The sequence below is a fragment of the Bos mutus genome, chromosome 4 (genome assembly GCF_027580195.1).
Source record: "Bos mutus isolate GX-2022 chromosome 4, NWIPB_WYAK_1.1, whole genome shotgun sequence".
Lineage (NCBI taxonomy): Eukaryota > Metazoa > Chordata > Mammalia > Artiodactyla > Bovidae > Bos > Bos mutus.
The window spans coordinates 112,925,267-113,068,589 of NC_091620.1; the positions used below are offsets into that span (position 1 = coordinate 112,925,267).

General features: G+C 47.3%; 2 protein-coding genes across 22 annotated transcripts in view; one reads left to right on the plus strand and one right to left on the minus strand.

Annotated features, from left to right (window-relative positions):
- Window positions 1–1,346: 1,346 nt before the first annotated feature.
- On the plus strand, window positions 1,347–101,108 carry IKZF1 (IKAROS family zinc finger 1). Of its 13 annotated transcripts, none has more exons than XM_070369899.1 (9): window positions 1,347–2,913; window positions 18,383–18,436; window positions 27,514–27,633; window positions 66,443–66,502; window positions 72,990–73,250; window positions 78,993–79,160; window positions 83,141–83,266; window positions 88,420–88,554; window positions 96,607–101,108. In XM_070369899.1, exons 2-9 carry the CDS (start codon window positions 18,397–18,399, stop codon window positions 97,314–97,316), a joined length of 1,620 nt encoding a protein of 539 aa, XP_070226000.1. In that variant the 5' UTR covers window positions 1,347–2,913; window positions 18,383–18,396; the 3' UTR covers window positions 97,317–101,108. The 13 variants fall into 13 exon arrangements, with proteins under 13 accessions (XP_070226000.1, XP_070225998.1, XP_070226001.1 ...); XM_070369897.1 differs by lacking the exon at window positions 1,347–2,913 and adding an exon at window positions 3,966–4,270; XM_070369900.1 differs by lacking the exon at window positions 1,347–2,913 and adding an exon at window positions 3,966–4,270 and having other exon boundaries at window positions 88,420–88,524.
- Window positions 101,109–142,180: 41,072 nt separating this feature from the next.
- Window positions 142,181–143,323, minus strand: part of FIGNL1 (fidgetin like 1) — a 5,814-nt gene continuing 4,671 nt past the window's right edge. For all 9 annotated transcript variants that reach the window (XM_014483033.2, XM_005909964.3, XM_070369910.1 and 6 more), the window contains one exon: window positions 142,181–143,323. This exon is cut by the window's right edge and continues 2,284 nt beyond it. The gene's annotated coding sequence lies outside the window, so the exon portion shown is untranslated.

Consider the following 143,323-nt stretch of genomic DNA (forward strand, 5'->3'; position numbering starts at 1 on the left):
CTTCTGGGTCCCTGCCAGCTGGACAGTCTTGGTTCTGCACCAGCTCCCCGCCCTGCCCCATTTCTGCATCCTGGTTCTTCACTTCCAGAAATAAAGTGGGAACTAGCAGTTGGTGATTAGAAAGAGCCAAACTCAAGGAGTGAGCCCTAAGAAAAAGGATTGAGGACCTTGGCCCAGGCTGGAAACTTCTGGTTTTCAGAAATGGAAGAAGCAGAAGCTGGAGATGATAAAACCTGAGGAAAAGAAACCAAAGCAGCAGGGCCCTTACTGCAGAAGTTTTATCAAAGTCTTTGGTCTTTTTCCTCAAGTCCATGATCCTTTTCAGGCAAAACCATGTTTGTTCTGTATGAGTTTCACGTTACAGAAAGATAAATAGAATTTCAGGTTTTCTTTTTAACAAAAATCTTTTCCTGTTATTTAACAATATACTTACTGCTACTCAACTGCTGGAGCAAAAAGGATGCTCATTTCATTGCTATTTAACAGATTTTTCTTAAAGAAAAAATGCCATCATTATAATAACTACTTACATACATCATTTAATTTAATTTCACTATATTCTGGCACCATCATTCGAAAAGTAGGTACGCTCCACAGATGACAAACTGAAACTCAGAGAGGTTAAGAATTTGTGAAGACTCACATAGCTAGTGTAAAACAAAACTATTAATCATATCTTATCACCTCCCCTATCCTTTTCCTCCATAAAACTCACTCTCCTTTAAAATGCCATCCAGGCTCTGCCAGAACAGAAGTGCCTGACTCCATTATTATAGGAAATTCTGAATAAGTAGACTTTGATTAATTCTATAGGTGCTTTTTTTCCTTTGATAAGATTATCTCATAACTAAAACATGGTAATTTGACAATTATTGTCTGAATGAAGGAAGCTATTTTTAATACTCTAACATTATGGAAACAGCTACATATATGTATTCCTAAAGAAACAAAATGAATTGAGACCTATACATTTTTAAAGGATCACACCTGTTTCAATTTCTACTGGTATATTTTCTCTCCAGTGTGCTTTTATTTTAAAAAATTATCATTTTAAAATTTTACTTTATATTGAATGATTCTTTAAATTCTATGGTGCTTTGCAATTTTCAAAAGTTTCACACACATGGTTTCATATAATACTATAATAACCTTTTTTTTTAATCCCCTACCCCAATATGGACCCTCTGCTGCTGCTGCTGCTGCTGCTGCTAAGTCGCCTCAGTCATATCCGACTCTGTGCGACCCCATAGACAGCAGCCCACCATCTCCCCTGTCCCTGGGATTCTCCAGGCAAGAACACTGGAGTGGGTTGCCATTTCCTTCTCAATGCATGAAAGTGAAAAGTGAAAGTGAAGCCGCTCATATATAGACTCTCTAATATGCTTTTATCATTATGTATATCAGTTTTAACTTCTGATGGAAGGGTTCTCCCTGTCCCCATGGAGTCTATCCACAGACCCAGATTATATACCAGGTTCCTTCTGGTCCACCTCTTTGAGTGGTACACAAGACAGGTCAATAATAGTAGGGTTAATAATAAATATTAATCACTGCTCACAGAGTCCTCCTCACAGAGTCCACCTAGGCATATGAGAAGATCCTCCATATAGAGTGAGCTTTATCCACCAACAATTCCAGGAAGTAGCGTATATGATTACCATCAATGTATAGATGGGGAAACTGAGGCTCAGAGACGTTAAGGACCTGGGTCAATATCACAAGGTCAAACCATCTGGGCTCCTAGCCTCATGCTCTATTGCTTCAGAATGTGCTTTGCATTGGTCCTTGACATACAGTCCTGGGGACCATGGCACACATTTAAAGAGATGAGCCTGGGGGCCAGGACTAAGGGTGTCACACTCATTCAAGACCTGGAGGGGTGTCAGGACCCCTTCGCTGCATCATCTGTCTCCTTTGGGGCCCTGCAACGTTTATTGTCTCATTTAATCTTGACAAGGACTCTAGGATAAAGTAGATTTCTCTTGCACCTAAAAAAAGACTATGATCACAGAGTTTCAATAACTTGGCAGAAGTCATATAGGTAAGGGAAGGACTAGGAATTAAATCAATGAACCTTTAAAGCCCACCCCCCGCCCCTGGGCTTTAAGCAGGGAGTTAACTGGCTCCTTTCAGCACAGGGGAATTTCAGGAGGAGCTGAGCAGTGTTCTTGCTGAAGTGGTTGAGGAAGGGTTCCGTAGAACTTGTTTGTAGCTCCAAGACTTCATCCAGGAATGGCAGAGGCCAAGGTGGTCCACAGGGCCCCTAGCGCTGCCACTAGCAGCCTCCTTATATGCCCCTCAGCCTTCCCTGGCCTCACTCAGCTGCACATTCCCTTTGCCCCACTTGGAAGGCCTGCCCGGCCCCTTTCTTGAGGCCACAACGCCCTTTCTCACTCTTCCCACGGAAAGACCCGGTGTGTCTCTCCTGCTGTTAGGGATGCTCCAGCATTTATCTTCGCTTTATGTCCCAGCAAGTCTTGAAGGGCCGAGACCTTGGCTCTTGCAACTCCGTTCCTAAGGTGGCACCTGGGGGGCGGGGGAGTGGGTGGCAGTCAGGATGAATATGTTGGATTCATGACTCTTCCTCTTCTACTCAAACACTCTCGCCAGGCTCCTGTGGCGGGGGTGGGGGGCTGACTAATCAGAATGATGGATTCTTCGTGGAGGGCGAAGAGGTGAAGCTCAGAGCTGCCATTCTTGTTTGAACGGATACACAGCGCCTCACACTCGTGCTTCGGAGCTCTCGGAGGGAGCGGCTGAGGCTCAGAGACACCAGGAGGGGGATTACAGGTCTCCCTTCCGCGTCCTCTCCACCGCTGCCGCCCTTTCACACTCGCGTGTGCACACAGGCCAAAACTGAAGGCGCGATCCTAACTTCTGCCTCCAGCGGGTGGGAGGGAAGAGAGACGAGAGGTATTCCATTGGTTGTCTGGGAAAATGAATCGCACCTTCCCCTCACTTGCGAAGGATCAACTTTTCCCACCCCCTCGGGTGGGCACTCATAAACTGGGGTCGCAGCCAGAACCAGGGAGCCAAGTGGGCCCAGCTGGAGGGAAGCGAAGCCGGGCGGGCAGTGGAAAAGGGCATCACTGGGTTCCGAGTCCTAGGGTAGGGCGAGCACGCGGGTGCCCCGACGAGCGGCCCGGGGCGCAAGGCTGCCGGTCCCCGGGAGGACGCCCCAGATCTGGCAGTCCTCCACACGCCATCCGCGCCGGAACCCCAGGGGTTAAGCGCGGGTCCTGCGGCACGGTGGCGGACCCTCTGGCTATGCCTGGCAGCGGTGGGATGAGGAAGCACGGCGGCGCGGGGAGGACAGGGGCGCGCAGCGCGCGGGGTGGCGGCGGCGCGCCCAGCGGGCCCAGTGCCGGCGAGCGGGATGCAGCGCGCGGCGGCGCGAGCAGGTACGGCCCGTGCCTGCCGCTTCCCGGGTCTCCTGTGTTGGGGCCGGCCAGGGTCCAGCCCCGCGCGGCGCCAAAGTTTGCGCACGCTGCCCCGGAGTTGCGCTCGGGACGGCGCCGCGTGAGCGGGCGACGGGCGGCTGGGGCGGCGCGCCCCGACCAGAATCCCTCTCCAAGTCCCGCTCGGAGTCCCGCACCGTGCCTGGTTCCGCGTCCAGTCCCGCTCCCCGTCTCAGTCCCTCTCCTAGTCCTGCTCGCGCCACGCCCGGGGCCCCGCTCCTTGCTTCTGTCCTGTTTGGTGCCGGAGCGTGCACGCGGGGCGAGGCAGGGGCGAGGCAGCTGCGGGGCTGGGCGCGCCGGGACCGGTGTGGCGCGCAGCCACAAAGTTTGCGGAGCGCGGGTAACGGGCGCGCGCTCGGGCCCGGGCGCTCGGAGCAAACGGCCGCAGGTGACTGAGCGCTGGCTCGCGGGGGCGCGGCGCGGGGCACAGGTGCGCAGCCCGTGGGCGGCGCTGTGCACGCGGGACGGGCAGACCGGCCGCAAGCGCGAAAGCCGGGTGGCGGCCGGCTGGGGGTGGGGATCGCGGCGGAGAAATGGGGAACAATGAGAGTGAGCAACTTCAGGAAGTCATTGTGAAAGAAAGCTGGGAAGAGCTGGGCAGCCGAACAAGCCGGGCGCTCTAACAAGTGCCTGCGCGGCCCGCGCCCGGGCAACCGCTGCGGCGAAGGTCCTGGGTCCCCGCGGAGCGCAGCCGAGCCGGGGCGGGACGTTTGGACGCGACAAGGGGGCCCACCGGGCGAGCCCGGATCCGAGGTCGCTCTTCGCGCTTGAGGATCAGTCTTGGACCTGCAAAGTGCGACGCACACATCCACGTGAGTGTTTTCAGACTGAATGTCCGTAGAAAAACTTGGATTTGAAAAGAAGGAAAGAAGGAAAAGACGGAGGCGGTCACAGTTGTGAGTCATGGTTTCGCTCGGGTCCACCTGTCCTTTCTGGGGACGGTGGGAGCGCTGACTTTCGTCAAAGCCGTGGCCATTTCGTGCTGTGACCGCAGGTGCAGGGCAGGCCGGCCGTGGGACTCTGTGAGCCGCCCCGCTGTCCCCCGGAGGAGGACGTGATCTTGTTTAAGTCGATCCACGCTTTTATAGTGAGATCACGGAAGTCAGCCTTTATAAAGTCATTCATAACGAGCTTTCTTTTCTTATTTTTGACGCGAGAGCTTTTTGCTTATACTGTAAAATAATTAGGTTGAATCCGAACTTGCTTTCTGCAGAATAGGAATTATTCCGGTTTGAAAAGTTGGTAATACTTTTGCTGAGTGCAGTTTTGGCTCTCGGATTAGGAAACCGCTCGGCCAAAAGGTGTCAGGTTACTTGGGGCTGTCTTTGAAATAGGCTTGAAAAATTAGGATGCTTGGTGATTCCTAAGGAATCTCCAGAAGGTGTGATTTTTTTTTTTTAATTTTCTTCTGATTTGGAGGCACGGGGTGTGACATCTGGAGAAGTGAAAAGGGTTAGGATTCGATTCGCGTGTCTGATCTGGCACTTCCAAGTGTAGCTTTCAAATGCGGTTTCCTTTCTCCCTGGCTGCAGCCCCCCCGGAGTGAATGTCAAACCTCTGTGCTTCCCTCAATTTCCACACTCAAATTCCCCACCCTACACCCCAAGGGGTAGTTCAGTTTAGAGGTACCTTATTTAAACTTGGAAAGACACACTGGTGTTGAAGAAATACCTCCTAACCCATCAGATCAACTTATGTTGAAAGTTAATTTTTTTTTTTAAAGAAAGCTTAAAATATTTAATATGCATAACGTTTAAACTTTCATGGAAATCTAAGTGATTTTAAGACTTGGTTCACTTTGGTTCTGAGGTGAGAGGAGAGTGAAGCATACAAGAAAGGTCCAAGCCTCTTGAGTTCATTGCTTTGTTGGAAGATATTTATTTGATGAGATTATTGGGACTCATCTTTTATGTGGGATTTTGAAAGGAACAATTCAAGTATAATGTATATTGTATGTGTCAGAATTGTTTCAGTAAGAAATTAAATTATTGTATACGTGGCTTAAAATTTAAGTAGTCACAAGTATCTCTGACCAGAAGACGACTTGCCTACATCATGGTTATACAGAATGTGTTAAAAAATAATTTGTGTGCACAAATATACATAATGAGGCAGTGTTTAAAAATTCTGTACAGTTTGGGTTTGATGTAGTGTATTCAGTTTCAAAACTTCTCATGATCATACATGTTTATATTTTTTTTTACCTGGGAAAAAATGTATTTCCCAGCCTCAAAGTCCCCAGAGCTGAAGACCAAAAGATGTAACTGAGTTAAACCGTCTGGTTTTCTTCCCTTCCCTGCCCTACCTCCCATCCCCATTTCATGGTGATAGTTGAAGGCAGGAGTTTCAGAAACTCCACCAGGCTTCTATAATTCATCATTATTTTAATTAAAGCGCTGCATCTTGGGAAACGACATATCCTCCAAAATTCAGGAGCATCAGGACAATAAAAGCCCATCATCACGGTCTCACAGGAATTGAAGGTCCATGAATACATGTGTGTGTGCTATGTTTGGGTCTTTTGAGAAGTTTGTCTAAAGTCTCCGGAGAGAAGGTAACTAGTGGTTTCCTTGCAGCCATTTCCCTTGTTGAAAATTAAGATCACAGCCAATTTCCTGGCCAAGAGGCTGCAGCCAGTACTGCTAGGGCCACTGCATCTTCCTCACTGGAGCCTTAGAGTCTGAGGATCGTGGTTCTGTAGTTTGGGGAGCTTTCCCCTTGGCTTGGATGTGTGTCTGTCATGTTGGGTCAGTGTAGAAGCCTACTGTCAACATAAATGTCAAACTCTGGAAGTTTAAGAGAACCTGATGCATATATACACTGTCTACTACATGTCATTGCTAAGAAATGCTGCCAAGCCACCCGCACACGTGTTGTGTATATCCTTCACGGTTACGTGTGTATTAATAGATACAGGAAATAAAGACATTATGTGATAGTATGCACACAGACACACAGAGAGCGTACGCGCAGCATGGGCAGACACGGGCCAGGGGGGAAAGGGTTTTAACAATCAAACACATGTGACCTGAGTAATAAAGACCCTCCTTTCTGGCTTGGTCGGTTAGTTGGTTTGATTTTTACCTTTTACTAAAACAAAAGAGATTTTCCTAGTTGGAATGGTGAATGCAAGCATCAGTGATGCCAGTTCTTTGTGTATCTGCCTAACATACTTGCAGTTAACCCAGAACTGGTCAAGGGCAGAAGCATTCAGAGGTGGTGTTTATTCCTTTTCCCTCCTCTGATCTTTGTAATTATGAAATAATTTCACTACAACATAACTCTTGGTTTTGTTGTCTTATTTGAATGGGCACTTACGTCAGTGGATCCAGTTCACAGGGAGCAGCTGTTCGGGTTAACTGGCGGCCTTTGCTATTTCTTTTTAAAAAATACTGTGTTTTAAATTTTATTGAAATATAGTTGATTTACAGTGTTGTGTTCGTTGCTGCTATTTCTACATGCGTTTTCGGGTGCTTCTGTACTATGTGAGTCTCGCCTGTGGCTCTGAGATGCTGCGCCTCCTGCCCTGACAGTTACCATCAGTCCCTGCCTGGTGTCGGTCTATTTGTGTCCGAAGAGCCTCAGGCGCGTGTGTGTGGCATAGTTCATCTCATGGGAGGAAACACAAGATGTAAAAGCGACAAGTGATCCATTCTTTGTGGCTGACAAGGGGAGAACCGTTGATCCAGTTGACACCTTGAGACCAATCATTTTGGTTTTGCTTAGGAAAGGCACATGTGCACACATGTGATCCAGACCTTGGGCAGGTTGTGTTTCAGAGCATAGGCCTTACACACACACACACACACATACACTTAAAATCCAGATAAGGAAGGAGACAGGAATGGAGTTCATCAGGGACGTGGGCGCCCCTAAACCAGACTCAAGCAACAGCAACCAAACTGATTTTACTATGGGGTCGACCAGATGCCCATACTGTCCCCCCGCCACCCCCTGCCACATGGATTTAGGCATGTTGCTCTTGCAGTTTAATACGTGACTCCACACCATAGCTTATCTTTCTGCAGCTCCTTCCATTTTCAGTGTTGTTACTTTAATAGCTCGTGTTTGACACTGTTTTGAAACATTTGATGATATTCTAACAAATATTTGTAAGACATTATGAAACATTAAAAGTGAAATGCTGCATGATTACAAGTGAAACAGAGCAAACAAAAGGAGCTTTGCAGAGCACCCTGGAGAGGAGAGGTGGGCAGGGCCCAGGGCTCACCCTGCTTTAGTTTGTCCTGGGTGAGTGGTGTGTAGGGGGCCCACTGCTGAGGAGGGCCTGGTGGGGAGGCAGCCCAGCCTTCTCTGTAGCAAATGGCCTCGTTCCTTCCATCCAGCCTTTTTTCCTTCTCCTATTTTGCTGTGATGAACAGGTGGGTGAATGCTTTGGGTGCCTCCCATTACCTGCCTGGGGATGAACCATGAAAAATGGTGAAAACTCCAAGTCCCAGGCCTGGGGGCCCCTTGCCTTCCTGTCACAGCCTTCTGTGTCTCTCTTCTTCTGGGCTGATTGTCTCTGCCTCTGGGGAGCCCATCATGCCTGGTGACTCAAAGAGATCCCTCTCCCACCTACCTCAAGCCCGCCAAGTCAGACGTCCTAATAATCTCTGAACCCATTTTGGTCGGGACAGGAAGCACGGGCTCCCTTCCTGCCTATGTTTTCCTGAGAGAAAACCATCTTCCCTCCTTTTTTGCATATTTGGCAAATGGGTCCACCTTCCTCTCCGCCCCAGTGGAAGGAGAGGAGGGTAGTGGCGAAGGAGGCGGCAGGGTCCCTTCCAGGTGGCTGAGTCCAGGGGACTCCGAAGGCCCCAGGCCTCCAAGGTAGGACTGGGGGTAAGGCCCGCCCCTCGGGTCTCTGGGGGGCACAGGCTTCTGGGTGAGTCACTGGTTTCTTTGCTGTTCTGCAGAGATGGGCACTTCCAGAGTGCACTCTCCTCCCTCCCCAGGGTAGCCTGTGCCCCCAGCCCCTGCTGGCTTCCTACTGACTGTCTTGGGTGATGGAAAGTCTCATTACCTTCCATGTGCTCTCTCTGCTTTCGGGGTCCCCTGCTCCACCTCCTGATGGCTCACGGAGCAGGGCCACGGCTTAACGAATTGCTGAAAATAGGTCCTAATTAGTGGGAAAGCGCCTTCTTCATCTTTTCTCATTCAAGTGTGCAGTGGTTCGTTTTTCTTCAGCTATCAAGTCACTGCTGAAGGAAATCTGACTGAGAGTCCTCTTCCTACCATGTTTGCACCAAAAGTTAGCTCCATTGGACATGCAGTTGGTGCGGGTCTTCTGGGGGGTGTTGAAGACGGGTGCAGTGTGCTGGGGTCCCAGCGTTGTTCCTTAGTCTCTTCCTTTCCCTCTCTCCCTCCTTCCTTTCTGCCTCTGTCTCTCATGTGTGTGGTATTTGCAGAAATAACTATGAACTGCATCAAGAATTTGTAAACGACCTTACACATACTGAAATAGACTTCTGGCCTCCGTTATTGAGCTCACATGCTAAAATGACACTCCAAAGCTTTATTGGGTAGTATGAAGCTGGCTAAAACTGAACAAGATGGTTTGGTTTAGAGCCCTCTTCTAAAGCTAGGAGTCCTATGCTGAATACAGATTCATTGGTTTTGGGTAAATTTTCATTGTTACATCAGATTTTCACTGGCGCACTTGGAGCAAATGAAATAGCATGTAAGATACCTCTTTAGTCCGAATGGAGAAAATGTTGAATGTAGAGTCTTTAGGAGAAATGAAAATGAGGGATTGATCTTTTATAAACTGACTTTGGAAGCACTCTGATGAACTCCAGTGCTTTTAATGGAAACTAGAAAGAGCCAGCGACCCCCTGGTGCGAGCCCCACTTTGAGCCTGAAAAAGTGACCTTTTCTTCCTCCTTGTGCTGAGTTTTGTGTCGGGCAGAAAATTAAAGTGATATTCAGAGAGATCCACAGTGAAAACATTGATAAATTGTGTATCCTACTTCATTAAATTAAAACTCATACTGCTAATTATTGCAGGTTGTTAAGAGATAAGGCAATTAATTACCATTTAAAAATGATTGGGGAATTTCTAATGCGTTTCTACCTGCATTTTCTCACTTCTGTCTGGAGTTTGTGTATGTTTAACCTGAATTTCAAGACTTTTCAGTTTAATATAGAGCAGAGAGGTTTTTGTAAAAGACAGATAATTTACTAGGGGGAAAAAAAAACATTGAAAATAAGCTCATTTAAGGGCTGCAGAAAAATCTGACTGTAGTGTTTAAGAGTTTTCCTGTACTTGGTTCCCTGATGGATGTGAACATTTTCTGCCTGATTTTAAATAAAGATGTGCTGATTTTTGTAGGCCGAAAACGAGGAAGTTGTAAGCCTCTGTGAGGTTCTGCTCACGACACCCCCCACACCCCCTGGGTTTGCATGAGGACTTCGTGGGCTAAAGGTTGTGTGGATGACAGGCAGTCCTGGTTGGGCCTGATGCCCACTGGGAGCATGTGTACATATGGACTTTGTTACGTGTGGGGCATTTTGTCCTTGGGAGCCTATGTTGGGTTATAGAACATCTAAGCTGTCTGTCCATCGTCGAATACTATGGAAATCTAGAACTTTTTTTGCTAATTTGGTCCAACTAAAGAGCCTATTCAGAATAGCAAATGTTATTCTTTTCAGTGATTATCATATTTACTGTCCATAGCAATCACTTCCCAAATCATTGATACATTTGGATTCCTTTAACCCTTCTCAGACACAGCTGAACTCACTTCAGCCAACCCATTTTAGGTTGGGGAAACCAAAGTAAATTCCCAAAGAGTGCTGAAGTTGCTACGATTTAAGGAGCCAGATTTTTTATTTTTCATTCTGTATGCTCTGAACATGGTTTTGAAACGTGAATAGAGATGATTTTTTAAAGAATCTTTGTAAGAAGTTGCTTCATTTTAACTCATTGCTGCTGATAACCTTAATCATTACAACTGATAATTTGGGGATGTTGTGAACAGAACTGAGCTCAGAATACAAGTCCTTCAGGGCGAATTTCCAGTAGCTTAGCAACCACGTGGCCATACCACAGAGAGTCAACCATCGATGTTCACACCCGTTCCTCTCTGGAGCCACCATCCTGTGAGGCTGCTTTAGAACACATTTTCTCTCTCTGTTTGTTTCTAGATTTGTGGCTCTAGTCTCCCCACCAGCTTGGTAGGAGTGACTTTTCTAAATATAAAAAAAAAAAAAAGGAAAAAAAGATTGTGCAGCACTGGGATGGTGTCCTCAAGAGAAAAAGAAAAAATAGCTTTTCAGTTGTTGTTGATAAGTAGGTATGTCTGGGCTGTAAACACCAGACCCTCCTGGGGATTAGAGTAATTGTATTTCCCTGGGTCTAAATAACATATAACTTTAAAAAGAAGTCCAGAGGCATTTGTAGAAACCTCAGTATGACAGGTATATTTGGGGGAGTGCTATAGGACTTCCCTGGTGGCTCAGACAGTAAAGCGTCTGCCTGCAATGCAAGAGACCCGGGTTTGATCCCTGGGTTGGGAAGATCCCCTGGAGAAGGAAACAGCAACCCGCTTCAGTACTCTTACCTGGAAAACCCCATGGACGGAGGAGCCTAGTAGGCTACAGTCTGTGGGGTCGCAAAGAGTCAGACACGACTGAGCGACTTCACTTTCTTTCTTTCTTTCTTTTCTTTATAGGTATATAAGTGAATTTTTTCTACCATGTACAGTATTAAGTTCGAATTTTTCACGTCCACATAAAGTGATACTGGTATGTCAAGATAGCTTCACTACTAAGAAGGCAAGAGGAGATACTGTATGTACTCTTTATGCCAGCATCTTACCTTGCTGAGTGAAAACTAAGTTTGGATTTGTGTTTATCTGTAACTTATGTTACAGTAACTTAGTTATCAGTAACTTTGTGCTTATCTGTTTTATAAAAAATGAGAAAAAAATCTTTGAAAATAATAGGAACACAAAAGTTCTCCCTGGGCTCCTCTGTCTCTTCACTTCGTGATGGTAAGAGGCCAGCACTTCTGAGAATATCCCTGTAAATCATGATTTGGGCCCAGTTCCTGCTTTTATTTTTTAAAGACAGAGGTATCACTTTTGTTGCACAGTTGCTGGCCAAGCATGAAGGCTTCTAAAATCGGGAAGAGGGTAGAAGAAAATGATTCTAAAGTTAGACTTTTTACTTAAGTGATGAAGTGTAAAAGGCCATTTATATTTGAGGAAGCTACTTAGGAAATGGCCTCTGATGAGGGCCAGCATCAGGAAAAGTCCTCTAAAAGCATATGTAAATTCGGAGTGTCTGCCTCTCCGGGGCTGCTGAATAAACAGCAGTTCCTGTTAGCGGTTTGAGAGCCAGTGTACAGCGGGGCACACGAGCGGACCCGGACACACAATAGGCATGCAGTGCGGGGACCTCTCCTGGGCCGCTCGAAACCCAGCCCCGGAGCTGCTGTGAAAGCACAGACTGTCCCCAGCTCCATTTGCCCTATTATTTTCCGATTTCTAGTGTCTCACGTCTTTTTTCTTGGCCTCACTTCTAGGCAGGTGGCCCCGTGATGGCTTTTACAAACAGCCTCGTGGTTCTGTTCGTTCTGTATTCAATCCTTCCTCGCTGAGAATGTTTTCAGACAGCAGGATTTTCAGCTGTATTTTGAAAAGGCTTCCTGAGTTCCCCCTGACCCTTCCTCTTTTGCATATCAGTTCCTGCCCCTCGGGGGGAAAAAAAATGTGAGGACAGAATTGCACATGGGAGCTAATTTGCCCTCAAAAAGCAGGTTCACAGTAGAACAAACCGCTGGAGGAAGAGTTCTCTGTGGCTCAGTTTAAAAAAAAAAAAAAGTGTCCGTGTGTGTGTGTGTGTGTGTGTGTGTGTGTGTGTGTGAATGGCTCAGTTAAATATGGGGGGAGGGTGTGAAAGCCAAATTGTATTCCCTGCCATCCTGTTTAAATCTTGTTTTTCATTGTTATTTGTGCCAGCCCTAATCTCTGTGGAATAATCATGAAAACGTGTAGATTGGCAGCTACTTTTGAAAAAATGAAAAGACTCAGAAATGAAATAAGAGGACTCTGAAGTTGTTAGCTTCTCCCAATCTGTTTTGTCAAGTTGTTAGGAAAACCTCTAAGGTCTCCGGAATCAGACACAAAGATCCTGCATATTACCTTTGCTTTCTCTTGGAACATTTCCTGTTTTAAGATATGGTGTAATTCACAGCAATAGGGTAGATTTAGCCTGAAGATGAAAAGACTTTCTCTCAACAGGAAGAATGAGTGTTATTAAAGAGGTCTGTGACCTAACGCATTTTAAATAGATTTTAGGTTTGGCCTGTTTCCCCCTTCAAAATAAGTATTGTTTAAAACATAAGGAAATAACCCCAAAGGTATCTCTAGTGCAACCTCACTCATCAGGGAGGAAAATAATCAATAGCATCCATTTGACCAAATAACCAGAATTTAACTGTATTGTAGAAGTTTTGTCATGGAGTTCGCCTTAATTGCAAAGTATTACCAAGAGCTTGCCTATTTTCTGTGGCGATACGGGTAACACCCATTTCTGGTCCATTTGTACTTTTAAGCTTGGGGACCACTGCCTGAGTGGTCCTGGGCTCACATCTCAGCTCTGTTGTCTGTTGAGATGTGAGACCTTGGGCAGGACACTTCTTTCTTAGCCTTGGTTTTCTCATCTATAAAATAGAAACAATAATGTGGATCATGTATCAGAAGAACACAGTTTAGATGTAAGGATTAAAGACGCACACATAGCAGATGGGGATTGAAAACTCGATCGGCCCTGGACGTTCTGCTGGGCACTCAGATGGAACAGGGAACGAGGTGGCTGCTGTCCACGCCTGTGGGGATTAGCAGCTAAATGCCAGGCACGTGGTAGTTCCTTCAAGAAGGCTGACTGACACCAACGTCCTTTCCTTTACCTTCTTTTTCTGGCGTTATATAAGGTACTCAAGAAATGCTATGAAATATTACTGGACAGAAACACACAAAAAAGAAAAAACAGTGTATGCTGTTTAAACCCCAAAGAATGGTCTTTTGAAAAGTTTGGAGAAGAACTGTGTGCTACCAGCAAATGGGCTGACTTTGAGGGACCGTCTGTGGTTCATCACAGCTCGTTTGGCGGGCTATGTACTAAACTCTTTAACCGCCCTTAATCAGGGTGCTTTGGGAGGTCACCAATTTGGGGTTCTTGACAAGCATCTGGCTTTTACTTCTGACTTCATTAATCCAGACTCAGCTTTCTTGAATTATGGGAAAGTCCTGTCATCTCAGAGCAAGTGCTAGGAGGAGAGAAAAGAAGAGATGGGGTGTGAGGAGGCTAAGAGGGCCTGGGGACCATCCCAGCCTTTCCCCGGAGCAGCAGCCCCCTCAGGATCCCCGGCCCTCGCTGAGCCTTTGTCCAGGCTGCTCGCTCACCCTCACCGGCGGGTAGGAATGGGCCAGTTGTCCTGGAGACATGCCCAGAAGCTGCAACTGCCCAGGGCTGTTGGATGCTTCTCCTCGGAGGCATCCAGGCTCCAGCTCCCGTGGGTGGGCAGGAGGAAAGGCAGCTGAGGTCGAGGAGGGGGCTTCCCGAAGGTTTCGCCGTCCCCCGGAAGGCTCCAGCTCCACTGGCCCTGGGCGCCTGGGCGCAGAGGTGCAGTGGGCCTCTGTATGTGGTCCCCACCGTCCCCTGTTCTCCAGACTCGTCCTGTGCCAGCTTCAGAGAGGGTGGTGGCTGCGGGGGAGACGGAGCTCCTGGCTTGGGGACCCCGTCCCAGCAGGAGTAGGGCGAGTGAGGGTCCTGACTCCTGCTCTGCCTCCTGGAGGGGCCCTTGAGCGCCCTGTCACGCTGGCTGTCCTTTATCTCTGCATCTGTTTCCCCGTGTGCGAGATTCAGGACTGCGTGCTCCAGAGGCACAATAAAAGCATTCATGTCTGTAAGACGCACCCGGTGACAGGTATTTACTGACACTGCTGCGTTCTTTCGTTTGTATGTGAGCTGCAGCCTCGGGCCACTTGCGTTCCCCATACAGAGCAGAAGATGGCAGAGCTCCTTGGCGTCTCCCTGGACAGGCCTGCCGTGCTTGGTTTGGGCTTAGGTGCAGCGTTGTGAAAATGTGGGGTTAAGTCACTCTGGGGATGAACGCTTCTTCCTGACGGCCAACTTTTGTACTGAGATCGGACCAAGCCTGAATCCCTTTTCCATTCAACACTGGGCACTGCTTCCACGTGTCTAAAGAGAAGTACAGCGCCTGGGTGGTGCCTCTTCCCGGGAGTGGGGTTACTTCACTGTCCTCCTTGGTGGCTAGGTCTTGGGGTGGGGGCTGGTGTTTCCTCTCCTTCAGATAGTTCTCCATTGTCAAATTATTTCTTGGTCTTTGTATAAGAGCAAAGTCACCTTTACAAAAAAAAAAACAAAAAAACTCACTACTTCTTAGTCCCAAGAGATGCAAATTTAGATCTTGAGGAAGTTTGAGGGAGTTTGTCAAACTACCCCACCCTCCCACCTCGTGATGTCAGAAAGACAGGCCATGGAATCACAGGACTGCCATGGACTGTGCCCTAATTCTTAGGAATTTCAAGATAATGCTGACAACTGAGCGTTCATCCAAGCATGGGGGACCCCCAGGTACAGCTCCAGCCCTGGTGCGGACCACAAGCCGGCTGACTGGGTCCATGTAGGCTTGGTTGAGGAGCTGTTTGAAAGGCTAAGTGAGGCTGATGAGCTAACAGAGTTCCATGCAGGCATTCAGTGAAAATGGAGACAGGCCTGCAACACAGATCCTGGGTACTCTGCTCTCGGGGTCTGCTCTCCACCGCGCCCACTGTCCACTGCCGATGGGTGCTAAGGCAGGGTGGGGTTCAGGGAGGTGCCCTCGCTCTGCCCTGTCGGGACACATGGGCACAGGTGCCCGCACAGCAGAGCCGGGTCTGGGCCTCAGCCGCAGGCCCAGCGCATCCTCTCGCTGCTGCGTGACCTGTCCTCACATCTCCCCCCGGAAAGGACAGGGCAGTGTGGTGTGGATAGATCCTGCCCAACAAGAAACCTAGAGGATCCTTGCAGCAGCTGGAAGGCACCTTCTCTGGCAGCACTGGGCTGGGGACCCATCACCTAGCTGGGCTTTAGGAAATTTTTTCCTTTTAATCAGAAATTACTTGAAAATACAGTCGGGTGTTGATGAAATCAATTGCTGCCACCAAACACTGCATGAACTTTAAAACGAGAATGTCAGTGCACATTTGTCAATGAAAAAGATACATACAGTATTAGATGAAGAAAATATTTTACAACAGTTTGTTTGCAGTACATTCAGTGTCCTCTTTTTCTAAAAAGTTCTGTGTGTATACAAACACACACAGAAAAAATGTAGTAGTCTTAAGTAGTGGAAAAGTGTGTTAGTCACTCAATCAGGTACAAGTCTTTGCAATCCCGTAGACTGTAGCCCTCCAGGCTCCTCTGTCCATGGGATTCTCCAGGCAAGAACACTGGAGTGGGTTGCTGTGCCCTCCTCCAGCGGGTCGTACCGACTCAGGTATGGGCATTTACTGGCCTTTATTTAAAAAGTTGTAAAATATAATCACTTGCATATCACTTGCATAGAAAAAAAGAAGTTCAAAGTCAACATGATAAAAACTGGGAATTTAGAGTAGTATTTGTTGCAGCAAGATTCGCGTTCTGTCCACAGTCTGCTGTGTGTGCGTGTTCAGTCATGTCTGAGCAACCCCATGGGCTGGGGTCCACCAGGCGCCTCTGTCCAAGGAATTCTCCGGGTAAGAATACTGGAGTAGATTGCCATTTCCCTTTCCAGAGGATCTTCCCAACCCAGGGGTTGAATCCGCGTCTCTTGAGCCTCCTGTGCCTCCTGCGCCTCCTGCATTGGCAGGCAGATTCTTTACCTCTGAGCTACCTGGGAAGCCTTCTGTCTACTATATACATTTCCCCTATCAATCCGGAGATACCTTAGAACTGGTTGGTGATGTTTCACCTTAAAATACTACATTTGTCTTCAGAAAACTGAATCTCATATTAATGTTGCAGAGCGAACACAAAGGTTTTTCTCCGTTGAGTTTTATTTCTTTATTAATAGAATTGTTCGGACAGTTTCAGAAAAATCATAGGTGTTTTACGTTTTTTCCTGTAGAAGGATGTGAGACTTTGGACCCGTTGCTTTTTGGCGACGTTAAGTGCTAGACTGGTAAAGAGCCTGCCTGTAATATGGGAGACCTGGGTTCAATCCCTGGGTCGGGAAGATCCCCTGGAGAAGGAAATGGCAACCCACTCTAGTATTCTTGACTAGAGAATCCCATGCACAGAGGAGCCTGGCGGGCTACAGTCCATGAAGTCACAAAGAGTGGGACGTGACTGAAGTGACTGCACGCGTACACGCAGACTGGTCTCATGTTTGCTTCTCGAGCTAGTTTGTCTGCCTTGCTTGTTGGTGAACCCTCAGTCTTGGGGCTGAAACACATGTGGGCCATGGAGCCTTTTGCCCTTCTGTGGTCATGAACTGTACCCCTAAGGCCCACACTGGCCCTGGAAATTCATGTCACCACCCAGAGTCGTGCCATGGCTTTCAGAAAGAGATGCAAACCCATCTGCATCCAGAACCAGAGCTGGTCATCCATGTCTTCTTTGTGACCAATACCAGCATGACTGAAACTCAGAGTATGTGTGCCAAAAGCACCGTGAGAGCTGTTATACATACACACACACACACACAAAATACACACATGCACACACACACACATGCCTCGTCTGCTCAGACCCGGGGCGGGTCAGGCTGTCTGAGTGTCCATCACAGAGCAGGCATCTGCTGGAAACAGGCCTGAAAGCTCACACTCACACATCTGAACTGGAGGGACAGAGGCGTCCCCCAGAAAGAAGCAACCTGATTTCAAGTCAACACACAGGCTCTGGTGGCTGGTCGGGGAAGGTGCTCCTGCGGGTTGTCCAGCAGAGCATAAACGAGCAGACTCCGTGGCGCTCATCTGCTGCTGGGCCCCAGCTTTCTTATCCTCAGAGCCGCCAGATGTACCTGGCAGGGAGGGGGGCAGGCCGAGAGACCTGAGAGGTGGAGGCTGGGGCCTTGAGTGAAAAACGCAGCCCACCCCGCCCTCCTGCCCGCCAACGTGGCCTCTCCCCGGGGTGTTCATGGTGGCCACAAGCAGAGTGATCCCCACCGCCACCCGCAGGCAGCTCCAAAGGCTAGCTTTCTTTTTTCCCACCGCTCCGAGGAGCCGGCAGTCTGTCCGCCCACAGCAAGGTCTGGGTGCTCTCCGAGCCTGGTGTGGCAGCCGCTGTGGGCTTTCCTTCTCCCCACGTCAGAGTCTGGAGGAGTCGGAGGCAGGGGCCTGAAAGAGTGGGGGACAAAGCCAGCGGCAGCGTGGCCCATCTGCCAGGCTGGAGGTGTATTTATTATTGATGGGGGGAGCGCCGCGGCGGCTCAGCTATGCAGCCCTGCCTGGGTAAATGAGACATTCTTCAGCAAATTGCTTCGTTTTTTGATTGCTGATTGTACGCGTGTCACCAAGCTGACTCAAGGTTCATCGATGCATGCTCAGTAAATTAGAAAGAACATAACTATGGATCAGCCAAGAGAATGAATTCTGTGCCTACAATGACCCAGGGCCATTTAATTTTCTGCTTAATTTTGTTGCAGTCAGTTTGCATTTTGGGTTATTATGCAGTAGGAAATTAACAATAAATAACAAATTTGGTCCTCCTGTGCTTGTAATGATATTTTTATAAATCTTTGTAATGCCGTTTTTAAAAGGATCAAGGTCTGCGCCAGTCTGATACTCCAGAGAGTGTGTGAAGAGGAAAATGCATTCTTCTTGGTAGATAGCCTTGTTGTTAAATAGCTCGGGCCTTCTTAATCTCTCTTTCTCTCTCATATCTTAGGAGTAATTTGCTTTCAACTAAAATCCCTTCCTCTGTTTTCTCAGATAATCCAAGGACCATGGACGCTGATGAGGGTCAAGACATGTCCCAAGTTTCAGGTGAGAACTGGTGATATACCTATATGGGGAGTCCAGGCTTCGCTGGGTAGCAAAGCCAAGGAGTTCATGGGATGGTGGGCGAGGAAGAAGGCTGTCCTGCTAAAGAGGCCAAGATGGACTTGCAGTCAGTGTCTCACTTCAGTGCTGAGAGATTATCCAGGTGTGACAGCCTGCATAGAAAATTCTCCAAGAGAAAACGAGTTTTCCTGTTACACCCAAAACGACTTGGAAAGGATACAGTCTATGTTGATATTCTTGGGGAGGAAAAAGGACAGATTGACCTCCCCTAGATCCCAAACACAGGCCAACAAACGTGTTTAAAAAGAGATAGAAAGAGGGAGGGAGGGGGGAGGGGGAAGGGACAAAAGGAAAAAGCAGATTGGAAAACAAAGTTTGGGGAATAATCCCGAATGCTTGTTAAGTGTGGAGACACCACTTCCCATCATCATATGTTTATTTCAAGCCATACTGGACACAGCTCTTACCATCCCAGGAGACCCAGGGCTGAGGATGGTCCACAGCCCTGGGTCTGTGGAGATGGGAGATGAGGCCCACAGCCAGATCACACTGTCCTACCGGGTGAGGCCGGGAGGGTGGACCTCCAGCCAGTCTAGCCAAGCCTGCCCAGCGCCATATCACAGTCCTAGGAAACCCGTGCTGGCTAGCCCTGAAGTTGGACGTGTCAGCAGCAGTCGGGCTCACAGTATTTTATATTTTCCAGTCTCAGGACAGTGGGCAATCCTGGGTAGCCTCTGTACTAGAATGGCCCATGTGGTTCTCTGGGAGTGGCCGGCATGCCGCCACCGATTTCCAAGTTATGACTCAATTCTGGCCCTGGGACTCTGTCCATTCTGGTGATGGAGCCCAGGGCTGAGACTGTGGCTGCAGCCCTGCCTGCTTGCTCTTAGGAGACATGCAGGACTGGGGATTCGAGTTCCCTCAACCTGAAGGTGGCCTGCTGCAGACCATGGCACTGTCCCAGCCACGCCTGTCATTTAGAGAGTCTGCATTGAACTCTCCAGGCTGTGAGGTAAAGGCCAACGCTTGGCTTTTTGGCTGTGGCATGTAGGCACTTGATGGACCGTTGGTGGACATGTACATCAGTCAGCATGCTTGGCCATATCTGTAGGAAGTGAAGCTGTGTTGGGGGAGTCGGCTGTGGAGACACACTCTCCCATGGGCGTGGGCAGTCTCCAGGGATGCTCCCTGCAGCCTGGTGCTGACACTGGAGAACTTGGTTCCCGCCATGCCCTTGCTCACACAGCGCTGAGCAGGAAGGACCATAGGAACAGAGGTGTGTGGAAAGACATCAAAGATGTATACAAATGTGAGAAGAATGTGTCTCAGGATGGTTTGCAAAGTGTGAATCCATCCTTTAGAATGAAAACACATCACACGCGCATGCGCACACAGACACACACACTTTCCACATGCCTGTATATCCCTTTAGGAAAATTCTGGAGTGATTATTTTAAATGTGTGCTTCCTCTTAGAAGATTGAGGGTGGAAGGAAGGGATGGGTTAGGGGAGAGGGTGGGGAATTTGGTTTTTCATCTTCTCCCTTTCAGGATTATTTGAATTCATTTCCCTTAAGCACATACTTTTGTTCTGAAATCTGAGTACAATGACAACAATGAAACTATTAAAAAACAAAACTTTGGCCCTTTGAAGCCTGTCCTTTGGCTTGGCCAGGATGTGGTAGCAGCTGGTAGATGAAGCCTGAGCTGAAGGAGAAGTGGGTCCTGCCAGAGGAAGCAGGGTCCCATCCCCAGATTGTAGACCATGGCTGGAGGCGATAAGAGGGTCAGAAACGCTGGATGGTAAACATCCCAGAAGGTGCAAAGAGACCCCTTCGTTGTCTCTGGTCCTCTGCATCCCCTGGCTGCATTCCTCTTAGGTGGCTTCTAGAGTGACATCTTACGTGATACACTGAGGATCCAGGCAGACTCTACTGTCCCAAAGACAAAGCCGAAAACCCGATGCCAGGCTGGCATCTCCAAAAAGTTTTGTAGGAGGAACAGCCGGTCAGCACTCTGATCCTCTATGCTGGTAACAAACGTAACAAGAGCCTCGTTTCCTTCCATTCTTTTTGCCCTTAACATTATGTGGAACACTCAGTTTGAACAGTGGCTCTTTGAAGACAAAGGTGTCAGGGAGTGGAGATGAGGGTGAAAGTTGGTCTGAAAAAGATTCAAGATTTGTTCTAAAATTTAGTTGTGCTTCCAGTCCTTTACACGGTTATTCCTTTGGTTTATGTTAAACCTGGAGTGTTCCAAACAGAGATTAGGGCATTTAAAGAGTTGTGCCATTTTCTCTAAAGATTTGAAGAATACTTTTTCTGTGTTTTGCTGTTTTTGCAATAAACACCTAGTCATATCAGTTTTCATTTTCCATTTCTAAAATGGAGGGAAGTTGGCAGTTAGATGTATTATAAGGATGTGCATTTAGCAAAACAGAAGTTGATGTTCTTGATGTAAAATATGAGGAATGTGTTCTGAATCATCCCCTTTTCCCATGAAACTATTCCTTGTTATGTTCTGTTCCCAAAAAAGAAAAACAGATTTGAGTCAAATCCTATTAAATTGCCATTATCATAGATGAAAAAAAGTTCCGATATCAGCGATTTCATAGGAGTGCACCTAATCTGTGTGAAATACTCGCTTGAAAAAACAGACAAATACTTAATATCTAACTTTCTGTTTTCAAACTACCTGGTTCTTTCTTCCCTGGGATTTATCCTGAATGTGGACTGAGCCCTGGTTTACAGTGTCCTATAGATAAAAACCGCTCTATAAATATGTGCCCTCTTAGATCTCCTCTAGTTGGGAATGCTGTTGAATGGGCCTGGAGGAGAGTCTGTCTAAAGCAGGCCGTCCTGTCCTTTAGTGCCCCTCTCCTTCATTCTTTTGCTGAGTTTTTGTTTGTTTGTTCTTTCTCTCTTCTTCGGCACTCATTCTAAATTATTGGTTATGTACTGTGAATTGTTGTTTGTTTTGGTCTCTACGGGAAGAGTCAGCTTGTGGGAGAGCGGGAGTTGTGAGGCCTGTATCAGCATCTCATCTCCGCCTCCATCCCTGGGACCTGAGACAGTTCTCCTTGCCTCCTGGACCACTGTGTGTCCTCTGCAAAATGGGGGACTGGAGCCAGTTGAGCTTATGCGATGTTCAGGCTCCTGGGGCCCTATTGAATGTTTTCTCCCTGATCGTCTATAATGTTTGTTGAAACAGAGAAACCACAAATATGCTCTGTAGACATCCTTCCTCCGCCTGGGAAACGAGGCTCATCCATATCGATGTGTCAGTGCAAATGTCCATCATGGGAAATCACACTGATTGAATGCTTCAAATTTACCAAACACCACCGTAAGCATTTTTTCTCATTTCAACTTTATAAGACCCCAGTGAGGAAGATACAGGCAGCATCTTCAATTCTCAGGGAGCTGAGACTCAGAGAGTTTCAATAACCAATCAGAAGTCCCATGAAAGCCAGACCTGGTGTAGGGTAGGAGCTTCCCCACTGTTCTGGAGAGTGGACAGTCTATATTCTGAGTTTTATTTACCCCCCTCACCCAGAAATTGTGTTTTTCTGTGGAATTGTACACAGTACAAACTCATGCACTGGAGACATGAGGAACCACAGAACTTTGTTGGTTGAATTATAATTTACTTGAGGAATTATTTACTTCCTGTTGATAAGCTAATTAAACAACTTTCTCATCTAAGTTGCCCAAAACACTTTTCATAGGTAAAGCTTTATTTGAAACATAGGCAGTAAGTAGATTAAACAGAAATTGGTGAGAAGTTTCTTTCATTTTTCTAAGTAAAATGACATCACACCTCCTAAATCCTTCCATTTGAATCCTTGCTTGCTCGCTGTCTGCAGTTCTTTATGTTTGTGGGGCACTATCCATGCCCTTGGCCATATGGGCACTTGGGGCTGTGCACACCTGTTTCTAGAAGATGTTTCAGTTTACAAAATAACACCGTGAGCTTATTTAGCATATTAGATTCCACACACATTGTTATTTTATTCTCACAACAACCTTTTAAGCTAAGCCAAAATCATGTTCTTTAACCTCATTTTACTCCTGAGGAAAGAGTGTAAAGGTGACTTGCTGTGGAATCTGTCTTCTCGTTGGTCAAACCAGAGCTGTACCCTGGGTCAACAGATTTCCAGTCCCGGTGTGTTAGTATCTCCTGTGCATTGACTTGGTTTAATACCTTTATTTTCTTATCGTTTATCATCTTTTCATGGTTTTGTATTTTAAATGGTGAACTAGGTAGGTCTAAATACGTCTTGTTGCTGTTCAGTCGCTAAGTCATGTCTGACTCTTTGTGACCCCATGGACTGCAGCACACCAGGCTCCCCTGTTCTTCACCATCTCCCGGAGTTTGCTCAAACTCATGTCCTTTGAATTGGTGATGCCAGACTCTAAATAGTCCTAAAATCAACACACAAAGATATGTTTGCTCCTCCTGAGGATTTTGACAAAGTGATGGAAGTTCTCCGTGGACATTTCCAGCAGGGAGAGGATCCCAGGGTTGCTGAGTACAGAGGCTCAAGCCAGTGATTGATGGCTCAGCAGCCACTGCTCAAACATGGGGGCTTTTAGGCAAATCAGATGTGCTCTTACGAACTGTCTCAGTGGCGGCAAGGCAAGGCTGCGTTCCAGCAGGCATGTGGGTGGCCATTCCACTCGCTCTCTTACAGTCCTGACTTTTTACCTGATCCACTGCACACGCCAGGGCTATGCTTTATTCTCTCATATCTTCACAGGGAGCTCCTACGGATCGACCTGGCCCCGGGGTATTTACAATCATGGTCCCTACTGTTTCCATTATTCCTTTTTCTGCATCGTGTATGAAGCAGTGAAAAGTGCTGAGATGCTGGCATGTAGCTCAGCACAGGGGACCAGACAGACAGAAGCACGTCTAGCATCTCAGCAAGTTCTAGTTGGTCTTGTCCCAATAGACGGAGCAGATAAATTTGAAGAAAAGTGACTTGGATACATTTTCACATGAACTGAGCAGAGGGATGACAGCCCTTCACTGGACAAGTCCCAATTCTTTCTGACCCTCCCATGGGTCCTGCATACCTGACTGTCTAGATCGATCCCAGAGTTCTCCAAAGTTATCCTCAGGAAACCCAGAATTAAAAAAATAAAAATAAAAAATACTACAGGAATGCAGTCTAGTTTCTCAACCTTCTGCTTCCACCTGTCACCATGGCAGCTGGTTAATCAGAAAGGGGTACATGCACACCCCTCACTGTGCATGTTTCAGGATCCCATCACTTTGTTAAGCTGGGGTCCCCAGAGTCAGTTCTGTGGGAGCTCCCCGGGGGTCTTCACAGAAGCAAGTGGTCTGAGTCTGTGGTGTTTCAGCCTCCTTAGCCTGCAGTGTTCCCACTTTACCTAGGAGACAGGTTTTGTGTATTAAAGTTCTGTGTAAGAACTAGAGATTTTCATCCAAAGTGAAGTCAGACAGAGAAGATAGGTATCATATGATATAACTTATATGTATAATCTAAAAAAAATGATACAAATGAACTTATTTACAAAACAGAATCAGACCCACAGACTTATGGTTACCAAGTGTTGTTGTTTGGTCACTAAGTTGTGTCCGACTCTTTGCAACCCCATGGACTGTAGCCTGCCAGGCTCCTCTGTCCCTGAGATTTCCCAGGCAAGAATACTGGAGTGGGTTGCCATTTCCTACTCCAGAGGATCTTCCTGACCCAGGGATCAAACCTGTATCTCCTACATTGGCAGGCAGATTCTTTACCACTGAACCACCTGGGAAAACCATAGTTACCAAAAGGGGGGATAAATTAGGAGTTTGTGATTAACAGATACATGCTACTGTATATAAAATGTATAAACAGCAGGACCCTACTGTACAGCATGGAGAACTATACTCAATTCCTTGCAATAACCTATAATGGAAAGGAATCTGTAAAAGAATGTATATGTGTGTGTGTGTGTAAGTGAATCACTGTGCTGTACATCTGAAACTAATACAATACTATAAATCGACTATATCTCAATATTAAATGTCAATATTATTGAATATTAATATTAAATGTCAATACAAATATTTTAATTATATATTAAATAATTTAACATTAAAATGTCAATATAATTTAATATGTCAATATTAAAAGCAGAGATATTACTTTACCAACAAAGGTCCATCTAGTCAAAGCTATGGTTTTCCAGTAGTCATGTATGGATGCGAGAGTTGGAGTATAAAGAAAGCTGAGCACCAAAGAATTGATGCTTTTGAACTGTGGTGTTGGAGAAGACTCTTGAGAGTCCCTTGGACTGCAAGGAGATCCAACCAGTCCATCCTAAAGGAAATCAACCATGAATATTCACTGGAAGGACTGGTGCTGAAGTTCTAATACTTTGGCCATATGATGTTAAGAACCACTCATTGGAAAAGGCCCTGATGCTGGGAAAGATTGAAGGCAGGAGGAGAAGGGGACGACAGAGGATGAGATGGTTGGATGGCATCACCGACTCAATGGACATGAGTTTGAGTGAACTCTGGGAGTTGGTGATGGACAAGGAGGCCTGGTGTGCTGCAGTCCATGGTGTCACAAAGAGTCGGACACAACTGAGCAATTGAAGTAACAATATATCAATAATTTTAAAAAAGATTATTCTTACCTAAAAAGAAAACAAAAAAAGAGTCCTCTGACAAACTCCCCAAAGTCCTCAAGATTTGAAGATGATTACTTTAGGAAATCAGGAGAAAAAAGAGTCATCAGGTGGTTCATAGGCCTCCTGCAGGCTCCCATTCAGAGCTCTTTCCATTTATGAAGTAGGTGAAAGTAACACTGAGTCTCCCTTCAGCTGTTGCTCCTTTTAAAGTCATCTATTTAGGGCAATGAGATTATTAGTGATGTCATGCACATTTAGTGTAACACAAGAACTGCGATCAGTTTCCCTCTGGCTTTTGGTTTTTCCCTGGGAAATTCTTACCACGCTGCCCCCTAACTCTCCATCTTGTATTGGCTATCCAAATATATCCAATAATGCTCTTTCTGAAAATATGCCAGTTGAGGTAATTACAGCTAAGCTGGGATATTAAACTGTGATGTCTTTTTGCCAGAGAATGCTATACTCTTCCCCAAAGCTGTGGTGCCTGGCAGTTTCTGTTTTAAATTATTCCCCAAAGGGTCATCTCCTGTGTTGGGAATACTCCCACTGCACCTGCCTGTCCCCTGAAGGGTTGTGTTGGTCTTTCAGGTGGTTTATTCAAAGACGCAATACAGTTTCCCACTCTGCCTCGCCCCGTCTCCCAGACACGCTTTCTTCATCATCAGTACACTTTCCTGCAGGCCTGGGCTTCTGGGTGGGAATATCCTCTGTCTGCGAAGCCAGCTTGCCAGCCCAGCCAGCAGCACACAACCCCAGCCTGTCCCTTTCCCACTAACCTTCTTTGATGCTCCTCATCCCAGCTTGCCAGCCCAGCCAGCAGCGCACAACCCCAGCCTGTCCCTTTCCCACTAACCTTCTTTGATGCTCCTCATCCCAGCTTGCCAGCCCAGCCAGCAGCGCACAACCCCAGCCTGTCCCTTTCCCACTAACCTTCTTTGATGCTCCTCATCCCTGTGTGTCTTCCACGGCAGCGCTCATGGGCTATTCTGCAGCTGCTAGGGGCCTCACTAGCTCTTTCCCTGCCTGGGTTTATTGTCTCCTAACTCAATTTTAGGTTACATCTATGTTAGAAGATACAGGGGTTTCAATTTCAAAGAAGAGGAGCATTTTCTCCCTGTCTTGGCTTCCCAGTGTTGAATTTCTGGGAGTGGGAGTGAGTTTCCCATTTCTGGAGTTTCTGGTGAAACTTACTAGATACAGGCATCCCGTAAAACCCTATCTCACTGTTAAATCCTACTTTGTGAAGCAACTTCTGGAGTTGCGTGGGTTCTATTTCATTTTCATATTTTGAAGATAAGAATTCCTAGTAGAAGACTCACTGTGCACATGGGGTGAGAATTGTGTGAATTCCTTGTCCATCCTTCTTTCAAGTTTCCCGACCCCACTGAGTTAATCAAATTGGGCAGTTGGCTAAATATTCTCTGGCTCTGGAAAGTGAACAGACCCAGATTGTGTCGCTGTGAGCAGGATGCCCAGTCTGGTGACCTTAATACAGAGGTGTGATGAACAGGCTTGTTGGAGGGTAAGGTGGAACAAACATACAGGCAAAATTTGGCCTGACACATGAAGAGTCTTAAAAACATTCATGCCTTTTGACCGGGCCATAAAATTCCCCAGGGTTTATACTGTGGTGATTCTTAAGAACGTGGGCAAAGGCTGGCTATTAGGAGGTTTACCACTGTGTTGTTTCACTGAAAAAAAAAAAAAAGATTGAATACAATCTAGGTTCAAAAGCAGAAAAAGGATTTAAATAAATCCTACTGTGCCAATGCAATGAAGTGTTATACAGACATCACAGATAAGAGTCATGGAAGCAAGGCTATGCTGCTAAGTCGCTTCAGTCATATCTGACTCTGTGCGACCCCATAGATGGCAGCCCACCAGGTTCCCCCGTCCCTGGGATTCTCCAGGCAAGAACACTGGAGTGGGTTGCCATTTCCTTCTCCAAGCAAGGCCATAAGAATGTCTAAAAACTAGTTTATTTTGATCAAGAAGATATGTCACCACATATTATCCATAGTATATAAGTGTCTGTGTGTGTATACACATGCACACACATCACAATTTTAATAGTGGTGATCTCTAGGTGATTGAGGGCTTCCCTGGTGGCTCAGAGGTTAAAGCGTCTGCCTCCAATGCGGGAGACCCGGGTTCGATCCCTGGGTCGGGAAGATCCCCTGGAGAAGGAAATGATAACCTACTCCATATGCATTTTTCACATCTCCGTTGTCTCATGTTTTGGTGTGGCAATGATATCCTATTATAAGCAGGATAGCAGGTTCCAATCCCCACAGAGAAGCATGAACTCAGTCCATAACTTGAAGCCAAGCCATGTTGCTGGCGGGTTGCAGTGACCACCACCCTCAGGGGTGACCACGTCCCCAGAAACTCCAGCTCTTGCTTATGTCCTCAGGGAAGGAGAGCCCGCCAGTGAGTGACACCCCAGATGACAGCGATGAACCCATGCCTGTCCCTGAAGACCTCTCTACCACGTCTGGAGGCCAGCAGAGCTCCAAGAGTGAGCGGGGACTGGGTAAGTGGGCCGCCCGCCTCTCACTCACGGGCCGTCACGGGCTTGAGGCCAGCACCCCTGTTTCTCTGCGTCCCTCCAAAGACCACGACGAGCGTGTGTGAGTCCCGTCACCTGCGGTTTCCCCTCAGCCCCCATGTGAAGGGAACACGCAGTGCGGGGCGGGGCCCCGTGGTGGGGCTCTCAGCCCCACGTGGGGTGCAGTGTGACCAAGCTGAAGAGCATCCCCGAAGGCGGGCACGTCACTGGCCCCCCATTCTCAGAGCACTGCAGCAATGTGCAGTTTACGGATTGTACTCACAGATGGGAAATTTATCCACTTCATGTGTTATGGCAGTAGGGCTATTTATTTTCATAGCTTTGATGTAGAAGGAGCCGAACCTGGCCCTTCTGTGTTATCCCTCTCAGACATTCACATACCTTTCCCACAGAACAATGGGTGTGGAGGTATTTGCAGTCTCTCCCCTGGTGAGCCTGCCTGGGCTATGGAGTCCATGGTGAGAAGTCTGAATCCACCCTCTCTAGGAAAACGGAGACCCAGAGAAGTTCAGGGAATTAGCCAGGGTCACAGAGCAGAGTCAGAAGCAGACACCATTTCTGACTAAAGACTGGTGTTTATTCCAGTATACCCCATTCTCATCAGCTAATGAGTCAGCAGTTCCTTGAAATACCTATTTTCTTTTGCATTTTATAAAGAACCAAGTGTGAAGTTGAGAGCCCCTTATCTGCAGCAAAGAGTGTCCTGAGCTGTGGATAGGTCGCCATGAGACCGGACAGGCAGGAGACATCTCACAGCATCAGCTTGTAAGACCCACAGCCAAGGAGGGCACTTGTCTGAAGTTCTGAAACTCACAAGTTATTTTCCTGTAGGACATCCTGATGTGATGACAGAGAAATGTATTTTGTATGTTTTCATGTGCCTTGGAAACCAGATAGACTCTGGGTATTTTTTTTTAAACTTAGCTATATATTTCGCTGAACAAACAGGGATAGTGGCTAAAATCTTCTGACGTAGATGAACCAAGAAAACAAGGGCGTTTCTGAATTCCTTTTCCCTGTTAGATAGTGGCTACTGTATGTGGGCAAGTAGATGAAGAGTGTGCCCTCTTTCTACACACATCCTCTGGGGTTTCCCAAAGCTAGGACGCAGAAGAGCATGCATTGTTATAATTGATGTATTTGTGTTTAAGATTGTCTTCTGTTTATTGCAAGAGATACTGGTTTGTCATTCACTTGTACTGCTGCAGTTTCCTTTCAAGACACGTTTACAGAAATTAAAAGATCAAATTTAAATAAAAACATTAGGACAATGAGGGTGTGTATACATGATAAAGACTTAGAAAACCTCAGGGACTGAAAGGCAGAAGAAATTATGTGGATAGGTACAGGTTAACCGTTTAAATGAGCGGAGAGCGCAGACACCAGGGTTAGGACTCTGGGGTCACTATGGAGAAACTGGGGAGACTCCCCCCACTCCCCAAAATCCCCGCAGCTGACAGCCAAGGTCACCTGGGGCGTCCAGTAGAGAACTGAAAGTCGGGCTGGTTCCTGGAGAGTGAAGAACAGTCCTCCTGGTGCAGTCAAGCAAGCTTTTGTTATAAATGCCCTCACAGCCTAAATATACCTCCTCCGTAAACTTCAGGTTGTGGGAGCTCTGTGCTGGTAGGAGGTCACCGAGCCCCTGGCTCCCAGGCTGCATTCTCTGGCTGAGACGCGGTCTGGGTCCTAAAGGAGTCCCTGCAGGTGTGGCTGGTGGAGCCGGGGTAAGGTGAGGGGCGGGGTCGGGGCGGCCTGAGATCTGCGGGCTCTTCTCTGCTTCCCCACCGCCATGGGACACGACGCTCACTCCTTTCCGCATCCGATTTCTAAACACTGAATTTTAGAGTTGTAAAACTTCAGACATCTGAGAGCCATCTTTCCTTGGCTTGTGAATGGCAACTGCCACGGGGACAGGCAGGGAAAGAGGTTGTCAGTGGGGGAGGAGACAGAGGAGTGATGGGTCACTCCCGGGAAAGCAGGAAGGACAGAAGCACAGATGGGGGGCGGGGGAGCGGGAGGGGGAGGGGGGAGGTTTGTGGAGACAGGTGAGCCAGGGAGGGAAGCCCTGAGACCAGGGAGCACAGAAAAGCACCAAGGAAATGGGCTCCCCTTCACACTGGGCGCTGAGCTTTAGGCACTCTGCTTTCTGGCTGTTGAAGGGAGTCAGCCAGCTCAGGTGCGCAGTGAAGGCTGCCTGGGCAGCACTGAGAGCATGAAGTACGTTCTGTTGATAGCATTGCGGTGATGGTGGTTTAGTCGTTCAGGCGTGTCCGAGTCTTGTGATCCCATGGACTGTAGCCCGCCAGGCTCCTCTGTACAGGGGATTCTCCAGGCAGGAATACTGGAGTGGGTTGCCATTTCCTTCTCCAGGGGATTTTCCTGACCCAGGGTTTGAACCCAGGTCTCCTGCATTGCAGGCAGATTGTTTACCAACTGAGCCACCAGGGAAACCCTTGATAGCATTAGGACTTTAAAAGACGAAGGGATTAGTAGCTGAAAGGAAATGCACTTGAAGGCGTATTTCATCAGCACTCTGGGAAGAAGGCAAAGAACCCAGGGCCTGGGACCCACAACAGGAAGCAGGGCCCCTCCCTAAGCGGGCCCCTCCCTGCCAGAGCTCCTCCCTGCGCAGCAGTGGGAGCAGCGTAGCGGGGAGAGAAGGGCCTCGGGGGAGGCGCCTGGGCTGTTGAGGGCAGGGCAGGGCGGAGGCCGGCCCCGGAGACCCTGCACCTGGGCAAGGAAGGGTGGAGTCGGGCCCCTCCCCGCCAGGTTCTTACCTCCCTCATTTCAAACTTGCCAGAGCCTTGGAACTTGGCTCGGCTCACAGGATAGTCTCCAGGGTTAACTGAAAACACGCACACACGCTTTGCTGAAGACAACAGCAAAGACACAAGTAGAAATACAGTAAGAGGCAGAAAAAGGTCTCTTAAAGGTTTTTAAAGGAGTCTGTTGTAGCTTCCCTGGAGAGAAGGAAAGAGAGTGTATAAGATTTGCAGAACCAAGAATAGAAGAGGAATTTATTAATTAAAAAAAAAAGTGATCCAGAGAATAGGCAAGCTGAAAACAGAGCCAAGAAGACGGGGAGGAATCCGTTAGGAGAGGGCAAGACCAAGAGAGAGACTGAGGTGCCGGCCACTCCTAGACCCAAGATCAAGTTGGGGGTGCTAGCTCCTCCAGTGGGAACATCAGGGAGAAATGGCGAGAAGGTAAAAGATGGTAACATATGTGAAAGTCTTTGGTGATAATAGACCACCGGGTGTCTGTTTTAGGGAAAAAAAAAAGATGCTTTTGAAAAACTCAGAGCCCCCACTCCCAGTCCTAGACAAGTGTGACCTCAACCAGGAGAACAGACGAGAGCAATGAACAAGTTGTTGGGAAAGAGTAGAAACCATCCCCTTAAGATGGGGAGAAGAGTCTCACTCACTGGTGGAGGGTCGTTCTCAGAAATAAGAAGAGTAATGGTTTTGTACCGCAAGACTTCCCTCCGTGTTGACGGAGCTGCTCTAGGACTGTGTGCCAAGGTGAGCTCCTGAATTTAAAAAAAAAAATGATATGGGAAAGAGGTGTCGAGGCAATAACTTGTCAGGACAAGGGAGTCACCCTCATTTGGCTCCTTTTTCTTCTGGGTCTGAATAAGAGGAAGCGAGGATCTAACGTACAACATGAAGGATTTAAGGTAGACACAGGAGAGAACTTCCTGGCCCTGAGGGATTCAGTATTTAGTCATCAGGACAGTCTATTCAATCAGATGCTAGCTTGTTCTTCTGAAGTGGTCTCTTTAATAATGAGAGAAATCTCGCCTCTCTGAAGTGGTTGTGTATGAAACTGCTAAAGAGGAGGATGTGCCCAGTGACCTCCTACGGCAACCCCCAAGTTTACCCACTCATCCATGGCAGGTGCCTTCGAGAAGTGGAAAATGGGTCAAGAGTCTTCTGCCAGCTGTTGGCCAGGGGCAATTAAAAGTGTCTCACATAGAAACGATGCCAAGACTGGCATCTAGCAGAGAGATAAGTGCTGTGAGTAAAGGAATGAAAAACTTCTTTTCTTCCTTCATTCAATAATCTGTAGTTTCTTTCTTCCTTCGAGCATGGATTTTTGCCTATCACTGTTTTGTTCTCCTTTTGCTTGTGTGCGGGCTTCCCTTGTGGCTCAGTTGGTAGAGAATCTGCCTGCCATGCCAGAGACCTGGATTCGATCCCCGGGTTGAAAAGATCCCCTGGAGAAGGGAACGGCTACCCACTCCAGTATTCTGGCCTGGAGAATTCCATGGACTGTATAGTCCATGGGGTTGCAAAGAGTCAGACACGACTGAGCGACTTTGACTTTGCTTGTGTGAGTGGCCTTGTCCTAAAATTGGGTAGGGGTCCTCTAGCTCTCTGATGCTGTCAGTGAGCACACAGTCCTGGAGTGGAGGCGGGCTGCAAGCTGGCTGATCCCAGCAGAAAATCAGGCTGTGAATAAGGTGAATCAGGTTGTGAATAAGGTAGGGGGTAGGAGCCCTCACCCCCTTTGACTGTAGATGGTGGGCAGGGAGAGGGGAGGCCTACTTGGCTGGAGCAGGGAGACAGGGAGAGGCCACGGGTAGAGAAGAGAGGTTCGGGGCCAGAAAACCAAATGACACCCTGAGAGAGATGCCTGGCAAGTTTAGGATTTAGAATGGAATCACAGGGAAAACCCCGGGGCAGAAGCACAGCAACGCCCTGGGACTGAAGAGGAGAGATGACTGACAGGAGCCACAGGGGGTGGTTGAATGAGGACCAAAGACTTGCGGTTCAGGAAGACTTTCCAAAAGGCTCAGCTCTGTGGACAGACAGTCAGGATGACCCTGTGTACTAGTCATTCTAATGCTGAGAGAGACGTGAGGGGTGGATGCCTCTGAATATGGGGTACTAATGTGTGTTTGTACAAGCCCCTCCATGTTCTAGAATGTTCTTCCTTCGCCTCTGCTCACTTTCATGACCTCATCTCCAAAGAGGGAGGGAGGTGACAGCCAGCATTTCCTGGTGGTTTATCGTAGGCCCTGATTCCTGCAGGTCGCATCCTCCAGCATGGGGTTTAGAGCATTCTTGAAGCTGAATTCTCATACCTCGAGTCCTTCGCTTGGAAGGCTTTGACCATGATTTGATTTACCCTGGTAGAAATAGAAAAGGGGAAAAAAAAGTAGAAAAAAATCTGAATTTCTTCCCTGTGGCATCCAGGAAAATGACTAAGTGTGTCTACACATAAATTTTTTTTTTTGGTCCATTAACTCAAAATAAGCATTCCTTCACTCCTTCGTGAGTTGCAGGACTGGAGTGTAAATTGTAAGAGGATTCATATGTTTTTCCCTGGTGCTTCTGTTGCCAGATCTCTCTTTAGTTCTGGGGAAGACACCAAGCCAGTCCAGAGGGGAAGAGTGGGTGAGGATGGGTGGAGGGCATTAATGCAGCCTGGGAGTGAGAGATGCTGGAGAGATCTTTTCATGATGGAAAACCGTGGGGCTTGAGTCTAATTGGAGCTGGGGCGCTGGCGTCTGAGTACGGATGCTGCACCCGCTTATCTAATCAGCAGTTAGAGGAAGTCGTTTTTATCTGTGCAATGCATCTCCTCTGAACCGAGAAACCCTGCTTCAGCTCAGGAGAATTATTATCTGGCAGCATCTGAGCACTGGCTGCAGCTGAGCTCAAGCTCGCTCTGATGGGATGTGCGCTGTGAGAATCTCACAGAGAAAACCATCCAGGCCCGAGCTCCGTCCAGGGTCCGGGTTTCTCAGTTTCCAGTCTTCTTCTGAGGAACAACTCAAAGTGTGTCATTTCCATTCATGTTCGCCTCTCTGTTGCAGTTATTTAGTCCTTTTCGTAGTTGACACCCTGCTCAGTTCTTTGGGAGCCAAACCCAGAGGAGACCAAAATCCTAATTTTCCTCAGTTTCCCAAAACATGAGACATGGTATCAGAGAAAAATCATTTTGCCTACTCTCAAAATCTTTTAAGTTTGAAAAGAGGGGCTCTTATGATGTAACAGTTTCGTTGCTGCCCGTTTAAAACTGAATGTTAAGTTTTTCCTGAGCTCGGTTTTGTAGGTCAGTGCCAAACATTTGGAAATCATGGTCTTTGCAGACCATTAGGACACGTTGGTACATTAAACTAAGCTGGAGACTGTGTGCTGCGTGGGGTGCCATCCTGTCCTGGGTTTTGGTATAGAAGGTGGGGCCAGATGGCAGAGGCTTAGGAATCTTCCTGGGGGAAACTGAAACTGGAGTGTGTGTGTGTAATGCACAGTGTGTGTGTGTGTGTGTGTGTGTGTGTGTCCTGAGTGGCAGTTGACAAGACCCCACAGTTGGTCACTCTGGGGGGCATCTCTCTGCTGGGACCCGGCTGCAGGGACTCTGCTGCCCCCTTGCCTTCTGGCCCTGGCAGGTGGCTTCCCTGTCGGGGAAGTGCATCACCTTGCCCATCGCGGTCACATAGGGCGAGCGCTGCAGGGTGAGGCAGGCTGCGAGGTGGAGGGCATCTGTGTGGCTGCTGTGGGTGGCACTTTCATTTGCATCAGGCGAGTTCCCTGGGAGACACCCTGGGGATCTGGAGATGGGCTGGCCAGGTGCTGGGGTCACCTCCTGGCTGGTGACTTCAGGGAGAAGCACCGAGGTAGTGACCTCACAGAACGCCTAAAATTCTCAAAAAGAAGGCAAACGCAGGGAGCAGCACACGATCAGTGCGGCAAGACAGAAAAGTGTCAGGGTCCTTCCCAGTGGCAAGAGAGACTGGGATGCAAGGAAAGGCCTGGCTGGAGGATGCAGGGGTTGTGAAGCCCCCACTGAAGTGAGGGCGGGCCCGCCAGAAGGTCGGGGATGAGAGGTCACACACTGCCCTATTCTGCCCTGTGAGGGCCGCTGTGTCCTTGCCTGCTTGTCCTTGGAGGTCAGTGACCATAGGGCTGGAAGTTGTCAAGGCATTTGTGGCTCCAAGCAGAGCCTGCTGGAGGTCAGGCTGCCCTGGGCCCTGCCCTGAGCCCTGCCCTGGGCCCTGCCCTGCAGGCACCCCCCACCATAGAGGTCACTGTAGGATTTGGGACCATACCGTTTAGGTTGACTTTGTGCTTTGTTTGGACTTGAGTTTCTCTAACTCTTAAGAAATGAAGAAATTCCATTCAAAAGGAGCAATATTGACCAAGTCCTTCTCCCTGGCAGGCTGATGCAGCCGCTGCCTTGAAGAGCTGAGCAGTTAAAGCCTGCAGCCCAGTGACCATAAGGCACTGCATAGTACATTCATGGGACTTCAGGGTTCCTCCATAGAAAGTACAAAGGCTGGTTCCCAGCTGGGCTGTAGGGGGCTGATGGGGAGACTCAGGGAGCTGAAGGTCTCACGGGGTGAGGAGGTGTCACGTTTGACCTTAGGAAATGGTGGTAGGTGGGTGAAGGGGATGGGGTGGGCACAGTCCCAGCAAGGCCCCTGGGTTCTGGGAGGGGGCTGTGGGTTTCAGAGGGACCCTGCAAAGTGTTTCCTCCAGACCTGAGGGCTGGAGTGACCATCGGGGACAGCACACAGCATGTGTCCACGTGGCGTGGGCATGTGAGGGAAGTGGCTAGGGCTGCCCTGTGGCATTTGGGTGGCAGTGATTCTCTTGGAACAGCGTGGGAAATGGACACAGAGTTGGCAGTTGGGGTGCACTTGAAGTTCATTGACAGTGTGTGGCCAGTCCAGCTGTGCTGAGGGATGCTGTGCTCCAGGGCCTTGGGAGTAAATGTGTGAGACTATCTGAGAGAGAGAGAGCAAGGGAGGAGGCAAAGACAGCCGTTTGATTCAGATGAAATTTCTGGGAAGAAGCATGGCATGGAAGTCCGCGCGGGAGGGAGGAAGACTTTAAGGAAGATGGGGAGAGCTGGCACTGGTGATAAAGAACCAGCCTGCCAATGCCGGAGACCCGGCTTCAGTCCCTGGGTTGGGAAAAACCCCTGGAGAAGGAAATGGCCACCCACTCTGGTATTCTTGCCTGGGAAATCCCATGGACAGAGGAGCCTGGTGGGCTACCGTCCGTGGGTCACAAAGAGCTAGACACAGCTGACCGAGTGAGCACGCAAGCATGGGGAGAGTGGAAGGGTGGGCTGGAAGAGGGGCTGGGAAGGGGCTTCGGGAGGATGGAGCTTCCCCAAGGCAGCTGGGCAGGGGCGGAGGCCCAGGTCAGAATGTAGGGGAGCGGGAGGGGCCGAGGGCTCGGGCAGCCCTGCGCATGTAAGAATACTGGGAGGAGAGCTGGCAGCAGCCCTGGAGGACGCTCAGGTGGCCTGTGTGAGACAAGGGGGAGTTTAAGTCTGTTAGAAGGCGGGTAGGATGGAGCGAGAGGAGAGAAAGAACTAGAATGTCACCGCCCAAGTGGTGTCCCCAGGGAGGAAGGACCAGACATGCAGGAGCTGGGCTGGGGGCTCTGCCTCAGCCTGCCCACACCTCGGGGACCCTGAGACTGTCCCCCCTGGATTCAGTCTCCATTTGGGAGCCCCACATGAGAGGGGCCGTCCCTGACTCCCACTCCTCACCTGGCCCCGCTTACAGGGAAAGCGTGCCTCTGGGGTCTGTTCACTGCCTCCTCAGCATCTGGTAGGTGTCCGAGACGTGTGGACCGAAGGAATGGGATGGTGGCCCCGCTTTCTCGGGGAGGGCAAGCAGGACAGTAGAGAGACCTTTTAAATTAAGGTTGAGGGAGAGGAATGTAAGGCTGTATCTGAATTTAAGGTTTGTCCCGTGGATTATTTTAGGCCCTTTTTCTCAAGAGGGACCATTGGTATTTGGGACCCAGAGGCTTTCCCAGGCTGAGACTACCCCCAGGGGCTACTGAGCTAGTTGTATCACACCCCAACTCATCATGCCACCCTACATCTTCAAGTTTCTCAGCTGAGAACGATTTGTCCCTGAGAACACAGTCATCCTCACGTGGCTCCGTGTGTCCATTCGCATGAACTTCACAGTCAGATGGGTGTTTTGTGGCTGATCGTTTAAGATTTTTTTAATAGAGTCAGTGGGGGCTTTCCAGGTGGATCGGTGGTAAAGAATCCACCAGCCAGTGCAGGAGGCACAAGAGTCTTGAGTTCAATCCCTGGGTTGGGAAGATCCCTTGGAATAGAAAATAGCAACCTGCTCCAGTATCCTTGCCTGGAAAATTCCACAGACAGAGGAATCTGGTGGGCTACAGTCCATGGGATCACAAAGAGTCAAACATGACCGAGCCCACACACACACAATGGAGTCAATAGTGTTCCAGAATTCATAGTAGTCTTTTTCAAAAAGGGAATAGTGTGTAGAAAAACAGGGCCCCGGAGAGGCTGGAACAGCCCAGCCTGGCATTTCCAGCCACACTTCTAGCTTTCATTTTGTGACTCCAGAGGAGCAGGTGAACTCAGCAAAGCTGGTAATTTTTTACAAAGAGAAAGCGGCGATCATCTTATCTCCATCTCTTCTGACAACCTAAATTCAGGATCACATTGTACCTAGTTGGTTTACCAAGGGAAGCAACAACAGATTCTTATCTGCGGGAGCAGAGAGATCAACAGTAGTTTCTGTTCTAGGGTTTCTGGTCCCAGTTTTATTCTCCGCTTTGTTCCATCTGTGCTGAAAGCATAGTTAGCTCTGGGTATAAAGCAGCCAACCGACATTTCGTTAACTTTCCTTCTACATGGGGTTTCAGAAAGAAATGGAAAAAAAAAAAAAAAACTTTTGAGCTGTGGTTGCCAGTTACCACCTGTCCTGTCTGGTTAGGACATTTCTGATTTGGGAAGTGTAAATATAACCCAGAAAAAAAAAAAAAAAAAAAAACTTCCCTCCTTTTATGCAAAAGTAGAAAGGCTTAAGCACAGTGAGCCCTAACCATCGCCCTGTGAAGTTTCCACAGCACCAGGTTGATGAGATGAGAACACTTGCTTGATGGAGCCAGGCCCCAGGAAACTGCCTTCCTGGCTCCCACAGCCTGGGGCGGGGTTGAAGCCGAGCCACTGTGGCCTCCAGATAAGCCCAGCGCCCTGCAAGGTCTTAGCAGGAACTACAGTTCACACGTTACTGCAGAGCCAGCGGCTCAGAATTTTAAGCCCTTTGCCTCCTAGGACTGGAGGGGAACAGGAGCTTACAGGCAGCTCAGAGACTGTTCAGGTTCTCAGGCTGGAGCCAGAACTGCCAGGACTGGGGGAACAGGAGCTCACAGGCAGCCCAGAGACTGTTCAGGTTCTCAGGCTGGAGCCAGAACTGCCAGGACTGGCGGGGAACAGGAGCTCATAGGCAGCTTGGAGACTGTGTTCAGGTTCTCAGGCTGGAGCCTGAGAGCTGAGCTCTTGTTATCTGTTGGTAGCTGAAGGCCTACTGCGGTTGGAAGATTTACACTCGAGAAATGGGCAAACGCTACAAATTAGGAGTTTGGGTTTTGTTTCTTTCTGAGAGCTGGTTTACCTGCATACGGGTGCTAATCTATGGTTGTAATGTCTTGACAGCACCAATGGAAAGCAGGAATTTTCTTGCTGATGGGGCTATGGATGTGTCTGTTTCTGTCGGGGGTGTTAGGGAAGACCCAGCCTGTCAGGGAGACCGGGGTCAGTGAGGGGCACATGCAGCTTGTCCAACATGACTTGATTCCAAGTGACGCTTTGCTGTTGGTATCACACACTAGAAATGTCACAGCAACTAGATTCTCTGTATTAACAAGCAGAATGTTGCCTTAGTGATTTAGTTTTGTTGCTGCAGGGAGTGTGATTAGAAAGGATTCTGTATCTTATTTATGACACAGCATTATTATTCTTATTGCTGTTATTTTGAAGAACTGTAAATGCAATGGGAGACTTGTCTGCATCCCATCGATTTGTCACTAAATTACAGTGACTTTTCCAGGAAAGCATTGGCCTCACGCTCTCCTACAAAACACGTGGGACTCCATCTTCTCTTTGTATTGAGTTCCTTGGATGAAAGACAGCTCTGAGATGTGGGCACAGATGTCACAGGAGACCTCTTCAGTGGTCCCTATGTTGTGGCTTCCTTGGGACATTTCCTCAGCCAGGGCCCGGCAGTGTGAGTGGCCCAGGGAGCAATCAGAAAGCTAATCACAGCTGGAAGACCAAAGTGGCACTTTCCAGCATTCGTGCCCCGAAGCACCTGACCGAGACAGCAGCTAGATTAATGAGAGAGTCTTGGTGGCTTAGTGGTAAAGATTCTGCCTGCCAGTGCAGGAGACATGGGTTCAATTCCTGGGTCGCGAAGATTCCCTGGAGGAGGAAATGACAACCCATTCCAGTATTCTTGCCTGGGAAATCACGGACACAGAGGAGCCTGGCGGGCTACAGTCCGTGGGGTCGCAAGAGTCAGACACGACTGACCGACTAAACAGCAGCAACTTGGTGTCCTCTGTTCAGGAGTGAGTTCCGTGGCAGGGATCTTTGGGCAGGTCCAGGGCGTGTCTCTGTGAGGCCGCCTGCCAGGAGAGAACTTCCCCTGCAGGGGATGTGGCTGCAGGCTGCTGATTTCCACTGAAATCACCCGGGCCTGATTCCGGTGAAGCCCTGAACGTCCGGCGTCCTGCCCGCGGGGCGGGGTGCGATGGACGGAGCCTGCAGCCCACGGCCGCGCTGCACTCACGGAGCTCCTGGGGCAGGCAGCCACGCTCCTTTTCAGAGTGAAGGACTGCCACACTAGAGGTGAAACCCTGCTGAAATGAGAAAAGGACTTTTATGACAGCCTTGCAGGCAGCTCTATGATTATTTTTATTATTATTCTTGGAATCCAGCAGCAATTTCCTGCCTTCTTAATATCTCTAAGTCTCTCCAGTTAAACACAGTAACGGTAAAAATATGACTTCGCCAATACCCCCTCAGCACTTCTGATGTCCTTTTTCTCCCCATCATGTGAAATGATGACAATTAACTATTGTCCGGTATAGAGAGCACTTCGGGAACTTTAGCATTACGGTTCAAGCGGTCTTTGGCAAAATTCATGTTCAGTCGACAACACTGTGGTTTTAAGTGAAGTGGTTTTCATTCTGAGATGAGAACAGAGTGAGTTTGTTACGATCAACACTGCACTTACAGTTTTAAAAAAGGACTATTACTACAAATATGTGGACTCAGGGCTGATTTTTATACCTGAAGCTGGAGCTGCTGGTGTTAAGTTCTGTTAAGGGTTTGTATTTGTTCATTTGTGTGGCTTTCCCACACAAACTTTTTTTTTTTTTTTTTTTTGTAATTATTGAGGGAGTGTCTCCTAACAACACATCCTTAAAAGCCCACACAAACTTTTTTTTTTTGTAATTATTGAGGGAGTGTCTCCTAACAACACATCCTTAAAAGCCGCCTGCCCTGTGCATGGACACGCAGGCACACTGTCTGCAGTGTGTGAGAGTGTCCTCCCGGGCAGCTGGGCTCCAAGCCTCCCGAGCCACAGTGACCGTGCACAGGCCTTGGGTGGGGAAAGGTTTCGTGGATGAATGACAGCCAGCATTTCTGGAACATATTTGTGAAGTCTGGGAATCCCCTACTCTAGAGTCCATGGAATATAATGAGACACATGTAGGTAATTCTCAATTTTCTAGGAGTCACATTAAAAAAGAAAAATGACACAGGTGGAACACATTTTATTTAACCAAGTGTGCCCCAAATTTATTGTTTAAACATGCACTTATAGACAATCAGTGACTATTTTACCCCCTTTTTTTTTGTACTGAGTGTTTGAACCCCTGTGTGTATTTGAGGCTAACAGCGCATCTCAATTTGAATCACCCACATTTCAAGGCTCAGAAGCCTCCTGTGTCTAGGGGCTACCTGGTGGTTCAGACAGTAAAGAATCTGCCTGCAATGCAGGAGACCTGGGTTCAATCCCTGGGTCAGGGAGCTTCCACTCCAGTTTTCTTGCCTAGAGAATGGACGGAGGAGCAGCCTGGTGGGCTACAATCCATGGGGTCAGGAAGAGTTGGACACGACTGATTGGCTTTCACTTTCACATACTTTTCAGAAGTGTGTCATTACATCATAGCAAATGTTTTAAAATTAATTCTTGCAGAAATGAAGCCTTAGACTAGTTATTCATCCACTTTCTAAAGTAGTCTTTAACTCAGTTTTATCTTCAAAACATTTTCTCAATTGTCATCACAAAGGAATTGGAAATTTTGTATTTTAGTTCTTCTGGTTTTGGCCACATTTGATTTAGAGAAAATCTAGGTCCAGTTCAATGTTTTACATCATTTGGATTTATTTAATGTAGTTTGGTTTCAACCATAGATTTTGTAGGTATTTGATTAAATGTGTAAAACAAAACAGTTTTCCAAAGCATAGAGGCTAAGTTAAACACAGGAATTTATTATTTTTTTAGTTTCCGTTTTCATCCATTCATTTTATTCTCATGCACTTTTTATGGTCACTCGGGTGGTGGGAAATCCCGTTTAATTTTTTGAAGCAAGGCTGTTTTTTTCTAGATGGAAAGGATATCCCACGAGAGTGCTAATGAGACTGGCACCACGTGAACTGATCTCCAAAAATGGGCAGCATCACATGGTGGGCTTGTTTGCCAAAACTGTGGAGAAGGAAGCTTCTTGAAAGCTTCCTAGGACTGATATATATTCACTACCATGTGTAAAGCAGGCAGCTAGTGGGAAGCGCTGTATAACACAGGGATCTCTGCAAACTGTTCTGAAATGACCTAGAGGGCGGGGATGGTGGAAGGGAGGTCCAAGAGGGAAGGGATGTATGTATACATATAGCTTATTCACTTCTTTGTACAGTAGACAATAATGAACATTGTACAGCAATTGTACTCCAAAGGGAAAAAAAAAAACTCTGCTGCAGTGTGCTGAGGCAATGGGGCAGAGGTGATAAAGGAGAGGCTTTTTTTTTTTTTCACTGTAATGGGGAAAGGGAAGCAGCCAGCTGCCTCTACTGCACCCTGAGAAAACAAGCCTGGGGTGTCACCTCGGCACCACGTCCTGATGCCCCTGCTTGAGGCACCCTGGCACGCGGCCAGGCTGAGCTTTTCGCAAGCCAGAACCCAGCCTTCCTGTGCAGGGACGCCTCGTGCTCACTTACTGGCACGCGGCTTGTGCTTTGGGAGACAGCGGTGCCTGTGTGGCTGCGAGGCTTCCTGAGCTCAGCGCCATCCAGGGAGCCGCAGGCAGAGCTGTGGCTTCGATTGTGCTGTCTCTCTTTTGGCCACTTTCTTTCTCTCCTCCTGTCTTTCTTTCCTTCTCTCTCTCTTTTTTCCTTTCCTTTTTCCTTTCTCTGTCTTTCTTTTTTCTTTCTTTTCCTCCCTCCTCCACTCCCTCTCCTCACCTCCCTCCCTCCCCCCTTCCTTCTTTCCTACCTGCGTTTTTTCCTTCTTTACTCTTTTTATTGAATCAGTTTCAGAGTGTGAGGAAGGGGAGCAGCCTTTAGTTCAGGAACAAGGGGGCCTCGATGAGAGGCTGCCCCAGTGCCCTAGGTGCCACCCACCTGTGTGATGGGTAACCTCACGTAGCAGTATGGTTGGCAATGAGGGAAAGACTCAGAGCCGCCCAAGTCCACGGTCACTAGCTCTTGCTTTTTGCTGCTTGTTAAAGGGAACAGACAGTGGCTATCTGGTTCATGATTTTTTGACAAGAGCTATATCTTTGTGCAAAAGGGTTGTACCAGGAAAAACTCACCGTGAGGAAAGGTTGCCATCTGGAACCGAAGAGAACACCTTTCCCAGGTGTGCGGGGAGAGATGCTGGTGTGCAGGGTGGTGCACCCAAGCGAAAGCACCAGGACTTGTCCCTGAGGGATCCAGATATTTACATCACTCAGACACGCATTGCAGCTTCTCTGCTGGCATCCCCTGCCGAGCCCCAAGACTTACTTTCCAATATTTGTGGGGAGACTTTCTTTTTTCCTTTAGGAATAGTTTAAAGTGCATCTGGAGCCTTAGACCTTGGTGTGAAAATGTTGAATTCATCTGGGAAGTGCTATTGTTTGGTTCAAAAACAAGGTTTAATTGTAACGTAGTGAGAAGTGTTTTCTGGGTTGATTTGTAAGTTCACCCTGAGAAATCACCCCTGAGAGATGACGAGCCTGCGTGTTGTAGGATCTGAGGTGGAGCGCCCTGCCTGCACTGCCTTCGCCTGCAGATACACTGAGTCAGATGCTTCTCCTGGTTCATTCCGTGTACAGTGGTGTTTCAAACAGTCTTTAACTTCTTACCTGGCTTGGGAAGGATGACCAGACTGTTTGCTTCGCGCGGCTCCTCGTGCCTGTGGTATGGACAGGCTACATCCTTTGTTATTCTAAGTTAATCTCTTTGTCCCTCCCGGTGAGTCCCTGATGAAGCCCTGTGGAGCCTGTCTCCCTCCTTCTCCTTCCAAGTAGGTGCCATAAGGACCCATCACCCACGTCTCAGCTCTGTATCCACTGTGCTCAAGGAAATGTGTTTCCCAGCTTCCACACTATGTACCTCAGTTCACCTGAGCACACATGCCTCCCTCTGCGCCACCAGTACCACAACTGCAAGACCAGCATGCAGATGTCGTGAGGCACGTGCCCGGGTGGCGGAGCCGCCTGACGCATGGGGCATCCTGTGCCCGTGTGCTGCACCCGGCTGGAAGGAGGGGCCCTTGCAGGCTGCCCCTCTCCCACTGCTTCAGCTTCTGCTCCAGCCTGAAACACAGTATGAGGAAAAGCAAACCGTAACGAACAATGTGCCGCTGGGAAGTGACCAAGCTCAGTGAATTGTGAAAATCCTCTGTACTGTCTGTTCCTGAGACCGGCTGTAGAGACAGAAAATCATCTCAGTTGAAAGTCTGGAATAAGTATTTTAAGTATTGAAGGAAAATAATGAACACAAACGGGAAGGAAGCAATGCTTAACACGGTCGAGGGGAAATATCTATAATATGTCATCTAAAACTTTAAATAAAATATATATGGGAAGAAAATGGGAAATGAGTATTTTCACTTTTGCTGTGTAGTTAGGATTTATTTTGCTGCCCAGAGTCTGAAGGTCACGCCTCTGAACTTCTCCCAACCTTTAGGGAGACAAAGAATCCAAATTAACAGTATCCTGGGATCTCAGAAATTATCAATGTGCCTTACGTGGAAGTGCCACCTTTTTAAATGTTTACCGGCCTAGACTATGGGTTCGTTTGATCCTCTTCAGTCTTAAAAATTGAAAAGAAGTCAGATGGCTCATTGACATGTTACTGAAAGCCATATCTTCAGAGTGCGTCACTGCATCTAGACAAGCTGCTAGACTAGTTGTAGTGGGAAGTCAAAGCCTGTGAGAAGTGGTGTCCACAGGGGTGAAGTGGACGGCAGGGACCTACAGGGTCCCTGGTAGGTTTGCGGCTAAATGACCAGCCTCAGTTCTAAGTGGTGTCAGCATTCCAGAGTGCAAGGGAGCAGGCTGGAGGTGGGATTAACAGAGGATCAGTTGAGGAGACAAATGCTTGTAACATACTTGCTCTGTCCCAGCACCCTGCTAGGCAAAGGGTCACCAAGAAAGGTGAGATTCTGGGGCCCAAAGAGAGAGGAAGGATGCTGCCGAGCAGAGAGAGAAAAATAGTAAAAAGGGAAAAGATAGAAATAAAATAGACAACAAACTCTCTTCTTGTCCAGCAGACAATTCTGCCTGGTTATAAACCTCAGCTCCCTAGACATGAAAACATTTAGCTTGATTCACTGAAGTTCATGGCAGCTCCTATTGATGGCACTGACCGCAATGTGACTAGTCCCCAGGGGAGAAGGTGAATGAGCATGTCCATCTGCACGTTGTTGAAGCCAGGACAGTTTAGGAAAGCTTCTGAGGCCAACACCTTCCCCCACCCCAGCACCCACTGAACCAGCCATGCACACAAGTTGTTTTCTCTGTGCTCGGGGGCTGCATCTGGATGGGTTCCCAACCCTCTAAAGCACTCCAGACCAGGACCCCTGAGCAGCCCTGAGCCCAAGACTCTGCAGCCTTAATAGGGAATAGCCAGTCTGTTTGGACACCTTATGAGACAGCCTGCATGAGGTTTAGAGAGGCCCTGAACATTAGAAAAGACTCAAAAGAATCCTCTGTCCAGAGCCGACTCTGCAGCTGTCTTCTATAGCCATACTTTTTGCTAAGCATGGGAGCCCCTCCAGTCATGGAGACAGTAAGTAGACCAGGCCCTCTCAGCATCCCCTTCTCCTAGCCATCATGTCCTGGTTCCTTCCGAGTGTGATGAAGTAAACAGAATCCTGTATTTGCGCTCCATCTCCCTACTACTCTCACGGTCCCCGGGCATGTGCAGTGTGCCCAAGCCTCCTGAAACCCAGCACTGAAGGACCTTACTGGCTTTGGTCCAGGATGCAGGTGAGAGAGAAAGCCCAGTCCCTGCTGGGATGTCCAGACCTGTCTCTGCCCTTGGAGTGCGCGGGGAGACCGCGTGACAAAGCCAGTTTCGTAACCACATAGGACTCTCCACCGTTAGTTTATAAACACATGGGTATCAAACATATCTTCCATGGTTTTGGACTTTAGTGTTCTAGTTCTTAAGTTCAGGGAGCCAATGTGATTAAGGTCTTCCTTGCTTTGGCATAGACTCCCCCTGGATGCACTGTAGGGTCAGCAGAGGCCCGGGTTGAGGGCCAACTAAGAACTCAGCATCAGTTTCTCAGAACAGTTCTGAAGACTGTCTCCCTCCTGTTGCATCTACACTTTTGGTGTTTGGAGTCTCACGTGCTGCTGGGTGCAGTGTTTCCCTGAAACCTGTCAGTGTCCTTCTGGAAGCACTGTGGGTACCTCCTGCAAGTACAGTGGTAAAGAAGAGGGTGTTTCCCTTGACACGTTGGTTCCACAGCAACTTTGTGAGATGTCTGCTGAAAACGTACCCTTTAAAAAAAAAATTTCAGATAATCTAGTGCTTTTTTTTTTTAAAGATGAAATTAGCATACATGTGCTGCTAAGGACTCCACTGTGTCTGATCCCTGATTCCCTTAGCACCCCTGGCTTTGCTGTTAGGACAGACTGGTACAAAAGCGTGCAGTTCATGATCGTTTGTCAGCAAACCAGGCCTAAGGTGAAAGTGTTGCTTTTAAGCCAGAATTTGCAAATTTCTTAAGAGGGGCAAAGGGCACGCTGTGCATCAAAGCAGAAGCAGAAAAATATGCTATTGTTCCCACGGGCACACTCGCTCCATCCTACTTGATTCTATGTAAAGCTAGACTTGCAAACAGCTGGGTCTGTCAGAGCGTTCATTGGGTCTAAGTTTTACTTTTGTAAATGGAAACGTTATCTTACAACAGATCGGTCTGTTCCTTCGATCCAGAATTTTCCACGGCTCAGTTGAAAGGTCCGGTGTCCTGCCCCGTGATTCTGTGAGTCACCCACGTGCGGGCGGCACACCATGGAGACAGAAGGATTCCTCAGGAAGTTTGAAGCGAAAGGGAAGTCGGGTAGAAAGCGCTGCTTTGCAACCCTTGTCCTCTTAGTGACGCTTTGTGCAGTCCTCACGGCGTTGCTGCTGGGATCGGAGTCAGGAAGGCTCACATGCTAAGACGTCAGAGAGACGGGGGGAGTCTGGAGGGAGGGTGGGATGCTTTACTGTCCTCAAAGGATAAATTCGACCCATTCCTTCATTTAAGAATGAAGAAAATGCCAAGATTTCCCTGTGAGGTCCCAGAGGCACTTCCGGGAGAATTCCGTTCAGAGGGACACACCTGTTGATGCCCGTCAATTGACTATACCTTGCAAATCGTCAAATAGGAAGAGACACTCATTTGCTGAGTCTGCCAGGAAATTTTAATTCTTCTTTTAGTATTGTATTTTATTTGCGTGTTTGGCTGCCCTGAGTCCTGGTTGCAGCACACAGGATGTTCATTGCGTCATGCGGGACCTTTCATTGTGGAACGTGGGCTTCTCTCTAGTCGTGGTGTGGGGGCTTAGTTACCCCGCAACATGTAGGATCTTAGCTCCCCAACCAGGGATCAAACCTGTGTCCCCCACATTGCAAGGTGGATCCCTAATCTCTGGACCACCAAGGAAGTCCCAAAACTTCATTCTTTGAAGTCTTGAGGTGCTGCCCCTGGGAATGACAGCCCTGACTTTTCAGAGTCCACGGAAAGAGCATGTGATTCCTACAGGAAACAGAAAAAGAAGAGGCAGGGTGGCTGATGAGTGATTTCAGGAGATGTCTTACAAACTGACTGTTAGCAAATGTTCTCGCCTCAAAAAAAAAAAAGGAGTGGGGTATGTACACGAGAAACAGATATTTTTGGCACATTTTTGAGGTCAAACACCTCTGTGAGGGGCTGCTTCCTCACTACTATGGCATCAAGGTCAGAACTAGAATGAGGTGTCTCTGAAACCGTGGGTGGCGATGAGACCAGCTGGAGAGGACCCGGCCTCCTGCTCAAGGAGCCGGCCCCATGTTGGTTCAGAGAGACCCGCGCCTGGTGTGACCAAAGCAGGCAGTTCCTCCGAAGACACACCAAGGGAAACATAAAGAAAGCACTTCTTGAGATGGTGCAAAAGAATTTCAGTAAGTGGACTGTTATCTTGCACATCACACCCACCCACTCCATAAAACACCCCGGAATCATGCCCTGCAAGCCCCTGCTCTTGGATGACGCACCGTCATTGGAGGGAGATGGAGTGTGCATCGTGGAGACAGGTGGGCAGGTGGGCATCATGCAGTTTTACAGATGAGAGTGTTCCCAGCACCTGCCCAGACCCTAACACTGCTTAGAAGGGTGGTTGGTACTTGCAGTCTTCACCTTGGGTAGGTAGTTGGTTATACAGTTAATGAGGTTAATTAACTGATCCTCAAATCAGACAACCCATGTGAACCCAAGTTTGTTGATTTTAAATCTTTTCATTCTTTTGACTTTCACCTTTTTTTTTATTTTACATTTTTAAGCCTGCATGTTTATGATATTTGTCACCATTCAGAACACAAGCGTTAGCTGCGTGACATTAAACAGTACTGTCTTAGATTCTCAGTGGGATTGAGCTGGTGGGAGAAAGTGGTCCTGATGGCTGTGCTCCGACCCGCGTCATTGTGCAGCGTTCACAGAGCCCAGAGGGAAGAAGATGAGGACGGCACACGGGCTGCAGGAGGGTGTGGAACACATGCAATGCTGCTGGAGCCAGAAAACCCTGCAGCAGGCCAGGAGGGGGGCCAACTGTGAAGAGAGGAGTGCAGGACATGACATATACTCTGTCCCTTCAAGAATGGGTAGAGTTTTAAGAGCTTGATGGGAGAGGGGATCAGGTGGGGGGCAGACCCGTGGGCTGAGGAGGCAGCACTGCAGCTGTGGTGTCTGCATGGGCCGAGGGGGATCTTGATCTGACCTCAGAGGAGGCGCACGGAAATGTATTCCCTGGGCAGACACAGTTGTGGTGATACCTGCTGGGGTGGGTGTGGGGTCACTGGCTTAGCTTGGTCCCCAAATGATTGCAAATTTGGATCTTTTGTTCCATTGCCTTTCACCAAGAGATCTCATAGCCTGGATCACCCTAATTAAAACCCTATCAATTCAAGGCATTCATTCTTCTGTGTTATGTCATGTTCTCGAAGCTGTGGGAAAGGAGTTATGGGCAGTTTGGGACCCCTCCCCCACCCCCGTCTCCCCACCACCATTCAGTTTGAGTCAAGGCTTTGGAAACCAGACAACTTATCTTATCTCTCTTACAGATTCATCCAGAAAGCTGTCGGTTTGAGAATACCAAAGTTAGGGATGAGAACCCATGTGAGAAACCCCCAAGGTCATTTCATGAGAAATGACCCCCAACTCGGACTGAGGTGTCAGAGCAGAGCTTACCGGGTGCAGTGGCAATGAGGAGGGGTGGCCCTGGGTGGGCCCTGCGGATGGGCGGGCCTGGGTGTGACGCACCATCGCCGTGGCAACGGCATGGCTTTAAGGCAGCTCCTCCCTCCTCCTCCGTCCCCCCACACCAAGCGCCTGGCACTGCTGCCCTTGGCTCCAGAGGGCACGGTGGGAAATTCTGGGACATGGAAGCCCCTTTGGGGGTCCCAGTGGTCGTGGCCACGCTGTGTTTCTCAGGAAGGCAGCACAGACCTCTTCCTTTCCCTGTTGCCACCTCCTTGGGTTTTCCCGATGTGGATGCCAGTCGACTCTCGGGGCCCATTTGGAAATTGAGTGAGCTGAGCAGGTCAGCCAGGTAAAGTCTCTGAACCCATCGTAACCCAGGCTGTGGTCCATCCTGCGACCTCGAGACAGCGCGCAGGTGATTCTGCAGGTGGGGAGAGACCCGCCCAGGATGTGGAGGCAGACGAATGAACGGGAGGATGATTCTGAGTGCTTGTGTCCCTAGCAGACTCTGCCATGGGTGCACACCACACACAGAGAACCGCCGTGACCTGGGCCATTGGAAGTGTGTCACTGAAGTGTAAAAACACTTATGCTGTTCGGTTTCCCGTCATTTTCTCTTCTTTCATTTCCTCTCGTTTGCATTGGTTACTCACAGGTGGAGACTGGCAGTGTGATTTGTACAACTGCTCCGTGTGCCAGGCTGTGAAAAGAGATCTTGGGGCCAGCCGAGCCGTCGGGGCCACTCTGTCCCTTATGCCAAGTGCCAGTAGGGTCACAGTGGGCGGCCCCATCAGCACACGGAGGACATGGCTGCTGGCTCACCCACTCACTGGGGAGGAGCTGCTTTGGAGCATTGAGCTGGGTCTTTTAGCAGGAGCGTCTGGAGTTTTCACACAGTGGCTCTAGTCATTTAGTTCAATTTGTGGATTACACCTCTGAGCAAACCCAGTGATTATAAACTTTATATGTTCTGATTTGAGATCATTGAAACACTCATTGTGTCACAGTTGTCCATTAGATACTTTCCCTTTTTTTATTATCTAGTAATAAGAAAATACCCAAGCATCCAGTACCTTGTGATTTTATGATCTGGGAAGGGGAGGGCTTAACCATTGTATAGTTGTTTTAAGTTTAAAAAGTCATTAATCATGATGAGATATCGTATGCCTTAACCTTGATAAACCATGTTTTGCATGATTACACCTTAAGGTTGAAACACATTTCATTTCATCATTTCCCAGAAGGGGCACCGAATTCACCCATTTCCTGTTTTTAATCTCAGAATGTTCTGTATTTCCTCCATACCTGCTTTCCTGGCAGCAAGACCCTGGAAGCAGCTGACACCAAATGCGTTTACCTCAGGTGTTTGCACTTTGTATGAAGTTGCAGTCAGATACACAAGACTTTTGCACAGAAATGGAGGCATGAGGCCAATTCACCATCCCCACCGGGCATTAATCATTCAGTAAACTGGTCCCTGAGTGCCTGTGATGTGGGTCTGACCCTCACAGCCAACAGTTCACAGCCACAGGCCACCTCAGCCAGCACCGCAGTCACACAACATTTGGGGAGGGAACATTTCTTCAGCATGTTCCAAACGACTCACGCCTACTCCATTTTACTTTCAGTGTGTTTTAACCCTTCTGACTAAGGAATCTTTCTGGAACTGCTGAACCACCCCCCACCCAAAGATCCTTTGAAGAATACCTTGAAAATGCTTTAGCCTTCTTATTTTCAGTCCAGCTCACTGTTGTAAATGCTTAGACCCAGTACGATGGACAGAGGATTGCTTGTGCACACCTGGCAAGGCCTGCCAGCAGGGAGGTTTGTATTGTCGGGGCGTTCGTCATTCATTTATTCAGGCCCTCAGGAGACGTTTCCCACGCCTGCGATGTACCGTGCGGACCACAGATGTGTATTTTTCTTGCGTCTGGTGGCCAGAAAACTCACTTGTACATGTCTGACCCCTGGGTCTTGAACATGGCTTCAGAAACAGTCACTGTGTGTATGGAGCTTATCATTCACCTCTCCTTAAATGACCCCGGCTGTGAATCTGTTTGCATAGTATTTTCAGTCTCTTCCTCAACTTTCTAATTTGCAGCTTTGAATCTGCTGAAGATAAGAAAGAACCCTTTAATCGTTTTCACGACAGTGAAGGGCAGATGCCCCCGGCAGATGTGGAGGGCCTCACCCACGAGCAGACAGGTGGATTTTAGTTCAGAGGTTTCTCACTTCCCTTTCATCGGTTGTCTCAGAGGCCAGTCTTGCTTTGCTCTTTCATTCCTGACCTGCTGCCGTGGGTCACTGTGGACAACAGCTTCGCCTCTGAGTGAGGGTAATGTCACTGGTGTGAGGTCAGCTAGTGACAGTGATGCTCTTGAGTTCCCCAAGCTTATATTTTTATGCTTCTCATTCTGTCTCTCCTTTCTTTTGGCTGTGCTGTGAGGCATCTTAGTTCCCCGACCAGGGATTGAGCCTGCTCCCTGCTGCAACAGAAGCACAGATTCCTAACCACTGGATCACTAGGGAAGCCCAATCAATCTCTTTAATCTATATTTCCATCCTTCCAGCTTTTGTTGCACTTCTTTCAGTCACTTAAACCAGAAGCCTCCAATCGAAACGAATGGCTCATAACAGTTCTTTATCTCAAGGACAAATGTGTCTTCTTAGTTTTTTCATTAGAAATGTTATTTTACTTGGCTCTCAACCATGACATACGTGGGAATAATTGGCAACCTAAATATGAGTGTTCTGTCATTACAGGGAGTAAAACTTTCTGTGAATTCCAAGTAGTGTCTATTTTTCCATCTTATGTATTTAGACTTTTTGAATACTTAGTTGTCTGAAAATAAACTTTTGCTTCTCAGCAAGGTTTGTCTTGCTGTTGTGCTTAGTCACTCAGTCGTGTCAGATCCTTTGCAACCCTTTGGACTGTAGCCCTCCAGGCGCCTCTGTCCATGGAATTTTCCTGGCAAGTATACTGGAGCGGGTCGCCATTTCCTTCTCCAGGGGCTCTTCCCAACCCAGGGCTTGAACCCACATCCCCCGTGTCCCCGGCATTACAGGTGGATTGCTTATCTGCTGAGCCATCGGGGAAGCTGCTGAGTCCCCTTTTCTTGCCTCGATGGCAGAATCTCCTCACGGGAGTCGAGCTGGAGAGCGGGGGGCCAGAGGGGAGATAGGAGGGGCCGGCAGGAATGTTGCCCCGTGGGACGAGCCTGGGCTCCCCACTTTCCCACATCCCATGGAAGTTGCGGTTTCACTCTTCCCAGACTTCCAAGGCACTCGGCAGAAGAACTTGCCTTTCTGCCCCCTCACCTCTGCTGATCACACCTCTGTCCATAACGTGCTGTCCTTGTCTGCAGACCCTTGACCACCACGGCCCCTCCCCGGGGGGGCGGGGCTGATGTCAGTCACCCACCTGCTGCACAGACGTCTGTTACTCTTTGCTTTGTCCTTGGCCTGTGAACTTAAGGCTGGATTCCTGCAAGGCTTGCCTGTGAGGGAGAAAAGCACCCTGCCCCCTCCCTGCTCAGGCCACAGCGCTCGGGCTCTCTGATGTCACCAGATGCCGCGACTGACCCTCGAAGCCATTCCTCTGGTGGGGACACCGAGTCTCCTCTGGCCCACAGAGGCTGCAGAAACCTGACTGCCCGGGTTCGGGGGCTGCAGCTCTGGCTCCATGATCCGTCACATGTGTGTGCTCCGTTATTCAGTCTTGTCCGACCCTTTGCGACCCCATGGACTGTAGCCTTTAGTGAGTCTCTAAGTTTCTTCATCTGTTGAAAAGTGTCAAAAACCCTTTTCCCTGTTTCTCCCTGGGCCTCTGTTACAAGGAGGGAGACCCATTCATCCCAGGGACCCAGCCTGTCCCAGAACCAGGATGCGGAATTGTATGAAAACTCTGAATGAAAAGAGGATCCAGGGAAGGGGAAATTCCCTCCCCTCTGGGAGCTGGTGGGTTCTGCCCGTGCTTATCTGTAACACAGAACTCACATCCCCATGGCGACTGTGTGCAGATGAGCTGCTTCTGGGCTAGAGCCCCTCATCTGGAGGAGCTCAGTGGCCCTCCCAGCCCAGGTTCCCTCTGGGGCCGCCCAGCGTGAGTGCTGTGAGCAGGCATTTCATTTCACTTAAAAGATGAGCCTAGGGAGGGGGCACAGAGGAAGGCGCTGGGCAAACAAGAGAGGACATGCACACAGGTAACCACCGTGCCTCCAGGGTGCTCTGGGTGCCGGGCTGGGTGCAGGAGGGGTGTGTGAGGCGCCCGCCAGGGCTGCCCTGCGGGGGGCGGCGGGGAGCAGGGAGCCTCCCATTACCGAGATCAGAAACCAAAGCATCAAAACGCAGGGTTGAAAAAGGACTCAGACTCCAGGAGTCCTGAGCCTTAAGTGGCCCTCTAGCCTTTCTGCTTGTTGTCCTTGACTTGGAAGGGACTTAAAAGTCAACAGTGCCCTTGATGATAGGCTGTGGTCCCTGGTGGCTGTGGCATCCTGGGTGACGCAGAGAGTTGGCTCAGCGGGTGTTTGGTGAGAGCTGATTGAGCAAGTTTGCCCAACACTGAGTCTTGGTTTGAGGTGAACACTTGGCCAATGTCAGGATGAAAGCATCATGTGGGGGTAGGAATGATGGGTGATGCACAGAGTCATCTAGAATGTTCACCCAGGAGGCCTGGAGGTGGAGTCCGGGGGTCCTGCACCCCAGGGAGCATGCGCAGGAGTGAGGTGATACCTGCAGGTTAATTGGCCACCATGTCCTTGGGACATGGACTGTCTTGTTTTAGATTCGTGGTTACAGCTTGCAGGATTGTGAAGAATAACTGGGAAGATGCTCCTCAAATGTAGTCTCAGGAGATAACCAGTAGTTTTCTGGAAGAACAATCATAGTTCCTGGAAAATAAGGAAGATGAAAGACAGTACGTTCATTTTAAAACCTGTGCCTGGAAGGGAACTTTCCATCTGAATTCAGAGACCTCAGAGACTGGCGGACAGGGCTCCCCACCTCCACCCTGGAGCTGCACACGTTGGAAACCCTAGATAAGCAGCCTCCAGGCTCCTCCGGTGGGAATGCCTGGTGCAGGGCTCATCCGCTGCTTATCTCCACGCACAGAAGATGCCGCAAACGGGTTCATTCCGTTTCTTTCTCAGTTTTCCCTAGATTTCATGCTTTTCTCTCTCAGCCTGTTCTCACCTCTTAAATGCTATTTGGGGGTCCCAGAGGGGAGCTGCCTACACATGCTTTCTATTCCTGTGGTCCACTGTTTTGGTCTCAACTCCAAAATTATGTGTGTGATGATGCAAGGCAGTGTGACCATGTTGTACTCCTGCTTTTTAAATACAAGAGAAAAAAAGATTGTCCCCCGCTAATTAGTGGGGGTTTCTGAATCTAGAACAATCTAGGGCAGACGTGCAGGTACCCTGGACCACCCCCTAAACACTGGGTGCAGGACAGATGGCTCCATCCCACCAGGGCTCAGAGCTAGGAGACAGCCCTGCCTGCAAGCTTGACTGAAATGCAGTGAAGTGTGTGAGTGTGTGTGTCTGGGGTGTGTGCATATGTCTGTGTGTGTTAGTGTGCGCACCTGTGTGTATGTGAGTGTATCGCTGTGTGTGAGTGTGTGTGTGTATGTATGTCTGTGGGTTGGGTGTCTTTGTAGCTCTGTGTGTGTGTGTATGGTGTATGTGAGTGTGTTTTCGTATGTGTGTGAGTGTATATATGTGTGTGTGTGTGTGTATGGAGATGTCTGTGTCTATGTCACTGTGAGTCTGTTTGTGTATGTGTAGGGGGCATGAGTGTGTATGTGAGTGTATCTGGCTCTTTGTGTGTGTGTGTGTGTGTGTGTCTGTGTGTAGGGGGCGTGTGTGTGTGTCTATATATGTGAGTGTGAGTATGTGTATGTGTGTCTGTGTATCTATGGGGTATGTATGTTTGTGTGTGAGTGTGTATATGTGTATCTGTGTGTATGGGGTATGTGGGCATGTGTGTGTGCGTCTGTCTGTCTGTGTGTGTACGGGGTATGTCGGCGTGTGTGTGTGAGTGTGTGTCTGTGTGTGGGGAGGTATGTCAGTGTGTGGGTGTGTGTGAGTGTGTATATGTGTGTCTGTGTGTATGGGGTATGTCGGCATGTGTGTCTGTGTGTCTGTGTGTGTATGGGGTATGTTGGTATGTGTGTGTGTGTATGTGTGTCTGTGTGTTTATGGGGTATGTCGGCACGTGTGTGTGTATATATGTGTCTGTGTGTGTATTGGGTATGTCAGTATGTGTGTCTGTGTGTGTGTGAGTGTGTGTGTGTGTATGGGGTGTGTCAGCGTATGTGTGTGTATGTGTGTCTGTGTATGTATGGGGTATATTGGCATGTGTGTGTGTGTGTCTGTGTGTGGCATGTGTGTCTGTGAGTGTATATATATGTGTCTGTGTACGGGGTATGTCGGTATGTGTGTGTGAGTGTGTGTCTGTGTGTGTTTGGGGTGTGTCGGCATGTGTGTGTGTGCGCGCAGGCTCCACCCCGCCACCCCCCCATGCAATTCCTGCTCTGCTTCCCTTTCTGTCACTTCTCCATAACTCTCTGCTTTTCGGTTGGGCTGCTGTCCCCGGCTTCCTCTTTTCCTGCATTCCTATATTTCATTATTCGCCCTTGTTCCTCTTCTCGGGCTTGTACAACACAGCCAGGAGGATGTGGAAATGCAGTTACAATATGACACACGAGCTGCAGTGTCACAATCGTGCTTGGTGGGGCCTGCGTCCCGGCGGCTTTGGGATGAGGCGGGAGAGGGGAGCTGGCAGAATGCAGAAGTCCTGGCGATGTTGGGATGCTTTTCCCCTAAAGCCCCGCGTTTCCGATTAGCCGAGGCCGTGGAAGCCGTTGGCCACCGTTTTTGTCTCGGGAGCCTGAGGCATCTCAGAAACGCCTTCCTGAGTCACCCCCTCCTCGCCCCGGGCCACCGCTGAATCCCAGCTTCCCTGTCTGTCTGTCTGTCTGTAGGCTTTTTGTCTCCTCAGCATCCCGTCTGCTCAGCCCGCGGCTGCAGCCCCTCATTCTCACACCTACCCAGGCCCCCCCCACGACGTGGCCTCCTGAGCAGGGACCTCGATGGGCCCCTCTGGCCTGGGAGCCTCATCTCAGCTTCCAGAAGCCTCCATAACCGCATCTCCCCATCCCCCACTGTCCGGAGGACCCCCGCCCTGCGTGTCCTCTGGGAATGCCTTCCTTCTCTTCGTGTTTTGAACATGATCCTCCGAGGTGGCCAGGCCCCGTGTCACTCGCCCAGCTCCAAGCAGGAGGACTCCCCGGTGCTGGGCCACCTGAGGTGGGGGGCTCCCTCCTCTTGGCCCTCTTAGACCGAACCCTCCTGCCCTCAGAGACCCTATTCCCCACTCAGGGCTCTGCACGCACACTCTGCACGGCCTGAGCATAAACCATCTTGGAGTGCTAGAAACCACATCTCCTCCGAGGACTCCCTCCATAGCCTCCTTCCCTGCTGGCCCCGGAGGGTCTGCAGAGGCTGGTGCAGCCCTGGGGCCTCAGGGAGGATGGCGTGCAGTGGCCCTGCCCAGTGACCCCCGATCTCCGGCACCGCGATTCAGTCCCTTTCGCCATGGTGCGGGCATGAGCTGAGCCAGGTGAGCTGCCGAAAGCAGGCGTGGGGTGGGAAGAGGCAGGCTCTGTCTCCGCCCCGTCCGTATCACCGCTGGCGGCCCTGGGCAGGGCAGGGGGACTATCTGAGGCTCATTTCTCGGTTTGTAAAGTGGGTTTGTAGGGCTCCAGGATAGTTCCCAGCTGGGAAATGGAGGGGGCAGTTTCCTCATGTGATTTCCTCACAGGACTGCTTCAGAAAGGAAAGAAATGGGTGCCCAGAAAGTATTTCACGTGGTCGCTGCCCCTAGTGACAAGCACAGAGCAGAGGGGACTCTGGGCGGTGGCCGGGCCCCCTTTGGATTTTACACGGGAGGAACGTGTGACCTGAACTGGTCCTTTTCACACGGTTCTCAGTAAATGGCGTTGAATCATAAAGCTAGGAGGGGCGGACAAAGGGGGAAGGAGAAACCTTCCTTATTTCAGAGAAACGTTGCCTGAGGGAAGGACAGGACTTTTTGAGAGATCCTAGTCCTAAGAAACAGCTGAAACCTACTAGGAAAAATGTGATGCTTCAGGTTCTTCCCGCGAGATGTGAGATGTGGGCTCAGCTGCCAGGAAGCTGGGCTGTGAGTAACTGGTGGTCCCTTGGCAGGGCGGGGGCGCCCATGCCCTGTGGCTGCCAGGCCCTCACCGCCCCCCCCACCCCGAGGGTCTGGACCCCTGGCCTGGCCTTGTACTCTGGTGTCCCATCTGACGGTACCCAGCCTGGGGCCCGGTGACCCTCTCAGGCCCTGGAGGCCCTGAGGCGGAGCTTCCTCCAGCACCTTCATGGACCAGAGGGAAGGGTCACAGCCCGGAGCTTCATTGCCAGGGCTGGGTTACTGGCCTTTTGTCTGTTGGGCATGGAGCTGAAAGTGGGAGAGTGATGAGAGAGGGGAGGGGGGAAAGGGGAAAGTTTTAGAGTTCCCTATGGTGTGCTGCGATTCATGGGGTCGCAAAGAGTCAGACACGACTGAGCAACTGATCTGATCTGATGTGAAGAGAACTGTCGGAGAAGGCAATGGCACCCCACTCCAGTACTCTTGTCTGGAAAATCCATGGACAGAGGAGCCTGGTAGGCTGCAGTCCATGGGGTCGCTAAGAGTCGGGCACGACTGAGCGACTTCACTCTCACTTTTCACTTTCATGCATTGGAGAAGGAAATGGCAACCCACTCCAGTGTTCTTGCCTGGAGAATCCCAGGGACGGGGAAGTCTGGTGGGCTGCCGTCTATGGGGTTGCACAGAGTCAGACACGACTGAAGCGCCTTAGCAGCAGCAGCAGCAAAAGAACTGTAGACTGCAGAGTATTCGGGCTTCTTTCACCACGGTTCGCAGTAAGTCCACCTTGGACACTGAAGAGCTTGCAGGAGTCGTGTCTCCAGCCTGTGTCTCCCCTGTGTGTGAGTTGACTGTCAAGATGGTAGGGTTCCTCACCCAGGAACCCCTCCAGGATAGTTCCCAGCTGAGAAACAGAGGGAGCAGGAAGCTCACCGTGACTTCTGGGTGGTGGAGACTCTCTGATCACCATCATCTGCTCGTGGGGCTGGGGGGTGGGGTGAGAGGAGTGGGACCCATCTGTGCTCAGGGCCCCGGGGACTCTGCCCTTAACTGTAAGAGTCACTGTTGCAAACGGGCCCTCTGCCTCTGAGACTATTTTTCTAAGCTGACTTTGTAAATATGTGTGCAGGAAGAGTGGGCTTTGCCATTGACGCGTGCATGCACACACGTGTAAGCCCTGGCACACTGACCAGGAGCACTCATGCCCCTGCATGTGTATCCCGGCCTCCAACCTCAGCCCTGCCCGTCCCCAGACCCAGGTTGCCTCCTACTTTCTGCCGGGTCCTCCCCCATCCTGGCCTCCGCTGCCAGTGCTTTTGGGTGGAGAACAGGAAGAAGTGGGAAAAGTAGGGTGAAGGCTTGTCTCCTCCCTGGGCCTCCGGGTAGGAGTGTCGCCCAAGGTCTCAGCCCCAGAACCCACCCCAAGCAGCCTCTGCTTACAGACCCGCACCCTTGAGACGGACAGCACGCTGCTGTGCCCGCGGGCTCAGGACAGCGGGACAGGGGGCAGAACCCTCCTTCCAGACCCCCGCCCCCCCTGCTGAGTCACCTCGTGCTTGGAATTCCGGCAGGGACCCCTCCGAGCTTCTTGAAGGGAGGGACAGCCAGGGACCCGCCCTCATGTGTCCTGGAGGAGATTACTTTATCTCTGGCCTCCCTGAGGCGGGGCCCTGGCTCCTGGGATCTGTGGGGCTTGACACGGTGCCAGCTGAGGAGCCGGAGGGAATGGCCCGGAGCATCTGCAGAGCCCCACAGGAGCCCCCTCTAAGCCCCTATGCCCCCTCTGTGACGGAGCAGCCTGTCCCGTGCCTCCTCCATGTGCGAGAAGTGCACACAGCGACCGAGCCTCGGAGGCCAGGCACAGCTGACAGTCAGGACTCTCCCAGCTGTCAGTGCTCCATTCCCCCGGCAGTGCATTCCGCCTGCTGTTTCAGTAGGAACAAGCCCTGGGAGAACCGCATCTGAAACACGCTTAGAGTCACGTCGGCTAAAGCACTTGTGCAGACCCCCGGGCGGCAGCAAGCTGCCTGTGCCCGCCCCCCACCCGCGCCTGGGTGCTCAGGGACCCCGCACCCATGGCCTGCTTGCCCCCTGTCTTCACGGGGCCCCGATGCTGCAAGCTGGCTCCCTGCACCTGTGCCGGCCCGCCCGTCAGCACCACCCACAGCCCCGCGTGCGGCCTGAGCAGAGTGTCCATCTCTGACTGTTTCGGCCTGTCTGATCCAGTGTAAATTCCCCTCACTGGAACAAGATTTGGGATGGAGAGACAAAATGAATGTGAAAGTCTCTGTATACCCAGGCCCTCATGCTATCTCAGCCTCCCCCGACTAGTCTGTGCTGAGACTTTTAGGGCTTCTCAGGGCTTCCCCAGTTGTGTGAATTTTCTTCTGCTGCTAAGCTACTAAATCACTTCAGTCATGTCCGACTCTGTGCGACCCCATAGATGGCAGCCCACCAGGCTACCCCGTCGCTGGGATTCTACAGGCAAGAACACTGGAGTGGGTTGCCATTTCCTTCTCCAATGCATGAAAGTGAAAAGTGAAAGTGAAGTCGCTCAGTCGTGTCTGACTTTTTGCCACCCCATGGACTGCAGCCTACCAGGCTCCTCCATCCATGGAATTTTCCAGGGAAGAGTACTGGAGTGGGTGGCCATTTCTTCAGTCCTTATTTATTGCCTGAAAAATGTCCATTTCCTTCTGTCTTTTTAAAGCTTGAGCTAAACTCTCTCACTCTGTTTATTATTATTATGTTCCTATTTTCTTTTTTTCATGGTTTTCTTTAGATTCCAGGAGTTGGAGGTGAATTTTAGAAATTTCATCTTGGTATTTATGTGTACTTGCAGTCTTTGAATAGGCAAATACATTTTACCAATGGGGCTTCCCAGGTGGCTCAGTGGTAAAGAATCTGCCTGCGATGCAGGAGACTCAGGAGACCCGGGTTCGATCCCTAGATGGGGAATTTCCCCTGGAGAAGGAAATGGCAACCTGGTCCAGTATTCTTGCCTGGACAATTCCATGGACAGAGGAGCCTGGCGGGCTACAGTCTGTGGAGGCAGTCCATGGGGTCTCAAAGAGTCAGATGTGACTGAACAACTACACATGCACATTCTTACCAATAAAAAGGTAATTTCCATTAACAACAACAACAACTAGAAGGACTTAACTTTCTGGAAATATCCCTAAATCTATCCTTTAACCTGTTCACCCCGAGCGGTGGCGAACTCTGTCTCAGAGCGTGAGTTAAGGACACCAGAGCAACGGCTGCAGACGCACTCCCATGAACAGAATCCTCATTTTTGAACCACTTTGCTCAGATGTACTCTTTAGAAGAAGAATCTTTGCTTATCCTGGTTTCCCTTTCTACACGATAGGTTTGTCAATCAGAGCTTTTCCACGCTATTGAGTTCACTGTGAACAATTCAGTTGTACTAATAAAGTATGAACAAAAATAGGGGTGGTCGCCAGCTATGCTACACGGAGAGAAGACCAGGAGCTGGTTTATCCCCAGCAGATCCTCAGGTCGTGGGTTAGCTGTTGTGGGAAGGAGGGCAGAGTTCACTTTGGCCATTTTTGTCACTTTTCACTTCAAACAACCTCTGTTGTTCCATGACCTGGCGTCAACTGGAGACCCTGTCAGGGCAAGTGATGCCTTAAAAGGTCACCCCAGTCCCAAGTGGAGGTGAAGATCTGCCGGGGTTTGGGGATGGAAGGGAAGTCTGCGTAGACTTGGGTTTCCAAGCACCGAGGGCAGCTGTCCTCCGAACCACATGGTCGTACAAATCCCCGCCCTGTTGTTTTTCCTGCTTATGAAAAACTTGGTGGGTGCCAGTCGGCTGTGGCTAATCCCTTCGGCCTGAAGCCTTTGCTGATGAGAAGATAGCTGGTGTGTTAGCCGTGGTTATCTGCCTGTGCCTTCCCACTGAGGGGAGGGCTGGCTAAGAGAGAGGCCTGAGGAGCGTTGCCATGAATCTGCACATGAGTCTGACAGACGGACGCGGTGGTTCCCATTCAGTGGATGAGGCATTCGGGGCTCAGGGCGGCTGGCACCTCACTGAGTCCACAGCCCCGGGGGAGGCAAAGCCAAGGGGCCGGCCCTGCAGCCCTTGCACCTGGCTCTCTGACGCCTCCCCATCCTTCCTAGAAGTCAGCGAGGCTGCAGATTCAGGGACATCTGGGATGTGACGTCCCGGGACGCAGGTAGGAGCAGCCAAAGGACTCATTCCAGCAGAAATCCTGGCCTGTGTGCTCAGTTCTGTAAACGGAAGTCAAGTCCAGCACTTTGCCCATGACTTACTTCATCTAAACACACCCCGCTGCTTGGGAGTCACACTCAGACGTAAGCAGCACGGTGCCTTCTGTCTTCCAGCTTCTCCTGGAATGTATGTGGTTTCTGAAAATGTTCAAGTCGGATGGTTGTGTCCAAAAGGAATAGTGAGGAGTTTGATTCAAGGCCCCTGTGGTGAGCCCTTCACGTTCCAGGTCTTGTGCAGCAGGAGAGGAAATGCAGAGAAGGGAGCCACGGCCTGCAGCCCTTTATCTGAGCACAGGATTGAGCTCCAGACACACCAGGTTCCAGAACTAGGCGTGCATCCTAAGGGCTCTGGAGTGGAGTTGGCAAGGGCTGTGTAGCTGAGAGAGAGGGTAGGTTCCAAGTGGGTGTCACAAGGATGGGAAAGCAGAGGGGCCTTGCAGTGGGTGGGGAGTCTTTGCTAGCTGAGCAGGTTGGGGGATGAGGCTTGAGGGAAGAGTCCTTGACATCTGCACAGGACGCAGATCTGCTGGAACAAGGACAGCTTCACACGAGCTGCAAGGCATTTCCAAAGAGGTGAGGATGGCGGTTTGCTTCCTCTTGCTTTTGGTTGTCTGAGTGGTATTACCAGCTGGAGAGTCATTGTCATTGCTGATCAGGATTTGACAGGACCTGGGGTTTTGTCTTATTATAACAGTGCATGCTACATCACTTAGTCATGTCTGACTCTTTGCCAGCCTATGGACTGTAGCCCACAGGCTCCGCTGTCCATGGGATACTCCAGATCAGAATACTGGAGTGGGTTGCCAGCACTTCCTCTGGGGCATCTTCCCAACCCAGGGACTGAACCTGTGTCTCTTATGTCTCCTGAATTGGCAGGTGGCTTGTTTACCACTAGCTCCACCTGGGAAGCCCTCATTATAACAGAACAGAATAGCGGAGACCTTAGAAGTAGGTGCCCTGACAAAGTCAGCCTTGAGGATGAGGGTCTCAGGCCCAGGGGTCAGATGGTTTGAGAGGGGAGCCAGTGCCAGGTGGGGGTAGGAAGCCCTGGCAGGAGGTGAAGCAGGTAGAGGCAGCCCCACCAGACAGCATGGCAGCTTCACGCATGTGCTGGACGTGATGTGATTGGAAAAGGTCAGAAAGAAACAACTCGAGAGAATTGGCCATCAACGGCCGGGGGTGGGGGTGTGGCCAGGAGGTCAGAGAGAGGACCACAGGCACGTGGGACGGGAGGAGGAGAGCGGGGTGTGGAGGAAGACCTGGAGTTTGGATTCCACCTGCTTGTCTGCAGCATGAAGGGACAGAAGGGCAGGCAGGCGGGCTGGAGCCCCGGAGAATCCTGCCATCAGCAGGTGCTGGCACGTCATTGCTTCCTGTGTCCACCCAGGACACAGGGCTGAGTGGACACTGGGGCCCTGGGGTCTGAGGAAGGATCTGGAGTGGGAAGGGGGTGCTGCAGGAGGAGCCTCTTGGGGATCACTCAGCTGAGATGTGAGCCAGCGCTCATGGGCTCCGTGCGCAGGGTCAGACTATAGCTTCCCCTTCCATCAGTCTGGAAGGACACCCCTTTCTCGGCATAACAGTCAGGAGTGTCAGAATTCTCTCCCCTGGTAGGACGAGGCACTCCCTCACATAGAGGGTGGTCTGAGCACAAAGGTCCACCCCAAAAACATCTGGTGTGGGGGAACCTCAAGAGAGTCTAGATCTGGTACTTGTGCAGGACGTAACTAGCTCTCCTGCAGGAATGTGGTCTTGGAGTTTCGGCTCTGACGGTCCCTGGTCCTCTTCTTTGCCCACTGGCCCATGCAGGGACCCTCTCACTAGGGCCGTGACAGGACTAGAATGCCCATCCCTGAAATGTGAGATCTGCAGGCATGGGAGAAGTCACTGCAAACCATACTTACACGAGTTACTGAGACTAATGATCTGATCGTGACCAACACGCTTGATATGATTTGAAGAATATGTATAAAAGTCATATGACAGCACATTTCTAAATTCTTCTAAATAAAAATCTGAATGTATTTACACTAAAATCATCCATCTTTCTTTGACTTGAGAGGGGACAGACTTCTTCTCTCCCAGTTTGAAAATCCCAAGTACATCTTCATCTCTTCCAAAGGTACCAGCAGTGTGGGAAGCGTAGAATTATATTCTTGATAATTTGCACAAATAAAGGGACCTGAAGAGTGTGGTTTCTGGGCCTTTCACCTTTTTTTCTTGGAATGGTCATCAATGTGCAATCTGAATAGGGTTCAGAATCTGAGGCATTCCCGCATTTTAAACAGAAATGTTCATAATAACTCAGAGAATAAAAATTCCTACCAAGTGAGCTCAATTTGCTCTTGGTGACAAGAATGCATCCTGTGAAATTTAGGAAACTTAGCAAGGTTCACTAAATCTGCTTCTGTCTGCACCCTTTTATGAAGCAACAGCCTGAAATTCGGGGTGGAATTTACAAAAGAAATGAAGAGGCTGGGAGTCAGTCGAGACATCACTCCTGCTCCCATGGTGGAGCTTCAGGACCAGCCAGGACTGTGACCAGAACACATCGACTCTGCACCTGTAACACAGCCCCCCAAGTGCCCAGGGAGAATGGGGGTGCGGCCAATGTCATGTTCATCAGACATGGGGACACCATGGGTGCATGGGGCGCTGGGGTCAGTGACCAGGGAGAGTGAGAGCCTCTGCGACATGGTACCCACTGTGCATGCTTACTGCCCGTGGGCGTGGGGACCGGTGGCCCTGGAGAAGGCAGCACTGGGGTGGGGGGGGCGGGGGGCGGTGGGCTCTTACTTTCCAGACCGCTTGTTTGTAGTCATTTTAATGATGTGGGGGATTCTTTATTTTAGTAAACATATGTATTCTTTATTTTATTATCTTTAAATGATACACAATTGATATACAGAATTATATTAGTTTCCGTGTACAGCTTAGTGATTCAGTGTTTTTACAATTTATACTCCTTTAAACCTTGTTACAAAATAATGGCTGTAATTCTGTGTGCCACACAATATATGCTTGTTGCTTATCTACTTCAAAATGTTATACTGGAGTATAGTTGCTTTACGATGTTATACTTCGGGTGCACAGCAAAGTGATTTGGTTATACATGTACATGTATCCACTCCTTTTAGGCTCCTTTCCCATATAGATTATTGCAGAGTATTGGGTAGAGTTCCTTGTACTACGCAGGATGTCCTTATTAGTTATCTATTTCACATACAGTGGTGTGTGTGTGTTAACTATGTGGGGAATTCTGTCGGTAAACGCTCTGTAACTCCCATGCGTGGTGAGTGTGTGCGCACACATCTCAGTGTGTGCTTCTGTGCAGCCGCAGTAACTTTTAAGCTCTCCAGCTTCATAGTGGAGAAAGCACAGCTCCCAAAGCCCCATCCTGCAGGCAGAGTGTGTATTTGGAGTAGTGAGTTTCTGTGTTAATTACATATGGTCTCAGATTCACCTGGGCCCCCGGTCACTGCCAAGAGGACCGACTCTAGGGCTTCCTGGAAGCCCCAGCCCCTCCCTGGTGCCTTAGTGATCCTGCCTTGCAGGATCATGTGGGGACTAAAGGCAGTTTGTGGAAAGAGCTTATAGATAAGTCCCTGTTGTTTGTAGAGTTCCTGGTGCCTGCCTTCCATAAGGTACTGGACTGATGAGAGTAAAATGGGATGAGATGGGACAGAGCAGGACAGGAGAGTGTTCACACTTCCCTACTGTGTGCTTGTTCCCCGCAGGAAGAGAGGAGCTTTCCTTTTTTCTGAACTCAAAAGTTGGTACCTGCAGGAACGTAGGTGGTGCCCGAGCAAGAGTGAATTTCTTCTGCTTTCCTTGGGGAAGCAGAACGTTATAGCTACAGAGGATAAGCAGAGAACTGACGCCCTTGGTGAATGGGTAACGTTCGCTGTCTGATGATGTGCGGTACTGTTACTTATATTCAATGCAAGGTGTGCTGATGGGCTTCGGCGTTTTAAGGACTATGCTCTGATCATCCAGGACCTGTGCGAGTGCACATCTTCTCCCGGGGAGGCAGCTTTTAGATGAACACTGTTCATCTCCTTCACTCATCCACTCTATTGATCCTCCACCTTCACCTCCCCTTCCTCATTGTCATACATGGCTTCTAGCTAAAGGGGTGCCAGGAGGTCGACTTTCAAATCAAGCCGTGCTCAAGCCCATCAGCAGTCTCAGTCATTTCTCAGAGAAGCAAGGCAGTGATGTCATTTAATCAGAAAATTTTATATTATGTCATGTATTCTGATGTCCCTGATTTTAAAAGGTAATACTGACCTTTCAAAACATCTTGGCCTTTTCTCCCTCATCTGAGATGGTAGCACCCTGTGATATGGAGGGCTCGGGGCTTCAGAAGTTGGAGCTCATTGAAGACGACAGAATTGCAAAGGTCGCTGAGAAATCAGTGTCCCTGGTTGACTGTCTGCTGACCGTGGAGCACGGGTGGACCAGGCAGACCAGGTGATGCCAGCCCTGCTGGGCAGGGGGCTGGGAACACCAGTGCTGACTGTTAGAGCCAGATGATCAGAAGGGAGGAGCATCCGAGAAACAGGAGAAGACAGGAAGGCTGAGGGTTTGCTGAGAAATGATTCAGGTAGCAACTTCAAGGAATAGCTTTGGCGGTGTCTCCAAAACTGTTTCCCATTCTCCCAATATTTTACTGAAATTTTCATGCGGAAGAGGGGAGGGCCTGTGGGCACATAAGTTTGGAAAACACTGGCTTAAGCCAAGTTCAGTAGGTCTGTTTCCTGCAGGAAACTCTGCTATTCAGTAGTTCAGCAACATGTTTAATTTAGCAGCTACGCTATGGATGTAACTCAGACTGCCACTGGGGTGTCACTTCAGCAGACAAAACTAATGTGTGTGTACATGTGTGTGTGTGTGTGTGTGATGTGCAGTGTCTGTTAAGTTCCAAGACATAGGCACACACTGGAAAGCACTAACCTATAAAACAGAAAAAAAAAAAAAAAAACTTGGCAATTTGAGGTGGTGATAGTCTTTATGAGGGCAGCTGATAAGGAATACCCACAGAAATTGGTAGTTCACTTTGAGGTAGGGGAAAACACAAATTTTTCCCCACCCAGTGTGTTGCATGAACATTTTCTAATTTTCTGTGAGGACTTTCTAAGAAAAAGCCAAAGGAAGAACATTTGCAATGCAGTCAGCCCGTTAAGAGTCACACTGCTTCTGTGAAGATAAGAGCTTTCCCAGGGGAAGCTCGGCTATGATGAGCAGATCCTGGACCTGTCTGTACCCATTCTGCTGAAGGGTTTCTCACCATTCTAGAATGTTCCAGAAGCAGTGCTTAAGATGCTCAGCACACCAGAGGTTACTCTATAGCATCTGTGCGATTTGGTGCCATGAGCTCAGACCTCTGGGAAGTGGGATCCCGTTTCGAAGTAAGCACTGTGTTGCCATTTCAGCCCTTGGTTTGAAGGCTGACAGTACCAGACTGGTAGCTAAATAATGGTGTGGAGTAATATTACTTTCCTTTTTTAAAACAGCAACAACAACAACAACAATAGTTTCTTTTAAACTCTTACTCTGTCTCATGGATGGTGTTACAGCCCAGCTTTCTTTTTGCCTTCTTTGTTGCAGCGGCTTATGGGGCTGACGGCTTTAGGGATTTCCATGCAATAATTCCCAATTCTTTCTCTCGTAAGTATACACTTTGCTTCTAGAAAACGATAATGCATGTTCATTTCATACTCAGTTCCCATAGTGTAAATATTGTGAATGCATGATTTTTCATCACCTTCCTCCATACTTGAAGCATTGAGATAAGTATCATCTCATGCTGTTGATTAAGCATCTGCCACCGAGAACTCCACTTAAACACTTGAGGTGTGGGCGCCTGGTTTTATCATAGGCTGTTGGATGCACATGGAGCGTGCCTTCCATGGTGGCAGTGCAGTAACAGTAAGGGTAGAAGTAATAATAGTTTAACGGAATTATTACTCTACTAATGCTGTTAAATAGTTTCGTTATGAATGTTACCAGTATCTCCTCTTTGGTTGAGTATAATGATACTGACCAGACTTTCTATCACCGTTAAATAACCCAACAAACTTTCAAGATGCCTTGTACAATTCTGTAGGACAAAGAAGGATGCGTGCTCTCCTTCTGTAGCTCGAAAGTATTAATTTCAGAACTGAGAGGAGAAAAGTCGCAGGGCATCAAGGCCGTTAGTTCGTGGTCCTCACTTCCTGAGCAGACACGCTGAGTGCTTCTGTGTGCGGGACGTTCCTGGTCTGAGCTGTCAAACCCAACGCAGATGTTAATTTCATTTTTCTTTTTTAGGTATTGAGAGATGACGAATGATAAACATATTTGGGCGACATCCTTAAAGGAGTATTTTAAGAAGTGGAAAGGGCTTTTTTAAAATGTCCAGAGAGTTGAATACTAAAAGTGGTGCAAGTTGGTTGCCCCCTTAGGATGTAGTCTTCAGAGCCTATATTGGTAAATGTTCTAATGTTATAAAACAATATCATAAGTCATGCTTAATCCTGTAACAAGTATTAACACAAACTCTAAGCTCAAAGGTGTCAGTAGCAGTTAAAGGTTTATGACATCCTGGCTATGAAAAACTCTTGGCAGCAAAAGGGCTTAGCACTTACCAACCTAGGGTTACCCCTTTTCTTGCAACCTACACTGACTGCTTTTCCAGTTTATAAAAGTTACAGAGATCTTTCTCTTTCTTACTAATGTTCCTTTGAATTGACTTTAAAACAGCTTGATATTTATTTCTGTGAGATTATATGCATGTACATATAAATGTTTATATGTGTGTATATGTGTATTTATATGTGTGCTTATGTGATTACATAAAACATTTTTAAGGTACTAGCACAGAGAACTAATATTAATTTTGAGATGAAATATGGAAATATTTGTTGAAATATTAAAAAGTCAAATGCACTTAAGAGTAAGATAATACATTCTGACATGTTTTCATTAAATCTGAGAAAGTTTAGGATCAAGCACATTGCAGTGTTGGAGAAGATCCTTTGGTGAAGACTTCAGTATGTAAAAACTGCTGCCTATAAAGATACACAATACTTGCAGATACTGTAAGACAGATGATACACGTTTCAATGCCCTTCCTGTCTTTACTTTTATACAGTTGGGTTCACAGGTTTTAGTATCTCTTCTCTCCTCCTTCTCCACCCCCTCCCACATACCCAAGTTGCAACTGTTGATCTTGCCGAGGTCCCCACCCAAGCAAGCAACCCAACTGTTCTGGGCCAACATCACCACCTAGTGGTCATGATAGAGAATTGTCCTCCTCATTTACCTCTTTCTTGTCCCTTGCTGAAAATTAAAAACAAACTGTTTGACCCTATTCTATCTCAATTTGTGTCCCCTGCTACCTAAGAAAAATGTAAATAAATGCTAGTAACTCATTCTGTTTTTCATACTCTTCCTCTTTTATCTCTCCCTGATTTTATTGCTTTTAAAACCCAAAACATCAAATAAGGATAAACATATTTCTAGTTGAGGGCTCCCCTAGTGGCTCAGATGGTAAAGAATCTGCCTGCAACGCAGGAGACCTGGGTTCAGTCACTGGTTCGGGAAGATCTCCTGGAGAAGGGAATGGCTACCTTCCCATTAGGGAAGTAAAGAAAGTAATCATGCCTCCTTGCAATGAAAAATCCTGCATTTTTAATGATATAAGTTCTAATCAGTGGTTTCATTAACCTTAAAGTGCTTAAAAGTTTTCATAAACCCTTAGAGGCAGCACAAAAACTTCTACACATCTTTCTTCATCTAAAATTTTTAATTACCTTCATTCAAGATACACCTTAAATATATTTGATCTTTCCTAGCTAGTCACCAGTTGCAGGAATATTTCTGTCTCCTGATTTTTCATTTAAAATATTGAGCATTTTGAGCTTACCTGGTCTAAACTCATAGTTTAGGGAATGTCTGTTCAGTGGAACAATGCCATCTGAGTACCAATGCTTTACCTCACCTATAAATATATAGACACATTCTAAAGGGAAAGGAAAGTGATGGGGAAACAGAATCTATCTGTGAGGCGAGGCCGCCAGTGTGCTATATCCCTTTGCATTAACACGTTTTAATCTTTCATGAGGCATACAATGGTTGGCAACAGGTCCAGGCCTCCTGGCCCCCGTGACCCCGAGTTCTCTGGATTCTCTCAGGGCTAACCTTGTCTGTGTGCTAATGACCAGGCACCCAGGGTCACTCTAAGGACTGTCCTGTTGCTAATAACATAGAAAGCCTCTGAGATGTGTAAAAACGAGACTTTCATTTCCCCAAATTTTAAATTGCATCTTGGAAAGAAAGTGGCTTTTGGCTCAGGGTTTGAAGGCACATCCACTCTGCAGGCAGCCATGCTTATTAAATAATGACACCGGGGCCTCGTCCATCAGCTCCTGGGACTCTGTGGAAAAGTTAGCTGCACGGTTAGGCCTGAACCAATGCGTTCCAGGGTCAAGAAACACAAAGTCTCCATTTCATGTTCTATATTTAATCAGTTCCACTCAGCACCATACTGAGTTTGACATTTTTCTAAGCGGTGGAAGGACAGAGTTACAAAATATTTATAAGTATAATCCCCATATTCAAGGAGAGTATAACATTTCATAGAAGCAGTAGTGCAACTAAGCAGCTTGGGGTCCAAAGAACCAGAGCTGATGGAATGGTTTAGGAATTTAGAGAGGGGATGACCACAGAGACAGCATCCGTGGGCTGGACCACGGAACACTAAGTGCAAGTTAGGAAGGATGACTCGTTCCTGGAATTGATGACAGGATGGGCCTGAGGAAGAAAATAAGAGAGGGCTGATCACATGGCCTTCTCACACAGGGTGCAGGGGCCCTGCTTGTCTCTGGGTGGGCTCTGGAGTGTTTGGGTGTGAACCTGCGGATGGCCGAAGTTGGTCCCAGTCTCCTCCTTCACTTTGAGCAAAGGCTGGTGCCCTTGAGTGCTCCGGGGTGTGCAGTTCAAAACCACGGACCCACCAGCTCTCAGACCCAAGAGCCTTCCCGAGAAGGCCTACAAGATGCAGGGGCAGGCCCTCCACACCCTCACCTGCCCCTCTGGTGCCTTGAGTGGAAGCCTGGCTGCCAGAGCTGCCCACTACCACCACGCTCCAGGCATTGCCTTCTGTCCTCCAGCAGTGTGGAGGGCTCCCAGAGCAGGGATCCCCCCTCAGGAGGACCTCCAGTCCCCCTTTTGTCTTCCTCCTGCTTCCCTTCGTTCAGGAACCTGGGGTCGGGGGGCACTTCTGCTCTCAGCCCGAGGCTTGTGTCTGAGCCCAGCGCGTCCAGGCCCCTTGACATCTAGGAATGAGCTTCCTTCTGACCCGCTCCGGACTGTGTGCCCCTGTTTAAAGGAGGCTCCAGCCTGTGTGGCAGGGAGACTCTGTAGGCCAGTGACACGGGCCCCCAGGCCTGCAGCATCTACTGTCCTTGGGCCACGTCGCTAGTCAAGCTCACCATCACGAAAAACCCCTGAAGCCACTTTCACATTTACAGAAGTGAAGCCAAAACGCTCTGTCTGAGCTTGTGTTTCTCCAGTGTGTCTTCTGCCTTATGTGGACCTGATTCATGGGGTTGCAAAGAGTCAGACACAACTGAGCAACTGAACTGAACTGAACATGGATGTATGTTAGATTTCAATTCTTGAGATCGGATCTGTGTTTGCCACATATTAAGACAGTTCCCTGCCCTGATCTCCGTCATGTACAAGAATAATACGACCGCCACTTGCATTCACCTCCCCGTGAGACGAGAGCCCTTCCTCGTGGACACCCGCCTTGGGTTGGGGGCGTCTCTGCACCTTTCCCACGCAGCTGGGGTGCATTTGTCCACAGAGAGATAGGAACTTCCCCCACACACGGAGAGAAAATTCACACATGCTTGAATCTGCTGAGCCAGTGGCTGATGTGTGGCCCACTGGGTCTCACCTCCACCCCCGGCTCCCCTCTCACTTGCCACAGACCTTTCTGTGACCGTCTGGCCTTGAATTCCTCCCCCTCCCCTCCTCCCCCAAGTGCAGGCAGCTTCCAGATCTGCATCCCCAGCATGTGCCTGCTGGCTCCTGTGACTCCATGTGTTTCCATGTGACTCCAACCCTCTGTCCAGTCCCCGTGATTTACTCTCCCCTGACCTTGCTCAGGGATCTGGGGACCCCCAAATTGGGGGGCTTCCTATTTTTTTTTCATAAAACTAGAAAATCACACGATACTGAATTTTATTCTTTGCACTTAGCCTGTTGTGGTGCTGAATACATCTACATAAAACCATACCAGAGGATCCACAGTGATCGGAGGGTAATTTACAAAACGGATCTCAGGCCTTTTCAGCCTCCTGGTTTCTTGAGTCTATGAATACAGTTCTCAGAGAAAATGTCACTTGGCAGAAAATGACAAAGTCCCGCCTTCATGGACTACTGTCAGATGAGTGTCAAGACCTGTGGCGTCAGGGCATCTGTGAGATTTAAGATGACATCCGTTCCTCACTTCCCATTCCCACTGTTCTCATCCTGTTCACTCCTGACGCGCTTTACCTGTGCCGCCCACAGTCTGCCTCCGGGACCGGCTGTGGGTCCTGATGGCAGAGAGCCATCTCTTTACCCCCTCAATTCTCTCAAAGCTCCAGTTGGGCCGGTGCTGACAATCTCCAGTTTTACAGATGAGGAAACTGAGGTACAGAGCAGGTACATGCGTTGTACCAGATCTCAGCATTTATAAAGAATGGAACTGAGATTCCAAACCAGGAATTCTGATTTCAGGGTCCCAGCTCTGAGCTTGCCAATCACGAGAACTGTGTTGAGTCCAACCAGCTTGTTCCTAGCACAGGCTTTCTCAGACTCCAGTGGAAGTGGATGTGTCCAAGGGGGTGGGTTCGGGGTGGGTCTCGTTCAGTGGGTCTGAGGTGGACCCCAAAGTCTGCTCTTGCCAGCACGTTCTCAGGGACTTGCTTTTGGTCCAGGGACCATAGTGGGAGAACCACTGATTCACAACGCCGATCAAAAACTTTGTAGTCGTGGTTGCTGTCTATCTCATTGATTATTTTACTTGGTACAATTTACCTCCTTCCTCTTGTTCATCTGTAGAGACTGTGAGGAACACGAGGGCTTTCAGTGTAACCGCAGTTTCTCCTGGTCCTCACAGTGTTGGACTCAGCCATCCCTTATCAGTCATTGTTTCAGAAGAGTGCAAACCAAATATCTGTTTTCTTTACCAAGAAAAACACACGAATGACAGAAATAATGACCCTAAATGTGATGCTGAGGAAGCAACAATGCAAAGTGGACAGTGGTTATTGTATCATAACCGAGAGCCCTTCACCTCCCCTGCTCCCCCTCCCCATGCCCACACATGAGTCTTTCTTTCTGAAAAGCTAGTACAGATCTGTTTACATTCACAGACCATCCCAGTCAACCCTTGAGCAACTGGAAGAACCCTCAGGCTCGTGGCCCTACTTTAGGATACAGGTTTTATTATCACTACAGAATAAGAAGGGTTTAGAGTGGTCATGTGCCAAAGAAACAGACAAAATTCTTTCAGGAATCTGCAGACAGAAATCTGAGGGTGTGTTTGCTGAGTTTTGTCCCCACATTTATTAACACATGAATGAATGAAGGAAAGGAAGCTTATGGTTATCCTTATGCTTAAGGGGACTTTCTCAGCTAGATAAGCACTTCTCAGGGGGTTTTGCCAAACAAGGGCCCCCACCCGTGTGGGCTGGATTACTTGACGATCACTTATCTTCTGGGATCAGGGGTTCTGCTGGCTCACAGGGTGTTGGACTTGGCCTCTGGTCACTCCAGAGGGGCTGTCACGGTGGACCTGGTGACCTTACCCTGTGAAAGCCCCCCATGCCCCCCAATCTAAAGTGAGAATTTATAAATAGCTTTTCCACACATCTTCACCCTCTGCCATTTGGACCTACAGAAAGGGCAGGCAATTGACCCAGCCCCGAGATGCTGACTGCCACACGTCACAGCCCCCTGTGGGCGGACGGGTCCAGGCCGGGCTGCTGTCCCCCGGGATAAGGTGCTGAGAACCTCTGTTTGGAAGCTGTCGCTCCCACTGGGTCGCTTCGCTGCTGGGCGGTGCTGTTCTGTTTTTGCCTGACACTGAGCGGCCCCTGTGTTGTATTGTCTCTTTCAGCCGGTAATGTTAAAGTAGAGACTCAGAGTGATGAAGAGAATGGGCGTGCCTGTGAAGTGAATGGGGAAGAGTGTGCGGAGGACTTGCGGATGCTCGATGCCTCCGGAGAGAAAATGAATGGCTCGCACAGTGTCCAAGGCAGCAAAGCTTTGTCAGGAGCTGGAGGCATTCGACTTCCTAACGGCAAACTAAAGTGTGATGTCTGTGGGATCATTTGCATCGGCCCCAATGTGCTCATGGTCCACAAGAGAAGCCACACTGGTAAGGCCTGGCGTAGCTCCTCCTTCGGTGGCCCGGAGGGGCCCGCGGTGTGTCGCAGAGGGCAAGGCCCCTCCCGGCCGAGTGTCCTGAGCGAGGTGTAGCCTCCCTGTTCATCCAGAAGGATTTCTAAACATGCACCAATTCGATCCTCTAAACTAAAGCTATAAACAGAAAGGTAAAGGTAACAGGTGTGCAAGTTCTGACAAGGGCCTGAGGTTCTGCTCGCTAAATAGGGGCGGCGGGGCTGTGCCAGATGGTCCACCCATAAGAAAACCAAACAGAGTAAGAGACTGATGCCCTGAAATCCACTCCTCAGATTGTCCACCGAGAAACCAGGAATGGGAGATGCATGTGGGGGGTATTCGTACTAACAGGACTTGATTCTTAGAAACACTCATTGAATCCTGATGGAATAGCAGCAAAGTGTAGTCTTTTAGAAAGACTTTGTTTTCAGAAGGCTTCTCCTCCCAGGCGACACTCCCACCGAGATGGTTTGGTTGCCACCAGCTCCCATATGAGGGCTTCCCTGGTGGCTCAGACCGTAAAGACTCTGCCTGCAATGCAGGAGACCCTCTCAAATTGGTAAAGAATTTAATACCTAAACCCCCGACCTAGCGGATGTGGGGGATGGAGGCTTTGGCAGCAGAAGAGAAAGTATTCTGGATCCAGAAATGAAGGAGTGCAAACTGAAGGCTGCACCCAAGCTCCTGACATGTTCCCACACTGGGGGCTGGAGACAAAAGGTCTACATTCTGCCCCGCCCGGGTGCCCCGAGTGCAGTCATGGCGGACGACCAGTCACGTGCTTCCCCACCGGAAGTGTCGCGAGCGGCCCTAAAGAGTCTTCAAAATAAAATATTAACAGGGCACACCTTACCTTTAACGGCATGCATAGTCTTTAGAACCGAATAGAAACTTTACTCTTCTGCTCTAAAGGTGGAAAAAGCATAATAAATGTGCCAACTCCAGTGATCACTGAAAGTTCGGACATAAACATAACCTGAGCCCCTGCTGCCCAGGGGTACTGGCGAGGGGCTGTGGTTAGGGTTAGGGTTAGGCTATCTTAAAGCCAGGGTCTTCCACCGTTCTCCACAAGAGGAGACTAGCAAACTGGCAAAACAGCAGACTGAGAAGGCAAAGTGAGTTTCGTAATCTAGCTCAGGGAAGTGAGGAAGAAGATGAACATCGCGACCTCATGTGATTCTTCCCTGGGCCACACACTTATCTGAGTATCAAAAATGGAGCAGGAACTCAGAAAATTCGTGGAGCAAAACAGCTGGGTTGTAAGGAAATGCGGATCTTTGTAGAGTTGTCATTTGTATATTTGAATCAGGCAGTTCCCAAAATGATTTTTGGTTGTCATCCATCTGGAAAAACTGTATAATATGTCTACTTTCAATCAACATTCATTTTCGATAAAAACTTAACTTATACAGTTTAGCAAACTTTGTTTTCCCTAATGTGCCTGGCAATCCCCCAATTATCCCATGAACAATCCCCAGCACATCTAGCCCTAAGGGAAGCTCACAGGAGAGTAGTCGGGAGGTGGAAATTAAAGTGAACATAAGTTATGTGGTGAGAGACCCCTTACAGGATGCACTGGGACCCATGTTAATTCATTCCTGGCAGAGAAATAGACCTCACAAATGAATTACTTTCCTGTAAATCAAGTAAAACCTCACTATACAGTGAAAGTTCTCTTCAATAAATATTTGATAACTGAATGAAATGCTGGCATACTAAATGGCCAGATTATAATGACTGCCTGCCCTGGTAAAAAGAATAATTGCATTTAATGATAAACCTTCCAAGTATAGATATGCAGAGTAGACTGTCTGTTTGCTGCCCACTTCTGCCCACAAATAATGGCTACGTGCCAGATAAGCACCAACACATGGAGTGTGTCGCTAACGGAACAGTTCATTCCAAAAAGAGGGACTTAGAGACCATCAGCTGTATGATTCCAGCTTGATTTCTATTAAAAAGGAAAAAACAAAACCTGAAACAAGGAACTCCTGGATTGCCTTCATGATGCTTTTCTGCTTTGCATAGATGTAGTGGTAGGTTGGTATTTATAGAAATAGCAACATGTTGGCCAAACTAGGTTTGGGTAGACACACTACAAAGTATCCGCATTCGTGGGGTCAGAGGGGAATGTATCAGAAAGGCAGGCTTTGCTAATCCCCAGCCCTGCCCCGAATTCCCTAAAAGCAGCATTTCCCAAAGGTAAAGTTCACCGGAGGTCCTGTGAAAATGCAGACAGGAGTCCAGACCCAGAGGATGCTGGGAGCTGGAGCAGGGACCCAGACTGTCTGTAGGTGGCTCAAGGCGCAGCTTATAGTGAACCGGAAACTGCCACTTCAGAGGGCCCTTCATCGGGGAGCCTGGACTTGCACCTGCTGTCACCCAGTGGGCTGGGCACACCGGGTTTCCTTCTGGAAGACTCGCCTGCCCAAGGCCACCGCCCTCATCACCAGCACCACGAGGGCTGTGGCTGCCTTCATCTGAGTGGTCCGCTGATGCCGTCATTTCGCTTCCCCGGTTTTGCTGCTCAATTTCATTTTTTTTAACTCAAACATCATAGTAACACCTTCCTGCCAACCTCAGAGGGCTCCCGGGAGAATCAGAGGGAGGCTGTTAGGAGAGGAGTGTGTAATGCAGGGAGAACCCCACCATGCAGATGTGTAGCATCCTGGTTCTAAATGATAGGGTTTTTAATGGGAAGCATCAATAAAAATGTCTGAATTGTGGTTATCCTGTCCAGCCCTGTGCCCGCTCTGTGCCCATCTGTAGGTGAAAAGGTGCAACCATTAGGCTTTGTAAACATAGCCTCACATTGGCTGCTGGGCTTCCCAGGTGGCTCAGTGACAAAGAATCCACCTGCCAACCAGGAGACTTGGGTCAATCCCCAGATCAGGAAGATGCCCTGGAGAAGGAAATGGCAACCACTCCAGTATCCTCGCCTGGAAAAATCCCATGAACAGAGGAGCCTGGTGGACTGGAGTCCATGGGGTTGTCCATGGCTCAGTGACTAAACAGCGGTAGCAGCAGCATGCTGATTGCTGATCCAAGGCATGACTGCAGTAAGCCCAGGCAAATCCTTATGGTTCAATATATTTATAAATTCACTTTCTTCGGATACAGGATCAGAAATTTTATGATGTAGGTGTCCATGGACTTTCTTTTTGACCCAATCAAATTATGAAAAAAAGCTTAGGCGTTCTTCAGAGAGTCCCTGAAATGACAGATTACAGAGTCAGTGAGATTACAGACTAAATTTTGAATTAATGATACAAAACTCCTCATCCCAATTAAATAAAAGGGAGTACAGCCTTGGAGGAACTTGGGCTCACTCGCCATCAGCTGCATGCTGTAGGGGCAAGCAGTTGGCAGTGGCAGCAGAAGGACCAGGTATCATGAGCTGAGTTCTGCCCTCTGGCTCCAGGGCCCTTTCCTGCTAACACCTCCAAAGGGAAGCCACATTGAGTTGAATTTCGTGTCATGGCTTCAGGGAATGCTCTCTTCCAGTCCCCAGGCCCCATGTTACATATTCATGCTGGCACAACAGTCAGAAACAAATAGATTTCCAGGAAAGCTTGCCAGTGGAATTAAGACACCAGGCCCAGCAGGCTACATGAGAGCAAATTAGAAGACAAATTTCACTCTCGAAGTCATGGCCCCTGTCTTTCCTGCCTGCCCTGTTCTGCTGGAGGGATTCATGACTGTAACCATCTGTCCTTTCTCTGCTGACAACACTGGCTGGATGGCAGTGTTCCCTGCATCCTTTCAGACCTCAGGAGAAGCCAGGCGCCCAGCACCTCATCAGCATAGAGGGGGCATGTCACATGGGCACGGGTCACACCGAGGCACGTTGGTCACCAGGAACGGTCCACATCCTTGTCATGATCATGTTCATGGCATTGGACCGCCTAGCTCTCCAGAACACTCACCCTAAGGGTCCGCCCTGCCGGTCACCCTGACTCTTCTTCCTTCTTCCATCTGCTTGGAGCTAAAGACCGCAGTCACACACACACTGTGGGGGAAGGCCCTGAAGTGTTTCTAGTCGAAAATTAACAATGTCTATTAGATGCTCCTTGGTTCTGCTGGCTACTAGCTGTTGTAACCTCCTCATCTAGTGTGGGCTTGTAACTCAGAGACTGAGGAAGTGTTACTTTTACCATCACCTTTCCACCTGCTGGACTTCCTCTGCTCAGTCAGATCCAATCTAGATACAGACTTTGGAAAATTACGAATATATTGTTATTGTCAGGATTCCAAATGGTCTATAACTGAATATCATTGTAAGTTCGCTTCAGTTTTTCCAGTAGCACATCTATCCCTCCCACTTAAGAATGATGATAATCTTGAAATTCAGATGCCAACACAGGCTTCTAAATTTAATCTGGTGTAGATATAGTACCAGATGCACTTCTGATCGCTCTTGATAAGTGCCGTCTTGTTCACCAAAATCATGCAGATCGATTGGGAAAATTGTTAAAATACATTTTAACACATTCTTCTTCCCTAAGGTAAAGTTGTTACTAGGAAGTGCATTTTCATGGTATCTCAATACCAGATATCATGGTCATACAAAGCCTTTTGTCTAAAAAAAAAAAAAGCACTTTTTAAAGAGTTTTGATGTTTACTTAAACATGACAAATGTATCCCTGTTTTAAGTGAGAGTTAAATATTCACTGATTTTAGATTCTGAGACCTGTGACTAGTCAATAGCATATTTCTTGACCGCAGCGGCCTGTCCATCCCGTTGTTGGACTCAGAGTCTGGGGACATGAGCTGACGCACAGCAGAGAGCTCAGTGGGTTTTTTGTTTTGTTCTGTTGTTTTTGTGACCACTCCAGCGGTTCTGCTCCCGAAAGAGTTCTCAATAATAACTGAATTTCATCTCTTAGAATATCTGTACTGAAAATAGAACTGACTTCAATAGATACAGATAGACTTCATACTGGCTTCAAGGTTGCAGGATTAGGAGGCAAAGGAAAAAGCCAGAACCCTCAGTGCAGCTCAGATTTTGACAGAGATTAAGGACTTCTCTTTGGATGATGGAAACCGTCCCTCCAGTTTCTCAACTTCTCATTTTATTCAGTCTTTCTCCTTCTCTCCCTCCCACCCTCACACTCTGTCTGTCTCTTTCCTGATTTGCCTGCATAGGGACAGACAGGTAATGGAGAAGAAATTGAAAGGGAAAATACAGGGAAAATGTAAATGAAAAGAAGTTATTATAACTGTTATAATGAAGTGCCTTTCATTTAAATATAAGAATGTAACGCTGAAATGAACTTGTGATCCTGAAATGCATTTTTAATGAGTTTCCTTTTTATTTTGCTGCTTCAGTGGCATATTTTAAAGACCCTTTGAAAAAAGCCACATTAAAACCCCCACCAAATGCCACAACACGCAAAATTGGATATTGGTTTATTCCAAAACTGCTGATCAGGAAGAGTGGCTCTTCATCACAAAATGTTGCAGTCACTTTATTTAAATGAGTTTGAATTTGCATTGTGATGTGCCATTCTGATTTAGGGAAAAAAAATTAGATTTTCAGATCAAATTGACCCAACCAGTGAAGCGTTAAGGAACTGGCAGGTTTAGTCTGAAAGCCTCATGTTCTATCAAACCTGCAGCCGGTGGAAGTCACCAGGCCCGTGGGAAACAACTTTCTCGCCGTGTCCTCCTCTGTCCCCGCCGAGTTCCGCTCTCACCGCTCTCCTTCTTGTCCCCCCAGGAGAGAGACCGTTCCAGTGCAACCAGTGCGGGGCCTCCTTCACACAGAAAGGCAACTTGCTCCGGCATATCAAGCTGCACTCGGGGGAGAAGCCCTTCAAGTGCCACCTCTGCAACTACGCGTGTCGCCGGCGGGATGCCCTCACCGGCCACCTGAGGACACACTCCGGTAGGTCCCCTGGGTGGGCGCAGGTGGCTCAGCTCAGGGGCACCTGGCTCCCTGTTGGGCAGCCCTGTTCCCAGGGCCAGTCCCCTGGGCATTGGCTGCACCCAGTCAGAGCATCAGCTCCCTCCCGCCGTGTGCTCTGGTCTCCCAACAAACCAGAGGAGAAGGGTGGGGAAATATTACACACGCTCGTGCACACACACACACACACACGTCTCCTCTTAGAATATTTTAAGAGTCCTCCTCATCCCATTTTTCAGGTAAGTGGGTTTTTCTTTGCAAAGATTTTACCGGCTTGCCCTTGTCCTGAGTCTGCAGCCAATGCCCCGAAGTTTCCAAACACATCTCTCCATGATCGTTGTGAAGACACCCTCATTGCTGTTTAAGGCCGAGCATGTCGGGGGTCATCATGGGGATAGTCTTCTTTGCAAAGGTGTCGCCTGGTGCACCGCCAAATGGGCCCAAAGGGACCCAGTGTAGCAGTCACACCAGAGGCTGACTGAGGCCCCGGTGGGAGAGGCCAGTTTGGAGCTGTTACCAGAATGTTGTAAGCCCATCCAGGTAATTGGGGTCTCGGTGAGACGATGGTATCTGTGAATGCTCCACAGTATTTGGAGTGCTCCAGCCTGGGAGCACTGATTATACTAGATCTCCTGCCTCTATAGAAAATTCCTTGGTGTTCCATGATCCAGTGGCCCTGTCTTCTTCCAGGTCAGAGGAAGACAGGGTGAGACCTGTGTGCTGTCCCTGGGGGCATCTGACATCACGCCCTTCCCCTGCCCTCAGGGAGCTCACTGCCTAGACCAGCAGCTCCCCATCACCCCCAGGGCAGCACCTCAAAGAGGCCCCTGGCCCGGAGGAGGGGGTGCATGTCCTTGGAGAAGGTTGGCCTGGACTCAGGTGGTCTCTCCCCCATGGGAAGCAAGTGTAGTTAAGGCCAGGATCTGAAGCCTTCACACATTTGTCGAGCTCCCCAGGGAAGAGACAGCAAAGCCCCAGTGTGTACAGGTGCCACGATGCGTGTGAAGGGATGGCAGGGGCACAGGGAGGAGGCAGCGGGTCTCCAGGGAGGGGTTTCTGGGTTCACCTTTGGAAAAGTTCCCAGTGAACGTGTGGCTCTGTGAGTGGTCCTAGAAAGGGGCTGGGGGCATTTATGAGTATGGGGGGGATGTCCTCCCCAAGGGACTCATCGGAAGGCCATGGAGACAGTTGTGGGGGGCAGGCTGCTGGTCTGGTTCTCAAGTGCTCGGCCCAGCCATCTCTCCTTGTTCTGACCTCCTTCCTGACCATCAGCATAGAGGAGGCTCCTAGGTGCTCTTAGAAATCCAGGATGGTGTGGTGTGGGCGAGCATCCTAAAATCTCCTGAGAAAGGAGCCACTTGAAGCCAATGGCTCCTCCCACATCAGAAGATCAGTGGGTGACCCTGGGCCAGGGCCCTGCTGAGGGCTAGGAGGACTTTGCTGCAGGGGACAGGAAGACGGCATTTCCCCAAAGTGGGATGATGACACCGTGACAGTGAGCATTCTTGGATGCTTGCAACATGGATAATAAGGAGTGCATGTGTTGTCCCCTGAGAGGTGAAGGTTTACAGGGTCCCTATAGGCTTCAGAGGTGACAGTTACACCGTCTGTTTACAGAGCCCACCAGGAAGTCTGGGACAGAGCCACTTCACCAGTACCCTTCTGGTAGAGTCAAGCCAACACCATCAAAGTTGGTAGTGATGCTGCACTGGAGTTGGTAGGATACACAGAACCCCTTTGGTAGAAAAAGCAAAGACTCAGTCTTAGCTTGACACCTACCCTTGTCATCCCAGATCACTCTGGTTTGCAAAGAAATCTCTTCTGTGTATCAGTCGTGTGGTGAAATTAGAAACATCTAGTGCTGTGTTTTAGGTTATTCTGGCTCCATTCCTGCTTATTTCATTTGTGGCGTGATGGTGTCCTGCTCCAAGTATGGCTAACCATATAGATAGTCATAGGCTTTGGACAGTTTATTTCCATTAAGGATTCACTGATGAGCAAGTAGATAAAATTATAGGGGGAGAACTATCATTGATCCAGGGCTGCTGGTGATTCTGCCATCAGAAAGTGCCGCTGACACACAGCTCCTGGGGGAAGAAAGAAAACAACAGAGATTTAGGTTCTACAAGATGATTTCGTAGGAACAAAATGAAGACGTCAGCCTTTGTCTACAAACCTAAGTGAGGTTGTGTTCCATTCCATTGTGAAGTGGCCGCACTCCCATCCCACTAAAAACTGCCATCACCTTGGTGGCTTTCCCTGGCAACTGGTGTTGGCCTGAGATTCCGGCTATAGGACTTGTCCCATACTAATAAGAGGGTGGTCTGGAATGGTGTGTGGGGGGGTCCCCCTCCCTTCTTCTCTGCTTTCTTTGGAAGTTGCAAGCTTGGCTCCTGACCTTCCTTCCTACAAAATAGTGGGCTACACTTTAAGATACACTGTAGTTCAGTTGCTTCCAAGAACTGAAGTGTGTTCCAGAGTTAAAGTCAATCATATACTCAGACAGAAATGGGTATTCAGATAGAAATGGGTTTTCAGGCCACATGTACAGGAATTTGCTGAAGTTACAGTGTTTCCAGGAAAGGACATGGAGTGAGTTATCTTTATTCTATTAGTTTCTAAAGGGCATACTCAACAAAAAGTGCAGTTTTAAGCAACATTGTATATTTCAGTGTTGTTTCTCCGATGTTAGGGATACAGCACTCTCTCCAGATAAAGAATTATTCTTTTTCCCCACTAGTAAATGTTCCAGAAGTCAAATTTTGGTTTTCATCCTGGTTGTCTTAAACTGCAGCTTCTGTTCACCCAAGTAAGAGATTTAACCAATACAAACTTTGGTTAAGCCATTTCACCAAACATTCCTATGTGGATGGCATAGATTTTGACATAATACTCTCAAATATGTGAAATCTAACAATATGAGCAGGAAAGAATGAGAAGATTCTGGCTTTAGGATGGAAATTAATAGAATATCCTTTATCCATTTCATCTCCTAAAATGCTATCTATTATAATCTTTAAATGTAGGTATGATACGGATTTGTGCTAGTCTTTTCCCAAAATATCACTCAATAAAATTCGTGGAGAACTAAACTGTGTATAGAAGTACACTACTCAATACAGTAGCCACAAGCCATAGGTGCGATTTACTTTTTAATTACTTAAAATTAGAGTTCAAATTTCTGTTCTTAGTGGCACAGACCATACTTCAATCAGTGTTCACACATGGCTCATGGCTGCTGCATTGGACAGCTCAGGGGGAGAGCACTTCCTCCTTCATAGTGAATTCTGTTGGACAGGGTGCTCTTTTGAAAAGAAGCCACACTATTCTAAGGGTCTTTGAGGGGAGAAAATAGAGCTTTTCCAAGTTAGAACCAGAAAATACATTTTGGGAACAGAATGCTTATTTCATTAAAGTCTGTTTATCCACTGTGGTTTCTTCCAGACCTCAGATTATTAGTTTCAGACTAATTTAGGAGTTGAATTCACTTTGATTGCATTAAATCCGGCACCAATGTCATGCCAGACGTGGCCCGTGGTGTAGAAGTGGACAAGAGGCTGACTTGTGTATATTATCCTGCCAGCGTGGGTACATCTTCCGCACATCTCTGCCTTGGTGTTGGGCATCCCTGGTATCACACTGCAGTGGTTTGTTTTCTTCAGTTAAAAGACAGACTTCATGGTTTAAGTAGGAGAGAATTTGGTAGGCCGGACAGTGAACAAGTTAAAAAGGAAAAAAGGCGACAGGAGTTCTTGGTACACTCAGGAAACCCCTGATCACTCACATTTTTAAATTCAGTCATCGTAACTGAGTCCAAAATACTTTTAGCTCTCAAGAATGGAGGGGTTGTGTTTTTTTTTTATTTTTTTTGCCTTTTTGATAAGAAGTGTATTGCATGCCTTCCCACGACACGTATGGCCGCTCTTTAATCGGGGTCTCGAACTCCATTGTGTCTCCCGCAGTTGGTAAGCCTCACAAATGTGGATATTGTGGCCGAAGCTATAAACAGCGAAGCTCTTTAGAGGAACACAAAGAGCGCTGCCACAACTACTTGCAAAGCATGGGCCTCCCAGGCACGCTGTACCCAGGTAAGCTCCGAGGGCACAGGCTGCCTGCCGCGCGCCGCGCGCCCCCACCCGTGCGGGGGTGGAGGGGCGGCTCCGGCCACTCAAGTCTCACTAGCACTGCCTCCTGCTCCCCAGCCTTCCCAGACTTCCTCTCGCCAGGGAGCACGTGCTCATGAAACCCCTCCCTCCCAAAATCTGGATCAGCTTCTACGATCATCAGATCAGATCAGATCAGTCGCGCAGTCGTGTCCGACTCTGCGACTCCATGAATCGCAGCACGCCAGGCCTCCCTGTCCATCACCATAGCGACCCTTGAAAGTCTCAGGTTTTTACTTTTCTGTTTTTTTGTTTTTTTTTTTTTGATGGTTTTTTTTAACCTAGGAGTATAGATTGCTTCTTTGTGCTAAGATGTGAAATCTGGCTATAAAAATGATTTTTTTTTTTATGAAGTGGATCAAATAAGAGTGTTCAGGCCAAGTTTTGATTCATCAATGTTGGCACCTGCCTGGCACATGGGGAATTGAAAGACCCTGACTGTCTGTGGTCCTGCAGCTGGCACGGGATTCGAGGGAAACTTCTTTTTTCCCTCGTGCTCTGATGCTTTGCTGGGTATCTGTTGCATCTCAAGATGTTTGGCTCTGATCAGAGACAAGCTGAAGTGAAAGGTGTTAACAGAGAGAGTATGGAAAGGGCTGAATTTACTCAAGGGTACAGCAGTATTGTCAAAAGCACCTTTCTGATTTTCTAAGACATGAAATTTATGGATAGATCAGCTCAAGTTCACCCCTTTAAAACACTGCTCATTTAGCATGACTGCTGGAAAAATCCTTGTTGGATGGAGGTGTGCATACATATTAAGTCACTTCAGTCGTGTCTGACTCTCTGCGACGCTATGCAGTGTAGCCCAGCAGACTCCTCTGTCCATGGGATTCTCCAGGCAGCCATACTGACGTGGGCTGCCATGCCCTCCTCCAGGGGATCTTCCCAACCCAGGGACTGAACCCTCATCTCTTACATCTCCTGCATTGGCAGGCAAGTTCTTAACTACTAGCACCAGATGGAGGAGTAGATGTTAAATGAATAGTTGAGATTTTATCAAGCCTCATTCAGCTTTCTGACTTTAATAAATGGCTCATAAAGAAAAATCCACCAGGGAGCTCTCAGGTTATTAGTTTTAAATGTTAACATTTATTTTATTTTGTTATTGGGATTAGATACATATAACATGAGGCTTACTATCCTGTTTTTAAGTGGGGTGGTGGTTTTAGTTGCTAAGTCATGTCCGATTCTTGTGACACTATGGACTGTAGCCCACCAGGCTCCTCTGTCCATGGGATTCTCCAGGCAAGAATACCGGAGTGGGTTGCCATTTCCTTCTCCAGGGGGTCTTCCTGACCCAGGGATCAAACCCAGGCCTCCTGCACTGCTGGCAGATTCTTTACCGACTGAAAGGGAAGCCCCATTTTTAAGTGTGCTTCGGTGCTATTAAGCGAATTCAGTAATGCTCAGATTACTAATGGCAGCTGAGATCAGAGGAAAGAATAGTCAGCGTCAGAATAAAGTCCTAAAAATTGAGTAGTCTTGGCATCAAGGAGTAGGATGCTGTGGTCCTAGTACCATGTCCCCGCTGATCTGGGGTCAATCTGGGTCCAACATTTGATTTCACTGGGCCTTAATCTTCTCACCTGTAAAATGGGGAGACTGCATCAAGTTATCTTTTAGCTTCCTTCAAAGTCTAAGGTCTATTTCTAGAACATAAAGGCATTGTAGCTTAGTGGAAGAGAAGAAAGTAGATATTAATAATAATAATAATAATAATTTATCAGTTTGTGGCCAAACCCTCGAATAGGAGATTAAGGGATGAGAAGATGATTATAGTCCTTTAAAATAAAATGTAAATACTTGATATTGCATTTTTCGGTTAAAAAATGGGTATTGGAAGTCAGTGCTTTTAATGAATGATTAAATAAGTCATTTATCTACTCAACAAATATTTACTGAGGACATATTTTATACCATGCCAAGTCTACTGAAGATCAGTTCAGTTCAGTCACTCAGTCATCTCAGACTCTTTTCAACTCCATGGACTGAAGTATACAAGGCTTCTGTATCCATCACCAACTCCCAGAGCTTGCTCAAACTCATGTCCATCAAGTCGGTGATACCATCCAACCATCTCATCCTCTGTTGTCCCCTTCTCCTCCTGCCTTCAATCTTTCCCAGCATCAGGATCTTTTCCAATGAGTCAGTTCTTCGAATCAGGTGGCCAAAGTATTGGAGCTTCAGCTTCAGCATCAGTCCTTCCAGTGAATATTCAGGACTTTTTTCCTTTAGGATGGACTGGTTTGATCTTGCAGTCCAGGGGACTCTACTGAGATAGTAATCTGAATTTCCCTCCAAAACTGCACACATGGAATTGGGATGGCAAGATGATCCAGAGGCCCTGCAGGGCTCACAGGTTGCCTCCACTGTTTTCACGACTAAGCAGACAAGCCCTAACGTCCAGCGGGCTTCAAGGAGCTTCTCCTTCACCGAGACCTGGATGCAAGCTTTTTTTCTGACTCTGTTTCCGAATGCCTCTTAGGCTTGTCTCTTAGGTGGGAGTTAGGCAATTCCTGCCTGTCTGATCTCATGCAAAGGCTCTCAGCAGAGATCTGCATCATGCCCTCACCCGAATGCACACATTAGGGACTCCCTGGAGCTGGAGTCTCCTGTGTCCATGTCAACACACTTCTACATCAGGGATATATATATTACATAGTACCCTATGGTCAGAATTCATTTAGTCCTAAGATGTGAACTGATCCCCTTTGGGGGTCAGATGGTTTGGAATTCCACACGTGGCTTTTAGTCCTGTTCTCAGGAGATGAGAAAGCTTCTCGTGTGAACTTCATGCTGGTGGAGGATCCATAAAAGCCCTTTGAAGAAGGTCCTTCAAGGCTGCATCATGGCGCAGGCAGGCAGTAGGTGAGGGCCTCACTGGGCTGTGGCCGGTTGATCTATACTTTCTGTGCATTTCTCATGTGCATCCCTCCCACACCTCCTAGGACCAGGCCTCACAAGCATGCACATGGGCCCTGAAACAGGCTTGAACCCCTCCAGTCCACCTTAGGTTGAGGCCATTCTTTGGGCTTAGGTAAAGACAAAGCCTAGTTTATGAAACATGGCCAAGACTTAATTTTTCTGAATATGATTTTATTTATGAAGAAGCTTTCTGGTCATCTGCTATAATTTCCTAATGTCTTTATAGAAAACATAAGTTTCTCTTGAGCCTTTAGGTGCACAGATTGTGTTAGAAGCTTAGAAAGAAATGTATCAGTGGTCTGGGAGCTCTGGACTTGTGGTCCCTCACTGTGGTGGCTCTGAGGGTCTCAGGAGGCCCATAGTCTGGCAGAACGGAACCCCAGCTCAAGGTGCTGTAGGCACTCTGGGCAGGCTACAGAGTCTGTGTTTGCAGAAGAGGATGAGCACATCAGGAAGCATATTAGCTTGATCAGAAACACAACCAGTGCAATTGACTTCTGTGGGTTTTATTCATACCCCTCCTGTAAATCAGGATGTGGGCTATTATGTTTACCTATTTAATAAAAAACCCCACATTTCCAAGGCTAAAAAATCACATTTACCGGTGGTAATAACTGATTTGAAATATATTTTTTCAACGTGGCATTGATTGTGAAGCAATGAAAACATAAAATTTAGAAATAGGGATTTTCCTGGCAGTCCAGTGGTTAAGACTCTGAACTACCAGTGAAGGGAGCACAGATTCAATCCCTGGGTAGGGAACTAAGATCTCATTAAGCTTCATGGTACTGCAAAAAAAAAAAAAAAGGTTAAGAAAAAAATGCTTAGAAATGCTCAGAATTGCTTCTGGCCTCACAAGCTGTGATGGGGCCAGAAAACACAGGGGAGCCATGGGGGAGAAAGGCCTGGATGCTACACGTGTGTCTTCTGGGGTCATGGGATGTTTTTAGCACAAAATTGGTGTCAAATTTTGTCAATTTGTCAATCTTGTTGGAATAATATAAAGTGTATGTGGAAAAATAAAAGAGGAATTGGCATTTTTTAAGAAGAAAAGTAATGTCCAATGTTATATTAAAACATTGCTGTCAGCTGGACCTCTTTGAAGAACAGACAGATAAATCAATAATCCTATCCTATCCTAAGTCACTTCAGTCGTGTCCGACTCTGTGCAACCCCATAGATGGTAGCCCACCAGGCTCCCCTGTCCCTGGGATTCTCCAGGCAAGAACGCTGGAGTGGGTTGCCATTTCCTTCTCCTAAATCAATAATAGAAATGGATAAACCTTCCAGAGACCCTGTGATCAATCAGCATGTCCTATCTAAGAAAGGAAGGCACACAGAGGAGTGGGATTTCAATGAACTCTGCAGAACTGGTTTGGGAAGAATTGATTAGCCATTAGGAAGAAAATCAGTTTAGATTTTTAGCTTCTTGTGTATTAGGAGAAATTTCAAGGAGGTGAAAAATTGATATTTCCAAAACTCCAACCATAAAAACTAGTACACGGAGAGGCTATGCAGAATATATAGCTGTATCTTCAACTATGGAAAGAAAGGGATGACGTAGCAAAGCAACAATCAGCTAGAAGTACTCCCTAGATCACCTCTCATCTCCACAATTTCTAGACTTCCTACAGCGCTTGTTCGTTGACTTTCCGGGTTGCTGTGTTCAGGGCCCAGGAACTCCCGAGTTCTTTCCCCCTCTCACCAGGGTTGGCTGCAGCATTCTTGTGACCAGGTTTCTCCTACATCTCTGTTCAGTGTGACAGAGTCAGACCCTTAGATCATTTCTAGCTGAGAATTCTTTCATTCTCAAGAGGGCTGTTGTCAGGAGTGACTGAGTGAGTGTACTGGGGAGTACTTGAAATGTTAAGAGGACTTGTCAACAGGACACAATTGTAAAATCACAGTCCAGCTTCTGGGGAGAGTGGTGGTGCTTGTTCCCTGATCTTAGGGGATAAGGCAGGTGTCATCAGCTCTGATCCTCCTCTGTGTGGCTGGCAGGGTTGCTGGGAAGATTAGAAATAATCTCCGCAAAGATCCTGGCTCTTGTAGGCACTTAACACATGTCAGATTTAACGCTGGATGACGAGACCGAATCCTTTGACTATAAGTGTTTCTAAACTGGTCTCTCTAACTGTCTTTGACTTTAGTCATTAAAGAAGAAACTAATCACAGTGAAATGGCAGAAGATCTGTGCAAGATGGGATCAGATCGCTCCCTCGTGCTGGACAGACTAGCAAGTAACGTCGCCAAACGTAAGAGCTCTATGCCTCAGAAATTTGTTGGTAAGAGTTAAATGTTTCCTGTCTCTTAAAAGAACAACCATGTGGGTGCTTTAGACGGTGATTAGTTGAGGGAAAAAGAAAGGAAACATATCCCGTTTAAAAAAAAAAAAAAGCAAAAATTAGCAAACTTAATATTTCTCAAGTCTCTCGGAATGGTTTTCCGATAGGCTTCTTAAAAATAATACCAGATCTTCTCCCAGGGGCTGTTCTTAGAGGTGGTTTTGCAAGGTCTGGGGCACCTGGTGAGATCTGCTCTGTGTCTATTGGGGATGGCTAATCAGTGAGCCCAGGGCAGAGGGCACAGCGCTCAGACCCCCAGCCTCAGCAGCCTTGCTGAGCCTCAATGGCTCCTTTGTCCAAAGTTCATAATACTCCCCACAAGGGCTACTTCAAAGTCTAAAAGGACAGAACTGCAGGGCAACTGGTCCGCGAGCTGCACAGCAAGGAGTAGGCACGGCCTCGATTGCCGTTTTCCCTGCTTGGTATCTGTTCAGTACTGTCAGAGTGGGGTAACCCTCTCCTCCAGTGTAGATGGTGGGCATACCCACAGCCGTGTCATCCAGCCCTGACACTGGAAGTGTAACTAGGGTAACACCTGGGCAGGTGGGAGGGTAGAGGGGCGCTGGGCTGGGGCTCAGCCTGAGAGTGTGAGCTCACCTTGGAAATGACTCTCCTCTGCAGCCCAAGTTCCATCCTTTACATATCTCACAGGCTGTTATGGGCTTCTCTGGTGACTCAGACAGTAAAGAATATGCCTGCAGTGCTGGATACCTGGGTTTGATCCCTGGGTTGGGAAGATCCCCTGGAGGAGGGCATGGCAACCCACTCCAGTATTCTTGCCTGGAGAATCCCCATGGACAGAGGAGCCTGGTGGGCTGCAGTCCATGGGGTCACGAAGAGTCAGACCCAACTGGGTGGCTAAGCACACACACACAGGGTTTTATGAACATAGAGTAACACCAGGATGTGAGAACATTTAAAATCCTCAATGTGAAGATGGTACCTGGAAAGAGGATGGGGGAGGGGAGGGTCAGTGAAGTTGACAGTGACCTTGAGCTAGGAAGAGGATTTCTACATATTTTTCACAGTGGAAGAATGAAGGATTCTAGGCAGATCAGAACAAATACAGAGCAATGGTGATGCTGGCTGGGGACTTGAGGGGGACATGTGGACAGGCTCGAGAAGCAGATTCCAGGGTGAGTCACGGACCCTCAGGGAATCCCCTGAGTAGCAAAGCCCCAGTCAGCTCTGGTCACAGGTGAATGGCCTTCAAATGCCAAGGTGAGAAATGCAGCCTTAACCCAGCAGGCAGAAGAGAGCACTGGCATGTCTTTAACTGGAGTCACCTCTTGGAAAATAGAGACCTCTGGTGCCAAAAATTGATTGGAAATGGGAGAACGTGGGGCCTTGGTGGCCTGGAAAGAGGAAGATATGGGGCAGAGGCTGGTGAAAGAGGAAGGTGGGGGCCACACGGCTGATGGAAACCGCAAGTCATGGGGACTCGGGGACACGTGTGCCATTGACAGGTTCTGGGAATCGACAGTCTGGGTTTGATCTGTCCGTTTTGAAGGACTTTCTGAATGATGCCCCGTGGGAACCTGGGGAATGTGTGTTAGGAGAGAGGATGGTACTAGAATGGGGTCAGTAGTTAGTGAGGCCTGGGGTGGGTGCTGACCTGCAGGAGGGGACAGGACCCAAGGGGAGGCCAGGTTCTTGGGTTCCAGCCTCTCTCCGACGCTGAAGAAAAGGCTCCATTTAGAGGTTTTTTTGTAGGTTTGGAGTTAGGAGGGGTGATGGGAGGAAGGAATCAGTTAAAAAACACTTTTCAAAGAACCAGCCGGAGACAGAGTGTGGGGAGTGGCCCACAGGAGTGTGAGCCTTTAGACTGTGAGAAATGGGGAGGCCACTCACTTCCTGCGCAGAAGGGGTGAGGTGACTCAGAGCACTGACTTCTGGGGGTGGGATTTCAAGCGGCAGCAGGTGGGAGTGAGAGCAGGGCCCCCACCCCTCCCAGGAGGCCGTGTGTGGTGGAGGGGGGATGGGGCCCCTGTAACCAGGGGAGATGGAGCAGCAAGTGTGTCTGAGGATGCTTGGACCGTCATGGGCCCTGGGGAGCTGGGTACCACTTCCTTCTTCAGATCAGAAAACTGGAGGATGCCAAAAAAAAGTCACTCAGTCATGTCTGACTCTTTGCGACCCCATGGACTGCATTGTCCATGGAATTCTCCAGGCCAGAATACTGGAGTGGGTAGCCTTTCCCTTCTCCGGGGGATCTTCCCAACCCAGGGATCGAACCCAAGTCTTCCTCATTGCAGGCAGAGTCTTTACCAGCTGAGCCACAGGGTGCCAAGGGCTTTGTGAATGGGTGTTTCAGCCCCTGTGGCTGATGGAGACTTCAGACCAAATTACCATCGGTGAAACTCTGCTGAGCTACCTCCAGTGAGAGCACAGTTTAGGTGTTGTATTGAGATTTAGATAGTTTTTGTGTTGAAAAAATATATATATAAAAGAATAAAAAATAAAAAAACAGAACCCCTCTCTCTGATCAAACAAAACTAAGGTTAAAAGAAGTCCCTGGGGAGAGGTGGACCACATAGGAGAAGCTGGGTGGGGACCGAGGTAGAGGGTGCCAGAGTGGAGATTGGAAAGAGGGGCTCTGAGCCAGCAGTGCGCTCTGCTGGATGTTTCCCCGAGAGTTTGGTGCTTGGCAGTTTATTTCTAGAATAATGCCTCTTGCCCTCACATCAACTTGATGGGGTTTTCATCAACCACTCCTCCCTTGTCATGTTTCAAAAAGGAAATGGACCTCTAAGACCTCTCTTTACCTCTAGAAGCTGAGTTTATATTCTTATATAATTTCAGAAAGAGTGTGTAGGAACCCAGCTGTTACTGTACAAGCTGGCCCAGTACTGGTGGGGTTGAAAGAGCTCCAAGTTTTCATTCAAGAGAGGCTCAGACCCAGCCCTCTTACTATCATGCTTGGTCACTGAGTCGTGTCCAACTCTTTGCAACCCCGTGGACTGTAGCCTGCCAGGCTCCTCTGTCCATGGGATTCTCCAGGCAAGAATACTGGAGGGAGTTGCTGTTTCCTTCTCTAGGGGATTTCCCAAACCTGGGAATCAAACCTGCGTCTCCTGTGTCTCCTGTATTGCAGGCAGATTCTTCCCCATTGAGCCACTGGGGAAGACCCTTACTACCATTTGTATTTATTTTGAGTGATCTCTTAATTCATTGGACTTTGCATGCAAGCAGCTGTGTTCAAGAAGCTCCTGCAGGAGTTCTGTTTCCATATACTTTTCTGTGTTTGAGGAGGCCTGCCTGCTGCCTTTCTTCTTGAAGGACATTGTGATGAGTGAGGTTGGTCACTGTCTTTGTTCCCCCAGTCTAGAACTTTCTAGATTTTGCCATCATGACTGAAGGCAAGAGTTCCATTTTCTGTCTGAGTGCCTGAAGAGTTTTTTCTTTAACCTAAAAGTTGAATACAACTAGGTTGTGTCTTGGTGTTTTGCATTTTGAATAAAAATTTCCTGACATTTTAATCTGGGGATTCCCTTCTTTTCCATTTCTTGGAAATTCTCTTTTTTATGAATATGTATTTTGTTCCCTCTGTTATGATCTCTGTTCAGAGATACCGGTCGTCCTTTTATTGGAGAGTTTATCTTCCATATCAGAGAAGGTGATGACACCCCAGTCCAGTACTCTTGCCTGGAGAATCCCAGGGACAGGGGAGCCTGGTGGGCTGCAGTCCATGGGGTTGCTAAGAGTCGGACAGGACTGAGCGACTGCACTTTCACTTTTCACTTTCATTCATTGGAGAAGGAAATGGCAACCCACTCCAGTGTTCTTGCCTGGAAAATCCCAGGGACGGGGGAGCCTGGTGGGCTTCCATCTATGGGGTCTCACAGAGTCGGACACGACTGAAGTGACTTAGCAGCAGTCTTCCATATCTGTTAGCATTTCTCTAAGTTGGTTTTTGTTTTTTTTTTTTTTTGCCCTTTTCACATTTATTCACTATTTCTATCTTGTGATTCCATTTTCAGGAGTTTATGTTCTATTACTTGCTATTTCTAATCCCTGTATTATCTGTAAATAACACTGTTTGGACCTCATTTTGTTTCCTGAGATCTAGAAATCTCCTTTTTCATCTTCTTGTGTTGTTCTAGCCCGCCATGTTTCAGTATCTTTTTAATTGAATTCATTTCACAAAGCAGTTACGAGACATTCTTCTCTTCTTTGAATTAGGCTTTTTCCGAGGATGGGCTTATTGTTCTATGTTTAACTTCCTTTCTTCCCTTATCTTGCTAGAAAATATATTCACAGTAACCGTGACCTTTTCTTTTCATCTTGCTTATTTGACTTGGGCTGATAGAGCTTGACTGATGTTTGCTCTGTTCTTCCCATTGTATCTGAGATGTGGTTTTTTTATTTGTTTGTTTGTTTCTGAGCGAGCTCAGCTTTTCTCAGTGCTGAAGGAATGCCAGAGATGAGGTTGGAGGAGTTCAAAGAAGGCAAAGTGCAGTCTTTTCTTTGTTAAAAGACTTCCTCTCTGCCCTTTCTCCCTCATTCTGAGATTTGGTTAAATGCTCCAAACCAGTTATCACTGTACCTGGTTGGGAAGTATTTCTAGCTGCCAGCAGATGCTCTGGCCCTTGGGGTGTTTCCTCCCAGTGCACAGCATCAAGGACTTAACTCGCATCTCTCACCTAGTGAATCAGCCTCAGCGCTCACTCATCCAGTGTCACCTGGTCTCATTAGGAGAGGCTTCAACTGCTTTTTGATCAGAAGTGAAAAAAGACAGCTATTTGAATTGATTCTCTATGGATATGAGGATGTTAGGGAAACTGCTGAGGATTTTGTTGCTTCATAGTTAAGGTTTTATAAGTAAAATCAGCTGTCAAGCTTAGCCATGTATCTCATGCCAGAATTTTCTTTCCTTGATTTTTATAAATATGTATTTCCTTAGACTATGTACCTTTCTTTAGCATTCTGCCAAAGTGAATGTTGTGGGATTTTCTCACTCTGTGGAGTATTAAGGGAAGAGAAATTCTGTGGGTGGTTTTAATATGCCACATGGGTCTTCCCCCTACATCCTTTGATTGTTGATACCCAGTTTTAAAGAACAGTTGCTCAGGAAAGCACAGAATGATGAATCTGGGAGAAACGGGATCATTACTGGGAAAGCACCATTTTGGGTGGAGCTATAAGCACTTTATATGTATCAGAATTGTCATGAAGCCCACTCCCTTCCCCACCCTGCCAGGCTTCAAAGAAGTGATAGACCAGGCTAAAGGGATTCATTATCCTCTGGGGTTACTGTAACCAGACATTTATCACCTCGATACAAAAATGGGGGGGGGGGGGAATCACATGGCTTCTGTATTACTGTTCAATTACCTTAATGGGGAGAAACACCACCTCTATGATCACTGCCACCCAACTTCCATAGAGATTCCAATATGTCCCGGTTCTGCAGAGGGTGTGGCTGGCTACAGACAAGTATCTGTGTGTCATGTAAGGGTCATGTAGTACCATTGTCAGGGCATGTGCCACTCCTGACTACCAGCAGATTGAGATGAAAGGGAGCCAGGCCACTGTATGATACACTTCCCAACAAAGCAAGAAGCAGGACCTAAGGATGCTTTCTAGTCTGATGCGGCATACTTCTGGATAGCTATCAGTGGCCTCAGATTTGTTAAGGATTGTTAGTAAGTCTAGGAACTCTGGAGCAGTTTACCCTTCTGTTGCTGGAACTGGCTGCAGGCCATGATGTCAGGTTTCAATGTGGGAGGTGTGGGGGTCTCCACCATGATCGGTCTCGCCAGCCACCGTCAGCCATAACCTGGGCCCCTGGGCTGCCAGAGGCATCCTCACTTCTGCCTTCCACCAGTAGGGCTGTGCAGGTGGCATGAGTGGTAAAGAACCCAGCTGCCAGTGCAGGAGACATAAGAGATTCAACCCCTGGTTTGGGAAGATCCCCTAGAGGAGGGCTCGGCAACCCACTCCAGTATTCTTGCCTGGAGAATCCCATGGACACAGGAACCTGACAGGCTCCAAGGCCATAAGGTTGCACAGAGTTGGACTCGACTGAAGCAACTTAGCATACATGCACACATATGATGGAGAAGGGCCCTTCTTCCTTCAAAGCCTTCCAGCTTCTTTTGATATAGTCTTCCCTGGGTCTACCCTTCCCGTACATCTGCTCAGGGCTCTGGCTCCACTCACTTGTCCATCTCAGCCTCCTAGCTCCCTCTCCCCTTAGTTTCTTCTTGCTTCTCCCTGTGTGGGACACATATCACGGTCTGCAGCTGGTGCTTAGCAGCTGAAGGATGTATACTCCATAATTCCCAGACTTATTAATAATCCTTAAACTATCTGTGACATTAACTATCCAGAAATATGCCTCATCATACTAGAAAGCAGAATTAAGTCCCCATAGCAAACCTTCCTTTTCCTTCACAGAACTTCTCAGACAGGAATGCGCCCTATATAACCATGCACTAACATCTGTCTCCCCTGTGGGCTGTGAAGGATGTTACTTGTTGGCCATTCTGTCCCTCCTGTCTGGTCCAGGGTGTACACTCGGTGGACGTGTATTGAGAGAAGGAAAGAGAGTGAGGGTTGAAACGTAAACAGCTTAGACCTGCCTCTGAATGCCCCTCTGCCCATGACTTATTAACTAACCACCACCAAAAGTAATGTGGATCAACAGACCTTAACAATGAGGCAGACCGTTCACTTATGAATTTGCTAATGAAGCCAAGGTTTCCTACTGAGCTTAGAACCTATACATCAAGAAGGTATTATCTTCAAGGATATTCATTTTATTTCTTTCTGAAAACTTGTACTCAAAAGCTAATTACAAGAAGTCAAATCTTTTCTCAAATTTTTCCCCTTTCCAGGGGAAGCGAGCTCGCTGCCTCCTACCAACCATGATATTAGATCTTAGGCTTCTTGAGGCCAAACTTGCTGACAAGTCATTGACAGTAATTTCTTGCAAATCATTCCTGTTCAGTAATTGTTTGAAGGAACAAGTAAATGTCACCCCTGGAACTTGCTCAGTCTGCTCTCAACTTTCTACCAACTTTCCACCAAATAACTGCAGCACAGGCTCCTTGCTGCTAAGAACTGAGAAGCAGGCATGGAATTAAGAGGCCAGGGAAGATGTGGAGGCTGGTACATGTGGAGGCTGGTACATGTGGAGGCTGGTACATGTGGAGGCTGGTGCTTTTCACTCTCACGCAAGTCAGAGCCAGATTTTTGTTGTTGACAAGACTGATACCATTTCACTATGAAGAATATAAAGTTTCTGTATTTTTGATTAAGCTTTATTCTAGAGTATTATAGTTATGAACTTAAAATATATGATATATCACACATTGTTATAATCTTATAATTGCTTGAATTAAATAAATTAGTGATGTTAACCAGCCATTGTGAATTACTTAGAACTCTATATGAAAACATATCATTTCAATATTAATTTTAAATTAAATATAAAAATATTTAGAGCTTCCCAGGTGGCGCTAGTGGTAAAGAGACATAAGAGAAATGTCAGGAGACGTAAGAGAAATGGGTTCAATCTCTGGGTCAGGAAGATCCCCTGGAGGAGGGCACGGCAACCCACTCCAGTATTCTCGTCTGGAGAATCCCATGAACAGAGGAGGCTGGCAGTCTATAGTCCATAGGGTCGCAAAAACTTGGACACAACTGAAGTGATTAGCACACTCAGCACACTCAAAATGTTTATTAACACCCAGAGTAAATACAAGTATTGGTTTGGTGTTTGAATATGTGCTGTTTAAATTGGCACACCATCCTTGGTTCACCTGTTTGTTTATTGATTTGTGTAGACAAATTGGTTTAAATGCCACCCCCAGGCAGGGCACCATGCCAGGTACAGGGCAGGCAGAGACGTGTCAGCTTTGCCCATTTTGCTGATGTCCACATTATGTGTCTGCCCGAGATCGTTGCCCCCACGGGTGTAAATGTCAGCTGTTGCTGCCGGGCACAGAGGTAACCTGGGCCTCTCTGACTGTCACCCGCTTCCCACAGGGGACAAGTGCCTGTCGGAACTGCCCTACGACGGCAGTGCCAGCTACGAGAAGGAGAACGAGATGATGCAGACACATGTGATGGACCAGGCCATCAACAACGCCATCAGCTACCTGGGGGCTGAGTCCCTGCGCCCCCTGGTGCAGACACCCCCTGGCAGCTCCGATGTGGTCCCGGTGCTCAGCCCCATGTACCAGCTCCACAAGCCGCACGGAGAGGGCCCCACGCGCTCCAACCACTCAGCCCAGGACGGCGCCGTGGAGAACCTGCTGCTGCTCTCAAAGGCCAAGTCCGCATCCTCGGAGCGCGAGGCGTCCCCGAGCAACAGCTGCCAAGACTCCACGGACACCGAGAGCAACACGGAGGAGCAGCGGGGCGGCCTCATCTACCTGACCAACCACATCAACCCCCACGCGCGCAACGGCCTGTCCATCAAGGAGGAGCACGCGGCCTACGACGTGCTGCGCGCGGCCTCCGAGGGCCCCCCGGACGCGCTGCGCGTGATCGGCACGAGCGGGGAAGCCCTCAAGGTGTACAGGTGCGAACACTGCCGCGTGCTCTTCCTGGACCACGTCATGTACACCATCCACATGGGCTGCCACGGCTTCCGAGACCCCTTCGAGTGCAACATGTGCGGCTACCACAGCCAGGACCGCTACGAGTTCTCGTCCCACATCACGCGCGGGGAGCACCGCTTCCACATGAGCTAAACATGGACTGCGCGAGCCCGAGGGAAGAGCATCCGCGCCCTGCACGCACCCCTGGGCAGGCAGCCGGGGCTGGACTGGACCGCTGTGCTTTGTCCTCTAGGTGGTCCTTCGTTTTGTTCTGAGTTGGTTGATTTTCTTTTGAGAACAGGACGTTTTTCTTGTTAGATGCGGGGTTCCATTTGGAGCCCCCGGAATGCTCTCTTCTTAGACGATTCTGTAGACCGCAGGCTGAAATCCCCTCCCCTGTTGCTTCCTAGAAATCGCCAGCCTCCAAGTAATAGGTCATGTTCGGAGAGAATTGTATAGAAACAGGCGGAAGCCCGGAAAGGAATGAGCTGGTTCCGTGCTGAGCGTGGTTTGGCGCACCAGATGGGGTTTGCAGGGTCCCAGGAGCCCTGCTCACAGCCCCTGCACTGTGGCCGTGACCGTGACCCTGGGGTGAAATGCCCTCCTCTCAGGGCCGGAAACTGCGTGCATCCGGCACCGACAGGCCACAGGTTCCAAAGGAAGAAAATTGTTCTAAGTCAAATTCTGCACACTGCCGGGAAAAGTAACTATTGGGCCGAGGGAGGGGAGGGCTTGCAGAGCCTTTCGGATTCATTCTCCCTTTCCAAACCTTGTCATGACGTTGCCCAGCCCAGAAGCCTCCAGAGGCCTGTTGTCCCATGGAATGAACTCTATTTCCGTGGGGCACCTGGGCCCACTGTTCTCTGCTCTCTCATCTCCTAAGGGCCCCCAGAGTCTGTCACTACATTGTTAACACCAGCCCTGAAATTTAGACGTTCATTCTTTTTGAAATGTTCAGATGATAAAATCCCTCAGAAACCAAACCTGTATTCTAAATTCCACACTCATGTCTGGTTCTGTTCTCCTTCCTGCCCGGTTCCGCCTGTGACCAGAAGCCTATTTTCCTGCAGAAAGTCTGTCCTAAACTTCATTTAATGTTGTGTTGTAGCTCCAACCAGGGGTTCTTATTGTGGGTATATTTCTCTCCCTGCCTTCTGTGTATAGTATTCTCATTTTAATATCCATTAAAGGATTCAGAATGACCATTTTCAGGTCAGGGAAATTTGGCAGGTGAAGTCCAGAGGCTGCTGCTCACACACAGCACCTGTTTATTTGAAATCACACTTTCAAACCATCTGACACGCTTTTCCCCCAAGGGCAGAGCTGCATCCTTGTGTCCACCTAGGCGGGGTGCACCTGTCTGACTGGGGGCGTGTCCAGGACTCAAGGTCCAGCTGGACAGAGGGAGGTGGCCCTGGAGGTGAAGACTGCTCATGCCCTCAAAGGCCCACAGAGACGTCCACGGGTTCCAATCCTAACCTGGAAAGCAATAGGATAGGTGCATGCTATCGTTAAGAACATTCATCTCAACCACCTGGCAGGAAGGGCATAGAGTTTCCAGTATTTTTCATCACCAAAAATGTGCAAGGAACATAAGGAAACAGCAAAAATTGTGCACAAGCATCTCTGCATTTCAGCCAACTCCAGAGATCCTGAGCTCAACACTCTTGACATTTGGGGCTGGATACTGGGTTGCAGGGAATTTCCCCAGGCATCCTAGGCTGTTTAACAGCATGAGGTCAACCCCTGGGTTGGGAAGATCCCATGGAGGAGGGAATGGCAACCCACTCCAGTATTCTTGCCTAGAGAATCCCATGGACAGAGGAGCCTGGTGGGCTACAGTCCATGTGGTCACAAAGAGTTGGACATGACTGAGTGACTACCACTTCACTGGTCCCTTACCCAACAAATGCCAGTAGACCCCCCAGTTGACAACCAGAAATGTCCCTGGGAATAAAAAGGTGTCCCTAGTGGAGAACCACTGCTCTAATGGAATTGTAAGCCAATCAAGGGTCTGGAAGCCTTCCAGAGATGAAAGCCCTGCCACGAATGTCCCCAGTCAGCAGTCTCAAGCGTGACTCCTGTTCCTTTGGATTCATTTAAATTCTCTCAGTGAACTGTCCCCCACCTTCAGTCTTCAGAAGTGCACCTTCAGTCTTCAGAAGTGCACCTTCCCAAGTGCACTTGAATATTGTGGAAAGGGTGGCAACCTAGCATCCTTGAGTCATGGGATTCTTTGCTTACGGAACTGTGTGACGTTTTGAACCTGGAAATAGGCAAACTTGTAGTAACTTGGTCAGTGACACACTGAGGCACTGGGTGAGGGGCAGAGGGGGACTCTGGGCTGTGGACAGCATTCGTTCAACATGAAGTTGTAAGACAGATCCACCTTATCCCCCTGCATGCATATTCAGGGTGAGAGACTGCTCGTACGTCCACTTTGCAGTCCAGTTTCACCTGCCGCATCTGTTCCACGGGGCCCATTGGCTGGACAGAGCTATCTTTTCCCCTGTGGCTTCAGATGGACCTCAACCCACCACTGTAGATAGTGGCTGAGGAGTTGTTTTCCCCAGGACTTTCCCCTCCCTCTCTCCGCCTTTGGTAGCCAATATAACCTTATTTACACACCTTTTGTTGTGGTTTTCTAATGTAATACCATTTTTCTCTGAAACTATTGTATTTAAAGTAAGGTTTCATTAATGCCAACAAGTAATGAAATTATGCTTGAAAGGTGGCCATGTTCTGTACCCAAAGCTGTTGACGTTTTCCTTCTAGCTGGTAAAAGTAGCATTTTGCATGACCTTACCCTGTTTCACTCTGTGGTTTGTTCGGCTACTGATGATGTGAGTGTGTGTCTCGGGGACAACTGTGGAGGCACTAGGCTTCATGCACTCTCGTTGTTGAAAATAAATATCAACCAAAGGAGGGGCACCAGGAGCAGGTGGATTCTGTTGATCAAGAGAAGTCCCTGCTTGGCATTCTGGCCCATCCTGGTCACCCAGCTCCCCTCCACTCAGAACACCTGGACCCTATTCCTCACCCCGGTCTTCCTGCATCACGTATCTTAGAGTGTGGGCTTGTCCTTGCAGAAAAGACATTACAAAGAATCATGTTACTATCGCTGTGTCACCCAAGGGCGTGTCCCAGCACCTAGCATTTCAGATACCAGCACGTTTCACTTCCAGTTCAGAATCAACCAAAAATGAGATCTCAGACTCTTCGTCAAGAAAGACAGCTATCTCTCAATGCAATGTGAGTTCTTTTTTTTTTTTTTTTTTTTTTTTTTTCTATTTTTGTGCCTTTTCTTGTTTTGTTTTGTTTTCAGTGGGACTTTCTTAGCATCATCTTCTTGCCAAAACAAAAAGCAAGATGCCATGGACTGCTGTAGACCAGTCGTGAAGTAAATCTATTTCTCTCGTGCACTTATGTTCCAGCAATAATGAAGGGGCAGCGCTACTCGCAATCCAGATCTCTCTCCTTCAATTGAGTGTTTTTTTTTGTTTGTTTTACTTTAAAAGAAACCAAAATTAGACTTATTTAAGATATACAGACATCAGAAATTAAAGGGGAAAAAAAGCACATATGCTGTTAGTGCCATAGCATTCACTGTGAACAAGTGTGACCAGAAATGAATATGCAATCTTGTTTCCAATACTTTCTAATACACTTTTTTACAATGTTGTGTGTGGTGACTGTCCAGGGTTCAGTTTATGTGTATCTATCTAATACATCTTTATGTGTGCAGCTGCCATTCTGGCAGATACTTGTACAGGACTGTAAATGAGAAAATGCAGTTGTATTTCCAATCTGCCTCTATGATGATGTTAAATTATTTCTGTTTTGCTGTGAACAGGGGCGTGGCCTTGGAGGAATAGAGTATCCTTTTGTACACATTTTCAAATGCTTACTCTGTGGTGATAGAACTAATAAATGCAGTGAATACTCTGTCTGCCTCATGCTGTGAAGCCCACTCTGGTCTTGAGAGAATCACCGTGTAGACCTGCCACCTGCTACAGACTCCCTCCTAGTTGGAGGAGGAAGATGGGCTTGGGGGCGGGTACAAGACAAGGTGGGATCATCTGTGATCATATGCATTCGCCGTTGCTGCTGGTTCATCAGTTCACTTCGGCAGGCTGAGCACCTCCTGTTCAAGCTGTGCTGGGCTTGGAGTACTTGTGGGTTGGAGGGTGAGTGGAGGTCGTGGGCAATATAACACATGTTCCCCAGCTCTTCTTAGAGCAGTGCTTAATGCCATGTGCAGCGATGGGCGGCAGGGGGGGAGCATAGAGGCGAGGGCTGACCGCAGTGGCCACCCTGAGGGCAGTCTCCCTGCTGAGCTGCATGTTTAGGGCAGGGCGCGCAGGGCTGGGAGGTCTCAACTCTGTCTGTCACAGACGCGCACTGCTCGAGACGCTCGGTGGTTAAAACCCTCTGGCCCTTTGGGAGAACCAGCCAGACACGGTGTGGGCTCAAATCTAGTAAATAAGATGAAGTGATCAAGTTTACACAGTTCAACATTTGATCCAAATGGGGTGAAACTTGAATGAAATCCGCAGACTGTTCAGTTTCACATGAGGCTTTGGCATCGGGGGCTTTTTGTAAGTGTCAGTGGCTGGGGCAGCATCCTTCAAAGAAGTTTTCGGCACCCTTAAGTTACTGCACTGAATGAACGCATGGCTTAGAGAGAGGTAATGACACAACCATTGCCAGATCCACTGTTTCACAGTTACGTCCTGTTATTTCTCAGTGGTCACGGATTCAAGAAATAAAGGGTGTCTGCATTAACTCAGAAATGACCTAGGCTCAATTTAAGGCAGAAAAGTGACTCCAAAGCGGTGGTGGTGGGGGACTGGGTCTGTTTGTGAGAGTGAGGAATGTGTTTGTGTGTACCTTACCAAGGCTAATGAGTGTGTCTAGAAGCGGGCTTCTTTGGTGACTCAGATGGTAAAGAATCTGCCTGCAACACAGGAGACCTGGGTTCAATCCCTGGGTTGGGAAGATCCCTTGGAGAAGGAAATGGCAACTCAATCCAGTATTCTTTCCTGGAGAATTCCACAGACAGAGGAGCCTGGTGGGGGGTTGCAAACTGAACTGAACGACCAACACTCAACTAGAAGAGATCTGAGGAGGGCAGTGGCCTGCCCTCATCTCTCAAGCTCATCAACTGAGCTTGGGAAGGGGTTGAGCAGCAATCCATCCTGGAACCCAGGACGTGGTAACAAGTGAGGGTGAAGTTCAAAACCCTCACTTTAAGAGCATTCCACAGGATGATAGACTTCGTTTCTTGGTTTTCACTACCTTTTATATTATTGAAGTCATGCTAAGAATGATTATCCTCAGCATCTTTTTGGTGCTGTAAGCCATTAAGCTTCCTCTGGTCCCCTTGCAAGCCCTCAGTGAGTCAGGGGTGCACCCACCCCATGTGCCCAACCTGGTGAGCCCCACTCTGGGAAGTCAGCCCTGGAGGGTGTTTCCTTCATGGTAATGAGCAGAGGTGATGGTGAGGAGCAGAACAGCTCACATTCACGCCTGGGAGGGGCAAGAGTCAGGAACAGTCTGCCTGGTCAGCCCCAGGACGACTGCAACTGCTTCCAGGTAGATGCACCAAGATTTAAAGAGCCTGGTTGCCTGCACAGAGGGCCTGGAAGATGCTGAGTGAAGGAAGCGAGGTGTGGCTGCAGTTGTCAGACAGACACTGTTCCCTGCACACCTGGAACAGCCTGGCATGTTCTGGACAGCTCCCCCCTCTGCTGTTCCCCCTGGGGCAGCTCTGGCAGTTTCCTGAGTGCAGTTTTTTATCCTCCCTTAAGACAGCTGCTCATCCAATTTTATTCCTGATGAGTGCTGTAAATTTACAAAACATGCTGTGTTTTATATATTAGTGTGAAATCTGAGGAGCTAAACATCAGAATTGGGGGCTCAGGTGCCAACGATTTCTGATCACATTTCCAATTAATTGGTCATATTTTCTATCAAAATAAAACATCTTGGAGGTTTTGTGACTCCTTGGTGAAGTTCTGCATTTTCCCTAAAAGTACGTGCACTCTAAGGAATAGGATTGCTCAGCTGTTGCCAAAAGTCTCATTTTTTTCATATGGCCAGCCTCTCAACTCCAAATCCTGAGCAGGGCTCGAAACAGCCATCTAGGAGCTAGGCAATCAGTACAAGACTTGGAAGAAGTGCTCAGACCACCAAGGCAGGGGTCCCCTGTTGCTCAGAAGCCCAGGCATCACTCTGAACCCCACTGGTCTTTCTCTGCACTGGAACCCAGAGAGCAGCCCAGCACAGCTGCCAGGCAGGGCTGGAGCTCAGGTGCTGCCGACACAGCCTGGATCTTTTCTGCATTCCCCAAGAGCCTGGCCCTTGTGACCTCTGACGAGGGGGAAATGGAGCCACTCGGCTCCTAGAATAGCACTTCTGCCTCATGGCCAGGCTCCCGTCCTCCCATTGGCCTCTTCCAGCATTAACCCAAATTCCCAGCTCCCAGCTCAAGACCACCTCCAGATTTCCTCACCCACACCACCTTCCCCAGGCCCTGGGGCATCTAGAAATCCCCCATGACCCTGGTTCTCAAATGCAGCTCAGAATCACCTGGCTGGTTCTCATAAATGGAGTTTCCAGAGACCCACTCCTGGCCTTTCTGGAGCAGGAGGTCTGGGTGGAGTCTACCTGCCTAATATGGGACCAGTTCCTCAAGTCCAGATAAGCTGACCCCACTCACCTGGTCCGCATCAAGGCAGATACAACCTTAACCCTCTCCTCCAGCCCTGCCACCTCCCTCTCTTTTTTGACAGAGGAAGAAACTTAATAGTTGATTATTAACGAAATAAATAATTATTCAAAATTAATAATGTCTCTCTCTTCCCCTCTTAAATTTAAAACAACTCTGCATGTGTGCTAAGTCACTTCAGTCATGTCTGACTCTGCGATCTTATGGACTGCAGCCTGCCAGGCTCCTCTGTCCATGGGATTCTCCAGGCAAGAATACTGGAGTGGGTTTGCCATGACAAGAGAGTCAGAGAGTGGAAAACCAAAATACTAGCTGTGCTACCTGTGAAACCTAGATTAGAGGAACCAGCTTCAGTGCCTGACCACAGTGGGCTTGCTGACTCCAGGCAGACTTGCCCCGCCGGATGCAGGTAGGATTTAAACTCAGGCACCACCTGAGGGGGCTGAGCCCACGCCCTGCAGGAAAGGGGAGGGGGAGCAGAACCCTCATCCTGCAGGCAGCAGAGCCCAGGAAAGCAAGAGAAAGCAAGCTCAGTTCCTGCAGCCAGAGGAGTGTGAAGAGGAGAGAAGCAGGTGCAGGGGAGCCACCGGAGGCAGAGAAGAGAGTGGCATAATGAGAAGCAGGCGAGTGACGAGAGGAGCCGGCAGGAGGCCTGGCAAGGGGGGAAAGGCATAACCTTCCAGCAGTGGGGCTGCAGAGGACTTGACTCTCTCTCACTGGGGTGTGGTCTCCAGGAGCAGGGTTTTTTTTTTTTTCCTGCCATATCTTCAGTGTCAAGAAGAGTTACTTGGCACATAGTAGGTGCTTGCTACGGTCTGCATGTTTGTGTCTCCACAGAAATCATATGTGGAAATCCTGCCTCCCAAAGGTACTTGGAGTTGGACGTTTGGCAGGTGACTGAGTCATCAGGATGGAGTCCTCATTGTGGGATTGCTTCGTACTAAGTCACTTCAGTCATGTCCGACTCTTTAAAACCCCATGGACTGTAGCCCGCCAGGCTCCTCTGTCCATGGGATTCTCCAGGCAAGAATACTGGAATATGTTCCCACGCCCTCCTCCAGGGCATCTTCCCAATCCGGGGATGGAACCCACATCTCAGGTCTCCTGTGTTGGCAGGCGGGTTCTTTGCCACTAGCGCCACCTGCTGGGATTGGTGTCCTAATAAAGAGGCTTCCAGGAGCTCCCTCAGCCCTTGTCTCCTGTGAGGACAGTGAGAAATCCACCACCGGGAGAGGCCCTCACCTGGCCCTGACTTCAAGACTTCCAGCTTCCGGAACTGCAGGAAATGAACTTCTGTTGTTCACAAGCCACCTGGTATCTGGAGTTTTGTGACAGCAACCGGCAGACTGAGATGCGGGTCAGTAAACATGGACGGGTGTAATTGTCTACTGAAGATGACTGAGATGACTGTGTGCGGAGCACTTGTGAGGTGCTGACCCCAGATCTCAGGTCCTGTGTGAGCGGTTAGTGAGGGGCAGGGGCAGCGTGGGCTGGGCAGAGGGATTGAGCGGGGAAGCTGGGGAGGCACTGGGTGACGAGAATGGGTCAGCTGTGAAGACAGGTCACAGTTTGAGCGTCAGGTGGTCAAGAGCGAGAAATCAGGATGGACCCAGGAGGTGCCCGAGGGCAGAGCGAGCTTGGAGGGCGGCAGAGCTCTGTTCCCACGGAGAAGAGGGCCATGGTCCCAGACAGGAGGGAAGCCCGTGGAGCCCGGCGCCCAAACTCCCTCCACGAAGGAGAGGCCGAAAAGCAGGCCCAGTAAAGCAGCTGAGACCAGGAGCAGGCTGTGAAGAAGCTGCCAGCTGAGCACCCGGACCCTGGCCGTGGCAGTTGGCGGGGGGCCCGGGGAGGGAGATGCAGGAGGCGGGGATGGGCTGGGGACCCCCGAGGCTGATGCTGGCAGGAAGGAAATGGGGAACTTGGTGCAGCCCGGACCTCAGGCCTCAGCTGGGACCAGATGCTTCAAAACATGCCAAGTTCTGGGCTGTATTTTCCTAAGGAGGAAGGTGAAAACCTCAGTGTGAAGTCCCCTCGCTTTTTCCGCTTTTTGGCAAAGCCAAGGACAGGAACAAGGCATGATCCCTGTGTGATGTCTCCTCCGGGCACCCCCCACCCTGCTCCCCCAGCATAGGCCGCCCGCGCCCCCTCCCTGGCAGCGGGGTGCTGCGCCGGCCCAGCAGGTGGGCTGTGGCTACGGGGAAGCAGATGCGGCCCCCGCAGTCCCCAGGCACAACTGGAGGCTGGCCGCTTGGGGAGGAGATTTGCATAACAAGGATAATTTGGTACCAAAGCTGTCCCCTGAAGTGAACTGCCTGGATCTCGGTGCAGTTGACAAATTTCACTTCTTCTTTCCCATGTTTTGTCAAACCAACTAGATGTGACGTTGAGTGTGTGAATTGCCCAAAGATACTTTCTTTCTCCCTGCATGATTCCGGCCTCCCTCCCTCTGCTCTGCCTGATCCAGGGCCTCCCGTGCACACTCCCAGGGTCTCTGGCCCCGAAGGCAGCGCAGCAGTGCCTGCCCCACTCAAAGCCTTGCTCCCTCTCGGAGGGACGCCACAGCGGGACTCCAGGCCTCTGGGCACCTTGCCTCTGCTCCCCGCACCTGCCGCTGTGTCCCCGTCAGCTTCCTCCCTCCTGCTTCCTGTGGGCAAGGGCGGGCCGAGGCCCCACCGTGAGGAGGGCGTGTGGTCTCGGGCCCTTGGTTTGATTCCCCTTTCAGGGCCCTCCTCCCTCCTGGGCACTACCCTTCACAAAACCCGTTTGGCTTCCCTGCTCACACCCAGATCCCACTCCTTAAAGCATCATGATTCTTTGAAGCTGCCTTTATACCATCCTACAGGAAAACAATCATATGTGTTACTGTTCAAAAATAAAATAGGTACAGTATATTCTTGAGAGGCTCCCCTGGTGGCTCAGTGGTAAAGAAACCACCTGCAGTATAGGAGCTGCAGGTTTGATCCCTGGGTTGGGAAGATCCCCTGGAGGAGGGCATGGCAACCCACCCCAGTATTCTTGCCTGGAGAATCCCATGGACAGAGGAGCCTGGCGGGCTACAGTCCATGGGGTCACAGAAGAGTCAGACTCGACTTAGTGGCTGAACAACAACCATGTGCTTGAGGGTCTGTGCCAACCCCAGGAGCCTTGGAGTCAGGGGTCCTAGTTTGGGGTCCTTGCCGATGTCATCTAGTCTGATCAGGACCTGATTCTCTGCATCGCTCCAGGCTCCTCCTGACCTTGGGCAGCCTGACACCATGATGAGCCCACAGGCCCTGGAATGCTCCCCAAGCCATGCCAGCTGCTGAGCTAGGCATGTAACAAGGCTGAACCTTTGTTCTTAACTAATCTTTGGAGCTGTCTCAAGGCCAGATCTCCAGGCTTCCTAGCTGTCTAAGTCTGTCTCAGGCCTCACATGGTGCTCCGTTAAGTGGCTGCCTCCTCCACTGGACTATGAGGCAGAGGTCTTGCCTCAGCATCCCCAAACTTCCATTCCAAGCTCGGGGTCAGGCCCCAGAGGGCACATGGCATATGGGATGGACACTTGTCCCCTGCTCCTTGGGGTCTGTGAAGTCTTATCCCACCGAGATGATGGCCTGGACCCCCCCAGCCCAGGGCTCTTCCTCCTGAATCCCACCCCCCCCATCTTTCCACATGCTTCAGGGCCAGCATCGTCTCCCCAGAGAAAGACAGGAGGCAATGGGACACAGGCCTCAGGCTCCCGAGGTCTCCAGGAGGGCCCTCTCCTGTGGGTCCTGGCGGTCAGGCCCTGGCAGGGCGCCGCATCCAGGGGATAGGCTGGGCAGTCCTGGGGGACACAGCTGATGGGGAGGAGGAGGGTAGAGACTGGTAGCAAGGCTCCACCGGACACAGCTAGTCTGAGCCAGAGGCAGAGAGAGAGGAGACAGGAACCTGTTTACAAAACAATTAAAACTAGAGAAGTCAAGACAAGTGGAAGACAGTGAAAACAAGCAAACAAAAGGGGGTAAGAAGAGAAAGTAGTAACGAGTGTGGTGGCTTCCAATCCAGCTGTATCAGTCTTCATTTTAAACATCATTGGTCTAAATGCACCACTGGAAACATAGACACTGTCAGAGTGGATCTACAGACAAGACCCAACTACACATCATCCATGAAGAAGTCACTTTAAATGTAAGACATGTGGGGCTTCCCTGGTAGCTCAGGCTGTACAGATTCTGCCTGCAATGCAGGAGACACAGGAAATGTAGGTTTGATCCCTGGGTCAGGAAGATTTCCTGGAGAAGGAAATGGCAACCCACTCCAGTATTCTTGCCTGGACAATTCCACGGACAGAGGAGCCTGGCAGGCTAAAGTCCATAGGGTTGCAAAGAGTTGGATGCCACTCAACAACTGAGCATGCATAGATTGAAGAGATGAAGAAGGACACCCTTTGCTAATACCAGTCAGGAGAAAGCAGGAGTTGTTGTAAGTTTAGACACAGCAGACTTCAGAGCCAGGGAGGTTATCCAGGATAGAGGGACTTCACCTGATGTCAAAGGGGTCCGTTCTCTGGGAGAACATAGCAATTCTTAACGTGCATGTGCCTAACAATGGAGCACCCAAACATGCCCTAGAACCACAAGAAGAGACAGACGAACCCACTCACTGTTGCACACATCAGCCCCTTCCATCAGAAACAGATCCCACAGACAGAAAACCAGGAAGGACAGACTTGAGTGGAAAGGCAGAAGGAGGTATTTGGGTGAAGAAGGTTGGCCCAGGGAAATTTGGGCCAGAGGGATGGTGAGCACCAGCCCACCAGAGGCCTGAACCTGGAAACACGTTTGGGGACAGCCATGCCATTAACAGACTTTATGTTTCTGGGCTCCAAAGTCACTGCAGATGGTGACTGCAGCCATGAAATTAAAAGACGCTTGCTCCTTGGAAGGAAATTCCAGGACAGAGCATTTGTTTTCATCCGCAAATAGGACTTCTGCAAAGAGTGATGCTGATCCACACAAAGGCCACTAGCCACAACATTCAGAAAACTAAGATCATGGCATCCGGTCCCATCACTTCATGGCAAATAGAGGGAAACAGTGGAAACAGAGACTTTATTTTTGGGGGGTCCAAAATCACTGCAGATGGTGATTTCAGCCGTAAAATTAAAAGACGCTTACTCCTTGGAAGGAAGGTTATGACCAACCTAGATAGCATATTAAAAAGAAGAGACGTTGCCTTGTCAACAAAGGTCCATCTAGTCAAGGCTATGGCTTTTCCAGTAGTCATGTATGGATGTGAGTGTTGGACTATGAAGAAGGCTGAGCGCCGAAGAATTGATGCTTTTGAACTGTGGTGTTGGAGAAGACTCTTGAGAGTCCCTTGGACTGCAAGGAGATCCAACCAGTCCATTCTAAAGGAGATCGGTCCTGGGATTTCTTTGGAAGGATTGATGCTGAAGCTGAAACTCCAATACTTTGGCCACCTGATGTGAAGAACTGACTCATTGGAAAAGACCCTGATCCTGGGAAAGATTGTAGGGCAGGAGGAGAAGGGGACGACAGAGGATAAGATGGTTGGATGGCATCACCGACTCAATGGACATGGGTTTGGGTAAACTCCAGGAGTTGGTGATAGGGAGGCCTGGCGTGCTGCAGTCCATGGGGTCGCAGAGTCGGACATGACTGAGCAACTGAACTGAATTGAACTGAACAGCGAGTGATCTAAACTTAAAGTCATCAAAACTAAATAAATGAGAAAATTCAGCCTGCCCGACACAGCAGCCTCATTCTAAGAGCGCCATGAGCTGCGTGGGGCTGTGGCTGCCACACTGGACAGAGCAGATAGGAGAGCTTCGCCTTGTGCATCGTGGGGCAGCTCTGCTGAGCTGGAGCAGGGCAGCACTGTTGCCAGGATCTCGGCTCTCTCTGCACCATGGAGTCATGGAGGAGAAAGATAGAGGGCCTTCATTACTTTGCCAGGCAAAGGGGGAACGCAGCAGGCCTGTGCCTCAAGAACTGTGCCCCCTCCCTGGTGAGTAGGGGAAAGTTGCATAGTCAGGCCAGAGGGTGTGACTGTCTTGTAGTCCTTTTTATTCTGCAGTTTCAAAAGGGTGGGATTGCCGAGAAGCTGAAGGTGTGTGCAGGGCCCTAGGTGGCGCCTCTTCTAATGTGGCTGCGCCTCTGCCTCAGGTGGTTTCATGGCTACATCTCCTTTGTGGAGCTGCTGTCCTGCCCTTTGGAACTCAGAGAAGGTGGTGGGGCCAGAGTTCTGCCTGCAAGGGACGGGGGACAAAACGGCCTCCCTGCCCTGGAGTCCCGCAGGGCCTGTCAGCGTCAATGCCCCACAAACGCCCTTCCTCCCCCCTCCGAAAACAACCGTGGGTTCCCAGCTTGTTCCTGAGGAAGCCTGCCTGGGCTACTGAATCCTGGAGGCTGCCCTCGATATTCAAATTACGGAGCAACTTTCACTTCCACTTGAGGACCGAGGCTTCCACTCTGCCAGCAGGGAGATAGCATTTGCCCGAGGCCATGTGCCTTCAATAAAGCAGATTCACTAGCCTTTCAAGGTGTCTCTGGGGTGGGACTGCTCTTCCCTGATGCTCCCCGCACCTCCCAGACTTTCACCGCACTTCCCCTGGGTCTGTGCCCCAGGCCCGCTGCTCCCTTGACCTCCAGTCCCCTCCAGGCAGCGGTGACCTGCAGGAACTGCTGAGAAGCCTGGGAGGGTGGGATTTCCAGCAAATAGGGAAGGAGTCTGACGCCCTGCTGGTAGATTCTTGCAGGATCACTCTCCTCCCAGGAGAAAAAGAGGAAAAAAGGCAAATCACTTTCCTCTTGCTTCTGCTTCTCCCCAATAAACTGCTTGCCTCACTTCCTTTTGCAGTTAGAGAAATGTTCCTTGTGAAAGTGATTTCCACACATCCACACGCCATGCTGCCCCAGCCTCCAGGAGGGATTTGTGTGGTGCTTTGCTCGCTGGCTCCCTGGACTTTGACTAAGAAAGTCCTGTCAGAAAACAGGAGCTGACTTGAACCATCCAGCTCTTCCATCAATGGCGAATGCCCATCTCCAGGGGTGAGACAGGGTGCAGATCTAGAAGGTTCCACCTGAGAATCAGGGTCCTTCAAGCATGGCCTGTGACCACGTCAGCCAGCAACAGCCTCCCAAGGGTCCAGGCCTCTCTGTGGCCCTGCTGCACATGGACAAAGTCAAGGGCTCTGTGTGTGCTGGGGGCTGAGGAGACCCCTTAATTAGCAACTCTGACTGCCTCCTCTGTTACAACAGAGATTGAAAGTGCTTGTTCTGAGAGCAGAGGGAAGGATTCAGGAAGATGCTCTGTATCAAGGGTTGTTGTTCAGTCCCTCAGTCATGTCCGACTCTGTGACCCCATGGACTGAAGCACGCCAGGCTTCCCTGTGCTTCACTATCTCCCGGAGTTTGCTCAAATTCATGTTCATTGAGTTGGTGATGCCACCCAACCATCTCATACTTTGTCATCCCCTTCTGCTGCGGCCCTCAGTCTTCCCCAGCATGAGGGTCTTTTCCAATGAGTTAGCTGTTCGCATTAGCTGGTCAAGGTGTTGGAGTTTCAGCCTCAGCATCAGTCCTTTCAGTGAACACTATGTCAAGGGAACAGGTGCAAAGCGCCCTCCCAGGGAACCATTCCCTGTGTGTTTAGTCTGTGCTGATGACTTGAAACCAGAAAACACGGAGGCTTGGAAGGACCAAAGACCAGCCCGCTGCCATGTATGTCCACCAGTTCACACATCTGGTTGGCCCTGGAAAGGACAGGTCCCTTAGAGGGAATTTAAGGCCCTTCCCGGGTCGGGAACATCCCCTGTAGAAGGACAGGCTACCCACTCCAGTATCCTCGGGCTTCCCTTGTGTCCCACCTGGTAAAGAATCCGCCTGCAATGTGGGAGACCTGAGTTCGATCCCTGGGTTGGGAAGATCCCCTGGAGAAGGGGAAAGGCTACCCACTCCAGTATTCTGGCCTAGAAAATTCCATGGACATCCATGGCGTTGCAAAGAGTCAGACACGACTGAGTGACTTTCACTTTCCCGTGTACACAAGAGTGAGTGCCAGTACAGCAATTCAGCTGGAAACCTCCCAGCAACACTATAGGCCAAAGCATTTTTTAAAGCTGCTCCATTAAGCGTAATATTTTAATTTAAATACAAAAGTGAAGAAACTAAAAGTTTGAGCTTTGTGGCAAATTAGCTAAACATTCTCTAACATCTAAATTGGAATTTTAAGGTAAAATGGTATCAAAATTCAAAGGGCTGAGAAAGACCAATATCTTATGATATCATCACTTATGTGTGGTATCTTAAAAAAAATGATAAGAACTTGTTCACAAGACAGAAACAGACTCACAGACTTAGAAAATAAACTTACGGTTACCAAAGGGGAAAAGAGGGAGCACAGGGTAAATGAGGAGATTGAGACTGACATATACACACTGCTATATGAAAATTAGGTAACTGTTAAGAACCTGCTGTATAGCACGGGGAGCTCTGCTCAGTTCACTATAATGTCCTATATGGAAAAAGAACCTGAGAAAGAATGGATATATGTATATGTATAACTGATTCACTTTCCTGTACAGCAAAAACTAACATGACATTGTAAAACAACCATACTCCAATAAAAATTTAAAAATAAAGAGCTCACTAAATGAAATTAAAAAAAAAAAAAATTTAAAAAGGCCAAACACAGCCACCTCCAGGCAAAGCAAGGCATGCACCCCCCCTAGTGGTGAAGGCAGAGAGTGCAGCTGCCCACCCCTTGCTTCCAGGACAGGGTCTCACAGCGCATACTTGGGGAGGGCGTTTCTGCACCCCTAGCCCAGCGCCCCACTAACACAGGGGAAAATGGAGCTCTGCGGCAGTGAAAACTGACCCGCTCACTTAGCAAGTTAAGGCTGGAAACAGGCTTGTCACCGGGTAAACGTGTTCTCACACATGAGCTTAGAGTTTGACGTTCAATAGGTGGCACTCGGAGAAGGCGATGGCACCCCACTCCAGTACTCTTGCCTGGAAAATTCCATGGACAGAGGAGCCTGGTGGGCTGCAGTCCATGGGGTCGCGAAGAGTCGGACGCGACCGAGCGACTTCCCTTTCACTTTTCACTTTCATGCATTGGAGAAGGAAATGGCAACCCACTCCAGTGTTCTTGCCTGGAGAATCCCAGGGACGGGGGAGACTGGTGGGCTGCCGTCTATGGGGTCACACAGAGTCGGATACGACTGAAGCGACTTAGCAGCAGCAGCAGCAGGTGGCACTAGTGGTAAAGAATCTGCCCGCCAATGCAGGAGACACAAGAGATGCAGGTTCAGTCCCTGGGTTGGGAAGATCTCCTGGAGAAGGAAATAGCAACCCACTCCAGTATTCTTGCTGGGAGAATCCCATGGACAGAGGAGCCTGATGGGCTGCAGTCCATAGGGTTACAAAGAGTCAGACATGCCTGAGGAATTGAGCATGAACACACCCTAAAAATTTGTTATTCAGCTCTTACACCCGCTGAAGTCAATTCTGGCAAAAATTCGGTTAATAAGCATAGGGACCTCCCCCCTCCCAAAGAAGGGTCCTCACTCTGGCCCAGAACTCTTCTAACCTTGCTGGAAACTCCTATTCGACCCCTTCCTAGGGCCCCAGCTCAACCTCTGTGGACCTTCACCCTGGTCTGAGCAAGGAGTCTCAAGAGCTCACCTTCTCAGAACGTGATCCTTCACCCTGGACCTCCAGGTCCTTGAAGCTGAGAGCTCTGGTGTCTGTAGGGGAGGAAAACTTGGCCTCTACTCATGTAAGTTCAGTGGATAAGCCTGTGAAATAAGGTAATAATAGGTCAAAGGGAGAAAAGGCACACAATTTTATTTGATGTTAAATGTTTTACATGGCATGGGGGACTTCACGGGTAGGAGAGAAACTGCCCCCTGCCCCCCATTGCTGAACCTCCAGCAAGGCTTGGAAGCTGTTGAGCCATTTGAACAAAGAAAGATCAATTTAAAGAGAAGGATCCTTTCCTAAAGAGAGCCCCTTGGAAAGGGCCTCAGTGTCCAGGACTGGCAGTTTGTGGGAAGGCAGTTCTGGGGGGCACACAAGGGCTAGCTAGTGCGGCTGGTGTGGGCATGCAGTATTGTGATTGACAAGAAGCACACATATACATTTGGTCATTCATCTGGTCACTCACATGTGGTTGGTCTTCACGCACCCTTCCTAGCCCACAGCTCCCGAAAGCCCCTCTGCTGTCCTGAGTGATAACAGCACTGGGATCAGTGCCTGAAAATCCCTCAGGGAAGGAGCCTTAGGGGTTCCACCCAAGGACGGGGATGGCTACCAGGAGAATCAGCTGCGTAGTTCGACAGTAGGAATTTTCAGTTCCACCTCCGACCCCACCCCACCCCCGATTTCCCAGGAGGGAAGAGGGGCTGGAGGCTGGATCTATCACAATAACCAATGATTGAACCAATCCTGCCTGTGCTGAAAAGCACAGACCCCCAGGGAGACGCTATGGGGCTGGGCTCTTCTCAGGGTACAAAGGTACCTAAAAGCAATGAGAAGCTGCTGAGTGTCAAGCACCCTGAGTCTGTATCTGCAGCTGGGAAGCCAAGGCTGGCTGAGGACTGAAATCAGTAAAGTTGTGAAGAATGTGGGAACTGCTCTAGAACCTCAGCATAAACGCTGACCTACAGCAGCAAAGATGCTCCCTCGCTTCAACCTGGCAGGATGTGGAGCTAGGAAGTGTTCCTTTCCCAGAGTGCAGAAACTGGAGGCCCCCAGATGGAGAATCTGCTGGGAACACCATCCTTGCCTGGTTTCCCCCAAGAAGCACGCTGGCTGTGAAGGTCGCAGGCATGGGGGGAGACCCAGGAGCAGGTTGGAGGCTGAGCACAGGCACGTTGAGTGCCACTGACCAGTGATGACCCGAGGCTGGGAGTCAGTAGAATCATCTACCTATCAGCTTGTACCCTGTGATGTTCCACAGTTTAGGTAAAAAGTGGTTCAATGTGGGCAACTTGGTGGGACTCAGACAAGTGTTGTCATTCAGTGGGTAAAGAACCCACCTGCAGTGCAGGAGACGCAGGTTCGATCCTTGGGTCAGGAAGAAAAGGACATGGCAACCCACTCGAGCGTTCTTGCCTGGGAAATCCCATGGACAGAGGAGCCTGGCTGGCTGCAGTCCATAGTGTCACAAAGAGTTGAACACAACTGAAGCAACCGATCATACACACACAGCCTAGTGTAAGGCATGCACAGAGATTGGTTCCCATCAATCTCTGGAGTAATTTCTGGGAAACAAGAAAAAAGGGTGATCTACAGCCACATTTAGGGGAACACTCCAGTGATAGAGAGACATTCCATGTAGGGTGAATACCTACTTATAACTTTGGACTTATAAAGTTCAAATAGACTTGTTCTATGTAAAAATTAGGGCAGCTGATGTTGGTGATGAATTAAACTATGTGTAGCATTATCACAGGGGAAACTAGGAAAGCGTACAAACTCTGTACCAATTTTTGCAACTTCTTATGAGTCTGAAATTTTTAAATAGAAAGTATTTTAATTGAATAAAATAGGAGATATTTTAATCAGACCCCAAAATATGGGTGACCTGAGCAAATTTCAAATAAGGAGTGGGATCACTGAGTTTTTAAATAAATTTAGTAGTTATAGGACGGAGAAGGCAACGGCACCCCACTCTAGTACTCTTGCCTGGAAAATCCCATGGATGGAGGAGCCTGGTAGGCTTCAGTCCATGGGATCGAGAAGAGTCGGATATGACTGAGTGACTTCACTTTCACTTTTCACTTTCATGCATTGGAGAAGGAAATGGCAACCCACTCCAGTGTTCTTGCCTGGAGAATCCCGGGGATGGGGGAGCCTGGTGGGCTGCCATCTATGGGGTTGCACAGAGTCGGACACGACTGAAGTGACTTAGCAGCAGCAGCAGCAGCAGCAGCAGCAGTAGTTATAAGAAAGACACTCTGGAATCTATGAAAGCAAATAAGTCTTTTTTTTTTTTTTATAAATTTTTTAGTGATAAATACATATGGTTAGCAGCAAAATTATGCATACTGTAATGCATTTGAATTTTGGGTCACAAACTCAGGTGTGAAAGAAATGTCATTTTATAGGCTTTGTTAATTATCTACAGCCACATTCACCAGATCCCAACACTTAGCAGCTTCAAACAGGAAACATTTGTTCTCTATCAGTTGGTCAGGAATGCAGTGCAGCCTGGTGGGGTTTTCTGGTTTGAGGTGTCTGACAAGACTGACATCAAGGGGTTTGTTTGGGCTGAGGTCTTGTCTGCAGGCTCAACTGGGAGATTTTCACTCGGGTTCTTGTATGTGATTGTCAGGATGCAGTTCCTCTCAGGATCTTGGGCAGAAAATCCCATCTCATTGCTGGCCGCTGACTGGAGACCTCCACTGTCCTTGGTGTGTGGGTCTTGCACAGGGCAGCTCACACGTGGCAACTGCTACCCCAGAGTGAGCAAGTAAGGGCAAGAGAGAGTGAGTGCGTGAGCTGGAAGCCAGCCTTTTTGAACTAACCATGGAAGTGATTGACGTCCCATCACTTTTGAACTGTGAACAAATGACATCAGGATCATGGAAACCGAATTGCAGTCCATTTGTCCACCTGCTGGCTCCAGTGATTCCATCCTGACACCTGTAAGATACAGTCAGTCCTTGAAAAGTCTCATCAAAAGCCGCCCAACTCAAAGTCCAGACTCTCACCACCTGAGTCAAGTCCAGGTCCAGAAGTGGCCCCTGAGCTGTAGTTCTCTAAGAAAGTTCCTGGGACACAACTTCTCTTGATCCGTGAGCCCGCGAATGAAAGCGACAAGCTGTCTGCTCTGTCACATCCTGCATATTGTGGTAGGACAGCAGCTACACACATCCTTGCTTCAGATGGGGACATCCGAGAGGCACGCAGGCATCACTGACCCTGTGTGGGTCTGAAATCTCTCCAGACTGACGCTGCAAGTGGCTTCAGTTTCAAGGCCTGAGTACAAGATCCTGTGGCTGTAGGCTCTGCCTTCTGACACATCCTTCCTTTTTCATGGAAGGTCCTGGCAGGTGAGTGGTTTCATCAGCCTGTTTTCTGGGAGCCTGCCATCTGCCTTCATTTTCGTTCCTTGTCCCTGTTAGCCTAAGCTCACAGTGTTTCTGCTAAAAGTAGTTTTTCTCAGACCCCATATGGGCCTTCTGTGGCTTTGGGTGGGTTCACCCCATCAGACAAGAGTTGTACCCACAGATCACTCTTCCTGCTCCCTGATTCAGAGCGTCGACTGAGGACAGAGGCCCACCGGCTGAACAGGGAGGGTCTCTGGGATCTCCCATGTGAGTAAGTGTTCTGAACTTTCCATCCTTCTGAGTTCACACCCTCTGCTTTTCCTTGAGACACATTCTAACAGTGTACCCCTTAATTTGGGCATCTTTGCAACCAGGAGGGGTTGAGGATTTTCAGGATCATCTAGCCCTGGTTGTTTTGTCTGACAGTTCTGTCGATATCAATACTCATCTCTCCTCCTGTGTTCCACGGTGAGCAGGAACCCGGCAGCACCTTCCACACCTCACTGGAAGCCCCTTGTCTGGCCATGTGGATGAGTTAGTACTTATAAGTCCTGCTTCCCCTGTGACGATAGGAGACAGTTAGGAGCTAAGCCTTCTGCCCCTACATACAGGGATGCCCTTCCTCTAGTCCACAATAACCCACTCCTCACCTCCATCAAGCCCTCAACAGCAGGGTCCAGTCCGTGTTTCTGAAGTGAAGTGAAGTGAAGTGAAGTGAAGTCTCTCAGTCGTGTCTGACTCTTTGTGACCCCATGGAATACAGTCCATGGAATTCTCCAGGCCAGAATACTGGAGTGGGTAGCCTTTTTCTTCTCCAGGGGATCTTTCCAACCCAGGGATTGAACCCAGGTCTCCCATATCGCAGGCAGTTTGTTTAGCAGCTTAGCCACAAGGAAAGCCCAAGAATTCTGGAGTGGGTAGCCTATCCCTTCTCCAGTGGATCTTCCCAACCCAGGAATCAAACCGGGTCTCCTTCATTGCAGGTGGATTCTTTACCAACTGAGCTATCAGGGAAGCCCCCTATTAGCCCATGTTTCTAATAGCCATTGTTCAGCATAGTTTAGGCTTTCTCTCTCAAGCTCCCCCCAGTTCTCTCAGCCTCCCCATGACCTCCTTCCAAAGCCATCATGACATATGCTATGCTATGCTAAGTCACTTCAGTCGTGTCCGACTGTGTGTGACCCCAGAGATGGCAGCCCACCAGGCTTCCCCGTCCCTGGGATTCTCCAGGCAAGAACACTGGAGTAGGTTGCCATTTCCTTCTCCAATGCATGAAAGTGAAACGAGAAAGTGAAATCGCTCAGTCATGTCTGACTCTTAGCGACCCCATGGACTGCAGCCTACCAGGCTCCTCCATCCATGGGATTTTCCAGGCAAGAGTACTGGAGTGGGGTGCCATTGCCTTCTCCGCCATCATGACATCTATGATCCAATTCCAGACACCAAAGTCTGTCTTACTTATCTATTGTTGCATAACAAGGTAGCACAAACTTGACTCAGGATGACAGCACGTCTGTGGATACAGAGTCTAGATGCACGGCAGCTGGGTCCTCTGACCCCAAACACAAATGTAACCATAAGATCTCTGTAGTCTCTCACCTCTGTCTGAAAAGAGGCTTTCTGAACCGAAAACTAATGTAGAAATCACAGAATACAGATGTGAAAATTTGACTAATAGAAAAATTCATTTCCAAGTATAAATCGAAAGTAATCTTTAAAAATTGTGTAAAACATTTTTAAAAACTAAGAAAGAAATAAAATTTCCTAGATTAAAAAAAAATCCATTTTTAGGATAGCTACTTTCTATTTCAGTCCAGCTTTCCTCTGAGATATTCCAGACTGCAAATCACGTTTCTTTCTCCCTTAAAAAATACTTATGCACTTATTACTTGTTTGGCTGCACTGGGTCTCAGTTGTGCTGTGTGGGTCCTTTCCCTGCGGGGCATGGGCTTCTCTCATTGTGGCATGCGGGCTCTAGAGAGCCTGGGCTTGTTAGTTGCAGGTCACCAGCTTAATTGCTCCAAGGCATGTGGGATCTTGGTTCACCAAGCAGGGACTGAACCTGTGTCTCTTGCATTGGAGGGCAGATTCTTCACCACTGGGCAACCAGGCAAGTCCCTTTAGTCCCGTTTCTTATGTGTAGCCTGATACAGTGGGCGACAACATCACCACTGGGATGATCTCAAGAATCCTATCCAAAGGCTGCTGTTAATACCATTTGAAAGTGGGACTTGGCATCATCCAGTTACGTACTTCCTCTGTTGCCTTAAGCAAATCTTCTTTAAGAACGTGAATCTCATGGGGCCTCATTGAACCACAGACACTTTGTTCAGTAGGTCTGGGGTGGGAGTCTGGGGAATCCATGGTTATGATTCACAGAAACACGTCTCATTCTCCACTAACTCAGGGGAGTTGAAGAAACTCAGGGGTTGAAGAAACTAAATATGTAACAACCGTCTCCTGTTGTTACTGAGCTAAGGGCTCGCTGTCCTACACACACAGAAGCCAGAACTGCAGCATCAGATTTTAGGAGAGAAAAGAGCTTTACTTCAACGTCAGCTGGGCAAGAGGATGAAGCTCAATGTGTCTCCTTGATCTGGGGTTCTATCAGACTTCCAGGAGTTAGGGGAGAAGGGCTTGTGTGCAGAGGTGCTGGGGTAGGGGTAAAGGCTTCAGTGGGAAGGCTGTGGGGGTGGCCATTCACGGTAAGGTAAGTAAAGATCCGGCTTCAGCACTGGGCCTCCTGGACAGCTGAGTCCTCGCTTCCCAAAGGGCTCTGGTGGCCGTGTTCTTTGATCCGCGAGAGGAGAGACCAGTTCCGGAAGTTATTTAAGGTCAAAGTTTTCTCTCTGTGCTTGGCCTGGCTGTGTGACTTGTGGTTTTGTTCTGTTGTCTCTGAGAAACAACTCAGTATCTTATTAGAATCAGGAAAGTGCCAGTCTGGGGCTGTTGCTGTGGTTACTTTGTGAAGGTTGTCACCTCCCATTTTTTCTCAGCTCATATAGTTCTCTGCTGTCCTTATAAAATTTTTCTTAACACTTAACAATCCTGTCCTTTACAACAGGTCAACATCAGGGCTTGGTTGAGTAAAGTTTGATGTATCCACTCGGTGGAGTACAATGCAACCCTGAAGAGTCTGTAGGCATGGAGAGGTCCACTTATGGTGGACTGTTAAGTTTCAGTGCTAATTGCATCTGCAGCATAATTCTAACCACATAGAAATTTATTATATTGTGTGCATCATGGAGAGAGTGTCTTAAACATTCTGGGTTGTGGAACTGTATGTTTTGTTTCTCTTCTCATTCTGTGCTTTTCCAATTTTCCTCAGTGAGCATATAATAATTGAATGTGTTATATTCATTAAACATTTCCAAAAATTAAGATTGCTCTAATAGGAAGAAGTGAGAGAATCTATGACAGGAATTCCAGTTGGGAATTTATCACTGGGACTCATGAAGAAAACTTATTCTAGTCTCAAGATGATATTTTCAAAGATAAATTTTTTGAATTGGAGTTGTTTCTTTTAAAAAGATATTAAATATTGTGTATCCAAATACTAATCAGAAAGTTTCAATTAATACTTTAAGAAAATAATACAGAAAACAGGGGGAAAAGGAAGGAAAAATGGAAGGGAAAAAAAAGAAAAACTGTTTTAATATGTATTGAGCATGCTTCTGATTATCCTTATGAAAAATAAAACAGAAAACAATAAGGAGAGACAAGAAAAATAAATATTCTTAAATCTTAGTAGCTAGAATTTTGTATTCTTGAGTTTTATGCTTGAAAGAGCCAATCTCAGTTGTTTAGTTTTTTGACCCTGAACCTGTACATACCTTTACAGTTTCCTTAGACAACGTGTTGGGCTTTCTTCTCATGCAGAATTCAGCTTTGTCCATTTAATATGTTTTCTTCTGCTTCAAGTTGATAACTAAACTTGGAGGAGCTCATTTATCTTGAGCAGATAACCCTTTATCAAATCTCATTAGGGAATCTGTTTCTTTGCTTTTAAAAAATGTCATATTTTCTCTAGGACAGGATAAGTGTGTACTATGTTTTATGTAAATTAGCAAATTTAAAACAATAAAGGAAATACTATACTGGATTTCCCATTTCTTAAGATAAGTATCTATGAATTGATTCCTGAACTTGGGTAGAATCTTGGGGGAGTCTGAAGCCGTCAGTGTTCACTCTCACTTTGTTAAGGCTCCTCTTCTTAATCTGTCTGTTCTGTTGGCTTCAAGAAAGACAAGCCTTGCCAACTACTTAATCACATTGCTCAATAGACTAAGAGTTACCAAATTGGAAGGTATCGCAGCCTCTTGCACTGGGCTCATCCCCACTGCCCTTTTGTCCTGTAGTGATGAAAGGCAGATCTGTCTGTCCTGCTCACTAACCTATTTTTTGCTAAATGAAAATACCTTCGAGCCCAGACAGACTAACTTGATCAAAGAGAGTTTGTGATCGGTTCAGCAGTGAGCCTTGGTAATGTTTGGCACAGAAAACATGCACAATAGATCATGGAGTGGAGTTGAAAGAGTCAAAAAGAGCCTTTGAAATTAACTATACAATGGGATTAAGTCTTTCCAAAATAGTAAAATGGCTTAGGAAAAACATTTGTTTTCATTTCTGTGTACAATTGTAGACTGGATATTGTGTGCATTTCCCATTCTAATTTAGGGCAGTTGAGAGGAATAAATAATGAACTACTGACACATTTATTTTGCATCTACTAAGCTTATCCATTAAAATAGATTTATCTGCATCATTTCCCTTAAATTGCAATCATGCCCTAGTTTTGAGGCAATTTTCTGTATTTTGTAAAATTATGTCTCCAGAAGCTTATCATATATTCCTGGTTACAATGTCCCACAGAGTCAGAAGCATATGTATGGCCACTCCATTTCTTCCAAATGTGAGGGCCTGACATTGTCTACACCCCAAACTCTGAAGAAATAGAATTTATCCACTTCTGTGGTCACTGATGTAGTCATGCATGTATGTATGTTGCTTGCTCAAAGATTCCTTTGTAAAATGAGTTTCTGAACAATTCAGTTCCTTAAAATGCAGATGAAATCTGTATTTGTCTCACAGCTACTTTTAAAAGCAATTTTGATAGTCTTGCTCAATTTGGAGTTGGATGAATGACTATTTGCTACAGATTCTGATTCTGAGAGGTTTACTTCTAATGCAATCTGATGTATGTGCAAAACTTCCACCCTGGTTTTTAAAGATTTATTTTCTGTTCGGCCATCATCTTTTCAGAGTCATTTTCCATATGAAATAGAATAATGTTTTCTGAAAGGAATTTATAATAGGGCTTTCAATTCTCACCCCTTGCCACTTCCTTACTTACTAACAAACTTAATGGCTCCTCTAATCTAAAAAAATAAAGCCATGTTCAATACCTTAAAAATACTATTTGAGTTTTTAAAAATTACAAAAAGAATACATTGTTGTCAGATATGGAAACTGCCTGCCTCCTCCAATTCCCATTCCAGAGAAGTAAGCAGTCTTAAGTGTCATTGACTGTCCTTCAGGACCTTTTTTGCATCCTTTTACTTACCCAGAGACACGTGAATTATCACGCAACTGGCTCCTTGCAGCAGAGCTTGGTGCTCTCGCCTCATCAGTGTATATACAGATCTACTTGATTCTTAAAAATCACTGCTAAAACCCCATGGAATGGACTTAACCATTCTCCACTGATGGATTTGGGGTTATTTTTTCATATATTAGAATGTTTCCATGAGCTCATTTTCATAGTATGGAGGCCTGAAAGTGGAGTCACTTGGGGGCAGATGTGATCAAATTGCCTTCCAGAAAGGCTACACTTATGTTTATTCTCCCCTAGAAAAGTGTGCAATGGCCTCTTCCCCAAGTCTTTATCAGCTCTTGACAATATGGATCTTTTCCAATTTTGCTGGTGCTTTCATCATTTCTAATCATCAATTTTTGATGCTTTTGGCTCCATGTATAAAGGTGCATGAATGGTGTTAAGAGGTAGGAAGATTTTTATCAACAAACAATACTTTTCCTCACGGAGTTTACTGCCTTTGAGCCTGACTCCCCTCTGGTCGGGATTAAGGGGCTGCTTCCACTGGTGTCTGCACGCTCCTTTTGCACCTCTCTCCAAACCTGTACTGTCAGAGTTCCTGTTTCATTTTATAAAAATATCATCGAACTTTGCCTTTTTACCTAACCCATGAGGCTTTATTAGTCAAGGAATTCTTCACATGTATCGTAAACCTGAAATGTTTAATCTTTTTTTCTGACATCTTATTTTAAATTTTCTATCCTTCCCCCCCCTTTTTCCTTTTAAAAGTCTTTTTCTCTTTCTTTGGATTGATCAGGTTTTCCTTGCTTTATTTTTTTCTCTAAGACTTGGAGGTTTTAAATCTCACTTCTGACCTATGTCCTTTATCTATATTACTAACATTTTCACTTACATTTTAGACTGATATATTTAAAGTACATAAATATATATGTACAACCATACACACATGTATTTAGTAGTTTTGTTTTTACCTTAATTTAAATGGAATATGCATATATTTAAAATGCATATTAGTCATATATTACATAGTCAGATGTTTAATCAATGCTGATTGAGTAACAATTTGTCATTTATTCTAAAGAAGTGACAATGTGAAACATACCATCAATATTCAAAGGGTAATCTACCCCAAGTATTAAAGAGAGCATGAGAACATGATACAATAATTTAAAATGCAATATTAAATACACAATACTTTGTGAGTTCCAACTTCAATATCCACCATTTTAGAGACACCATTTTAAATTTATTTATTTATTTTATATTTAAAAATAAATATATTTTAATTTTATTTATTTATTTATTAGCCAAAATAATTTGAGCCAAAATATCACATAGCTCATATCATGTGATGAGCTATGATATGAGCTCATCACATCATAGTTGTGATGAGCAGGAGCTACTTGTAGGTATGGTGCATGAGCATCTCTTGTTGCAGAACACTGGCTCGGTAGTTGCAGTGCACAGGCTTAGCTGCCCAGAAGCATGTGGAATCTACCTGCACCAGAGACTGAACCCGTGTCCTTTGCATTGTTAGGTGAATTCTTAACTCCTGGACCAGCAGGGAAGTCCTAGAGACACTTTTAAATTAAACTTTATGTCAATAAAGGCGCTGTTATTTTTAAGTATTTCTATTTTTATATAGTGTCTTTGTTTCTTTTATATTAAGTATTTCTAAATTACTTAGAGATAAAAACTTCCCTCTGACAATAATCTCTGTCCTATAATTTACACCACTTGATTTTGGATGCCAGAGGGAACGTGGGCTGCACCAGATGCCTGCCAATGAAGCCTGGGAGAGTTTAAAGATCATTGTCAAATTTGCAGCAACCCTGAGGTAACACGATGAGAAGCTGTGTGCCTAGAAGCCAACATTGTATGAAGTTCGTCAGTTCCCAAAGCCAGATTCTTCACGATAGCTTTAACGGTACAGACATTGTTTCCCACATCAAAAGGCTGACTACATATATAGAACACAGAGTTTTAAAACAATTGCTTACACTGATTACAAGTATGGGGCTGATGACACAGCATCTGGACCTACCCTGTCCAGTATGGCAGCCGCTAGTCACGTGGGACTGTGGAATTTTTGAATGTGGCTACTTAGATCAAGATGTGATGTGAATGTAAAATATTCATCAGATTTCAATGGGGCCAGTGGCTGACCTTCTGATTCGATTTTTTTTTTTTTTTTTTTGCACTATGTTGATCTTTTTTTTTTTTTTGAAGTACAGTGGATTTATTAGGTTGGTACAAAAGTAATTGCGGTTTCAGACCATGAATTTTAAATCATTATAACTAGGCTTAAACACATCCTTATTAATCAAAATAGGAGCCATTATAATCAACACATTTTTTGCCAGCGAGAAATAAGTTTATTTCTGTAACATAAAAATCCATGCTTCAGGATTCAGTGAACTCTTGGAAAGCATTTCCTGCCACCTGCTGGAAGTGTTTTCCCTGAAAAAGAGTTGTTGAGATGCTTGAAGAAGTGGTAGTTGGTTGGCGAGAGGTCAGGTGAATAATGGCAGATGAGGCAAAACTTTGTAGCCCAATTCGTTCGATTTTTGAAGCATTGGTTGTATGACCTACAGTCAGGTGTTTCTGTGGAAAAGAATTGGGCCCATTCTGTTGACCAATGCCAGCTGCAGGCATTGCAGTTTTCAGTGCATCTCAGTGATTTGCTGAGCATAACTCTTAGATGTAATAGTTTCAACAGGATTCAGAGAGCTGCTGTGGATCAGACCGGCAGCAGACCACCAAACAGTGGCCACGACTATTGTTTAGTGCAAGTTTGGCTTTGAGAAGTGGTTTGGAGGTTTTTCTTATACAACCACTGGTCATCACTGGTTGTCACATAACACCCACTTTTTGTCACACATCACTATCAGATCGAGAAATAGTTCATTGTTGTTGCATAGAATAAGTGAAGATGACACTTCAAAATGACGATTTTTTTGATTTTCAGTCAGCTCATGACACACCCATTTATCAAGCTTTATCACCTTTCCAATTTGCTTCAAATGACAAATGACCATAGAATGGTTGACACTGAGTTCTTCAGCAACTTCTCATGTAGTTATAAGAGCATCAGCTTTCATGATGGCTCTCAGTTGGTCATGGTCAACTTCCGATGGCAGGCTGCTATGTTCCTAATCTTCAAGGCTCTCATCTCCTTTGCAAAACTTCCTGAACCACCACTGCACTGTACATTCATTAGCAGTTCCTGGGCCAAATATATTGCTGATGTTGCAAGTTGTCTCCACTACTTATGACCCATTTTGAACTCAAATGAAAAAATGGCTCAAATTTGCTTTTTATCTAATATCATTTCTACAGTCTAATATAAAATAACAGCAAGTAATAAGTCAGTAGGAAAAAATGAAGTGAGAAATGCATGTTAAAATGCCATATAACATAACCATATTTAAGAATGTATTCCAAAATCAAGTAGCCAAGTTCAACAATGTAAAACCTCAATTACTTTAACATCAACCAAATACTATGTTGTGTTAGCTTCAGATGTACCACATAGTGAGTGTTTTATATATACATAGATATATATTTTTTTCTTGAAACACCAACAATTCAACATATATAAATATACATATAACCAAATATATATATAAAATATATATTATTTTCTAGAGTATTTTCCCTTTTAGATTATTACAAAATATTAAGTATTGTTCTCTCTGCTATACAGTAGGCCCTTGTCATTTATCTATTTTACTTATAGTATCGCATTAAAGTCAATCCCAGAGTCCAAATTTATCCCTCATCCCACTTTCCCTTTGGTGCTAAGTCACTTCAGTCATGTCCAACTCTGTGCGACCCCATAGATGGCAGCCCACCAGACTCCCCCATCCCTGGGATTCTCCAGGTAAGCTTTTCTAAGTCTGTGAGTCTGTTTCTCTTTGTAAATAAGTTAATTTGTGTCATCATCTTAGATTCCACATACAAGTGGTATTATATTTTTCTGACTTCTTTAGGTACATCCATGTTGCTGCAAATGGTATTATTTCATTCTTTTATGGCTAAGTAATATTCCAATTCCACTGTGTATATATACCGTATCTTTCTTATCCATCCATCAGTGGACACTTAGATTGTTTCCATGTCCTCACTATTGTAAAGAGTGCTGCAGTGAACATTGGTGTGCATGAATGTCTTCAAATTAAGTTTTTGTTTTTTTCTGCATATATGCTCAGAAGTGGGATTGCTGGATATGTTAGCTCTATTTTTAATTTTTTAAAGGAACCTCCATACTGTTCTCCACAGTGGCTGCACCAAATTACATGCTGGGTCATATGGCAGTTCTATTTCCAGTTTTTTAGGGAATCTCCACACTGTTCTCCATAATGGCTGTACTAGTTTACATTCCCACCAACAGTGTAAGAGGGTTCCCTTTTCTCCACACCCTCTCAAGCATTTATTGTTTGTAGACTTTTGGATAGCAGCCATTCTGACTGGCATGAGATGGTACCTCATTGTGGTTTTGATTTGTATTTCTCTGATAATGAGTGATGTTGAGCATCTTTTCGTGTATTTGTTAGCCATCTGGATGTCTTCTTTGGAGAAATGTCTGTTTAGTTCCTTGGCCCATTTTTTGATTGGGTCATTTATTTTTCTGGAATTGAGCTGCAAGAGTTGCTTGTATAATTTTGAGATTAATTCTTTGTCAGTTGCTTCATTTGCTATTATTTTCTCCCATTCTGATGGCTGTCTTTTCACCTTGCTTATAGTTTCCTTCGTTGTGCAAAAAGCTTTTAAGTTTAATTAGGTCCCATTTGTTTATTCTTGCTTTTATTTCCATTACTCTGGGAGGTGGGTCACAGAGGACCTAGCTATGATTTACATCAGAGAGTGTTTTGCCTATGTTTTCCTCTAGGAGTTTTATACTGGTCTTACATTTAGCTCTTTAATCCATTTTGAGCTTATTTTTGTGTATGGTGTTAGAAAGTGTTCTAGTTTCATTCTTTTACAAGTGGTTGACCAGTTTTCACAGCACCACTTGTTAAGGAGATTGTCTTTTCTCCACTGTATATTCTTGCCTTCTTTGTCAAACATAAGGTGTCCTTGCTGCTGCTGCTGCTAAGTCGCTTCAGTCGTGTCCGACTCTGTGCGACCCCATAGACGGCAGCCCACCAGGCTCCCCTGTCCCTGGGATTCTCCAGGCAAGAATACTGGAGTGGGTTGCCATTTCCTTCTCCAGTGCATGAAAGTGAAAAGTGAAAGTGAAGTCGCTCAGTCGTGTCTGACTCTTCAAGACCCCATGGACTGCAGCCTACCAGGCTCCTCCATCCTTGGGATTTTCCAGGCAAGAGTACTGGAGTGGAGTGCCATTGCCTTCTCTGGTGCATGGAATTATCTCTTGGCTTTCTATTTTGTTCCACTGATCTATATTTCTGTCTTTGTGCCAGTACCATACTGTCTTGATGACTATAGCTTTGTAGCATAGCCTGAAGTCAGGCAGGTTGATTCCTCCAGTTCTATTCTTCTTTCTCAAGATTGCTTTGGCTATTCGAGGTTTTTTGTATTTCCATACAAATTGTGAAATTATTTGTTCTAGTTCTCTGAAAAGTACTGTTGGTAGCTTGATAGGAATTGCATTGAATTTATAGATTGCTTTCAGTAGTATACTTATTTTCATTATATTGAGTCTTCTGATCCATAAACATGGTATATTTCTCCATCTATTTGTGTCAGGGGTGGCGGCCGGGAGGAGCTACCCGACGCCCCCACACCCAAGGCCAGAGGCGGCAGCCAGGAGGAGCAACACACGCCCGAGGCCAGGGGCGGCAACGAGAGGAGTTACCCGGAGCTGTGGCTGCACGGGCACAGGAGGGCCTAGAGGAGCTATCCCACATTGAAGGTCAGGAAGGGCGGCAGTGAGGAGATACCCCTCATCCAAGGTAAGGAGCAATGGCTGCGCTTTGCTGGAGCAGCCATGAAGAGATACCCCACGCCCAAGGTAAGAGAAACCCAAGTAAGATAGTAGGTGTTGCAAGAGGGCATCAGAGGGCAAACACACTGAAACCATAATCACAGAAAACTAGTCAATCTAATCACACTAGGACCACAGGTTGTCTAACTCAATGAAACTAAGCCATGCCCGTGTGGCAGCCCAAGATGGGTGGGTCATGGTGGAGAGATGTGACAGAATGTGGTCCACTGGAGAAGGGAATGGCAAACCACTTCAGTATTCTTGCCTTGAGAACCCCATGAACAGTATAAAAAGGCAAAATGATAGGATACTGAAAGAGAAACTCCCCAGGTCAGTAGGTCCTGATCCCAATATGCTACTGGAGATCAGTGGAGAAATAACTCCAGAAAGAATGAAGGGTTGGAGCCAAAGCAAAAACAATACCCAGCTGTGGATGTGACTGGTGATAGAAGCAAGGTCCGATGCTGTAAAGAGCAATATTGCATAGGAACCTGGAATGTCAAGTCCATGAATCAAGGCAAATTGGAAGTGGTCAAACAAGAGATGGCAACAGTGAATGTCGACATTCTAGGAATCAGTGAACTAAAATGGACTCGAATGGGTGAATTTAACTCAGATGACCATTATATCTACTATTGCGGGCAAGAATCCCTCAGAAGAAATGGAGTGGCCATCAAGGTCAACAAAAGAGTCTGAAATGCAGTACTTGGATGCAATCTCAAAAACGACAGAATGATCTCTGTTTGTTTCCAAGGCAAACCATTCAATATCACAGTAATCCAAGTCTATGCCCCAACCAGTAATGCTGAAGAAGCTGAAGTTGAACGGTTCTATGAAGACCTACAAGACCTTTTAGAACTAACACCCAAAAAAGACGTCCTTTTCATTATAGGGGACTGGAATGCAAAAGTAGGAAGTCAAGAAACACCTGGAGTAACAGGCAAATTTGGCCTTGGAATAGGGAATGAAGCAGGGCAAAGACTAATAGAGTTTTGCCAAGAGAACGCACTGGTCATAACAAACACCCTCTTCCAACAACACAAGAGAAGACTCTATACATGGACATCACCAGATGGTCAACACCGAAATCAGATTGATTATATTCTTTGCAGCCAAAGATGGAGAAGCTCTATATAGTCAGCAAAAACAAGACCAGGAGCTGACTGTGGCTCAGACCATGAACTCCTTATTGCCAAATTCAGACGTAAATTGAAGAAAGTAGGGAAAACCACTAGACCATTCAGGTATGACCTAAATGAAATCCCTTATGATTATACAGTGGAAGTGAGAAATAGATTTAAGGGCCTAGATCTGATAGATAGAGTGCCTGATGAACTATGGAATGAGGTTCGTGACATTGTACAGGAGACAGGGATCAAGACCATTCCCATAGAAAAGAAATGCAAAAAAGCAAAATGGCTGTCTGGGGAGGCCTTGAAAATAGCTGTGAAAAGAAGAGAAGTGAAAAGCACAGGAGAAAAGGAAAGATATAAACACCTGAATGCAGAGTTCCAAAGAATAGCAAGAAGAGATAAGACAGCCTTCTTCAGCGATCAATGCAAAGAAATAGAGGAAAACAACAGAATGGGAAAGACTAGGGATCTCTTCAAGAAAATCTGAGATACCAAAGGAACATTTCATGCAAAGATGAGCTCAATAAAGGACAGAAATGGTATGGACCTAACAGAAGCAGAAGATATTAAGAAGAGATGGCAAGAATACACAGAAGAACTGTACAAAAAAGATCTTCACGACCCAGATAATCACGATGGTGTGATCACTCACCTAGAGCCAGACATCCTGGAATGTGAAGTCAAATGGGCCTTAGAAAGCATCACTACGAACAAAGCTAGTGGAGGTGATGGAATTCCAGTTGAGCTATTCCAAATCCTGAAAGATGATGCTGTGAAAGTGCTGCACTCAGTATGCCAGCAAATTTGGAAAACTCAGCAGTGGCCACAGGACTGGAAAATGTCAGTTTTCATTCCAATCCCAAAGAAAGGCATTATCAAAGAATGCTCAAACTACCGTACAATTGCACTCATCTCACACGCTAGTAAAGTAATGCTCAAAATTCTCCAAGCCAGGTTTCAGCAATATGTGAACCGTGAACTTCTTGATGTTCAAGCTGGTTTTAGAATAGGCAGAGGAACCAGAGATCAAATTGCCAACATTTGCTGGATCATAGAAAAAGCAAGAGAGTTCCAGAAAAACATCTATTTCTGTTTTATTGACTATGCCAAAGCCTTTGACTGAGTGGATCATAATAAACTGTGGAAAATTCTGAAAGAGATGGGAATACCAGACCACCTGATCTGCCTCTTGAGAAACTTGTATGCAGGTCAGGAAGCAACAGTTAGAACTGGACATGGAACAACAGACTGGTTCCAAATAGGAAAAGGAGTTCGTCAAGGCTGTATATTATCACCCTGTTTATTTAACTTATATGCAGAGTACATCATGAGAAACGCTGGACTGGAAGAAACACAAGCTGGAGTCAAGATTGCTGGGAGAAATATCAATAACTTCAGATATGCAGATGACACCACCTTTATGGCAGAAAGTGAACAGGAACTCAAAAGCCTCTTGAGGAAAGTGAAAGTGGAGAGTGAAAAAGTTGGCTTAAAGCTCAACATTCAGAAAACAAAGATCATGGCATCCGATCCCACCCCTTCATGGGAAATAGATGGGGAAACAGTGGAAACAGTGGAAACAGTGGAAACAGTGTCAGACTTTATTTTTCTGGGCTCCAAAATCACTGCAGATGGTGACTGCAGCCATGAAATTAAAAGACGCTTATTCCTTGGAAGGAAAGTTATGACCAACCTAAATAGCATATTAAAAAGCAGAGACATTACTTTGTCAACAAAGGTCCGTCTAGTCAAGGCTATGGTTTTTCCTGTGGTCATGTATGGATGTTAGAGTTGGACTGTGAAGAAGGCTGAGCGCCGAAGAATTGATGCTTTTGAACTGTGGTGTTGGAGAAGACTCTTGAGAGTCCCTTGGACTGCAAGGAGATCCAAGCAGTCCATTCTGAAGGAGATCAGCCCTGGGATTTCTTTGGAAGGAATGATGCTAAAGCTGAAAGTCCAGTACTTTGGCCACCTCATGAGAAGAGTTGACTCATTGGCAAAGACTCTGATGCTGGGAGGGATTGGGGCAGGAGGAGAAGGGGGGGACAAGAGGATGAGATGGCTGGGTGGCATCACTGACTCGATGGACGTGAGTCTGAGTGAACTCGGAGTTGGTGATGGACAGGGAGGCCTGGCGTGCTGCGATTCATGGGGTCACAAAGAGTCGGACACGACTGAGCGACTGATCTGATCTGATCTGATTTCTTTCATCGGTGTTTTATAGTTTTCTATATATAGGTCTTTTGTTTCTTTAAGTAAATTTATTCCTAAATATTTTATTCTTTTTGTTGCAATGGTGAATGGAATTGTTTTCTTAATTTTTCTGTTTTCTCATTGTTAGTGTATAGGAATGCAAAGGATTTCTCAGCGTTAATTTTATATCCTGTAACTGTACTATATTCATTGATTACCTCTAGTCATTTTCTGGCGGAGTCTTTAGGGTTTACTATGTAGAGGATCATGTCATCTGCAAAGAGTGAGAGTTTTACTTCTTATTTTCCATCTGATTCCTTTTATTTCTTTTTTTTCTCTGATTGCTGGGCTAAAACTTCCAAAACTATGTTGAATAGTAGTGGTGAGAGTGGGCATCCTTGTCTTGTTACTGACTTTAAGGCAAGTGCTTTCAATTTTTCACCTTTGAGGATAATGTTTGCTGTGAGTTTATCATAGATGGCTTTTATTATTTTGAGGTATGTTTCTTCTATACCTTCTTTCCGGAGGGTTTTTAATCATAAATGGATGTTGAATTTGGTCGAAGGCTTTCTCTGCATGTATTGAGATAATCATATGATATTTATCATTCAAATTGTTAATGCAGTGTATCACATTGGTTGATTTGCAAATATTGAAGAATCCTTGCATCCCTGGGATAAAGCCCACTTGGCCATGATATATGATCTTTTTAATATGTTGTTGGATTCTGTTTGCTAAAATTTTGTTGAGGACTTTTGCATCTATATTCATCAGTGATATTGGCTTGTAGTTTTCTTTATTTGTGGCATCTTTGTCTGGTTTTGGTATCAGGGTGATGGTGACCTCATAGAATGAATTAAGAAGTTTACCTTCCTCTGCAATTTTCTGGAAGAGTTTGAGTAAGATAGGTGTTAGCTCTTGTCTAAATTTTTGGTAGAATTCACCTGTGAAGCCATCTGGTCCTGGTCTTTTTTGTTGTTGTTGGAAGATTTCTGATTATAGTTTGGATTTCTGTGCTTGTGATGGATCTGTTAAGATTTCTATTTCTTCCTGGTTCAGTTTTGGAAAGTTATACTTTTCTAAGAATTTGTCCATTTCTTCCAAGTTGTTCATTTTATTGGTATATAGTTGCTGATAGTAGTATCTTATGATTCTTTGTATTTCTGTGTTTTCTGTTGTGACTTCTCCATTTTCATATCTAATTTTGTTAATTTGATTCTTCTTCCTTTTGTTTCTTGATGAGTCTGGCTAATGGTTTGTCTATTTTATTTATCTTCTCAAAGAACCAGCTTTTAGCTTTGTTGATTTTTGCTATGGTCTCCTTTGTTTCTTTTGCATTTATTTCTGCCCTGATTTTTATGATTTCTTTCCTTCTACTAACCCTGGGGTTCTTCTTTTTCTAGTTGCTTTTTGTATAGAGTTAGGTTATTTATTTGATTTTTCTCCTGTGTCTTGAGGTAGGCTTGTATTGCTATGAACCTTCCCCTTAGCACTGCTTTTACTGAATCCCATAGGTTTTGGGTTGTTCTGTTTTCATTTTCATTTGTTTCCATGCATATTTTGATTTCTTTTTTCATTTCTTCTGTGATATGTTGGTTATTCAGAAGTTTGTTGTTCAGCCTCCATGTGTTTGTATTTTTAATCGTTTTTTTCTTGTCAGTTCAATTCAGTTCAGTCACTCAGTCGTGTCCAACTCTGTGCGACCCCATGAATTGCAGCACACCAGGCCTCCATGTACATCACCAACTCCCAGAGTTCACTCAGACTCACGTCCATCGAGTCAGTGATGCCATCCAGCCATCTCATCCTCTGCCGTCCCCTTCTCCTCCTGCCCCCAATCCCTCCCAGCATCAGAGTCTTTTCCAATGAGTCAACTCTTCACATGAGGTGGCCAGAGTACTGGAGTTTCAGCTTTAGCATCATTCCTTCCAAAGAAATCCCAGGGCTGGTCTCCTTCAGAATGGACTGGTTGGATCTCCTTGCAGTCCAAGGAACTCTCAAGAGTCTTCTCCAACACCACAGTTCAAAAGCATCAATTCTTCGGCGCTCAGCCTTCTTCACAGTCCAACTCTCACATTCATACATGACCACAGGAAAAACCATAGCCTTGACTAGACGGACCTTTGTTGACAAAGTAATGTCTCTGCTTTTGAATATGCTATCTAGGTTGGTCATAACTTTCCTTCCAAGTTTTCAAGTTCCTTCCAAGTTTCCAAGTTCCTTCCAAGTCCAAAACTACAACTTTTCTTGTAGTTGACATCTAATCTTACTGTATTGTGATCAGAAAAGATGCTTGAGATGATTTCAATGTTTTTTAATTTACCAAGGCTAGATTTATGGCCCAGGATGTGATCTATCCTGGAGAAGGTTCCGTGTGCACTTGAGAAAAAGGTGAAAATCATTGTTTTGGGGTGAAATGTCCTATCGATAGCAATTATGTATAAGTAGTCCATTGTGCAATGGCACCCCACTCCAGTACTGTTGCCTGGAAAATCCCATGGATGGAGGAGCCTGGTAGGCTGCAGTCCATGGGGTCGCTAAGAGTCAGACACGACTGAGTGACTTCCCTTTCACTTTTCACTTTCATGCATTGGAGAAGGAAATGGCAACCCACTCCAGCGTTCTTGCCTGGAGAATCCCATGGATGAAGAAGCCTGGTAGGCTGCAATCCATGGGGTCGCACAGAGTCGGACACGACTGAAGCGACTTGGCAGGCACGCAGTCCATTGTATCATTTAAAGTTTGTGTTTCCTTGCTAATTTTCTGTTTATTTGATCTATACATAGGTGTGAGTGGGGTATTAGGTCTCCCACTATTTTGTGTTACTGTTAATTTTCCCTTTCATACTTGTTAGCATTTGCCTTACATATTGCAGTGCTCCTATGTTGGGTGCATATATATTTATAATTGTTATATGTTCTTCTTGGATTGGTCTTTTGATCACTTTGTAGTGTCCTTCGTTGTCTCTTTTCACCGCCTTTATTTCAAAGTCTATTTTATCTGATATGAGTATTGCTACTCCTGCTTTCTTTTGGTCTCCATTTGTGTGAAATATCTTTTTCCAGCCCTTCACTTTCCATCTGTATGTGTCCCCTGTTTTGAGGTGGGTCTCTTGTAGACAGCATATATAGGGGTCTTGTTTTTGTATCCGTTCAGCCAGTCTTTGTCTTTTGGTTGGGGCATTCAACCCATTTACATTTAAGGTAATTATTGATAAGTATGATCCCATTGCCATTTACTTTGTTGTTTTGGGTTCAAGTTTATACAGTTTTCTGTGTTTCCTGTCTAGAGAAGATCCTTTAGCATTTGTTAAAGAGCTGGTTTGGTGGTGCTGAATTCTATCAGCTTTTGCTTGTCTGTAAAGCTTTGGATTTCTCCTTCATATTTGAATGAGATCCTTCCTGGGTACAGTAATCTGGATTGTAGGTTTTTCTCTTTCATCACTTTAAGTAGGTCCTGCCATTTCCTTCTGGCCTGAAGAGTTTCTACCGAAAGTTCAGCTGTTATCCTTATGGGCATCCCTTTGTGTGTTATTTGTTGTTTTTCCCTTGCTGCTTTTAATATTTGTTGTGTTTGATCTTCATTAATTAGATTAATATGTGTCTTGGGGTGTTTCACCTTGGATTTATCCTGTTTGGGACTCTTTGGGTTTCTTGGACTTGGGTGGCTATTTCCTTCCTTATTTTAGGAAGTTTTCAACTATTGTCTCCTCAAGTATTTTCTCAAAGCCTTTCTTTTTGTCTTCTTCTTCTGGGACTCCTATGATTTGAATGTTGGGGCATTTAACATTGTCCCAGAGGTCCCTGAGTTTGTCCTTATTTATTTTAATTCTTTTTCTTTTTCCTTCTCTGCTTCATTTAATTCTACCATTCTATCTTCCACCTCACTTATCCTATCTTCTGCCTCAGTTATTCTACTCTTGGCTCCCCAGAGTGCTTTTGATCTCTCAGTTATTGCATTATTCATTATTGATTGACTCTTTTTATTTCTTCTAGGTCCTTGTTAAACTTTTCTTGCATCTTCTCAATCCTTGTCTCCAGACTATTTACCTGTAACTCCATTTTGTTTTCAAGATTTTGGATCATCTTTACTATCATTATTCTGAATTCTTTTTCAGGTAGACTCCCTATTTCCTCCTCTTTTGTTTGTTCGCTTTTATCATGTTCTGATACCTGCTGAATATTTCTCTTCCTTTTCATCTTGTTTAGATTGCTGTGTTTGGGGTGGCCTTTCTGTATGCTGGGAGTTTGTGGCTCTTTATTGTGGAGGTTCCTCCCTGTGGGTGTAGTTGGACGAGTGTCTTGTCAAGGTTTCCTGGTTAGGGAAGCTTGCATTGGTGTTCTGGAGGGTGAAGCTGGATCTCTTCTTTCTGGAGTGCAATGAAGTGTCCAGTAGTAAGTTTTGAAGTGCCTATGGGTTTGGTGTGATTTTGGGCAGCCTGCATTTTAATGCTCAGGGTTGTGTTCCTGCATTGCTGGAGAATTAGCGTAGTATGTCTTGCTCTGAAACTTGTTGGCTCTAGGGTGGAGCTTGGTTTTAGTGTAGGTATGGAGGCTTTTGCATGAGCTCTTGTTGATTAATGTTCCCTGGAGTCAGGAGTTTTCTGGTGTCCTCACATTTTGGAGAACCTCCTGCCTCTGGCATTCAGTCTTATTCTTACAGGAGCCTCAGGACTTCTCCATCCATACAGCACCAATGATAAAACATCTAGGCCCATGGTGAAAAGATTCTGCATAGTGAGGGACACCCAGAGAGGTTCACAGAATTACATAGAGAAGAGAAGAGGGAGGAGGGAGATAGAAGTGACCAGGAGGAGAAGAGGGGGAATCAAAAGGGGAGAGAGCAATTTAGCCAGTAATCAATTCCCTATTTGCTCTCCACAGTCTGGAACACCCAGAGAGGTTCATGAAGTTACATAGAGAAGAGTAGAGGGAGGAAGGAGATAGAGGTGACCAGGAGGAGAGGAGGTGGAGTTAAAACAAGAGAGACCAATCTAGCCTGTGATCAGTTCCCTAGGTGTTCTCCACAGCCTGGAACACCCAAAGAGATCACACAGTTAAATAGAGAAGAGAAGGGGGAGGGAGGAGATAGAGGTGACCTGGGGGAGAAAAAGGAGAGTCAAAAGGGGAGAAAGCAATCAAGCCAGTAACCACACTCCTAAGTAAAAATGGGTTCTGAAGATTGGATTCTTAAAGGTATAAAATTGATAACAATTACCAAAAAGCAAAGATTAAAAATCTAGAGTTGAGGTTAGACTCTCAAAAATACATTATTTAAAAAAAAATCGCAAAAAATTATGAAAAATATATATATTAAATTTGCTTTGATAATAGGGTCTTTTTTTTTTTTTACAGCATGTAATAGTAGGTTTTAAAAATGAAAATCAAAGGAGTAAAAGAACTTAAAAATAAAAAAAATTTTTAATAAAAATGATAATAGTAAAAGTGTCAGGCTTTATTTTTTTGGGCTCCAAAATCACTGCAGACAGTGATTGCAGCCATAAAATTAAAAGACACTTACTCCTTGGAAGGAAAGTTATGACCAACTTAGATAGCATACTCAAAAGCAGAGACATTACTTTGCCAACAAAGGTCCATCTAGTCAAGGCTATAGTTTTTCCAGTGGTCATGTATGGATGTGAGAGTTGGACTATAAAGAAAGCTTAATGGCACCCCACTCCAGTACTCTTGCCTGGAAAATCCCATGGACGGAGGAGCCTGGTGGGTTGCAGTCCATGGGGTCACTAAGAGTCAGACACGACTGAGGCGACCTAGCAGCAGCAGTCGGACATGACTAAGGCGACATAGCTGCTGCTGCTAAGTCGCCTCAGGCGTGTCCAACTCTGTGCGACCCCATAGATGGCAGCCCACCAGGCTCCCCATCCCTGAGATTCTCCAGGCAAGAACACTGGAGTGGGTTGCCATTTCCTTCTCCAATGCATGAAAGTGAAAAGTGAAAATGAAGTCGCTCAGTCCTGTCCGACTCTTAGTGACCCCATGGACTGCAGCCCACCAGGCTCCTACGTCCATGGGATTTTCCAGGCAAGAGTACTGGAGTGGGGTGCCATTGCCTTCTCTGAAAGAAATCTGAGCGCCAAAGAATTGATGCTTTTGAACTGTGGTGTTGGAGAAGACTCTTGAGAGTCCCTTGGACTGCAAGGAGATCCAACTAGTCCATCCTAAAGGAGATCAGTCCTGGGTGTTCTTTGGAAGGACTGATGCTAAAGCTGAAACTCCAATACTTTGGCCACCTCATGCAAAGAGTTGACTCATTGGAAAAGACCCTGATGCTGGGAGGGAATGGGGGCAGGAGGAGAAGGGGACGACAGAGGATGAGATGGTTGGATGGCATCACCGACTCGATGGACATGAGTTTGAGTGAACTCCTGGAGTTGGTGATGGACAGAGAGGCCTGGCATGCTTCGATTCATGGGGTCACAGTCAGACACGACTGAGCGACTGAACTGAATAGTAAAATATATCTAGGAATTCCTCTGGAGCTGTTGAGGGCAGTGTGGGGTCTGTTCAGTTTCAGACAGTTCCTTTTTCCAGCTTATACCTCTTCTCAAGGTCTGTAGGCCTCTTCCAATGTAGTCAATGCTAACTACAGGGTTTTATTTGTTGCACCTGTCACTTCCAAAACAGTCCCCTCTTCTTTGCTTATTTTGGCTTCCTCTGTTTGCAAGTCTTTTCAGTGTCTAATTTCTGCCCTGACACAAGGGCAGTCACTTATTGAGGCTCACTTGTTCAATTGTGCTGTGGGGAGGGAGGAACACTGCAAACAAATATCACTGGCATGTGTGGGGAGTGCTCACAGTGTCTGGGCCACACTGGGTTTGCCCCTGCTCAAGGCAAACTCTAGGTTGCTCTGCAGGGGAACTGTCTAGACTGGGCCCTGGGTTGTGTGCACATCCCAGGTCTAAGCCACTCAGGTTCAGATTCTCGGGTATCCCACAAATGCACAGACTTGGTTGGGCTTGTGTTTTGTGCCGTTTCCAGGTCTGAGAAGCTCAGGTGACCAGGTGCTTAGGAAGCACACACTCCCCAGGTGGGCAGTGCATCTTATCAACGCCCCCCACCCCGCCCTTTTCCCTGCTCTGTTTCCTGGGAGCACCGTCTCAAGTGTGCCGTGTATCTTCTCTGGGGAGCTGATCTCTGGCTGCAACCCTCCTGGCGGATGTCAACCGCCAGGACTTGGTTAGCAACTGTGAGCCTGCTCACCGTTTGGTAGAGGATGCCATCTCTGGGGCCGAGTTTGCCCCCTCGCCTTCCAGCTCTGGCTATCGCTCACCTGCCTCTCTGCCTCCAGTGGGGGAAGGACTGGTCTGTAGCTGGCTAGGTCTCCTCTGGTACTCGCTCAATCCTTTATTCTGTGAGCGGCCCAGCAGTGCCTTAGGTTAGAGCTTTTCATGGGAAAGTTCTTTTTTACTCTCTCGCTCTGGCTATCCCACGGTTTGGGTTGTTAGCTCCCTCAGATTGTCCTCAGGGCATTCAGGCCTGGTCCTTACCCTAAGCAATGAAGCCCAAGCCTCCCTGTTCAGCCCCTGCTTGATGGCGGTGCATGTGAGCATCTGTCTGGGCTACTTCTCCTCTGGGAGTTGCGGTTGTGTGTGTAATCTGTGGGTTTTATTTTTTCCTCCCAGTTATGTTGCCCTCTGAGATTCCAAAACTCCCCACAGAACCACCGGTGAGAGGATTTCCTGGTGTTTGGAAACTTCTCTTTTACGATTCCCTCCCTGGGACGGGCCTCCATCCCTCTTTTGTCTCTCTTTTTATCTTTTATATTTTGTCCTACCTCCTTTCGAAGACAATGGGCTGCCTTTCTGGGTACCTGGTGTTCTCCAACAGCGTTCAAAAGTTGTTTCGTGGTGTTTGCTTAGCATTCAAATGATCTTTCGATGAATTTGTCAGGGAGAAAGTGATCTCCCCGTCCTATTCCTCTGCCATCTGAGGACCACCCCCTATTGGTAGACTTTTTGATCATGGCCATTCTGATCAGTGTGAGGTGATGCCTTAGTTTTCATTTGCATTTCTCTAATTACTGGTGGTGAGCATTTTTTCATGTGCCTGTCAGCCATCCGTATGTCTTTCAGTTCAGTTCAGTCACTTAGTCTTGTCCCATTCTTTGCGACCCCATGAATTGCAGCACGCCAGGCCTCCCTGTCCATCACCAACTCCCAGAGTTCACTCAAACTCACGTCCATTGAGTCAGTGATGCCATCCAGCCATCTCATCCTCTTTCATCCCCTTCTCCTCCTGCCCCCAATCCCTCCCAGCATCAGTCTTTTCCAATGAGTCAACTCTTCGCATGAGGTGGCCAAAGTACTGGAGTTTCAGCTTTAGCATCATTCCTTCCGAAGAACACCCAGGACTGATCTCCTTTAGAATGGACTTGTTGGATCTCCTTGCAGCCCAAGGGACTCTCAAGAGTCTTCTCTATGTCTTTTGAGAAGTGCCTATTTAGATCTTCCAAGTAGGTTTTTTTTAATTGAGCTGTATAAGCTTATATATTTTGAAGTTTAATTCCTTGTTGATTGATTCATTTGCAAATATTTTCTCCCATTTTATAGGTTGTCTTTTTCTTTGCTTGGGTCCTATTCATTTTTATTTCTATTTGAGAGACTGAACTAAGAAAACACTGACAAGATTTGTCAGAGAATGTTTTGCCTATGTTCTCTTCTAGTTTTATGGTGTCATGTCTTACATTTGTCTTAAAGCCATTTTATTTCTGTGTATGATGTGACAGTGTGCTCTCACTTCGTTGATTTATATGTCACTGTCCAACCTTTCCAGCACCACTTGCTGAAGAGGCTTTTCTTTTGTCCATTGTATATTCTTGTCTCCTTTGACACAGATTAATTGACCATAGGTGTGTGGGTTTATTTCTGGGCTCTCTATTCTGTTCCATTGATCCATATATCTGTTTTTGTGCAATACCACACTGGATTAAGGTAGAATTAAGAATAAGCTAGAATGAACAACCACATGAAACAGGTGAAAAGAAAATGATCCTTCAAAGCAATGAAGGCAGAATCAAGCCAGAAAGAGGAGGATGCACAATTATTGAGCAATCAGGCTTTGTAAAGCCTGTATTGTACCACAGGATTCTCATTCTCCAACAAGATAGGTACAGATTACTCTCATTTCACAACCAAGACTGAAGAATCATGGGGGCTATAGTCCCAGTCAGTCAGTGACAGACTCAGAGTCTAACAACATGTCCCTCTGGTTCCAGTCCATGCCATTTACAAGTACTCCACCTTATCAACTGGTTGACATGGAGGTAGACTGGATAAGTATTTTGGAAGTGAGAAAATGAATGAGAATTTCAAAAGGATGGCAAAGACAGTAAGTTGGAATAGAATTTCCCAAAGAATACACACTAAAGAACCATAATCAGATGAATAAGAAAAACATTTAAAAATCCCTGATACTAAAAACGCAGATACTCTACCTACCAATATTTTTAAGCATTGATATACAAATGAGTTACATCTGTTGGTAAAATGTGTGTATTTCTACAGAGGAAATGTATCTTTCAATGATATTAAATACAGGTAATGTTTACTTCTCAAAAATAATGGATAAGGATAGTGACACACAAAACACTTGGAAGCAAAGAATTCAACCAAACAATACCATATTCAATCAAGAGAATACTAATAATGTAGAGATACAAAGAAATTTCAAGTCTAAGTTTCAGGAAACTTCCTACCCAAATGCCTCAAGAAACATACTGCAAATCACAAAAAGCTGAGAAAAAGAATGCTTCTAGTATAACATAGAAACAACTGCCAAGTAACTCCTAGCTCAAATTTTGTACAAAAATCCAATGTTATAGTGCTGTTATGTTGAATGGAAAGGGACATAGATAGTAAGAAATATGGTGAAATGCTTAAAGATTTTAAAAGATACAACAAAAATTAGGACAAAAGATTTAATACCCAAATTATAATAAAAGATATATCTCAAAGGCAAAATTAAAAAGTTGGAGAAATAAAGCTTTTAAAAGAGCACAAAAATAGCAGGCACACCAAGAATAAAAATTAAAACAATATATAAATTGCCTAAATTCACCTACTTTTGAAATTAAAATTTTCAAATTTCATTTCTTAAGTTGTATTGTTCTCAAAACATTAGAACATGAAAGTAATCTCCATGAAAACTGTGTTGTTCACTGGTTTATTTTCACCACCTAGAACACTGCCTGGCATCTGATAGTTTTTTGAATGAACAGATGCAAAAGAATGCTAACAAAACTTGAATCTGTCCAGCTGGTACAGGTAAACAGGCACTTTGATTCAGTGCATGTGGGAATTTTACACAGGGTGTCACTGTTTCAGAGGGCAATTTATAATACAGCACATGCTAGAAGCCTGAAAAATCCTTAATCCAAGAATTTTACTCAAGAAATGTATATAATTTTTAAAAGATCACCAAGGCATTTAATATATCTTTGTTTACAATAAACAAAAGGTGAACCTAATGACCTGATTTAAATGTCCTCCAACAGAGGGCTGAATAAATTATAGGCCACTCATACCACAGGATCCCAGGCACTTACATAAGGAAGATGTCATAGATGTCAATGTGGAAGATGATGAGGACTCATATACTTTAAAGAAAAAAAATGAACTACAAACGGAACACAGAGCACAACCCTACTCCCATATAAAACATCTGGAAGAAGCAACACAAATGTTAATAGTGTGTTCTTCAAAATGGTAAGGTAACAGTGATTTTTATTTTCTTTTGTTCACCTCTATTTTGTAATGTTTCTACACAGAACATATATTATTTATAATATGAAACAGTCTATTTGAAAAACCTAAAACATTTTTTCAATTAGACGGACCCTACAGGCTATAAAGTAGTGTCAAATAAAATATTAATTGTAAACATCACCTACCCCTTGGAAAAACACATTCTTCCCCTTTCTGTTTTGTGGATGCCTCTGATATTAGATTACACCCATTTCTGAACACGCTTAGTCTTGGTAAAGGAAGGAAACCATAAGAGGTTACATGGCAGAACAAAGTAAAAACTAGCACTTTTACTCTAGCTTTGGTTGAGATCATTAAACAACAGTAAACAACAGTTTCTAATGTAAACCACTACACCAGGCAACACTATGGAGAAGGCAATGGCACCCCACTCCAGTACTCTTGCCTGGAAAATCCCATGGATGGAGGAGCCTGGTAGGCTGCAGACCATGGGGTCGTGAAGAGTCGGACACGACTGAGCGACTTCACTTTCACTTTTCCCTTTCATGCATTGGAGAAGGAAATGGCAACCCACTCCAGTGTTCTTGCCTGGAGAATCCCAGGGACAGGGGAGCCTGGTGGGCCGCCATCTATGGGGTTGCACAGAGTCGGACACAACTGAAGCGACTTAGCAGTAGCAGCCAACACTAAGCATGATGTGATCCTCACAAGAAACCTTCTTCAATAAAACATGCATGTAAGTCAGATACATTCTCATACAGAAATCACATTTTTTTTAAGTTTCTGTTTGAGCTTACTATTCATCACAGTATACATCGTGAAAAGACCTCTTAGCAAC

Coding starts and splice junctions, on each gene's coding strand:
- IKZF1 (XM_070369899.1), top strand. CDS start 18,397: ATGGACGCTGATGAGGGTCAAGACATGTCCCAAGTTTCAG. Junction 27,634..66,442: donor CAAGAGTGAGCGGGGACTGG/GTAAGTGGGCCG, acceptor TCTTTGTTGCAG/CGGCTTATGGGGCTGACGGC. Junction 83,267..88,419: donor CCCAGGCACGCTGTACCCAG/GTAAGCTCCGAG, acceptor CTTTGACTTTAG/TCATTAAAGAAGAAACTAAT.